This window comes from Talpa occidentalis, unplaced genomic scaffold (genome assembly GCF_014898055.3).
Source record: "Talpa occidentalis isolate TD23 unplaced genomic scaffold, MPIMG_talOcc4v2.1 talOcc4.5, whole genome shotgun sequence".
Classification (NCBI taxonomy): domain Eukaryota; kingdom Metazoa; phylum Chordata; class Mammalia; order Eulipotyphla; family Talpidae; genus Talpa; species Talpa occidentalis.
In genome coordinates, this window is record NW_023604861.1 from 126,069,442 (window position 1) to 126,212,819 (window position 143,378).

Below are 143,378 nucleotides of genomic sequence, written 5' to 3' on the forward strand. Positions count from 1 at the left end.
CAGACACTGGTAACAAGGACTCCTCCTCCACTGTGGCAAGCCTAGCGCAAGGTGCCCAGAGAAGCATCTAACTTCAGGTGTAGTTAGCCTAAGGCACATTCAAGTACTGTTGGCTGGGAGTGACTAGGATATTGCAGTTTCTTTTGACACCAGAATGATTGTGCTTTAGCGTCTTAAAGATAATTCTATTTATGTAGTTTCTTACCAAAGACTGTTCTTGAAATGGTCTCCCCGGTTTTCCCTAGGTTGAGAAAATTACTTTCCATCCATTTATGTCCCTCTTAATATTGTTTGCAATTCTGAATTATTTTCAGAATTCTCAATCTTCAAGTCCATAAATAAATGAAAACCAAGCCACACAGTTGGAAATCAAGTTTTGTTTTTATATGAACAGAAGTAGACCATCTAGAAATATTTCAGTTTATTTAAATTGTTAAGTAGAATATGAAACCGAATTTGTAGCTAGTACCAGAGTATGGACTTAACTGTTTGGTGTTTAATGAGAACAGCTTCTACACAGGATCCCAAGAGACTTACAGAAAAAGGGGCAAAGCCCTAATATTAAGCAAATAAAACTCATGTTTCAAACAGGTTATACAAAAATTGATTTATACTCCATTTCCCTTTTTTTGATATTTAGAAAGTGCAGATTTAACAAAAGGTAGCCACATCCTTTCTATGTACAATGCCGAATATAATAACGCAAAAACTGTCAGTCTGTTATCCAAAAATCCCAGTGTTTAGCTCTCAGACCTTAAGTCATTGAATCGAGTAAGGATTAAAGAGGGTTAAAAATAAAAAAAAAGCTACTGCCACATTCCAGATAAAGGGAAGCAACAATAACATTAAAATTAATCTAACAGGTTTAACCTAAAACTTCAAGAAGCTTTTAACATTTCATTATTATTTTTAGTGGAAAATTAGGGGTTATTTGGCAATGCTGCTTTTACTAGTAAACAATGATAAAGTCAAGTGACGGAAAAAACCTAACAACAACCACCAGTGAGGCATAAAAAATTGTTTTTAGGGCACTATCTGAAAAATGTATGGATGTTCATACAGATACATCCCTGTGTTGTTTATGTGAGCCAAGAGGCATTAAAATGCTACCCACGACACAGAAAGACTTTTCAATGGAAGCTGCTGTCCTAAACTCAGCCTCTGCTAGAAATGAATCATGCTATTCACAATTATTTCAACAAAGGTATCATCTTAGGATGCTAGCAGCATAGCAAACTTAACTTACCCTATCCTAATGATAAGCAATGAAGCAAAACTAGAAAAATGAAGTGGGGGTGGGGGTGGGGAGAGACAAGGTCAGAGATAAGCTAAGGGAGTTTTTATCATTATATGAAAAGTATTTTTTGCCCTTGATCCAAATCCATGGTAATAAGACATTTTCCAAAAGGATGTGAAGACAGGACTTACAATTATTAATGTTCTAAAGTACTTCTAAACCTTAAGGTAAGGACAACTTAACACTGAAAAAGTGTTCTTCAAAGGCCAAATCTCAAGACATTTGGCAACCGTGTTAATAAATTTCACTCCTCCTTCCTGCCTTTTGTAAAACCACCTTTACTGGGCTACCAAATTGCTAAGAGGAGTTGCCAAAATGGAGACTACTCAAATTTAGGTTAAGATATGTATTCTAGGAAAGTGAATAGGCTATACACCTAAATCAGAAAGAAAAACCACAACACCCTCCAAACACAGTGCATGCAATTAACTCTTCCATTTCATAAACTCAATGGATAGACACCAAGAGAACAAAAAGGGAAGAGGAGGAACATGACGTAAAACAGCAAATGAAGTAATCTGGGACAGAAGTTTTAGGGGAAAGAGAAAATGAGGTGAGGGTAAACACCATTAACTGACATTCCGTAATAGGCAGTTAGAATTTATCTTTCTGTTTACTTAAGCAAGTTAAGTCAGTGCTTTATGTTAAACTTGACAAACCTAATAGTAGTTTGCCCCTTTTGTTTTTAAATAACTCATACCATTGGGTGGTGGGGGAAGGAAAAGCAAATAAAGCAGCATGCAGGAAGACAAGACACAAGGAAACAGTGGCCAAGGAGAAGAAGCGGTGACAGGAATAGTTTCAAATATCAAGGCCACTTAAAATGAGAATCAGCAAACCAAAGCTATCATTTCTGCAATTGCCCTTTGTCCTCAATTAACTACTTTGAAAATTACAGCCAAGCGAACCACAAACATTTTAATGGTTTATGTTTGGATGATATGTCTCCTGCACATGCTTCCACCAAAACAAATAAAAGGAAAAACCAAAAGAAGTTCCTTTCCACATAAGGCACAGGACAAAATTAACCCAATTTACATATTCAAGGCGAAATGAGTGTTTCCTGGCTTTTGTTTGTTTCTTTTGCTATCACATGTCTATAGATTATAGGGACTCAAGCACATTATCCATGACAGAAAATTTCACTGTTGTACAAAATAAAATTGTTAATTCTAACTTTTATTCTTATACAATTTGCAGAATAGAGTTGAAATGATTGCTATAGGTTTTAATGTTGATAAGAATTGGACTATAATACAACTGAAATGCAGTGGTGAGCTGAGCAAGTACATTTAAAAATGAAGTCACAGACATGATTTTTCTTTACATTTTTTTGTTTGAAGAAAATTATAAAGTCAGCAAGCAGTCACAGATGAAAGAACAAATAAGATGAACTGGAGAGTTAAGATGAGGAACAAAAATATCTGTTTAGAGTTAAAAATGGACAGAGTGGTTTATTTTGCAGCAAGAAGAGAAAACAGGGTGGTGGATGGCAACTGATGGAACGGGAGAACGCTCAGCAACATTTGCTCTTCCAGCCTGTCACGCCTCCTCCACTGCTGATATCTACATTTTCACTGTTGGGTTCTTTTACAGGGGTCTGGAACAAACACACAAGGAAATATTGCTGTGGATAAATCAAGATTCAACAGAAATACTCTCATACAAGTTAATTTACTAAACCAAGTGCAATTACAGTCACATGAGATAGGTTTTCTCCCCCATGCAAAATAAAGATTGGGAGGCTTTATTTTTAATCTTCATTTTGCCTATACTTCCTCAAGCTGAAATGGAGAGAGGCCTTCTTCTGACTCCTGACTTTTTAGTAAATCTCTGCTGTAACTCTTCTGAATAAAGGCTTATTATCTCCTATCCCTAGGCAGTGGGTATTTAGTACTTAAAAAGCATTATTAAGCATGTGGATAAAACCAATGTTGTTGGGTCATGTCTAACCCTGCCCTTGTTTAATTACTTGCATTTTTAGGCTAAAGCATGTATTACAGTACCATAGCTTTAAAAACACAATCTCAACTATGAGATACTATCATTAAGTGGAGGCAATATGATGGGACAAAATAAAAAGTTGTAGAATTTATGTTAAAAATAGATAAAGCAAAAAAAAATAAAAAAGATAGACACCAAAACACTAATAGTATTAATAGGTGGTAGGTTAACAAGATTTTGCTTCTTTGTATTATCTTTCATTTCTTCAACATTCTATATATAGTACTTTAAAAATCAGAGCAATATACTATTTTAAATGGATATCCTACACTATGTGCACAAAAGAATTATTTTTTTTTTTAGGGATAGCTCACCTATAGTAAAGCATACAAATCTTAAGTGTGCTTGATGGATTTTTAGTAGACACTGTGAAACCCCCAAATCAAAATATAGATCATGACACAAAATAGAAGGCTCCTTTGCATCCTATTCCTGCTAAGTACCACCCTCCTAAAATATGGGATTCTTTTCACTGAATCCTAAAGTTCCAAGTTGTTTTCATTTTTTTAAATATTTATTTATTTATGCATACAATGGGCCTCCCCGGTGGCGCAGCGGTTGAGCGCTGGGTTGCGAAGCTGCCTGCAACCTCTGCAGCCGGTTCAATCCCCGGCTGCTCCCCGGCCACCGGAGGAGGGTCCCACATGGCGCGCAGACCTCTCCTGCCGCCCGCTGCTCCCCTCAGCAGTGTCCTTCGGTCCTTCTGCCTGCTCTGCTCCCCGCTCTGGCTCTGGTGAATTCTCTCACCCTCCCGCGCTTCTGACTGTACCCAGTGCATGTATAAACCAAAACAAACAAACAAATAATAAATAAATAAATAAGACATGCCTCTAGAAAATTAAAAAAAAAAATAAAATAAAAAAATAAAATATTTATGCATACAAGAACTGGGGTGTAAGGCAGAGTTGCGGGGGATGAGAGGATTCACCAGAGACAGAGTAGGGAGCAGAACAGGCAGATCTACTGGAATACACTGCTGAGGGGAGCAGTGGGAGAGGCAGCAGAAGGCTGCTGTGCTATGTGGGTTGCTCCCTGGCTGGCTGGGGATCAAACTTGTGCTGCAGTGGCTAGTAATAGCTTGAGAGCGCTGTCTTTATTAACCCCTGAGCCACCAGGGAGGCCCTCCAAGTTTGGTTTTTTTTTTAAAGATTTATTTTCATTTATGCATACAAGAATAGGGGTATAGGTTTTCCCCTTTTGATAACAAAGAATGTAGTTGGTGACAGGAGGGTCCTTCATCAGCAAACATGTTCTTTTTATCCGAGAATTTCATCTCTACTCTCAGAGTAAGGACAAGGCAGCCCTCCTCCTCTGTTAGTGAAGTCTTCCCTACCTATCTCCTCAACACCCTTGTCCCTAAATGCAGGATAAATATCTCTGGTATGTTCCATTATTCTTTATTTACGAACACATAAATTCTCCGTATGTGTGTTGTTAAATTTTGACCTTTTCTCTTACCAGTATGTCTGATATTAATTTGTTCATCTGTTCACCCTTAGAACCCAGATGGGAAGAGAAAATTTTTCCTAAACCCAGACATGTGTGTCATAAAAAAAAAAATGCTACCTCATATTTAGACCTGCCTGCCTCTAGACAGAGCCCTTTATTTATCAGTGCATTCATGTTTCTTAACCATTAATATAAGGAAGATCTACTTCACTGGGACACATTCATAAAAAATGTCAGGACAGGTGAGAAAATAAAGGAACACATTAGAGAAAAAAAAAAAATATCACAAATTGAGAAGACCAAAAAGTTCACAAAGAGAAAAAAACAGAGAGAAGGGTGTTTTATGTTTTAGTAATAAGCATTGTGATAAATCCTGAGTATTGAATAATTTTTTCACCCTGACCCTCCAATCTCTGAATACAAAGTACTTTGTACTAATTTTTTTAAAAAAGTGTTTCTCTATTCCTGTTACTCTCTTCATCTGATTAAAAATATAAATTTCCTTCTCCTAGTTCACCTAGTAATTTTCTATTATATTTTTACTTATTATATTTTTACTTATGTTTCTCATAGAAACATTTCAAATAAAAATGTATTTCCTCAAGGAATTCTTGTGAAAGAATATTAAAATTCTTTTGATTGTTTTAATAATTATAAAGAGAAACATGTTAACATTTCAAAAACAAAATGATATAAACGAGTCAGTGATTGATTCTGTCCCACATTCTTCTTCCCCTTTCTATCACCACACCGCCTGCTTACAATACTCATTACTTAAGGTTGAGAATATATCCTTCCTGATCCAACCAAATACTTGTGTGGATGTGCATCCATGAGTGTTGAGTGTCACATAAAACTGAAAAAAATCATACTACACATATTTTATCCTACTTTACACTTTACTTTTTATCACTCAGTATACTTTGGATAACCTTAATATTTATTTAATTGTTCAAAGTCTCTCTCATTCTCTGCAATTAAATGCAATTTTTTTGATCTGGCTGGATTCTAACACTAAAACATCTTCTAAGGAAGGCAGCAACTCCCTAAACATGACATGCAGGATGTTTGCAGCCCTGGAAGGTCTCAACTTTTATTTGGCAGTGGATACTAACATCAGTAACAGATGACTTTTTTCCATCTTCAACATTCAATCACAGTAGACAGATACATCCATTTCACTCTAAAAAAATTATGTTGCTTGATTTAATGATTTCATACAAGGAATTAATTACTTGAATGTAATTATCTTGTAACTGTGTAGAAATGTCAGATTTACACTTAATATGCCACCTCTATTATAACTTATGTTTTAAAAAATTATGGGTTGGTTTTTAAGAAACTGATATTTCAAAAACAGTTACCAGAAACAATTAATTTTTCTCTTATATAACTGCATCTCCTTTAGGACTTGTGTCAGATTTTCTTGATTTACATTTAAATATATAATATACTGGATACAGGTCATAAGCAAATCTGTATATCAAGTCATTTAGGACTTATAACCAAGTATGTGTATTCTACAGAAAATAAAAAAAGTTTCTAAATTTTGCTACATGTGACTTGTACTGCAAGTTTCACAATTCATAAATGAAACTCAGAAACCAATGTGAGGTTAAAATGAATGATAATGTCAAATCTGGGGATGGACTAATTTTATTTATTCACTATACAATAATATGTGCCGAGAAATGCCAATATAGAAGATTGGTGATTCAGTAGCATACCTAATAGATTCACCTCTTAAGTTTAAACTAAATTAAAAAAAAAATTATTTATGGGAATGAAGAGGGCAATGAGTACAAAAATAGATGCAAAACCCCACAATACCATGAACTGACAAAAAGCTGGAGGAAAGGGCATGAAATTGGGGACTAGAAAGTGAGTGTGGGAGCACAGAAAACTGCTACAATGGCTGGATCCTACAGATTTCTAGATGTCTCTCTGTAATACCTCCTCTCTCCCACCCAGTTCATTATTTTAATTTGGAGAATCAACTATTGGTAATGAGTAAACTTTGAGGAACTCTACCTCTCAAAATCAGTTTTTTAAAATTGAAGTATGACTGACATATGACATTATAAACTCAGTGTTTGTATGAAACCCAGTACTTTAGTAAAGATGAGATATTCAACTCTGATACGCAGAAACCTTAGAGCATTTAAGTAAAAACAGAAATTTACCTTTCGAAGGATATCTTCAGCTAATGTGAGGAACGCCTTTTCAATGTTTATATTTGCTTTTGCACTAGTCTCAAAAAACCTAATACCATGCTCCCGTGCAATCTAAAATATCAAAAAATTAAAGAAAATGTTAATATTCTGAAGGCAGCATTCTCAGGTTATATAAAGCAAATACTATTTCAATGAGGTAAGTTTCAAATAAATGGTCAAGATCTTTCAGAAATAAGTAATAAAAGAATCCCTCTTTGTAGGTTAAAAATCTGTTTCCAAATTTGATTTTCCTACACCTACTGATATACACTAAAAAAATTCACTCAAACACTGTTGTTTCCAGTAGTGTTTAAAAAAACGATGTGAATAGTTAACTACACTCCTTTACCACTATTGTAAAAATTATTCAATACAAAAACAGCTTTATAAAGAAAGGGCAGCACATTAGTTTCACTGAAAGCTTTTTACCTGTTCTCCTTTTCCTTTAGGTACAACTCTTTTATCGTCCATATCACACTTGTTTCCTAGTAACATTCGTTCCACATCTTCATTGGCATGCTAAAATGGAATAAAATTTTAATTTTATACACTATCACTATCACTATATCACTATCAATTTTATACACAAAAAAATGACTATTTTTTCTCAATTTCATTTCTATAAAGTTTTGAAGCTGTCACCCTGAAATCACACCAAGCTAAAAGCCAACACAATTCCTAAATTACTGAGAAAAAGAAAAACAATTCCTAAGACTTATGTTGTCAAATATTATTTTCCCCCTTCAGGAGCCTGTCTAGTTTGTAGGCAAGTTCTCATCAAAAGAGATGATATAAGCAAAAGATGTGAAACAGGATGTATGTCCAGGTTGGATCATGATCAGATATTATGCTATAGACACCTTAATTTAAAATTCAAGAAAGTCCTTAAAGTATAAAAAAAAAAAAAAGCTACCTTTTGAAGACACAGGAAGATCTCTTACAGACAAATCAGTTAAAACAAATGTTTGCTCCATCAAAATTCCAATTACTATTAAACAAATAGAACAATCCATCCCTAAAATTCATATGGAATCTCAAGGGACTCAGAAAAGACAAACTATCTGATTTCAAACCCAATACAAAGCCACAGTAATCAAAACAGCATGTTAGTGACATAAAGACAGACAAATAGAACAGAGAGCCCAGAAATAAATCCTTACATACAGAGTCAATTTCACCTTTTCAACAAATGGTGTTGTGAAAACCAGCACAAGGTATCAACATGCAAAAGAATGAAGCTGGGCTCTTACCTTATATAGTATTAAAACATGAACTCAAAAATACATAAAAGACACAAATTAAACCTAAAACTATAAAACTCTTAGAAGAAAACATATGGCAAAAGCTTTCTGACACTGAATTTGAAAATGGTTCAAATTTTTATTTTGATGCACAATTCAATTTAAATGAACTTTTTTTAAAGCTTCATTTTTATGTATTTACGCATACAAGAACTGGGGTGTAGGCAAGAGGTGCAAGGGAGTGGTGCTAAGAGGATTCACCAGAGACAGAGTGGGGAGCAGAATAGGAGGATCTTCTGAAATACACTGCTGAGGGGAGAAGCAGGAGAGACAGGAGAAGTCTGCTGCACCACGTGGGTTAGTCCCCCGGCCAGGGATCAAACTCATGCCACAGTGGCTGGCGACAGCTTGATAGTGCTGAGACTTTAATCTCTGTGCCACCAGGGAGGCCCCATTAATGAACTTTTAAATCAATTGAATTTTATGGAAAATGAAACAGTAAATAAATTAGACCCATATTAAAATTAAGTCAAGTGTCCAAACTTAAGGATATTAAATCACAAATAAAATTCATTTTCCAAGTCTTTTTACGAGGTTGAAAATGGTGTCTTGATCAACAGTATATAAGCATCAAAATAAACAAATTATACTTAAACAAAACTTAAGATATTTATGCCAAAGGAACTATTGTGTTCACTTTGGCAGCACATACACTAAAATTCAAACAGTTACAGGAGATTGTCATGACCCTGTGCAAGGATGAAATGTAAATTTGTGAAGAGTTCTATATTTTGAGATTATGTTAAAGCAAAATAATGCACACAGAGAAAGGCAAACACCAGATGATTTCGCTTTAACAGCGAAACAAACCTAAGAACTCTGACTGCAGAACTGAGGCTACAAGAAGGGGAGTTTGGGAGCTGGTAGTAAAGGGAAACAGGTGCCCAATGGGACTATGGCTGAAGATTATGGGTGCTTTGATGGTAGGTGTGGTGTAGCAACATACACCTGAAGAGATGCGAATCTGTAACTACACGTCATATACAGTGTTGTAAACCAATGTTGTTACTTCAATAAAAAATAATACAATTAAAAAAAAGACATTTAAAAAAGTCACTAGCAAAAGAATGAAAAGGCAACCATGGAATGGGAAAATAGTCACGTATCACGTAGCACTGGTCTAGCTCACCTATCCCTGAATATCCCGAAGTCAGGATATGATTTGTCTTAAATTTAAAATTCATCACAGTCCGTCCACCAGCCCATCCTTAGCAAGATTACTTCTACTCATCTCTTCAGTTCTCAGCTTAAACTGTGATTTCCCCCCTCTCTCAGATTATGTATTTTTTTTTTTTTACGTTTTCATACTAATAGAGGGCCGGTACTTTCTAACCCTTAAGAAAAGATAGGGGATGATTTACTTGGTTCTTGCTGTATGCCCATCTTCCAAGAAAGTGTCTACCTTAAAGCAGGAGCTTCCTGTATACTGGAGGACTGATATAAGACAGTCATGACTCAAGCCTTATAGAGCAATAGTTTCCGGCAGCAGTGCAAGATTGTTTGGTTCTATGTTTTCAAGTGGTATTTTCTTCCATTATCATTTTATAATTCACATAGTCTGAACAGTATGGAGGGAACTGCTTTCCCTATGCCTTCCTCATACTCATATACACATGCTGGGCAGGCATGTAGACTACAGAAAACAGTACTAAGAAATCTTCCAGTTCATGAACACAGGATGTCTTTCCAGTTACTTAGATCTTCTTGAATTTATTTCAAAAATATTTTAATGGTTTTCAGTGCATAAGGCTTGTACTTCTTTGGTAAATTTTTCTTTTCTTTTTCTCTTTTGGATGCGATTGCAGACAGAATTATATCCTTCATTTCATCTTTGCATTGTTCACTGTTAAAGTATAGAAATACAACTGATTTCTATATTTGAACTTATTTGTAAGTGCAAATCATTTTATTTTTTGGTATTTATGTGTATGGATTCCTTAGGATTTTCTAGAGAGATAGTTTTACTTTCCAGTCTGAGTGTCCCCCTACTTTGCCTAATTGCCCTAGCCAGAATATCTAATCTAGTACAATGTTGAACAGTGGTGGTCAGAGTAGGCATTCTTATCAGCTATGGAATTTTCATAGCTGTCCTTTGTTAGGCTGAGGGAATTCTACTCCCAGTTTGTTGAGTGTTTTTTTATCATTGAAGATGTGGGATTTTGTCAAATATTTTAACTGTCTGTTGAGATATTTGTGTGTTTTTTGTCTTTTATTAATACAACGTACTACATTGATTTCCTACACTGAAACACCCTTTGCATTTCTAGGTAATTTCCTCTTGATCACGACATATAATCCTTTTAAAAGTGTTTTTTGGATCAAATCAGGTTCTTTTCATTTAAATAAAGTTTAAATTTCTACAACAGAGTGAAAAGTAGGCCAAGCCAATCTCTCACATGTTAGAAAACCAGGTATTCTTTACCAGACAAAACCAACACACAGTTATTTGGGTTTTGCCCCATGGCTGGCACAGACTTTTTTTCCCTGAGTAATAGGAATATCCTGTTATTCACAAGAGACCTCTTTCTACCTATATCAGTTTATGCTAATGAGTGACTCAACACAGGGTCAACACAGAGCTCTTCACATTGGGACTAGTCATCAGAAAAAACACGTAATTTGGGGGTGGGAATTTTCAGGCCATAAAGGGAAGGGGCTGGAGATTAAGCCCAATCATTAGAAATTAACTGCCTATGCCTATGTAACAAAACCTTGGTGAAAACTCTGAAGCAATGAAGCTAGGGGAGCTTCCAAAATGGAGAACACAAGGTTCTGGGAGGATGGCATATCTAGAGATGGTACAAGAACTGTCCCTGATCCCCACCAGTCCCCTATTCATCCCATATCCTGCCTATTCATCTTCCCTTCTTAGCGAAGTCAAGCAGAAATACAGGTAGCATGGGAACCCATGACTGGAATCTGGTAGCAAGAACCGGTCTTCAAACCTGTGAGTCTGATTCTAAGGCCAGAGGGGGTTAGTATCAGAACTGGAATGAATTGTAGGATACACAGTCAATGTCACTGAACTAGAGAATTGGTTGTTGTTGGAACAACAATGCTTGGTGCCATGGTGTCTGTATCCATTCCTCTTACTACACACAAAGCTAAAGTATAAAACAAAGGATAAAGAAATCCAAAATGGAGTTTTTGATTCAAAATCTGTGTATTTTTAATTGATTGTTAAATATTAACAGGTTTCTCCTTGAAGATTTATTGTAGCAATGGAGAAGTTAGCAGTGAGTCTTTAGAACTGCTACTACTAAAGGTAGTTTCTTGGGTCTAATATTGGCTTAAGACTTGATCTTTACATAGCCAGCCAAAACTTGCTTTAAAGAGTTAGTGTTAATTAAATTCAAAGTCTTGGAGGCAGTAATATGAGAAAGTACTCAATAATAAAGACAATGTACTATATCCTAAATATCAGATGGAATATTCTTACCAACCAAGCACACAACCATGTTTGGGAAGGATTTTCAGGTCTTACCTCATCTATGTTTCTCAGCCATTTGCTGATGTTTTCAAAACTTTTACCATTGGTGATGTCATATACTAGCATGATACCCATTGCTCCTCTGTAGTAGGACGTTGTGATGGTATGAAACCGCTCCTGACCAGCTGTATCCCTGAAATAAACAACAAATAATTTGTAGTAAGCATTTTGACATCACTATATTCTAGATAAAGGGCAAAACAATAGAATAATTTCATAACAGATACAGAAATTAAAATCTACTATATGCCACAAAGCAAAACAGAACTAGCACTCATTTAATTTTTAAATTGTAAATAATTATGGTTATTCATAAACATTTATTTTATTTTTCTTTTTAAGATTTATTTATGTATACAAGACCTGGAGTACAGGCTAAAGGTGCAGAGGTGAGAGGATTCCCAGAGACGGGGGATGGGGGGGGGCGGGGCAGAACAGATGGATCTACTGAAATACACCGCTGAGGGGAGCAGCCGGGTAGACAGGAGAGGTCTGCTGCGCCATGTGGGTCACCTCCCTGGCTGGGGATCAAACTCATACTGCAGTGGCTGTCGACAGCTTCATGGTACTGCAATCTAACCCCTGGTGCCACCAGGGAGGCTCATAAACATTTATTTATTTATTTTTTAAAGACTTATTTCTACAAGAACCAGGGTATAGGCCAGATGAGCGGAGGGTGAGAGGATTCACCAGAGACAGAGCAGGGAACAGAACAGGCAGATGGATGAAATACACTGCTGAGGGGAGCAGCGGGTGAGACAGGAGAGGTCTGTCGTGCCAAGTGGGACCCTCGCCGGCTGGCCGGGATTGAACTGGTGTTGCAGAGGCTTCTGACAGCCTCACAGCGCTGTGCTCAACTGCCTGCGCCATCAGGGGAGGCCCATAAACGTTTTTCTTAAAATCTTTTTGTAAAAAAAAAAAAAAGATGAAAACCTGGAAGGGAAAACAGTAGAAAGTAACACATAAAACTCCTGAATTTATTTAAAAATGAACACCAGCAAGTGTGATAAAAACTCTCGGAATTATATTTTATTTGGTGATCTAGTTCCATAATATAATACAAAAGCATGGAAATTTTCAGAACATTAAAGTATTACACCATAGTATGGCCACATTTGCCTATAAATTGTGAAAAATTCACTTGTAGGTAACAAAACAAATATGTACATGGTAGATTTTTTTAATTATTACTTTAAAAGCCTTCAAAGTCAAAGATTTAAGAAAAATATTTTGCTCTTATTATCCAGTCTCATTTGCCTCACCAATTTCTTCTTTTTATGGATTATTCTCATCAGCACACATAAATATTTTAATATCCCCCAGCTTTTCTACAAAAGGAAAACTAAAACAGAAACCCTAACAACGCTGTTGAAACTAACATTGCATTTCTCTGTTCCTCTTCCCAGCAAACTTCCCCACTTTCATTTTAAAATAATTATAGCTTCACTGGGAAATTACAAAAAAAAAATGTAAGGAGTTATCCTCTGTACCCTTCACCCAGTTTTCCCCAAAGATAGCATTTTACAGTATAGTATAAAAGTAAAATCAGGAAATTGACACTGGTACAATGTACAAGCCTTATTTAGAGTTCATTTTTTTAAACAGGGGTTCATTTGTTGTGTGTATGTGTAGTTTTCTGTGATTTTGTCACATATCTATGTAAATACACGTGTGACATATACATATACAAATAAATAAATAAATATGAAATCACCACAAACAAGACTGTTACATCATTTTTCCATCCCTACATTCCCTAAACCCTGGTTAATAATCTGATTCCCATTTCTATAATTTTGTCATTTCTAAAATGTCCTATAAATGGAATAATGCGATCAGCAATGTTTTAACATTTTTTTTAAAAAGATTTATTTATGTACACAAGAGCTGGGGTACAGGCCAGACGCAGGGGTGCGTGTGTGTGTGTGTGTGTGTGAGAGAGAGAGAGAGAGAGAGAGAGAGAGAGTCCACCAGAGAGAGAGAGAGAGAGAGAGAGAGAGAGAGAGAGAGAGAGAGAGAGAGAGAGAGAGAGAGAGAGAAAATCCACCAGAGCCAGAGCAGGGAGCAGAGCAGGCAGAAGGATTGAAGTACACTGCTGAGGGGAGCAGCGGGCAGCAGGAGAGGTCTGTGCACCATGTGGGACCCTTCTCCGGTGGCCAGGGAGCAGCCGGGGGTCGAACCGGCGCTGCAGAGGCTGCGGACAGCTTCGCAACCCAGCACTCAACCGCTGCGCCACCGGGGAGGCCCTGATATACATTTCTTATCTAGCACCACTTGCTGCAAAAGTTGAGGAAATAGTCTTTCTAAAATGAATTGCCTTTGAACCTCTGTCAACTATTAGCAGGTATGGTTCAATCTATTTCTAGATTTTTTATTTGCACCTAATGACTTATGTGTGGCGTAATATCATACAGTCTCAATTACTATAGCTAAACAGTCTTAAAGCCTCTCAAGTAGGCTCATTCCTGTCACTTAAAATTTTTTGGTCAGTTGTTTTAGCTACTCTAGTCTTCTATATAATGTTTAGGATTAAGCTTCCCTATACCAACAAATATTCTCTCCAGCTTCTTTAAGAGTCATTTCTAGATTCTGTTTCCCTATATTCATTTCCCAACCAATTCTAATCTATTACTACTATTCTACCAAAATGCTCTTCTTCAAAAGTTTCCAAAACATCATTGTCAAATCCAAAGGTTAGTTCCATTTCTTACATCTTTATTATCCAGCAGGATTCCACAGTAGGCTTTCTCTTCTTGAAACATTTTATTCTCGTGACTTTTCAGATACACATTTCTGCTCTTCATTCCTTATCACTTGGCTGCTCAATTTCACTACCTTTTTTTTTTTTTTTTAAAGATTTTATTTATTTATGCATGCAAGAACTGGAGTACAGGCCAGAGGTTTGAGGGTTGAGAGGATTCACTAGAGACAGAGTGGGGAACAGAACAGGCAGATCGACTGAAATATACTGCTGAGGGGTGCAGCAGGCAAGACAGGAGAGGTCTGCTACTAGTCCATGTGGGTAGCTCCGTGGCCGGCCAGAGATGAAACTTGTGCTGCAGTGGCTGCCGATAGCTTCATAGTGCTGTGCTTAACCCCTTGGCCACGAGGGAGGCCCATTAGACATACATAAGTAGCCATTCTCTACACAGTAGCCAAAGTGAGATTCTTTAAGTAAAATTTTCCTGGAAATTTCTAGTAGCTTCAATAGAGGAATATGCTTTTTGACAAATGAAGCCATAACAAGTGAATAACCCCATGCAAAAGAACAAAGCTGAATTCCTACCTCGTACCATATAAAGAAAATTAATTCAAAATGGGTCTAAGACCTCAATGTAAGGGTTATAAACAGAAAGCTCTTAGGGAAAACATGATCTCAGATTTGGCACCTGTTTCTTAGATGACCAAAAGCACAAGCAGCAAAAGAAAAAGTCTAGATGAACTATGGAAGATTAGAAATATGGGTGCTTCAATGGACACTAACAAGAAAATAGAAAGATAACCCACAGAATAGAATCTCTGCAAATCATGTATGTAAGGACTTGTGTATATAGAGCATATGAAGAACTTTTACAACTCAAGAATAAAGGATAAATGACACAATTTTTAAATAGGCAAAGGACCTCTGCACATTTGTCAAAAAAAGATATACAAATGGCAAATAAGCACATGAGAGAATACTCAATATCACTGTCATTAGGAATCTGTATATCAAAACCAACTGATACACTAATTCATATTACATTAGGATGGCTATAACCAGAAAAACAAAAATGTTAAACATATATAATTGTATGATCCAGCAATTAATTCCACTCAGTTATATAACCAAGAGAAATGAAAACACTTCTCCACACAAGCATGTACACATGAATCCTCATTAAACTGTTATTCATAATAGTTAAAAAATAGAGACAACCTAAATGTCCATTAACACAATGGATGTATAAGTAAAATGTGGTATGTGCATAAATGGAATATTATTCAGCCATAGAAAAGAACAGAGTCTGATACATGCTACAATGTGGGTAAAACTTGATTAATTTTGTTAAGTGAAAGAAACCAAACACAAAAGATCTCATTTATTCATTCTATACATATGTATTGGGCAAATACTATATGCCACACACTATTCTATAACAAAAGCTCCTCCCTTAATGTTTATATTCTATTGGGGGCAGACAACAAACAAACAATAAATAAAATGTATTAGACAGTGAAAGTGCCAGGAGACAAAAAGTAAAGAGACCAGGGGCTATTGATGTTGCAGAAGGTACAAAACAAATAAAATTTTAAACAGGGTGGTAAGGGAAGGAGTCATTGAGAAAGTGAAGAAAATAAAGTGAGCTATAAAAATAACTGGATGAAAGTCATCCAAGAAGAGGGACAAACAAATGCAAAGGTCTAGGCATGGTCTAGAAATAGTAAGGAGTTACTGCAGTTGGAATGGAGCCAGTGAAGGTAGGCTGGTACGAGATCACAAAGATTGGGGGCAGGCAGGATACACATACAGATTGTGTGGGATCTCATAGGTCTCTGCAAGGACTTCAGTTACTTTCTCCAAGTGAGACAGGAAGGCTACTAGACAGTTTTTTTTTTTTTTTAAAGATTTATTGATTGACTGATTGATACATACAAGCACTGGGTACAGTCAGAAGCGCGGGAGGGTGAGAGAATTCACCAGAGCCAGAGCGGGGAGCAGAGCAGGCAGAAGGACCCAAGTACACTGCTGAGGGGAGCAGCGGGCAGCAGGAGAGGTCTGCGCGCCATGCGGGACCCTCCTCTGGTGGCCAAGGAGCAGCCGGGGATCGAACCGGCACTGCAGAGGCTGCGGGCAGCTTCACAACCCAGCGCTCAACCGCTGCGCCACCGGGGAGGCCCACTAGACGGTTTTATAAAAAGACATTATTTAACCTGGGCTTAAGAAGAATCAGTCTGTTGACTATGTTGAAAATAGGTGCGTGCATAAAAGCAAAGTCAGAAAGCAATGCAATACTAACCCACAAAACTAGGAAAACAAACACCATTAAAGAAAATTTTGTGACTGATCCAAACACTATGGAAAGCTGTGTGGAGATTCCTCGACCTACTAAAGACAGAGCTTCCATATGATCCAGCAATTCCACTCCTGGATATTTACCCAAAGGACACAGAAACATTAATTCCAAAGGGCACCTGCACCCCTATGTTTATAGCAGCACTATTTACAATAGCTAAGCTTTGGAAACAACCCAAATGCCCAAAAATAGATGACTGGGTCAAGAAGATGTGGTACATACACCATGGAATATTACTCAGCATTCAAAAAATATAAACACATGCAATTTGCAGCAACATGGATGGAGCTGGAAGGGATCATGCTCAGCAAAATAAGCCAGAAAGAAAAAGAAAAATACCAGATGGTCTCACTCATAGCAGGAATCTAGAAAACCTAAGGAACGGACCAGGAAAAAGAATAACTATAAGAATGAAAAAATCAAAATCAACAAACAACTATGAACCAGAGACACACTACTGAGGAGGGGCGGAGAAAAGAGGGATTGGGGTCAAAATAAGGGGGATGCAATTGTATGGGAAATATAAAAATTAAAAAAAAAACATTTAAAAAAAAGAAATTTTTGTGAGACAAACTATATATTCTTACAGGCTACAACCTTAAATCAAGTTAAATCACTGAAAATACACACATGGATACATGTACACAGATATTTGTATTTATATACTTATGTTTGTAGGTCATAATTTTTATCTCCATTATCTTTAATATTATGTCAACTTATTAAGAACCATTATAAGCAGCAGCTTATGTTATGTTATAATCTCCCCCCTTAATTTCTGAACAGGGATTATTTTGGGTAGCCCTTTCTATCTGGTCCTTTTTTTGCTTTGCCGCCAAGTAGTTTACAGGTAGATTTTATAAATTAAGCATTGTAAATGGGTTGTCTATTAAAGACAGTATCTTACAGCTTCTATTTTTTTCAGTTCCAATTTCTTATTATGTCTTTTATTAATCTTATCTATTCAGGTCCTACAAGGTGACTTAAATCAGGTGTAATTATAAACGCTTTCATTTAAAAATTTCTCTTAGGGCCTCCCCTAGTGGCGCAGCGGTTAAGCACTGGGCTGCGAAGCTGCCAACAGCTTCTGCAGCGCCAGTTCGATCCCTGGCCGCCGGCGAGGGTCCCACATGGTGCACAGACCGCTCCTACCTCCTGCTGCTCCCCTCAGCAGTGTACTTCGTCAGTCTGCCTGTTCTGCTCCCTGCTCTGGCTCCGGTGAATTCTCTCACCTCCCACGCTTCTGACTGTACCCAGCGCTTGTATAAATAAATCTTTTTTTAAAAAAAAATTTCTCTTATACTTGGTAATGGGCATGGTGAGAAAATGCAATCTTGGAACCTATAGTGGTGTAAGCTAGTATTGCCTCAATTTAAAACACACACATTGCTACACATTAAAAGAAACTGTCCCATCATAGTAGAAATAGCCTTGTTCTCTTCTGAACTAATAAAAAGTGCAAATAGCAAATAATTCTATCAGCTCAGAGAGCTAAAACCCAGGTTGCAAATGTACTTATTCAAGGTAAGTGTTCTAGTAGTACCTATCAGCTGTAGGTAGGAGGGATATCAAATTTTCATTTCATTTCCTCCTCCACCCCCCGAGTTTGAAGATGTCCATGGCTTTCTATTTTGGGTGGGGAAAACTTAACAGATATTTGTTCCTTAAAAAAAAAAAAAATTTGTATTTATTTATGCACAAAAGAACAGGGGTACAGGCCAAAGGTGGGGGGGGGGCAGTGAGAGGATTCACCAGAGACAGAGTGGGAGAAAAACAGGCAAGACTACTGAAATACACTGCTGAGGGGAGCAGCAGGCAGGACAGGAGAGGTCTGCCACACCATGTGGGTCAGCTCCCTGGCTAGGAATCGAACTCATGCTGCAGTGGCTGCTAACAGCTTCATAGTGCTGAGTTAACCCCTTGCACCACCAGGGAGGCCCAACAGACATTTATTTAGCACAACCTTATGAAATATGTAAGAGTATAACTTGCTAAGAAGCATTTTTATACTTCTAGTCCATGCTGAGGACTAAATCATGAACTGCTTTCCACTGTATTTCTTGCGGGCCTCCCTGGTGGCGCAAGGGGTTAAGCACCACACTATGAAGCAATCCATAGCCTCTGCAGCAAGAGTGTGATCCCAGGCCAGCCAGGGAGCAACCCACATGGCATAGCAGACCTCACCTGTCTCGCCCGCTGCTCCCCTCAGCAGTGTATTTCAGTCAATCTGCCTGTTCTGTTCTCCACTGTCTCTGGTGGATCCTCTCACCCTCCTCCCTACCTGACCCCCCCCCCAATCTCTGGCCTGTGCCTCAGCTCTTGTATGCATAAATAAATAAATATTAAAAAAATAAATAAAATATTTCTTGCAATCACTGGGTGCATCATTTTAAACTCTGTCATAAGTAATGACAATAGAGAAAATCTTCCACGGATTCCACTGTGAACACCATCCCAATAATGGCTAGCTATTATATGCTTTCTTTTTCTCTATTCATTCACATTACAATTAGTAAATTATATATACACTTACTTCAGTGTCAAATCTATGAGTAAATTCTCCAAAAAAGAAACACTGCAAAATAAACTTAGACAAATCTAAATCAACAGTACTTACGGAGGCCTCCCTGGTGGCACAAGGGGTTAAGCACCGCACTATGAAGCAATCCACAGCCTCAGTAAGCAACCCTCATGGAGAAGAAGACCTCTCCTGTCTCGCCTGCTGCTCCTCTCAGCAGGGTGTTTCAGTCAGTCTGCCTGTTCTGTTCCCCACTCTGTCTCTGGTGAGCCCTCTCCCAGATCTCTGGCCTGTACCCCAGCTCTTGTATGCATAAATAAATAAATCTTTTTTAAAAAAAAAAAAAACAGTACTCAGAAAGGACGCTTTATGTTATAATGAAGCCTCCTTTACATTATAGTAATATAATGAATTGCTATAAGAGTGTGAGTTATGGGGCCTCCCCGGTGGCGCAGCGGTTGAGCGCTGGGTTGCGATGCTGCCCGCGGCCTCTGCGGCGCCGGTTCGATCCCCGGCTGCTCCCCGGCCACCGGAGGAGGGTCCCACATGGCGCGCAGACCTCTCCTGCCGCCCGCTGCTCCCCTCAGCAGTGTACTTCGGTCCTTCTGCCTGCTCTGCTCCCCGCTCTGGCTCTGGTGAATTCTCTCACCCTCCCGCACTTCTGACTATACCCAGTGCATGTATGAACAAAACAAACAAACAAACAAACAAACAAATAAATAAATAAATAAAAGAGTGTGAGTTATAAGAAATATATGTATGTTGGTCATTCAGATGACTGAAATATATTTCTCATATATATTTGGTCTCTATTCATAGTTCCTGGCTTACAGCTCCCAAAACCTTGGAATTTCCTAAGTGTAGAAAGTGACAAGGGTGTGTCTTGTTATGTTAATGAGGTGACTTTTTGGGACACTGCTGAAGATGGGAAATGCCATTCCCACCCCTGAACTCTAGGCAGGGAAGAGGAACTAGAGATTGAGCTCATTTGCCAGTGGTCAGAAATTTAATTGTGACTAGGTAATGAAGCCTCTCTAAAAGCCAATGAGAGGGATCTTCAAAAGCTTCCAGATGAAGATGAAGATTTGGGGGGAATGTCATGCTTAGAAAAAGCTTGGAAGCTCTGTCCCTCTTCCCCATACCTTGTCCTATGCATCTCTTCCATCTCGCTGTTTCTAAGTTACATCGTTTATAATAAATTGCTGGTCTAGTGAGTAAACTGCTTTCCCGAGTTCTGTGGGCCACTCCAGCCAACTCATAGACAGTTGGTCAAAAGCGCAGGTAACAGCTTCTGAAGTGGAGGATAGTCTTTGGGCAACTGAGCGCTGAAATAGTGAAATCGGGACACTATTTCCGGGTAGTGTAAGAATTGAGCTGAACGGAGCTGAATTCTCAGACACTCTGTTAGTGTCTTAAGAATTGCTTTTGGCGTGGGGAAGCTTCTATACACTCACATTGGAATTGGGTCTGGGAATCCCAGGCAAATACCAGTATATAAGAAAGGTAATCTCTGTATCTGTACAGAATAAGTTTCTGTTTTGATCCATGGTATACTATTTTTTTTAAGCTTTCTATATTCTATTTTCATTTGCATGTTTTATTTTTATTTTTTTTTTTTTTATAGAGGCATGCTTTATTTATTTATTTGTTTGTTTGTTTTGTTTATACATGCACTGGGTACAGTCAGAAGCGCGGGAGGGTGAGAGAATTCACCAGAGCCAGAGCAGGGAGCAGAGCAGGCAGAAGGACCGAAGTACACTGCTGAGGGGAGCAGCGGGCGGCAGGAGAGGTCTGCGCGCCATGTGGGACCCTCCTCTGGTGGCCGGGGAGCAGCCGGGGATCGAACCGGCGCCGCAGAGGCTGCGGGCAGCTTCGCAACCCAGCGCCTAACCGCTGTGCCACCGGGGAGGCCCTCATTTGCATGTTTTAAATATGATTGCATCCACCCCACAAGATGATCTGTGTAAGTACCGAGTACTAACCGATGGCGCCACTGGAGCTCCTCCACAAAATGATCTGATTCCTTGATCTCAAATTTATTCCTTTCCTAGATCCTGCCTGGATCCCTATTATTCCAGCTCCTACAAACTGTTAAGGTAATTCAAACCTGGAATAGAATCCATTCCTTACCATCTCTAGGCTAACTGGTGACACTTTGCCCAGAATTAAAAATAGCCACAGTTTAAAAGTACATATATATAGCCACAGCTTAGCTTATTCATCCAATTATTTTTAGGTTTGCATACACATATACCCAGGTCTAAAGACAGTAGGTTGACTCAAATAAGCAAAAGCAAATGTTAAATATCTAAAAGAGCAATTAAACAGTCTATATCCACAATGTCTTTATATCATGCAAATACAAGATTTTAAGCCTGTTTTCAAAGCCACTCACTTGGTCTCCCTCGCTGATTACAATTGTCTTCTCAGTCTACCCAGTATGATCAAATTGCTGAACAATGACGGTAAAACTTTTTCTTACATAAAATAATAGATACACAGCTAGGAGAATGTTGTGAAATAGTAGTTTTTCTGACTTAAAAATAGCTCATTTCCTTAATTGTTGATACCACACATGGGGTCAAGGAACTGTGTACTCTGTGCTACTATGACAGTTATTTTTAGTCTGGACACTGACAGCACTGGAACAGGCCAGAGACAACATCAATCTGCTCTGCAAGGCAGTCCTTAAATTTCGTAACTCTGTATTTTTGGCAATATAATGAAGTTATTCCTTACTTTATAAATTAAGACATCAAATTTCTCACATTAAGAACATACCACAAAACTTTCAACAAGACTTGGCTCGTAGGTATACAATTTTTCTACACCACGAGTTTAAATCATGATTATCTCCAAAAATAGATAAATAAAAAGTATAAGGTCTGCTATCTGCCCTCAGAGAACTTATATTCCAGTGGGGACAAACAAGTAAATGAATATGTAACCCCAAAGTGTGATAAATGCTAACCAGGTAAATATGTTGGGGTGACAGAGAGAATGAAGTGAAGGGAAGGAAGTGATGCTTAAGGTGAGTGAGAAGAGAAGTAGAATAGAAATCAACAAATACTGAGTATCTTTATTTCCCAGTCTCTGTTCTAAGTGGAGGTTATATAACTATATATCAAACAGATGGGATCCCCACACTCAAAAAGTTTACATCCTAGTGAGAGAATAATGTACACATTTTTTAAATATGGTTTAGATATTTAAAAATACTGTGACCAAGATAAACCAGAAATAAATGCTGTAAGTGCCTAGAAGGGCTGGGCTGTTTTTAGCTAGTCATCACAAAAGGCCTCTCTAAGAGGAAAAAACTGAACTGAGACTGGATGAAAGCATTCCAAGCAAGAGGAACAGTTGACATACAAAGGCCCTGAGATGGAAACAAGCTTGGCACACTTAAGGGAAGAAAAACATGGCCACTGTGGTTGAAGCCAAGCTGGTGAAAGATGAATGAGGTCAGAGGGGCAGCAGACAAACCTGGAGTTTTCAAATTGTATTTCCGTTGAAATGAAAGTCCCTGGAATGAATGGGACTTTAAAATGCTCAGTCTAGCTATGGGGCTTGGGGGTGGGGCAGAGAAAGCTGGGAGTGGTCTACAGAGCATGTACAAAGATCCTAAATTGGAAAAGAATTTGCCTTGTTCATACAACTGAAATGAAATCAGTTGGGAGTATTATCTGCACAAGATGAGATCAAAAAGGTGGGAAAGGGTCTCCGCTGTACATTTGGTAAGGGATTTGAATTTTTATTTTAAATGCTATGGAAAGTCAAAAAGGTTATAAATAACTGAAAGAAAACAACCAACGATTGAAGCAGGACCCCCTAAATTATTAAACCCAGCCCCACTGAAGGGCATAAGTGCAATCGGCCTCCAGCCCAGGACCTCAATGCAGGTTCGGTCTGGGCAGAGGCCAGTCTATTCCCTTTTATATTAGGCTCCAGGATGTTGAAAATGGGCTTGAGAATGGAATAATCTGATTGGAGCTTGCCCAGCACCAGTCAAATATCTGGGATGGGAGTCCCTACTTCCCCCTTGATTCCTAGAGTTAAGTTATGAAGTCCAATTGGTGCAACCCCCTCCACCCCCACTTCCAAGTACTCAGTTATGCAAATCTGGGGTTGTGAATGGACCAATCTAATTGGAGCACTCATGGGTGCCAACTAAAAGGACCAATCAGGTTCAAAAGGCAGGCACCCCAGAGATAACGTGCCAGCTTCCAACCAGACCGAGAGAAGAAAAGGAGAGAGAATTGGCAAGTTGAAGAGGACTTGAAGAGGCAGGCAGATTCATCAGGAAGACCTTTGCTGAACTATGACACTGAACCCTGTCCTCTGGCACCACACCTTCATAGGCCTTATCTCTGGCTCCAACATCTCCTGCTGAATGACACCATTGGCACTATGCTAGGTGTCCTTAAAAGAGCTGGTTGCTGGGCCTCCCTGGTGGCGCAGCAGTTGAGCGCCGGGTTGCGAGGCTGCCCGCAGCCTCGCAGCGCTGGTTCGATCCCCGGCTGCATCACCTGAGGAGGGGTCCCACATGGCGCGCAGACCTCTCCTGCCGCCCGCTGCTCCCCTCAGCAGTGTACCTTGGTCCTTCTGCCTGCTCTGCCCGCTCTGGTGAATTCTCTCACCCTCCCGCGCTTCTGACTGTGCTCAGTGCTTGTATAAATAAATAAGTCCCTAACAAATAAATAAATAAATAAATAAATCTTTAAAAAAAAAAAGAGCTGGTTGCTGTTGGCTTTATGACTAGCATAGCTATAATACAGGTCCCTGCCTCTGACAAGGCCAGCACCAACCCCTGGTGCTGTTTGCCTTTGGTGCTGCCGGCCAGGCCTTCAGATTGCTGTTGCTAATTGCTGTACCACTTTGCAGAGACCTTCAACCTTTAAACCATTGCTTTTGCTTCTGGCCCTGCCTCTAATACTTTACTCTACCCCAACTTCTCTCTCTCTACCCCCTTTGTGTTCTGCAACTGTAGTTGTAGGCACATGGGTGAGCATCCACTAACTATGACATTTTGGTTCCCCAAGCCTTGCATGGTTACACCATGATCAGACTTGTATTTGAAAAAGGCTCCTTTGGCTGTCGTGTGGAAAAAGTACTACTGTAAGCCTACTGTACGATTCAAAGAGGTAAAGATGGCCTGGCTGTGGGAGGGTAATAATGGCAATAGCTCTCACAAACACACACATCCCCACCTCTAGCCTACACACCAGCTCTTGTATGCATAAATAAATCTTTAAAAAAAAAAAAAACAAAAACCTACATTCTAGAATATATAAATTCCAGCTTTGCCATTTACAGACTATAAAATCTTTAGAAGGGAAATCTTACAAAATTTAAAGAGGCGACAAGGAAGGATTTTGCTGCCAAACCTTCAGGAACTGGGTATTCTACAAAGTGAATAAATTAGTATCACTTACCATATCTGTAGTTTGATCTTCTTTCCTTGCAATTCAACTGTTTTGATCTTAAAGTCTATTCCTACAACATAGAAAAAAAGATAAATTTAACTCTGGTTCTGAATTTGGCTCTACTAAAATTAACTGTGACAAAAACATTATATTGTTAATATTTGTATTGAGTTGGCTCTGGCTATTCACTAAGATTGCAATTCAGAGGAAGTAAGTCCAATTTTATAGTTGAGTAGATGGAAAAGAAATAATTACACAGAAAGAGTGAGATGTTCACACACAGAAAGTAAATATAATTTTAATTATCTAGTATTGTTTTCCTTTGACTTTTTTTTATTGCAGTTTTCTAAACTTGGAAAACCAACAAGGAGAAAAATCCACTTGCATAAGATTGCCAGGTGTTTTTTTTTTTCCCCCACAAATAAAAATTCAGAAAAATACGTGTACACTGGCTTTGTTACTAAATCATTCAGTATCATTTCAACTCATTATCTTTTTTCTAATGATTAAATTTTCCCCCACTACAATCCATTATACCCTCTTCCTTCTTTCCCTCCCCACCTTCCCTCTTAACCTCTATGTTCATTAATGTCCACTATAGCTTTTGTATTTTATCAAACAGTCTGCTATGTGTCCAGCATTTGTTTTTGTCATTCTGAGTTACCTTACTACATATAATTCTCGCAAACTCCTCCATTTTGCTGAAAATGGCTGTATTTCATCTTTCCTTGTAGCTGAATAGATTATATTTGGAGAAATACCACATCCTCTGTTGATGGATACCTTGAATACTTCCATGGCCTAGCTACTGTAAACAATGCTACAATACACACTGTAGAGCTTTGTTTTTTTTCCTACTGATAGCTCCATGTTTTGGGATAGATGCCTGAGATTGTTGGGTCATATATCCATTTTCAGTTTTTTGAGGTAAATCCAGATGCTTAAAGTATCTAGTATTTTAGACACAATAAAAAGATGTTTCCTAGTTGATAAAAAATATATACAGCCTTCACTAGTTGGCAGAGCAAATATATACTGTACCAAGGATAATGAAGGTTATTCCATAATGATATAGGGGTAGATTCATTAAGAAGGCATAACAGGGCCTCCCTGGTGGCACAAGGGGTTAAGAGGCAGCCTATGAAGCAATCCACAGCTACTGCAGCATGAGTTCGATCCCTAGCCAAGAAGCTACTCATATGGCGCAGCAGACCTCTCCTGACTCTCCCGCTGCTCACCTCAGCAGTGTATTCCAGTCAATCCGCCTGTTCTATTCCCTGCCCTGTCTCTGGTGAATCCTCTCACCTCCACATCTCTGGCCTGTACTCTAATTCTAGTATGTATAAATAAATAAATCTTTAAAAAAAAAAAAAAAGGCATAACAATATTGAATGTTTATGCATCTAATAACACAGAGCTTCACAATACACAAAAGTATTGCAGCTGCCCCAAGATGTGTCTGCTCCATAAACAACCAAAATCTTCAGCTCAGCCCTAGTAAGTTTCTCATACCCAACTCAGTAGAGGAAAAAAGGCCATCTGCCTGGTATCTATCAACCTCGGGGAGTATCTATGCTTGAATTTATTTCTGCAAGAAATACTGAGAAAAATATCCTAAAATGACCTGGCTGTCAAGACTAAGAATTCCAGTTAGGCATACAATTTATTAACTAATCTTTTTTTTTAAAAAAAAAAAAAAAAAAGGGCCTCCCCGGTGGCGCAGCGGTTGAGCGCTGGGCTGCGAAGCTGCGCGCAGCTTCTGTGACGCCGGTTCGATCCCCGGCTGCTCCCCGGCCAACAGAGGAGGGTCCCACATGGTGCGCAGACCTCTCCTGCCACCCGCTGCTCCCCTCAGCAGTGTACTTCGGTCCTTCTGCCTGCTCTGATCCCCGCTCTGGCTCTGGTGAATTCTCTCACCCTCCCGCGCCTCTGACTGTACCCAGTGCATGTATAAACAAAACAAACAAACAGATAAATAAAAAAAAAAAACATGCCTCTAAAAAAAAAAAAAAAAAAATATATTTATTTATTTATTTATTTATTTATTTATTTATTTATGCAAGCACTGGGTACAGTCAGAAGCGCAGGAGGGTGGGAGAATTCACCAGAGCCAGAGCGGGGAGCAGAGCAGGCAGAAGGACCGAAGTACACTGCTGAGGGGAACAGTGGGCGGCAGGAGAGGTCTGTGTGCCATATGGGACCCTCCTCCGGTGGCCGGGGAGCATCCGGGAATCGAACCAGCACTGCAGAGGCTGCAGGCAGCTTTGCAACCCAGCGCTCAACCGCTGCGCCACCGGGGAGGCCCTATTAACTAATCTTAATGACAAATCTGACAATACTATTTCAGAAGACTTTTCAAAAAAGAGGTGAAATTAGTACACATTCTGTAAGTTCTACATAAACCCTTTGAAATCAAAATCAGATCTAACTAGAAAACTTCTAAGAATTCAGGGTATTTTAAGTCACTTACCTAATTGATCATGATAGAAATCTCATCCTAGACTCTCAGTTTCCCTGTCAACCTCACCCAATCAATCCACCGCCAACTATTAGGTTCTATTACTATCAATAAGTCTTCTGAATTTGTTCTTGAGATTAAGGATATTTCCCTACCAGTTTTATTAGCTTTCTCTTTATAACTTGCACATGTTGTCGCCAGTGTTTTCTCCTCTTTAGCTCTTGAACTCATTCCAATGGATTTTGTTAAGTGCCCCATACTCCACCCTTACTGCCCACTCACCACATAGCAAAGTGGCTCTCACTGAGATCAGTGATCTATGTTCCTAAATACGACGATCATCTCCAAGCCTTCATCTGAATCAACCTAACATAGCAGTAGTTGTAGCGGTTCTTCATACTTTCCTGCACAAAAACACTAATCACTCTTTAATCTTCATTACTAGTTTTCATCTGACCTCTAAAAACTGGAGCAAACTTCTCTATCTCACTCATTCCTTTGGTGATTTCCACTAATTTTCCCAATTTTGTGGTATTAAATACCACCCACACACTTACAGCTCTCAAATCTGTATCGTAACCCAGATCTCACCCCCGAACTCCAAACCTGATACCCACCTACCTATTAGATATCTCTTAATCCCATCTTTCACTCAAAGACTAAAAAAAAAAAAACTAAGGCCCAACACATTCTGACCACCTCTGCTTTTCCACCCCGGCTTCATGTGCTACTCCTCTTCCTCGCACATAGCCTACTGTATTAGTTTCTTAATTCTACACAGAGATCAGGCAGATCCCCACACTGTGGAACGCTCCTCCACCAGGGCTCCTTCCCCTTAGGCAGGCACATACTCTAAATTATCACGTTCACCTGTTTCCTACCCAGTGTGCATTGTCTTGTTACCATTCCCTACCCTTCTTCCTTACATCTTTAACATTCCTCAAATAAACGGTACATATTTACCTATTTCTGTTGTTTATTGCCTGCCTCTCTTGGCCAAAATATAAGATTCGCGAAGATAAAAAATTGTATCTGCTTAATTCAGTTAAATTCCTAGCATCCAGAGCAATGCCTAAAATATAAGCAGACATTCAGAAAATACTGTAGAATAAACACATATTTTCTAGACAAAATAAGAGCCTCTGAGACAAGCTACAGAAACTTCATTCATAAGGTGAAACTCAGCACTTGACAAGCTCTACACTTATCCACTTAGTTTCTCATCAGCTTTTGAGAGCCTCAGGTCAAAAATGAAGGACAAAAATTCCAGAAAGATATCAAAAGAAATAAGCAAAAACAAGAAAGAAAGGGAATCTGGGGGAAACAAGGGCAAGCAGAAGAAAAGAATTCCTTTCATCTTCTGCAGGAAGAGGGGAAGAGCAAGGAGAACCAGGAAACTCCTGGATAAGGTTTTTCAAGAGATCTCCCGGAAAACACAACTCAATAACAGAATATACAAATCTTAGCAAATTAGAAGGTCAAACCAGCGAAGTCTAACAGAAGTTCTAACAGAAGTTCAAGAATAATATGTAGAAAACAATGAAAAAATTATGCAGAGAAACTTAACAAAACCAAAGGAATCTATTTTAGACTGAAAGGCCAGCCAAGTACCCAGCATAACGAACAAAATAAGATCTATGTCAAGCAAGAGCATCATGAAATTTCAGGACACGGGAATAAAGATATTATAAAATCTAGCAAATAAACAAATTAGGCCCAATTAAACAATCAATTCTGAACTCAGACTTCTCAATAGCAACATCAGAATTCAAAATTCAAGAGTTTTAGAAGCATTTAGGATGATTTCACTCATGTGGAATACAAAAGACAGCAAAATTAACAGGCAACTATAAATCAGAGAGATTCGGCAAGGGAGGCGGAGGGAGAGGGATCAAAAGAGGGGAGGGGCGAGCACAAGGGGCTGTGGTGATGGTGCAGGGGTGACTTGGTGGTGGGACTTTTACAGGGACTACACCTGCGAGGAGAAACCAAATTTTGTACAGAAATGAACAATGATGTAAAATATATATAAATTAATTTTTGAAAAAAGACAAAGGAAAGCAACAGGCAACACCAAACCAAATCCCAGAACTCTCACTGCAGAGCTGAGTTTACAAGAAGGGGACGGTGGGCTCAGTGGGCTGTGGTGGATGTCATACAATTACTTACATCTGCAGAGGTGTGAAGCTACACCCTGAAACAGATACACCGCTGTAAATCAATAAGCACAATTATACCACAAAAGAGAATTTTTTAAAAAGTCATTTTCAACCTGTATCCAGTCAAAATCAAATGAGTAAAATAAAGGTATTTCCAAACATGAAAGACCCAAATATTTAGTACCCAAGAACCTTTTTCCATTTTTTTTTTTATTGGGGGATGGGGTGGGCAAGGAGCAGTTTATTTTCACAGCTGAGCCAAGGACAAAGTCCTCAGTGTTGGTAGCAGCACAGGCAGCCCCCTTCCAACCCTCTCCTCGTGGTATGGCAGCTGCAGACGGTGTCCAATCAGGAGCCAGGGCAGCAGCTCTCCTGCCATGGAAGATGGCCGGCCACACAGCAGCAGGTTAGAGGAGGAAAGGAAGTGTTAGCCTGGTGAAGGACTTAAATCTCTCCATGGACCATGTCTGGGGAAGACCTGGGAATTGTGGGCGGCCTGTACTTCGAGGTGGGTGCATCTGAAGCGACTCAGTCAGTCACCAAGACATAGCTGGAGATGTCATACAGGAGCCAGTGGATGCCAGGTGGCAGACTCCTCATGAAGGCACTGCGGCCCTGGATGCACTGGTGGTGGCTATGGATGGAGTCTAACTCCAGGACCTCTTGGATAGCCACTAGAGGACAGGGCTATGGGCAGGTCTGGCTGTTGGCAAAGATGAGGTGGGTCATTCCAGCCAGGGCTTCCTCCAGCAGGGCTCCAGGACTGTCCTGGTGACAGTCCTGTATGTGCTGAGGGTCGGCACTGTCCAGCACCCAAATGAGGCCCTGCCCTTAAAATAGTTCCACCAGTGGGAACGCAGGGACATCCACATCCCATATGTTCCCACTTGAATCCTTGATGCTCCAGGGTTTTGATGTTCAAGTCCAATGTCAGGGAGGTGGTATCTATGGTTGTTTTAACAGCACTATGAGCAGTGGCAGCTCCTGCTCTTTCTGCTGCTTCTTCTTCAGAATGGGCAGAAGCCCCAGGGTCCCAATGGCCCCATCCTGATCACTGCTTCTTTCTCTTATACATCTTTTCTAAGACAGCTACTAAACAGAAATTACTTTACCAAGAATAGGAATAAATTCAGCAAATAGAGTGATGTAAAGGGCAATTCAAACTGGCCTAGGGAAAAACCAATTCAGAAGAGGAATATGACAGAATAAAATGAGAAGTTCCAAAAGATGCCTTCTAAGAAAGGGAGGGGAAGAAATTATATATCAATAGAGTACAAAAGCAGAGTCCAGAGGATTTGGCAATTATGTTGTAGTTTGAGAAAAAGGAGGGACAATGCTTGAAATATAAGCAAATATAACAATGAAGAAACGGTAAACTACAGTAAAAATAAAAACTTATGAAAGAAAATACAATTACAGTACACTACTTGGTTTAGCATTTAATAAAAATGTGTTACAACTATTTGAGAAGATGACAGAAGATGCATCAGGGTGGAATATTTAATTCTCATCTTCCAAAACAATAAGCAAGAATTTCTAAAATTAGTTGGGTTTTTTGTTTGTTTAAATTAAAAGCATATGATGTGGGAATACAGAGTTCAATAATAAGGCCAAAAAGTATTTGGGAAAGGTAAGACACAGGTAAACATGGGGGCAAGAATTTGTTACTGTTGTTCCTGCTATTGTCACAAACCATGAGGTACTACCTAACTTCTAAAATTCTATATCTATTACAAGAACAGAAATACAAATTAGGGTGCAACTTCCCTGGTGGCCTCAGGTTAGGTCTCAGAGCTATTACCATGATGACCTGGGTTCCATCTCTGGCCAGGGATCTAACCCACATATAGCACAGCAGACCTCTCCTGTCTCAACCACTGCTCCCCGTAGCTGTGTATTTCACTAGATACACCTGTTCTGCTCCCCACTGTGTCTCTGGTAAATCCTCTTACCCCCTGCAACTCTGGTCTACACACAAGGTTTTCTACTAAATATTTTTAAAAAAGAAATACAAATTAGGTTAAAAGAGGAGAGCTTTAGGGCCTCCCTGGTGGCACAGGCGGTTGAGGGCAGCACTGTGAAGCTGTCCACAGCCTCTGCAGTGCTGGTTTGATCCCCGTTGTCCTCGGAGCAACCCATGTGGCAAGCAGACCTCTCCTGTCTCTCCCGCTGCTCCCCTCAGCAGTGTATTTCATCAGTCTGCCTGTTTTGTTCCCTGCTCTGTCTCTGGTGAATCCTCTCACCCTCCCGCACATCTTGTATAAATTTGTACTCTATAAATTATACCCCAGCTCTTGTATAAATGAAAAAAAAATCTTAAAAAAAAAAAAAAAGAGGAGAGCTTTATTTACAAATGTGTTCTCTCCAATAATTAAACACCTCACCCAGATCACCGTATTTCCACCACGGCCCCAAGCCACCCCTGCAGTCTCAGTCCTTGCACTGAGTATTCCTCAGTGGTGCATTTTTCTCAGGTAAATACATTTGTCACTCCAGCACATACTTTCTACGCTGACAAACATACACACACCTAAATAAGGGGGGTGGGGGAGAATATGCTTAAGATAGAGTAGGAAAGCTTTTGATAAAGTTTAGGGCTAAGAATAAAATATACAGCTCAGCTGCAAAGAAACCTGTCGCCCTTTAAGTGTGCCAGAAGGAACGATAGGATTCTCCAGAAATTCTATCATTTGCTAAATTACCATAGACTATAGCAATCATAGGGTTTGATTTAACAAGTGATTTTTTTTTTGTTTTGTTTTGCTTACGTAAAAACACACTCAAGGAAATCCCCACTATTACAGATTTCCTAGAACCAGTTCAAATGGGTATTTCAATTTATCACAGTTCAATTCATTTATCAATTTTCAGTTGCTCAGGAAATTGAGAAACAAAATTGACCAAAAATTAGCCTAACGTTATAGAAGCACCATCCAGTGGCAAAAGGAGCAGCTGCAACTACTAGCCACTACAAATGCCACGTTTTCCACAGCTTGGCTTCTGAAGACCATCAGGACCACAGTAATTAATGCAGGCAAAAACAACTTAAATAGTAAACTCCGACAATCAAAGTTTAACAACTTACAGCCAAAGTGATCAGTATTTTTGGATTTAACAAAGTGAAAATCAAATGTTTCCATCACACCAGAAGAAATAAGCACATACCTATAAGCCTTTGAATACAGTTTAGTCTACAATTTTAAGAGCTCTGTCACCAGCAGTACAAATTCTGGAAAGGTCAATTTTCAACACATTAGTTTCTTTATCTGAATACAGAGGTGAAAACATGGAATGTGGGAAAGTTACCGCTACAGATCCTTTCATATAATAGCTTAGCTAACACTGAGAATTAATAAAATGACTGGCACTGGTTTAAGTCCTTTGCATGCTACTAGAATGTCAGTGCTTGTAGGCTTCCCAAAAGCAGAGTTAGGAAATACATTTATGTATACTAACCCATGCATATACATACACCCACATCTCCATGATTTGTCTGTATAATACATAACACAGTGAGTTAACACTGACATCACTGATTACAATCCACTAGAGTTCATCCTGGCCTTACTTTGAAATCTCTTTCTTTAGCAATACAATAACTGCTCTTGTTATCTAAAATATATTTACTTACATGCTCAATCCGTGTGTGTACGTGTGTTGCGCTCTCTCTCTCTCTCTCTCCCTCCTTCTCTCTCTCTCTCTCTCTCTCTCCCCCCACCCCCCTACTCACAGGAGTACCATTTCTGAAGTTTCTCCCAAATAGTTCACATATTCAATAAAGTCTCTCCACTCTGGCCAGTCAGAACTAGATTGTCTCCCAAACTACCGTAAATCCCAATACTTCAACCAGCTCTCCGGGAGCTGTTCTTCCTGTTATACTGCGTTACCATTCTTTCAAGGTTTGGGGGCCAATTTCCACATACTGAAACTTCACTAAAGCTAGAGCTAAAATAGTTGAGCCAAAGCAGCTTTATTCCCTTTCTAATCAAAGAATACACTATGAAAGTGTAATACAGTGTTCAAATACAATCTACCTATTATTCTTTTTTTTTTTTTTTTAAATTTTATTTATTTATTTATACAAGCACTGGTTACAGTCAGAAGCGCGGGAAGGTGAGAGAATTCACCAGAGCCAGAGCGGGGAGCAGAACAGGCAGAAGGACCGAAGTACACTGCTGAAGGGAGCAGCGGGCAGCAGGAGAGGTCTGCGCGCCATGTGGGACCCTCGTCAGTGGCCGGGGATCGAACCGGCGCTGCAGAGGCCGTAGGCAGCTTCGCAGCCCAGCGCTCAACCGCTGCGCCACCAGGGAGGCCCCTACCTATTATTCTTTCTCCGCATGTGGCAGACAATATTTCTCACGTCTTCATGATGATATACTGGCAGTTTAATACTAGACTGAAGAAACTAAGTTGAAGTAATCTGGATTTTGTACCCAATGTCCTAGTTAGTTCTCTTTCATTATATAATTATTAACAATTATTTTCTGGGCCTCCCTGAAAAGGGAGGAGGTTCAGTCTCAGCACTAGACTGTCTCAGCCACTGCCACTGTAGCAGGAGTTAGATCCCCAGCAGCATGAGTTTGAGCCCACATGGTGCGGGAGACCTCTCCTGTTTCACCTGCTGCTCCCCTCAGCAGTGTATTTCAGTCAATCTGCCTGTTCTGCTCCCCACTCTGTCTCTGGTGAATCCTCTCACCCCGCCCCCCACCTCTGGCCTGTATCCCAGTTCTTGTGTGCATAAAATAATAAAAGTAAATCTTTAAAAAAAAAAAAAAAGAGAGAGAGAGAGAGACCTAAAGGAAGGGGCAGTCCTCAAGTTCCAATATAACATTACCAATGCTGGGCCTCCCCTGGTGGCACAGCGGTTGAGTTCTGGGCTGCCAGCATTGGTTCGATCCCCGGCTGCCAGCGAGGGTCCCACATGGCGCGCAGACCTCTCCTGCCGCCTGCTGTTCCCCTCAGCAGTGTATTTTCAGTTACCCTGCCTGTTCTGTTCCCGCTCTGGCTCTGGTTCTGGTGAATTCTCTCACCTTCCTGCGCTTCTGACTGTACCCAGTGTATGTATAAATAAATAATCTTAAAAAAAAAATTACCAATGCTACCAATATCACTTAACTGTTTCTGTCCAAAGCCCCAACATAGTGTGTAAGTTATTTTGCCTATCATTTAAGTCACCTTTCTTTCAAATCTCTCAGAATGTAACTTCATTCTCTCCCAAAATCTCTACATGTAAGACTATGAATTATGTCTCAAATAATACTAACAAATAGGACTACAAAGAAAATCTACATAAAACATTTAGTAGTTTCTAGCACATAGTTATCTTAAGCATTAGACTGTATTACTTTTATTATAGACAGAAACAAAGGCCTAGAGATGAAGTCATCTTTCTATTCCCCTCCCTCCCCCATGCATTTAGAGAGGAATTATTTCCTGCTTAAGTGGGCAATAGTACTTTGTAAGCTGCTTTACAGTGAAATACTTCATGTAGAAAACTGCACCTTCTCTCTTCAGTTTGCTGTCATCCACACTCACTGAACAGAACTTGTGTTGCTCATTGGGACCCAGTCTGTTCCAGGGTTCTGGGTTATTCTCTGTCCCACCTGACACCTGGATTGAACAAGGCCAGATTCAAAGACATCCAAAGCTGCTCCAGTTCTTCTGGCTCCAATAAACACAAAGTGGGGATCAGACTAGGGGGCTTCTTGACCCGAGGACTTGGAGAATCATGATATGGGAGAGGATTTGGGCCAGGAGGGAGAGGAGAAGAAATCCACAAGGCTTGGAACCATCTCTATTTTTTACTTATATTAGTGTTAGCAAAGTTATTTTCTGTCTCCAATACAAAATTCAATCTATTACTTGTATCACCAAAGAGTACTAGAGAGAACAAAGAAATAGAGCATTCCAGTTTATAGCCTCTGGAATTAAGTTTTGAAATCCAATGATTCAACTTTCAAATTTATCCATTTTGTAATTTTCACCACCTTTCTCTCTCCTCTGTTTACAGGGTGATGGAAGTTGCAAATCTAATTTCTAACTCACACTGGTTTTATCAACCTCCCATGAACTGGTTATTTTGGTTACTTCACTGCAAACTCCAGATCCCAATGAGCTGCTGTTTATGAGTTCCATCAGTTTATATTTAACATATTATAAAATAAAACTAATAAAGTATTAATGTATTTTAAAATAAACCCATAAACAGTTTTTGAAAAGCAACATTTTCAAAAAATGCCTTAATGAGAATGGCATTTTAGTTTTGTAACTTTAAGTCTACTTTAATAGACAAATTGAATTCTCAGTTCTGCTTCTGCATTCAGTCTATTGCTGCTTTGATTGAAATACATTAAGAATATCAAGTATTCTGGTGGCGCAAGGAGTTAAGCACCACACTATAAAGCAATCCACAGCCTCTGCAGCACGGGTTTGATCCCTGGCCAGCCAAGGAGAAACCCACATGGCAAGGCAGACCTCTCCTGTCTCACCTGCTGCTCCCCTCAGCAGTGTATTTCAGTCAGTCTGCCTGTGTTTTGTTTCCCGCTCTGTCTCTGGTGAATCCTCTCACTCCTCTGCATCTCTGGCCTGTACCCCAGCTCTTGTATGCATAAATAAATAAATCTTTAAAAAAAAAAAAAAAAGAGAATATCAAGTATAAAAATAAAGTCTAGCTAGAAAATGGAAGAGTATTTTAAGAGCCTGTTAAGGTAATTCTAAACCTCCTTTGACACTACAAAAACAAGTGGTACTTTGTTAACCTTAAAAAAATAAAATCTGGGCCTCCCCTGGTGGCACAGCGGGTTGAGCACCGCACTGTGAGGCTGTCCACAGCCTCTGCAGTGCCGGTTCGATCCCGGCCGGCCGGTGAGGGTTCCACATGGTGGAGCAGACCTCTCCTGTCTCACTGCTGCTCCCCTCAGCAGTGTATTTTGTCCATCTTCCTGTTCTGTTCCCCACTCTGTCTTTGGTGAATCCTCTCGCCCTCCCACACATCTGGCCTGTACCCCGGTTCTTGTATAAATAATCTAAAACATAAATAAATAAAATCTACAATTCATGTATTTCTTATATAGAGCATTCTATAAATTATATAAATATTAGCTGCAACATGGAATCTGAAACCATTATCAATGAATTTTTCATATTCTAGTACTTTAAGCCCATCAGTTACTTTACACTTTTAGATCTTTTATAAACAATTGGAAAATATCAGTCACTAAACTATACAGTTCTTTCAAATGTTGACACCTCATTACACAATATGAAAAAAACATAATAGTTAATACCACTATGGCCCTCATGAGAATATAAGCACTGGAAAGATGTCAAGTTGATGGAGGTACATAAAATTTTTTCAAAATTCTAATTTTCATTTAAAAGCATGAGTTTTATCATTGGCAACAAATGCTATCAATTCATTCATTTGAGAAAGTGTCTGCCAAATATTTAATTTTGAATAACCATTGTATGCCAGTTGTTCTTTCAAGGATAAATGGGTGTCCCATTAAAAAAGGTGAATAATTCAAACAACTTCGGAGGTGCTTTTCCTTGAGAAAACCATCATCTCAGAATGACAGAAGCATTTTACATTTACTTCCCATTCTGTCACAAAGAAAACAGATGTAGAGGAGGGCAAAGGTCAAGCTTTAATAAAATTAAAAATGCTTTCTGCTTCATCACAGACATTCTCAAGTGAAATTAAGCTTTGTTTTTTTTTTCCTGTGAGTCAACTGTGGTAAAGAATACAATGACTAATAATCCATCTCAGTGCCAATGCCTGGATTCATGCTGAAGTCAGCAAAAAATTTTGCTTCTGCACCATCAGTTAAGTATCGACACGGTGAAAAATGGCACATAACTTAGCCTTAAAGCTATGTATAAATAATTTTCACTTTTTTGTTAAAAAGATACACAGGTGGGGGGCCTCCCTGGTGGAGCAAGGGGTTGTCTCAGCACTATGAAGCTATTGGAGGCCACTGCAGCATGAGTTCGAACCCCAGCCAGAGAGCTAACCCCCCTGGCGCAGCAGATTTCTCCTGTTGCGTCCGCTGCTCCCCTCAGCAGTGTGTTTCAGTAGATTCGCCTGTTCTGCTCCCCACTCTTGTCTCTGGTGATTCCTCTCACCCTCCCCTTGCACCTCTGGCCTGCACCGGAGCTCTTATATGCATAAATAAATAAAATAAATCTAAAAAGGAAAAAAAGATACCCAGGTGGAGTCTGTGGAGATACAAATTTTGAGAACCACAGTGGTATACTAACATTTGTTGAAAATTATGTGTTGGAAGCTTCCACTGTGTATTTTCTTTGTTCCTTGCAACAATCTTGATTTATTTTTCTTAAAACAGATGAGGAAATTTAGGTGATATCAAAAAAACAAATCTGACTCCAAAGTTTCCCATCACCATGCTTAAGACATATTTGACAGATTATCAACACAGGTTATTAAATTCAGCTTCCTTACCTGTGAAATTATCTTGCCCTTATCACAGATTTGTGTAAGGCTCAAAGAAGGAAACACAGAAGTATTCTAAAATGTTTCCTAGACTACATTAAATATTAGAAAATAAACAAAAATAAATTCCAATAAAGAAAAAAATATCCTTGAAGTTTAAAAAGTTGTACTTTTGGGCCTTCCTGGTGGTGCAAGGAGTTAAGACGCAATCTATAAAGCAATCCACAGCCACTGAAGCACGAGTTCGATCCCCTGGCCCACCAGGGAGCAACCCATATGGAGCAGCAGACCTCTCCTATCTCTCCCGATGCTCCCCTCAGCAGTGTATTTCGGTCAATCTGCCTGTTCTGTTCCCCACTCTCTCTGGTGAATTCTCTCACCTTCCACACCTCTGGCCTATATCCCAGTTTTTGTATGCATAAATAAATAAATCCTAAAAAAAAAAAAAGTTGTACTTCTACTAGGTGATTTAAAAAAAAAAAATAAATAAATACCGCTAAGACCATTTTTTGCTCAAATGACAACTTTATGATTTCATGGAGCCATTCCTGCCATTCCCCACAGTGGGAAAGCTCACCAGCCTTTGGAGTAAGTTCTAATTCTTGAACTTCCCAGAAGAGGCAAAAAGCCAGTCCTCTACTCATTGTGAAAAAAATAAAACTAAGAACAAAACAGGAAGTTAAACTCAGAAAAAGGGAAATGTGGGCCCAGAAGGCCAATTCCTGTAATAAAGCCAAAGATGCATAACTTCAGACCATGGAGTCTGTTCCTTAAAACCAAGTAGGATACTAAATTATCTGAAGATGATAATCCACTATAGCGAAGAGTAACAATGTACAGAGAAGATAATATAAGAATGACACATACATACCTACAATGCCCTCAAGCCAAGACTTATCAAAACTAAGCAGTTAAAAATATTTAAATGTCTTGCTAAATTAGGCATTAATTTATTTTAAGATATGCCTCAGAAAGTTTAAATTATGGGAAAACATCTGGAAATTCTGAAGAGCACTGCAATCCACCATTATTCCTAGGTGAGTTATGATTATCTGCAATTTTACTGACCCAAATACAGTGGTAGGTCCACTCATTTCAACTATGGTTTTCTTGTAGAAATTAAGACCACCTCTATTAAAGCCAACTTTGGGGGCATAAAAATACCAAAACATCTCAATGCTGTTGGGGGCGGGGCGGGGGGAAGAGGCTGTATTAAACACTAAGAATGTACTATCAGCTGAAAATTTTAAAACATATACGATTACAGAGAGGTACAAGGCAAGTCAGAAATTCTTAAATTCAAACTGCCACTAAAATGTGAGAGGTGCGCCAGGAGTCCCCTAGCCACAGCCACTCCCTCGGTACTCTGAAGAATCTGCATGAACTGACAAAATAACTAATCTGAAACAACAAAAACAAAAAACTTACCAAACAACAATAAATAAAACATACATAAAACAACTCATTCCACTGACTTCTACTCTAGGGGTATGAGAAGTCATTAAGTTTGTTTAGCTGGCTTTAATTAAGCCTTGCCCACATAGTCTGAGAAAATGACTCAGCAAGACTCAGCCCATATGTTAACTAGAGTTAAGCGATTAACACAATTAAGTTAAACATATATTTTTCTAACATGTCCAATTTACAGATAAAGAAGGAGGCTTAGAGGTTAAATAACTTGCGCAAGTTCACAAAGCAAATTAATTAGAACCCTGTCCTCTGGTTCAATCGTCTAATATATTTGGCACTAAAAGATCACTTAAAAAAAGGCAAAGGCTCTGAAGTCACATTCACGAAGGAGCCTTAATGATAATATCCAACATCTGGAATGTTCTTCCTCCTCTTCCCACTCTCCTTCCCTACCTATCTTCTGTAATAGCCCAGACACCAGCACAAATGCCAACTTCTCAGGACTGCATTCCCTGAGCCACCTCTCCATGCCTTACAATATATTAAAACCTCTTCTTTCTGACGCCACAATGTAGTTTCTATTCATAGCAATAATCTAATTTAAGAATTACTCTGGCTTGATATTCTGTTTGCCTGTTTGATGAACATGCATTACGCCCACCAAACTGCTACAAGTACGGAAATCATTAATTGTTTGCCGAAGACACTTATAATTTTTTTCAACACTATGTCCAAATTTACTATCTTGCTCAGATTTTTTTTGGTTTTTTTTTTTTTTTGAAAGGTACATTAAAGTTATTGAGAGGGTTTAGGAAATCTTAGCTTGGTCATGGTCTACTAACTTCTGCCAAGGTCTTACCAATTAGCTATGAGTAACCAAGTATCTACACAACAAATGTGCTGTGGGAACTGTAACCACTTTTGAACACGTGGTTAAATCTGAAAAGATGACCAGGCATAAACTGTCACTCTTTCCCACCTTTTACAGATGCAAAATAACTGACATTTCCCTTCCTAGCACAGCAGGCATATATCAAAGTATAGTAAAAATAAATAACAAACAGCAAGCTCCCTCTGGTCTTAAATGGTGTCTAGGCATCAACAAGATTCAAGAAGTTATCGGGCCACCAGTAAGTGGGATATAAGGGAAACATGGAAAACAATACATGTGAAATGTACATGTACCAGAGTTTACAGGGTGAGTATAGAAGTTTCTGATATAGTGATCTTATCATTTATTACAGTGTTTATCTACAATTAATCTATGTGTTCTGCAATAAACCTTTCAGACAGCAGTGCACTCAGAAAGTTTGTATTTAAAGTCAAAACACTCACCTGGAGAAACAAATTTTAAGAAGCACCAGCATTTTATTCAAAAGGCAGTAGTTTTTGTAAAATTGTTGTCTAAAGATGACAATAATAATTGGATCTCCAAAAACTGTCTTTACAGGACATTCTATTAAAGCTAACTTTTAGTTTGGATCAAATGAGTGATCTAAATTAATGTTTCATTTTTTTTCAATTCTGAATTTTCCTGTCCACTCAAAAAATGAATCAATAATTATTAAAATGTTGGCTTCATTAGCAGAAACAACTTCACAAAAAATAACTGATGCAAAACAATCAGTATTATGTTTCAAATAGCAAAACCATAACCCATTTAATGATGTGCCTTCTTTGATCCAATTCACTGAATCAAAATAAAGCTTTCAGAAATTCATTCCATAACAATGACACATCTAATATTACTATAAACGCTATCATGAATTCAGTTAAAAATATACATTCATACACATCACATAAGGTTAAAGTTTTCTTTCAGTGATGACAATACAAATGCTAGTTACGTACAGAATATGTTAAAAACAATTCTTTCCACCCAGCTAAAAACAACAAACAAAATACCTCTATACCTGGAATGACTGAAATACACATTATTCATACATACAAACTCATACAAAAAGGATATGGTTTTTCCACCAACTGAAAGAAAAGTTTAGATGTTGAAATTTAGAAATACACACAATAACTGAACTATAAAATCTGTAATGAAGCTAATGATGATGGTGTGTGTGTGTGTGTGTGTGTGTGTGTGTGCGTGTAAGTAACCAAATGTCAGCATGTGGTTTATCTGTTACATGCCATCAATTATATTTTGGAAATATAATTTAAGCCTTTAAAGAACTCCTTCATAAACCTATCTAAGCATCCTACAATAATATTGTTTATAAATGAGTCTTAGAAACTTTGGTTGCATTTTTTAAAATCAGCTGAAGTATTTACTTATTTATTTTAAGGATTTATTTATTTATGTATACAAGAGCTGGGGTACAGGCCAGAGATGGGGGCAGGGGTGAGAAGATTCACCAGAGACAGAGTGGGGAACAGAACAGACTGACTGAAACACACTGCTGAAAGGAGCAGTGGGTGAATCAGGAGAGGTCTGCTGCGCCATGTGGGTAGCTCCCTGGCCAGGGATCGAACTCATGCTGCAGTGGCTGTGAACAGCTTCATAGGTTGCATCTTAACCCCTTGCGCCACCAGGGAGGCCCCTCATTCCTTCAGTCTTTCCAAAAGGTTTTTTACTGATTAGGAAACTTCACATAAATGAATTCACAAATAAGGGGAGGAATTCTTACCCCCAGCCTGCCAATCATATCTACTCTTAACCTATTTTCAGTAAAGATAGCATCAATTAGGTAACAGCTCTACTGCCCTGCTGTGACTATGCAGATGTTTTACTCTTTGCCGACCTTCTCCCTATGGAAAGGAGCAGCCTCAGCTCTCCTCCCAACACTGCCCACCTGTGACCATGCAGGTCTCTCTTTTAACAAACCTATCCCTTCAAGGACAGCTCTTTCTGCCTGCTTGTGTCTTGTCTGTGCAAGTGTCCTTCACTCGTCTCTCCCTTTTTATAACAAACCTGTTCTTGTGGATATAGATTAGATAGATTGATTGAGAAAGATGATCAATTACTGGCTGCCCAGGTAAGAAACCTAACTAGAGCCTTGCTGTCTTTTCCCCAAAATTTAATGACATTAAATCACGTTTTTCTTCAGTATCTTATTCTCACCTTCCTAGCTCAGATCTTCATCACCTCTCTCTTAGATTCTCCCAATATTATGCAAATTTGTCTCTGTCTCAATTAGCTCCCATGTTAATAGTTTGGTAAATATCTTGCTCTTCTAATCTAAAATACCATGCTCTTTTCTACACATATCAAAATATACACACTTTTTAAACAGTTTTTTTAAAATATTTATTTATGCATATAAGAGTTGGGGTACAGGCCAGAGGTGTGGGGGGTGAGAGGATTCACCAGAGAGAGTGGGGAACAGAACAGACAGATGGACCGGAGTATACTACTGAGGGGAGCATTGGGCAAGTCAGGAGAGGTCTGCTGTGCCATGTGGGTTGCTCCTTGGCGGGGGATCGAACTCGTGCTGCAGTGGCTGCTGACAGCTTCATAGGTTGCATCTTAACCCTTGAGCCACCAAGGAGGTCCCTTTTTAAACAGTTTTTTAAAAAGCCATAACTTAAATATTAAATCACCATTCCTCTATTCAAAACTTTTGATGATACCTTAGAAAATCCAAACTCCTTAACAAAAGACTGTCTATAATCTAGACCTAATTTATATCCCGTCACACCTCCCGTCTTAGCCACTGTGTGCTACCTGCAGTCTCCAAACACACCATGTGCCAAAGACTCCATTCCTGTGCAGTTCCCTCAACATAAATGCCTCTCAACTCTCCCTACCACCTTTACTTTAAATGCTCAGTTTATTTTGTTTTAAAGATTTATTTATTTATGCATACAAGAGCTGGGGTACAGGCCAGAGATGCGGGGCGGGGGGGAGGACCCACCAGAGACAGTGGGGAGCAGAACAGCTGGACCAACCAAAATATACCACTGAGGGGAGCAGCGGGGGAGACAGGAGAGGTCTGCCTCGCCATGTGGGTTTCTCTCTGGCCAGCCAGGGATTGAACTCGTGCTGCAGAGGCTGCAGGACTGCTTCGCAGTGCAGTGCTTAACCCCCTGTGCCACCAGGGAGGCCCAAGGCTCAGTTTAAAGGACTTCAGAAGGTCCATACTTTCTATAGGACCTTTACCAGTCCCTCTCACTTAAGTTTTATATAGCTTTATTAACATTCACACATCTTATTAAGCAATTAGGTATGTGACTGGATCACTAAAAACTGTAAACCATTTTAAGGAAAACTTTCATATTTGTCCTTTCATTTGTTTAAAAAAATGATTTATTTATTTATGCATACAAGAACCGGGGTACAGGCCAGAGGTGCGGGGGCACGGGGCAGGGACAGGATTCACCAGAGACAGAGTGAGAAACAGAACTGGCAGATCTACTGAAATACACTGCTGAGGGGAGCAGCAGGCGAGTCAGGAGAGATCTGCCGTACCATGTGGGTAGCTCCCTGGCTGGGGATCAAACTCATGCTGCAGTGTCTTCAAATAGCTTCATAGGTTATGTCTTCACCCCCTGCACCACCAGGGAGGCTCTGTCGTTTCATTTTTATATAGATATCATGTCCCATATACACAACGTATGCCTATTAAGTGCTTACTGAATAAACCAAAATCCTTTGCTGCCACTGGTCAAAAAGGCTTATTTTTTACAATTCAGGTTTCAGTGAGTGATTCTAAAAAAAATTACAAAATATGGGGCCTCCCTGGTGGTGCAAGCAGTTGAGCACCGCACTGTGAAGTTGTCCGCAGCCTCTGCAGCGGGTTCAATCCCGGCCGACCCAGTAGAAACCCACATGGCGCAGCAGACCTCTCCTGTCTCGCCCACTGCTCCCATCAGCAGTGTGTTCTGTCAGTCTGCCTGTTCTGTTCCTCACTCTGTCTCTGGTGAATCCTCTCACCCTCCTGAACATCTATCTGGCCTGTACCCTGGTTCTTGCATAAATAAATCTTTAAAAAATTACAAAATATGTACCTCAACAATTTTCCTTTCTATTGTCAACAATTTTCTTTCTCTAATAAACTATCAAAAGAGGTGGGATAACTCATCAATAAAGTGTCCAAATCACCTCTTTTTCTAATGGGGAGTTTTTAACTTAAAAGTCTGCTGTAGGGGCCTCCCTGGTAGCCTAGGGGTTAAGGATCAGTGCTATCACCATTACAACCTGAGTGCCTGAGTTCGATCCCCTGCCAGGGATCTAGCCCACATATGGAACAGCAGACTTCTCACGTCTCACCCGCTGGTCCCCTTAGCCGTGTATTTCAGTAAATCCACCTGTTCTGCTCCCCACTTAGTTTCTGGTGAATCCTCTCAACCCCCACACCTCTGGCCTACACCCCAGTTCTTCTACGTTAAAAAACTTCTTTCCTGGGCCTCCCTGGTGGCGCAGCGGTTGAGCGCTGGATTGCGAAGCTGCCCGCAGCCTCTGCAGCGCCGGTTCAATCCCCGGCTGCTCCCTGGTCACTGGAGGAGGGTCCTGCATGGCGCACAGACCTCTCCTGCTGCCCGCTGCTCCCCTCAGCAGTGTACTTCAGTCTGCCTGCTCTGCTCCCTGCTCTGGCTCTGGTGAATTCTCTCACCCTCCTGCGCTTCTGACTGTACCCAGTGCTTGTATAAATAAATAAAAATAAATCTTTAAAAAAAAAAGTTCTTTCCTTCTCTTTCTCCCTCCATATTAGAGAATTCACAGCATTCACCTGTAACTGACAAATGCTGAATCCAAACAAACTTCTTCAAATTCTCACCAATTAGAAAGATTTTGCAAAATACTGGCATGGAGGTGGGGGGAGCCTCCCCAGTAGAGCAGGGGTTAAAATCTCAGCGCTATCAAGCTATTGCCAGCCACTGCAGCATGAGTTCATTGGATCCTGATCCCCAGCCTAGGAGCTGACTCACATGGTGCAGCACACCTCTTGTATGCATAAATCTTGTATGGGGGCACAGGCCAGAGGTGCAGGGGGGAGTGGTGGTGAGAGGATTCACCAGAGACAGAGTGGGGAACAGAACAGGCCCATTGGCAAAATACACCACTGAGGGGAGCAGCAGGCCAGACAGGAGAGGTCTGCTGTGCCATGTGGATAGCTCCCTGGCTGGGAATCAAACTTGTGCTGCAGTGGCTGCAGATAGCTTCATAGTGCTGCAACTTAACCCCTTGCACCACCAGGGAGGCCACCTGCTTTCAATTCTTTGGGACATACAACTTAGAACGGGGGTTGCTGGGCCTTATGGTAGTTCTATTTTTAATTTTTTGAGTAGCTACGATAATCTTAATCTCAGACTACTCACAGTTTTTACCCCATTAAACTCTTGGAATACTTGCCATGCACTTAAGAAAAAAATCTAAAATTAAGGGTTATTTGGTATGTCCATTTCCTACACTAGAATGTAAATTCCATGTGGGAAGAACAGCACCTCACTGACATATTTCCAACATGTAGCACATATGTTGGGACTCAAAGCTCATAGTGCTGAATAAACGAATGAATTAATAAAGAAAAAATATATATATTATTCCTCTGACTTCAAGTTTGTCAGGGCTCTTAAAGAGATAATGTAGTGTTCATGATCAGTAAGTACAGGTTTCCAAACTGACTTGTAAAGCAAAGAATTAGCAATTAGTGTTTCATGCTGCAACATCAACTTTTATAAAGTACCTATTTTGTAGCAAGGAACTATACCAGATGTACACAAAACTGTGTTTGAAATGATCTGATTTGGAGATGTGCTAAGAACACAAATAACGGGCCTCCCCGGTGGCGCAGCGGTTGAGCGCTGGGTTGCGAAGCTGCCCGCGGCCTCTGCGGCACCGGTTCGATCCCCGGCTGCTCCCCGGCCACCGGAGGAGGGTCCCACATGGCGCGCAGACCTCTCCTGCCGCCCGCTGCTCCCCTCAGCAGTGTACTCCGGTCCTTCTGCCTGCTCTGCTCCCCGCTCTGGCTTTGGTGAATTCTCTCACCCTCCCGTGCTTCTGACTGTACCCAGTGCATGTATAAACAAAACAAACAAACCAGCAAACAAATAAATAAAGCATGCCTCTATAAAAAAAAAAAAAAAAAAAAAAAAGAACACAAATAACTATTTTGTTCTTTCAAATAATCAAGAATCTACAGGCACTGTTCTAAGTGTTAGAGATAAAGAAGTGAAGTGATATCCCTATATTCATGTAGATCACATTACAGAGGTGTGAGACAGTCAACTAACAAAACAAGAAAATATATGGTATATTTTTAAATGATATTAAATACGTAGGAATAAGTCCAGTAAGAGATAAGGTAGACAGAGGAGATTTCACTGATAAAATGATATTTGAGCAGACACTTGGAAGAAATCAGGAATAGCTATCAAGTACCTAACGAAAATGGTTCTCTAAAGACAGAAACATGCAAAGGTCCTGGGGCAGGCGTATGCTTGGCAAATTCAAAGAAGAGCATAGCAGCTGAAATACTAGAGACTGAATAAAGCAGTGTGAGTTAGGAATAAAAAATGAGATCAAAGAGGTATCATGAGACCAAATTACATTGACCCCTATATGTTGCAAGTGAGATGGAACATCACTGGAAGATTCTGAGCAGAAGAATGACATAACACCAATTAAATGTTAAACGAGTTGTTGAAGAGACTGTAAAGGACAAGAAAGGAAGCAGGAAGACTAATTAAAAGAACTGTCTATAATAATCCAAGGAACATGAAGACATCATCAGTCAGTATGGTAGCAGTACAGGTGATAAATGGGGAGATTCAGAAAGCAGAGCTCCAAAATAATCTGCTGATGTGAAATGTGACAAAAAGAGGTATCAAGTATAACTCCTAAGTTTTGGTGTTAATACCTTAATGAATGTCTATTATAGTCCAAGCCCCCTGCTAGCTGTCACATTATTCCATTTACTCCATTCTCAGCCCCTGTCCAAAGGGAGGGTCAGAAAAGATTTGAAAACCTGCCTGGAATCAAACAGCAAGACACATGTTAATTAATCCTTGTTCTTTTCACTATACTCTTCTCCCCTTACCACTCAGGCCACTTCTTAAATTCCTAGGGCCTCCCTGGTGGCGCAAGGGGTTAAGAAGCAACCTATGAAGCTATCCACAGCTGAGTTCAATCCCTGGCCACAGAGATAGCCACATGGCACAAAAGACCTCTCCTGACTTGCCCATTGCTCCCCTCAGCAGTGTATTTCAGTCAGTCTGCCTGTTCTCTTCCCCACTCTGACTCTGGTGAATCCTCTCACCCCCTGCACCTCTGGCCTGTACCCCAGTTCTTACATGCATAAATAAATCTTTAAAAAAAATTCCTTGAGGGATTCATATCCTAAACATTAAACATGGTTTTCCTTACCATTTTTTGGAGGTTTACTCTTCTAAATCCATATTTACTAAAGTCACTATAACTTTACTTTGATTTCTCCAATATAAATTGCACTCCTTACCACCCAGAGAAGGTAACACAAATGTCTGGACATATTTTTTTTAAAGATATATTTATTTATTTATACAAGCACTGGGTACAGTCAGAAGTGCGGGAGAGTGAGAGAATTCACCAGAGCCAGAGCAGGGTACAGAACAGGCAGACTGATGAAATACACTGCTGAGGGGAGCAGTGGGCACGGCAGGAGAGGTCTATGTGCCATGGGGGACCCTCGCTGGCAGCCAGGGATTGAATGGGCGCTGCAAAGGCTGCTGGCAGCTTCTCAGCCCAGCACTCAACCATTGCGCCACCGACTAGGCCCTGTCTGGACATATTGACCTAGATGTCCTATAAGCACATGTCCCAACTCAAAAACTAAATACCTTGTCTCTGAGACATGATCCTACTAGGATATTCCCTAAGTTAAAGGCTCCAATTCACCCAGCAAACAGCAACATTAGAAATATGTGACACAGATTTAATTGCTACCCAATCTATAAAATGAAATATTAGCTTATTGTCACATCATACAAATCCCTTCACATCTGGCACCATACAGCTTCTGAACACTTGACATTTCAGACCCAAAATGTTGATGAAGTGGGGACAGGTGAACCAAATCATGATACTGAGCATATCAAATGTAACACTATGCAAATGAGGAATGCCTGCCAAGATATATGGCGGGAAGGGAGAGGAGGGTAAAATACAACTATTTCTGTGATGTGTTTATTTCACAGTACATTCCTGGTTCTCAAATTTAAAAGCTTGTATCAAAATCACCTGGAGGACTCTGTCAAAATACAGATGACTCAGCCCTTCTCAAGGATTTTTCTGATTCAATAGATCAGATGTGAAACATGAGAACCTGCATTTTCAGCAAGTTTCCCAACACTGCTATTAAGAGATTCACACTTTGAAACCACCTCACATTTTTAAAAAATGGATCTTTTTTTTTTTAAGATTTATTTATGTATACAAGAACTGGGGTACAGGTCAGAGGCACGGGAGGGTAAGAGAATTCACCAGAGAGAGAGGAGAGCAGAACAGGCAGACAGACTGAAGACGCTGTTGAGGGAAGCAGTGGGCGAGGAAGGCTAAACACTGCCTAAAAGCAAATCATCCACTGGAGTAGATCATAGCAGTTATATGAGAAAATTTAACTGAGAAAGAGCCGAGTTGTAAAACTATTCCATGGTGCATTTCAAAATCTACAAGACATATTATCCTGCAGTATTATGCAGGTACATGACACCACTGCTTTCAGAAAGATGTGTTTTACAGAAGAGTCAAATACTAACAAAAATTTCATCATTATTTATTCTTGAAATTAAGTTAGCTACAACGCTTTCCTTAAAATGTATGTTTAAGACTACCTTCTTGGGCCTCCCCAGTGGAGTAGCAGGTAGAGCACTGCACTGTGAAGCTGTCCGCAGCCTCTGCAGCATGAGTTTGATCTCCGGCCGGCCAGGGAGATACCCACATGGTGCAGCAGACCTCTCCTTTCTCGCCCGCTGCTCCCCCGAACAGCAACTTCAGTCCATCTGCCTGCTCTGCTCCCCTCTCTCTCTGGTGAATTCTCTCACCTTCCCACGCCTCTGACCTGTACCCCAGTTCTTGTGTAAATAAATAAATCTTAAAAAAAAAAATTAAGTTAGGGCCTCCCCTGGTGGCACAGCGGTTGAGCGCTGGGCTGCGAGGCTGCCCACAGCCTCTGCAGCACCAGTTCGTTCCCCGGCCGCCAGCAAGGGTCCCACAAAAAAAAAAAAAAAAAAAAATTTAAGTTTAGGCTACCTTCTTTTTTTCTAGTCACTCATCCCCATCAACAAACAAATTCACCTAACAAAAGATGATGAGCTGCTTAAGACTATAGTTCCCTAAAAATTTCTCATCCAATTAAGTAAACTTAACTCAGTAATTTACTAAAATTCAGTAGATCAGAAAAAAGGGCTAAGTGAAGAAATAACATTTAATAACTTTATTAGAATATTTAAATATACAGAAAAATACAAACCCTATCCGACTGATGTTCCAAATGCCTACTACTCTAGAGGGAGGCATTTTAAGTGAAGAGCAACATTCACCTCCCTGAAGTCCATCTTAAAGGTCAGGTATAAGCCACTTTCACTAAGATGCTATTTATGGCTCTGACATTCACCCAGCTATGCAGAACTACTTGAATACATTTAAAATAGAGAAATTATTGCTTTAAATGTATCATTTTGTATAGAAAAATCCTAATATTTTACCCTAAAACTGATTCACATTTCAAAGGATAACCTTCTAACAATCTTAGTACATGACAACTGATTTACAGCATTTATATTTACCCATGCAGGCTCATAATTTTCAGTTTGGATTACATTCACCCTCCAGGCTTCACTTTTCCAATGCATCCCAATTTTTTAAATCTTTTGAGTGTAAGAAATAATTGTTTTATTTATAATAAATCATGTATCCAGCATCTGTAGAAAAAAAACTGTACTGTAAAAATTAAACCTAATGTTGATCTGGCCAGATTATCTTTTTTTTTTTTAAAGATTTTTATTTATTTATTTATTTATACAATCACTGGGTACAGTCAGAAGCGCGGGAGGGTGAGAGAATTCACCAGAGCCAGAGTGGGGAGCAGAGCAGGCAGAAGGACCAAAGTACACTGCTGAGGGGAGCAGCGGACGGCAGGAGAGGTCTGCGCGCCATGTGGGACCCTCCTCCGATGGCCGGGGAGCAGCCGGGGATCGAACCGGCACTGCAGAGGCTGCGGGCAGCTTCGCAACCCAGCGCTCAACCGCTGCACCACCGGGGAGGCCCTGGCCAGATTATCTTAACAGCAAAAGTATGCTTTTCAGTAGCTTTGGACTTAATAAAATGGGGTTAAAAATTAAACTCAAGAAGGTATTAAGAAAAACCAACTACCGGGTCTCCCCTGGTGGCGCAGGTGGTTGAGGGCAGCGCTGTGAGGCTGTCTGCAGCCTCTGCAGTGCTGGTTCGATCATGGCCTGCCAACGAGAATCCCACATGGTGCAGCAACAAGAATCGCCTGCTGCTCCCCTCAGCAGTGTATTTCGGTCGGTCTGCCTGTTCTGTTCCCCGCCCTGTCTCTGGTGACTCCTCTCACCGTCCTGCACATCTGGCCTGTACTCCGATTCTTGTATGCATGAATAAATAAATCTTAAAAAAAAAAAAAAAAAAAAAAGAAAAACCAACTACCATTTATGGCTTTAATTTAGGGGATCTGTTTGAGTCTGGATTGTATTCAGAGACAGAAGGACTAAGAGATTAATCCCTAGATGAGTTGTTACTAATTGGCTGTTTAAAATTCTACATATTAAAAAACAATCCTACATCCTTCTTGAGGTGTAGCAACCATACTATGTAAGATAAGAAAAGCAAACAAGGTGGAAGACTATGGACACCTTGGTGGTAGCATGGTGTACACACACATCTTAAGCAGTGTGAATCTGCATCTCTGAATCACACAAAGTTGTAACCAACTTTACCTCAATTAAAAAAAAGAAAAAAACAGAAAAATAAAGTGTTCTTCTAAAAGGCACACCGCTCACATTTCCCCAATATGAAATGCCTGAGAAGAGCAGCAAAGGTATTGAGAATCAGACTCATTCTAACTTTGGGTGCTGAGAAAGTAGTGATACTTTAGTGCGATTTTCAGAATCCCCCACTACAGCTAGTAACTGCAGAAGGACAAGCAGCAAGTTTGGACTACTCCCTGCTTCATCCCTTGTGTTCACAGAGGGTACCTGACAAACTGTACCACTGATTTTTACTTTTTAATAAACAGCAAATGCCAAGATTTACAGCTTAAGTTACTACCTTATATTTTTAAATGACAAGTTCCTCTGAAATATACCTTTAATCTATTCTGAATCAGACACTACCACATCATACACAAAATTCTCCTAGTGAAATCAAAGTTTTTTTTTCCCGCATTTTAAAAGAACAGGCTTATTAAGACTGAGATAGATACTGGGGACCTCCCTGGTGGCACAGGGGTTAGTGACACAGTGCTATCAAGTTATCACCACCCACTGCAACATGAGTTCCATCCCCAGCCAGAGAGCTAATCCACAAGGTGCAGCAGACCTCTCCTGTCTTGCCCGCTGCTCCCCTCAGCAGTATATTTCAGTTAATCCACCTGTTCTGCTCCCCATTTTGTCTCTGGTGAATCCTCTCTCTCCCCACACCTCTGTCCTGCACCCCGGTTCTTATATGCATAAATAAACCTTAAAAAAAAAAAAAAAGACTGAGATACCTTATTCAATGCCAAGTGCTGTAATACATGGAGCCCACTGCAATCCTCTGACAGACTATGAACTTGCTGAATCATTTGTTGTTCAGTATCCTATAAAACAGTATACATCAAGTGCCTACAACTGAAATTTAAGGCTATAGTCATACTTTTTTCAAAAAGCAAAAATACTTTTTCCCCTCAAGTAAATCACCCAAGAACAATGCATTTAAATTAAAGCCATTTCCTTTAAATGACACTGTTCCTTGTAGTAGTGAAACTGATTCCATACCATAGTCATCTATCCTAAATTTTAGAAAAAAAGTATTTTGGGGCCTCCCTGGTGGCGCAAGGGGTTAAGCACCACACTATGAAGCAATCCGCAGCCTCTGCAGCACGAGCTCCATCCCCAGCCGGCTCCACAGGCCGGGGAGCAACCTACATGGCACAGCAGACCTCTCCTGCTCTCTCTTGCCTGCTGCTCCCCGCCCTCAGCAGTGTATTTCAGTCAGTCTGCCTGTTCTGTTCCCCACTCTATCTCTGGTGGATCCTCTCACCCCCCACCCATCTCTGGCCTGTACCCCAGCTCTTGTATGCATAAATCAATAATCTTTTTTAAAAAAAAGAAAAAAGAAATATTTTGAGGATAGACTAAGTATTTACAAAAACAGTAACAAAGTTATCACTCACCTCTAACTCTACTGAATGTTGAGTTAAAAAGTAGAGTCAAAAATTACTCCAAATTTAAGGTAAGACAGTGGAGAAAAATCTTTCTGAAAGTTCAAGACAAAAGGCAAACAAGAAATACAAATAAATTGTATCTTCACTTCGATGTATAGACATTGCAACTCTAACCCAACAAAAGAAAAAGACCCTTAGGACCTCAGGGTCAATTCTAGAAGATACCAAAGACCAAGACAACTCATGTCCCAGAACCCTGGAGTTTAGCAAAGGAGATTATCAAATGCTAGGCAGAAAGCGAGGGCCTGTACAGAGGTTCATATAAGGACACTCAAGGACCTAGCCTCCATCTCTGTATTACAGATAGTACTCTTCAAGACCTCAAGCAGTCTCAAGATTTATTCTCCAGGGCCTCCCCCGCTGCACAAGGGGTTAAGATGCAACCTATGAAGCTCTCCGCACCCACCGCAGCATGAGTTCGATCCCCAGCCAAGGAGGTGAACCACATGACGCAGCAGACCTCTCCTGACTCACCTGCTGCTCCCCTCAGCAGTGTATTTCAGTCAGTCTGCCTGTTCTGTTCCCCACTCTGTCTCTGGTGAATCCACTGGCCACTACCCCCACCTCTGGCCCGTGCCCTAATTCTTGTATGCATAAATAAATCTTAAAAAAAAAAAGTAAAGAAAGAAAGAAAAGCTAGACGATAAAGTTAGAGAAATCTCCCAGAAAGTAGAATGAATTGACAAATTTGGAAAATAGAAAATTACACAATCACCTCAGGAGATCCAAAGCCCAATTAAAACAGAAAATAAAGGGAAGAAAATAAGGGGGGGAGGAGAAGCCAGGGGCCAGGTAGGAACACAAGAGTTTCAAGAAGTGAAAGACCTGAGAGGCCCACCAAGCATCGAGAAACAATGCATTTATTTACTAAGAAAAGAAAGGAGTCCTCCTTGGTGGCACAGGGCTCAAAATCTCTGCGCTATCAAGCTATCGCCAGCCACTGCAGCTCTGAGTTCGATCCCCAGCCAGGGAGCTGACTGAACCACATGGCGCAGCAGACCTCTCCTGTCTAGTCTGCTGCTCCCCTCAGCAGTGTGTTTCACTAGATCTGCCTGATCTGCTCCTCACTCTGTCTCTGGTGATTCCTCTCACCCCTGCATCTCTGGCTTACACCCCAGTTCCTGTATGCATAAATAAATAAATCTTTAAAAAAAAAGGGGGGGTAAGAATAGTCAAGACAACACAATCCACTAAAGGTCAATACTGAGAAACTTGGAATTCAAAAATCTTTAAAACCTGAAAGGCTCCAGAGACAAACTACAGGCCACAAATAATAAACAAAGAATCAGAATTGTATTGGACTTGCCAACAAAATCAGAAGCTAGTAAACAATAGGGTAATACTATCAAAATTCTAAACATAAATTGTTCTCTTTTTTTTGAAGATTTATTTATTTATGCATACAAGATCTGGGGTACAGGTCAGAGGTGTGGGGGGTGACAGGATCACCAGAGACAGAGTGGGGAGCATATTAATATAACCACTGGAGGGCCTCCCTGGTGGCGCAACGGTTGAGCGCTGGGTTGCGAAGCTGCCGGCGACCTCTGCAGCACCGGTTCGATCCCCGGCTGTTCCCCGGCCACCAGAGGAGGGTCCCGCATGGCGCGCAGACCTCTCCTGCCGCCCGCTGCTCCCCTCAGCAGTGTACTTCGGTCCTTCTGCCTGCTCTGCTCCCTTCTCTGGCTCTGGTGAATTCTCTCACCCTCCTGCGCTTCTGGCTGTACCCAGCGCATGTGTAAACAAAACAAACAAACAAACAAATAAATTAAAAAAAGCATGCCTCTATTAAAAAAATATATATATATAACCACTGGATATCAATTTAACAAGAGATTGGGACAGAGGGATGAAATTATGAAAGATTAAATTTCTTACCTAATTTTAAATTAATAACTCAGTAGAATGGCTGTATAAGCAAAAACACAGAGATATATAACAAAAAAACTAGCAGATACCTCTAAAGAACAGGGCTAGGAATGGGGAGGGGATATAGTTTTTAAACTTTTTTTTTAAACTTTTTTTTTTTTTTAATAGAGGCATGTTTTATTTATTTATTTATTTGTTTTGTTTGTTTTATTTATACAAGCACTGGGTACAGTCAGAAGCGCGGGAGGGTGAGAGAACTCACCAGAGCCAGAGCGGGGAGCAGAGCAGGTGGAAGGACCGAAGTACACTGCTGAGGGGAGCAGCAGGCGGCAGGAGAGGTCTGCGCGCCATGTGGGACCCTCCTCCAGTGGCCAGGAGCAGCCGGGGATTGAACCGGCGCCGCAGAGGCCGCGGGCAGCTTCGCAACCCAGCGCTCAACCGCTGCGCCACCGGGGAGGCCCGGGATATAGTTTTTAAAGCAGTATTTTAAGTATCTGTATATACACTGAATTTAATTTGAAAAACCTTTCAGAAAGCACAGCATAAATTATAATAAAACAACCAAGTCAACTTTTACTCCAATAGGATTATAATCTCTGAAAAGTTCACAAAATTCACATCACCTGACTGATTGATTGAGATTTAAATTCTGAACATTTTTTTTAAAGATTGATTGATTGATTGATTGATTGATCGATTTATACATACAAGCACTGGGTACAGTCAGAAGCGCGGGAGGGCGAGAGAATTCACCAGAGCCAGAGCGGGGAGCAGAGCAGGCAGAAGGACCGAAGTACACTGCTGAGGGGAGCAGCGGGCGGCAGGAGAGGTCTGCGCGCCATGTGGGACCCTCCTCTAGTGGCCGGGGAGCAGCCGGGGATCAAACCGGCACTGCAGAGGCTGCGGGCAGCTTCGCAACCCAGTGCTCAACCGCTGCGCCACTGGGGAGGCCCTAAATTCTGAACATTTGATTAACTGGAACAACCAGATACAAATTCTACAGGCAAAAAACCGAAAAAACAAAAAAACAAGACAGCATAACCTAAACATGTATGCTGCTTACAAAAATTAACCCCATGTCTAAAAATTTTTTAAAAGATGGTTGAGAAAATTCTTATAGACCAAAAGTATGATCCAAAAAAGGATAATTTAACAAACATCATCAAAATTAAAATTTTCTGCTCTGTGCAAGCCCATGAAAAGGAGAAAAAGCAAGCTATAGACCAGGAGAAAACATGCAAACCACATATCCACCAAAGAACTAGTACCTAAAATATATAAAGAACTCTCAAAACTGAACAGTAAAAATCTAATTAGAAAATAAGCAACTGATGTGAATAGGAATTTCAACAGTGGACTTACCAATAGCAAATAAGCACATAAAAAGATTTTTCAACACCTCTGGTAATCAGGAAAATGCAAATTAAAACCATGAAATTAAACACTTATCAAAAGAGCTAAAATACAAAATAGTTACCACCACCAAAGGCTGATGATGACAAAAAGAAATCGGATCATTCACACACTGACAGAAATATAAAATAGTACAGAGATTCTGTTAACAGTTGGATAGTTTGTTATAAAACTAAACATACAATTATATGATCTGGCAATTAATCTACTGGGCATTTATCCCAAGGAAATGAAAACTTACAATTAAACAAAAACCTGTTCACATATATTCACAGTAGCTTTATTTATAACTGTCAAAAACTACAATCAACCCAGATGTTCCTCAGTAAACGGTTAAAATGTAATGAACACAGAGCAGGGGACGCCACATAACAATATTTTTTTAAGATTTATTTATTTATACATGCACTGGGTACAGTCAGAAGCACAGGAGGGTGAGAGAATTCACCAGAGCCAGAGCAGGGAGCAGAGCAGGCAGAAGGACCGAAGCACACTGCTGAGGGGAGCAGCAGGTGGCAGGAGAGGTCTGCGCGCCATGTGGGACCCTCCTCCGGTGGCTGGGGAGCAGTCAGGGATCGAACCCGCGCTGCAGAGGCTGCAGGCAGCTTCGCAACCCAGCGTTCAACCGCTGCGCCATCCGGGAGGCCCACCACATAACAATAAAAAAGGAAGCACTGATGCAGCCAACTTGGACCACTCTCCTGGGAACTGTACTAAGTGGATTACAGAAAATTTCAAAAAGTTACATGCTGTAAGATTTCATGTGCACAACATTTGTGAAAAGACAAAATATTATAAATGAAGGGCAGGTTTTTAGAGAGAAATGTGCAAAGTGGTATTCCTATGGGGTAGTAGCTAAAAATAAATGAGATCTTTGTCCCTTGGATCTGATACAGTATCTTGACTGAGTGGTGGCTACATAAGCCTATACAAATGACAAACCTGTAGAGATTTTAACACACATGCGTGTGTGCAAACGCATGCATGCATGCATACACACACGTACAAGTCAAAACTGAAGAAATTTGGTTAAGATTTTTGTACTGAACCAAATGCTGGTATCCTGGTGGTATTATACTAGTTTCACAAAATGTCACCACTAAGAGAAACTGGACTAAGTGTACAAGGAATCCCTCCAGATTATCTTTTACAATTGCGTATGAGTCTACAATTGCCTGAATACAAATTTCAATTTTAAGAATTCTGCATACAGTGGTGGGTGTGGTGAGAAAATGTATTCCTGGAACCTATACAGTGTTGTAAACTAATGTTACCTCGTCAAAAAAAAAAAAAAAGTCTGCATAAGCATTGCTATTGATATGAAGGAAACAATCAACACTGCCCTCTGTTCTAATTTTGATACATTGTTGTACTCTGTGGCTCTCCAGAATAATAGCTTTCCCTTTTTCCAATGCTTTACAACCTTGGATGCTCTGTTTTTGGGTCACACTGGAAACAAGTGTTCCATCAACAGTTGCTATTTTCCTCAACACCATACTGTCACTACTTCACCTTACCAGTCTGTTTATTGATTTTAAAGTTTGCTGTAAGGTTTCATGATTCTAACATTCCAAGGAGTTCTATCTTAGAAACATACAACAAAAAGACAAGCCTGCCTTCACTATCTGAAAGCACAGAGCAGTGATATTACACATGGGAAAGCACCATAAAGGATCCTCTTGACCCAGTGACCACACACTGAGGGGCAGTCTGTGATCACATGCTTTTAGAGAGCTGTGTCAAGCGCTGAACAGGTTTGTCTACTGGGTTTTGTTTGCTGAGGGGAAAAAGGGGGTAAGGTTGTAGTAAAATATACATAAAACTGTCCATTTAAACCATTTTTCTTATCAATGGGGAAAAACAACAAAATTTACTATCTTAATCATTTTTGGCTAAGGATATTTACAATGTTGCTTAAGAGATCTCCAAAATTTCTTCTCGCAAAACTGATAATATATCCATTAAACAACTCCCCAAACAACTACCCCCACCCACCACCACCACCGTTCCCATCCCTGGGGATCTATCACTCTCTACCATTCATTGTACTTTCTGTTTCTATGAATTTGGTAACACATATAAGTTGAATCATAAAGAATTTTTTGTGCATTTTAGCCATTTTTAAGTGTATAATTCAGTGGCATTAAATACTCATTGTCATGCAACCCTGACCACTCTCTATTCCACAATTCACTGTCCAACATAGTAGGCACTAGACACATCCGACTATAGAGTACTTTAAATGTGTCTAAATTTATTTTTATTTTTTAAAAAGATTTCTTTTTATTTACTTATGCATATAAGAACTGGGGTGTAGGCCAGAGGTGCGGGGGTAGTGGTGGTGGTGAGAAGATTCACCAAAGTGGGGAACAGAACAGGCGGACTGACATGAAATACACTGTTGAGGGGAGTAGCAGCCGAGAAGGGAGAGGCCTGTTTCGCCCGGTGGGTTAGCTCCCTGGCTGGGATTGAACTCAGGTCCCAGCGCTGAGACTTTAACCCCTGAACCGGCAGGGAGGCCCAAATGTATCTAAATTTAAATGAGCTAATACATGCATGAGAAAAAGAGAATACAAAAATTTTCAATAAATCTTTTTTTAAATTTTTTAATTTTGATTACATAGTAACACTTTGGATATTAGCTAAAATAATATTAAATTCTTTATTTTACTTTTTATGTGACTCACATACTTCTTTTTTTTTTCTTTTTTTTTTAATGATTTTTTTATTCATGCATTCAAGAACTGGGGTACAGGTCAGAGGTGTGGGGGAGGGGGATGATGAGAGGATACCAGAGACAGAGTGGAGAATAGAACAGGCAGAATGACTGAAATACACCGCTGAGGGGAGCAGTGGGTGAGTCAGGAGAAGTCTGCTGTGCCATGCAGGTCAGCATCCCAGTCGGGAATTGAACTCATGCTGCAGTGGCTGTGGATCGCCTCACAGGTTGTGTCCTAACCCCTTGTGCCACCAGGGAGGTCCCTCACATACTTCTTTATTGACAGCAGTGGTTTAAGACAACAATACACTTCTAAACCTGCACACAGAAAATTAATACATGCAAGGTGCTGGAGCTGTACTAGGGATTTTATACATACTAATTTTTCAGCTAACATTGTTCAACATACTAAATATTAAAATATCAAACATGTGTATCAAAATAGGAAAGTTTCAGAAACGAAAGCAGAGCACTAACAAATATCGGAGTGATCACTGTGTGCAGGGCATCCAATCCATAAAGTAACTTGCTCTGCCACACTTCAACAGCAGAAGGGTCACACAGTCTATATATAGCTAACTAGCACTGTGCTCCTACAGTGCGCCTGGCACCATGTTAAGGCTTTACTCTCACAGGCCCATAAAATCCTCACAACTACCCTATGTGGCTGGTACTATTAACACTATTTAAAGACAAAACTGAAGTGAACAGAGGTTAAGTGACTTGCCAAAGTACCACAACTAGCAAACAGTGGAACTTGGACTCCAAGCCAGCAGGCTTGATTCTAAACCACAATACACTGTCCCAATCAAAGGTACCGACCATGCCAGTATCTTACAGGACTGGGTTGTAGTTGTGGGTGTGTACCCATTACAAAAAGATAGCAATAGATTGGCATTATTAGTGCTTTGTTTCCTATTCTCCACCCCATTTTTCTCAAAGGTAGGTTAAAGTTAACCACAAGAATAAATCCCGGATATTACTACAGGTTCATTGTAAACTTCCTTTTCTACAAAGGCACCATCCCGCTCCTCTGCCCTAAATCCTGTTTGTCTCTTAGGCTTCATGTTAGACTTCATCTCCAGGCAAGCCTACTCCACTTTCCATCGTTTGAGCTAGGAACACCTCCTCCCGACGCATCCCCTGATGCTGGCACTTTCTATGCTCTAAGGTGATTGTCCTCACTGGATTTCTCTTGAAGGGGTATCTAGTGTGTTCACCCTTTATTCCCCAGTGCCTAAAACTGTGCCTACTTCAGGCGCTCAGTATATATTTGCTGAACTATCTAATCTCTTGACCTACCCAGCTACGCTAAGAGTGGAATATTGAAAGTAAACTTAGTGGTAGGAAGTGCTAAGCCACAGGCAGAGAACAAGTTCTAGGTTTCACGAAATTTATCAAGTGAGGAGAATAGAATGATATCCAGGGAAATTATTACAATAACAATGTAGTAATTATGACAGTAACTCTCCAAAAAGGGAATAAAATCAAAATCTATTTAAAATGATCCCTCAAAATAAAATGATCACTCATCTAAGTTAATTTCAGTACAATTTGTTTTATGAGAAAATGCTGAAAAATATTTGTCATAAGAAATCTAAATCAACAATTTCAGTAATGCTCTAAATTGCTTGAAAACTGCTTATTTTCAACAACTCCCAGAGTTCAAAAACTGCAGATGCTTTTTTAAATCATCTCAATATAAAATTAGTTACACATTAAAATGGGTTTCACTGCACTGCCTCAATGGCCAGTGCTGGGTTGCAAGTGACAGGTAACCAAGTGTCCTTTAATATATTCACTTACTGGTTGTAGAAGATAAAAATGAGCTTCACACACAATTCACTGATCACAATTAGTATTAACACCATTAAAATATCTGATCAAAAGGGACTTTCCAAGGGCCTTCCCTTTCCCAAAGGGGAATCCAATTAAAAAAGGTCAACCTTTAGCACTTACTTTCTATACTAAGTAATTCTGAAACATGAGGTGAAGATACATTAAAAATCCTCGGGCTACATGACTGGCAAAATACTTGGCTGTAAATTCTAGCACAAAGTAAAACAGAAGGGATCACTTCACAATCTCTAGGATTTGAAGGCAGACACTGATTATCTCCCTTAGATTACAGCTTCTGTTGATGTCTTGGGAAAAGCACTGTAGGGAAGCAGGCCTTTGAGTCCCACCCCAAGCACGGAGAGCCTCCGATTGTTTGACACATCAATGGATTAGTCAACGCGGGGCAACTCACTTTTCCCCTCTAATTTGCTGTAATTATTCCTCACCCAAGCCCTCAAGTTCACCCTAAGTTATGACCATATGGGATCCTCTTCTTGCTCTCAAGTATAAATTCAGGCCTTTACTAAATGGCCACTGCGGCTTCAATCCCAAACACTAAAACAAATCCTTTACAAATATCATACATCTAATAACGCCACACAAACAGGGAAAAAGCCCAGTGTGGTCCCTTAAAAAAGATCCTGGAACGTGGTTAAGCTGCATATTTTGTAACAGCAGGCACAGAGGAGTAGGAGACTCGAAAGCGAAAGACCGGACGGAAAGCATGGGAAGACCCCGCCCCAGCAAGCTCGATGCCGATTCAAACAGAAACCTGGGTCTGTCGCTTGCAACGGGAATTACAGAAACAAAGGCGTATATTAGGGAAAGCAAGATGTCTGGAGTAAAAGGAACGGTCTGCAGCTGCAGGGCTCGTGCACCGCCCTCCCACGGGTCTTACCTATGGTGGAAATAAAGGTGGTATTGAAGGCATCATCCGAAAATCGAAAAAGGACGCAGGTCTTCCCCACTCCCGAGTCCCCGATCAGGAGCAGCTTGAAAAGCAGGTCGTACGTCTTCTTCGCCATTGGGAGGAGCGGCTCCGGCTCTCGCCGCCGGCGGCCCCAAGGGATCGGTCCCTCTCACGACGGCCAACTCCTCACCCGGGCGTTCTCAGGCCGGAGGACCGGGCAGCGTGGGAAAAGGGAGGGCTCGAGAGGGCGCGGGCGACCTACGAACGGCCTCGTCTAGGAAGCCCCGACGGCGGCGGCGCCCGGTGCCTCCGAGGGTGGCGACGGCGGCTCCGCAGCCTCTCCCAGCCGCTCCGCCCGGTTCCGGGGAGTCGGTCGGGACAAAATGGCCTCCCCTCCCCCTTCAGGGCTGCTCGGCCGGGACGCTCCCACGGGCGAGCGAGGAGGCTCTGCCGTCGAGGGAGCGCGGCGGGCGTGAGGACAGCGTCTCTCCCGAGCAGAAACCCCGCGCGAGGACGCGGCGAAGGCAGCGAAAGAGACCCCGGGGCCGCCGAGCCCAGTCACATAGCCACAGGAAGTCGCGGCGCCCCGGCCCGAGCCACCTTTTCCCCGTGCCCTCTCACGCCGGCGTGCGCGCGGCCTGCGACGCACGCAAGCACGTACGCCCGCCTCCCGCGCGCCCTGCCCTGCGGCCCGCCTCTGCGCACGCGCGCCGGGGGGCGTCGGGGCGGGCGCGGGCGGGGAGCGGGGCTCTGGGCCTCCGAGCCTCTCTCTCAGGCGGGCGGAGCCGGGAGAGGGGCGGGCCGAGGGAGGGCGAGGCGGCGGGCGCGCTCCCTGTGGCCGCCTGATAGGGTGCGCGGCCTTACGAGCACGCCCCGCGGGGAGGCGAAGCCTGGGGACTGCGCAGGCGCGGCACGCTGGAGTAGCCCCAGGGCGCCCCCGCACTCCCCGCTCCCCGGGGTTCCCCTGGGGGCTGCGCCGGGGGTGCTCCGACCGGGGTTGGTTGGGAGGGTCTTGGCGCAGCCACGCGCGCGGGTGGCGGTCTGTGGGTGTTAACTGAAGGCTCGTCAGCACGGGAAAAGCTAGCGCCCTGGGTCATTTAATAGCCTCTTCGCCAACATGAGACGCATTTGGGGTGCCCTCCTCGTGGGCTAGCCGTGGCAGGGGAAGCATGAGAGCACCATTCCGGTTCATTTAAGGGGCAAGATAGGCGTTCAAGAGAGCAGGAGTTTGAAATGGAGAAACTGGCCACGCTGCTCAGGTTGGGATGATGTAACCTGCCTTCCAGGAGGAGGGTTGGGGAGCACCTGGGCGCAGGGAGAACCTCCAGGCGGAGAATGAGCTGCTGCGGGCCTTTGCTGTTCTGGAATTCGGCGGGGCGCTGGAGCTGCAGAGGAGGCAGGCCCCTCCCTGCCACCAAAATCGAACCACCAGTGTCAAAACATGAAGATGGTGAATCCAACCCCAGCCACCCCTGCCTCTTCCTTGTGCACTTTATTTCCACATGTCATACACCCTGTCTCTTCACCAGTTTTATTTGTACCTCCCTGTCTCTCTCTTTTTCGTTTGTTTCTGTAGCTTATGCATTCCCCTGCCTTGCCATTCCCAAGATGCTTCTTCATCCCTCCAAAGCACACCTGGCAACGTGATGGCAGAGTAGTTGAACCTGGTAAGCTGGTTGAGCCTGATGACAGGCCCTGGGACAGTGGAAAGCAGGAACAGTGATTGACAAAAAAGAGAAAACTCCATTTTTAGACCCTCACTCCCACTGCAAAAATGCTTGTATATAGCAACTTGGGGTAATCATATTTCAGTCTCCAGTTGTTTGAAAACTTGTCTTATAGTCACTTTCCAACCACATGTAACGTTTCATTACTGAAGTTCCTTTTCAATACTTCAGTTTGGTTTCTGCGATTGCTCTTCTTAGTCACTTTAACTTTACCATCAATTGTTATTGAAGGTCGGCCTCAGTTTCCCTCTGCCAATAAAAGGAAACAGTTTGAGGAGAAAGGAAGTACCTTGAAAGACCACGGTCCTTCTCTGTGGCAGAGGGCTGAGGTATTTATACAAAGGAATAAAACAAAAAGGAGATGGGCTAGGGTCAGCATGTCCTTTTGATGCAGGCATAGGGAGATTTCAGGGGGGTGGCAGCTTCCTTTGTTAACACCTGATGTTTAACTCCCTTAGGTCTTTAACTTCTTCAGCATCATTTTAGGAATAGCCTTCCTTTTCCTTAGAATGCAAGGAGACAAACTTGTTAAATGCAACAGATAGGAATGCTTATCTGATGGGGCAGGAAGAGAGATCTGTCCTGTTTCACTGCAAAGCATTCTTTCTCCAGTTGAAAATACCTTGTTATGGGGGGCTTCCCTGGTGGCACAAGGGGTAAGACATAGCACTGTGAAGCTGTCCACAGCCACTGCAGCATGAGTTTGAGCCCCGCCAGGAAGGTGACCCACAGGGCCCAGCAGATTTCTCCTGACTCACCTGCTGCTCCCCTCAGCAGTGTATTTTAGTCAATCCACCTGTTCTGTTACCCACTCTGTCTTTGGTGAGTCCTCTCACTCCCCCAACACACACACATCTGGCCTGTGCCCCAGTTCTTGTGTGCATAAATATATGCAGCAGTATATTTCAGTTAGTCTGCCTGTTCTGTTCCCCATTCTGTCTCTGGTGAATCCTCTCCCGACCCCGCGTCTCTGGCCTGTACCCCAGCTCTTGTATGCATAAATAAATAGATCTTTAAAAAAAAAAGAATTTAGTCCAAATATTTGCAAAACCAAGAAAGAAAATAAGCATATGTTTATACTATTAACTAAGGTAGCATTTCTTTATTTTTCTAAAAAAAAAACAATTGACCGGCTTACAGTTCCAGTCTTCAGGTTCAGCTTTCAGTATGTTCCAGCACAGCTGACAGAAATCATCTTTACCTTTGTTCCCGTGCATATGTTGGAGTCTTTGCACCTGATTTCTTCTTCTTTTATCCTTTTGTCCCTTGCTCTGACTTGTTCTTTATGAGAAGAGGCCTCCCTTGAAGGGCCATTTCAACTCCCTGCTGTAAAACTTACCCCTCCTGTCTCAGGGACTTAGGCTATTTCCTGTGTTCACACTCTTAATCTTCCCTCAGGGGCTTCTTTGAGGAAGGTCTTTGTTAGACCTTCCTGATCAAGAGTGCTGACTGCCCAGAGGCTACTGTTCTTACCTCCTTAGCCTACCAAATTTCTGCTCTGTCTGCAGATCTTGACTTAGCTCCCTTCTCTTAAAGTTCTACTCCCCCATGAGTCTTCTCTAGTCCTGAGATGTTCCAGTTTTCTCAGATACCTCAGTTCTGAAATACTGGCCACCTCAGTTGAATTGGAATCTCTTTGAGGACTGTGATTATTGTGTACATTACTCACAGCACCTTGATAAATCACAAAGTCAAAACATGTTTATTGAAGGAAAAGGTAAATGAAACTCAGAAAGAGATTCGCTTTTTTCCCCCTGGAAACAGTACTATTTTTATTTTTTATTTTTTTAAAAAGATTTATTTATTTATGTATGTATTTTTTTATTTATACAAGCACTGGGTACAGTCAGAAGCACGGGAGGGTGAGAGAATTCACCAGAGCCAGAGCGGGGAGCAGAGCAGGCAGAAGGACCAAAGTACATTGCTGAGGGGAGCAGCGGGCGGCAGGAGAGGTCTGCGCGCCACGTGGGACCCTCCTCTGGTGGCCGGGGAGCAGCCGGGGATTGAACCGGCGCCGCAGAGGCTGCAGGCAGCTTCGCAACCTAGCGCTCAACCGCTGTGCCACCAGGGAGGCCTAAAACAGTACTATTTTTAAACAAAAATTTTAAAAGAAGTGACTGCAAAGGTAATATACCAAATACCTTCAGAATAATATCTTATTTAGAAAATGCATGAAGAACTCATCTGACTCCATTGCGGAATTTGTTTTTGTGAACAAGAAATATTGTCAAGGCTATTAGAACAACTGTGATATAGACAATGAAATGTGCACTAAACTCGGAGTCAGATAATGTAGGCTGCTGTCTGCTACTGACTAGCTCTGACAATGGGTGATTCATTTAACTTCACTAAGTCTATTTTCTCATATATCAAAAGGGTATAATATTTTATGAGATTGCATTATCGTAATACAAGACAATGTACTTTATATCATCTAAAGTACTTTAAAAAGTAAGTTATTACTAGTATAATTATAAGATAAGAACAATGAGTTCCACCATAAGGAAAGAGATAACAGAAGAGTTTGCATGTAATGTTAGATTTCTTACAAGTGATCAAAGCAACAAGTCCATCCCATAAGAAATGGTGCCAAAGGAAGTTGAACTAAAACAGAAATAGATCAGAAGAAGGAAAAATGAAAGAAGCAAGAATCAGAACTGATCTGAGTTACAAAGACTTAATGGTGTATCAAAAGGAATAATGAAACCAAAAGAAAGAAATTTAATAACTGAAGGCAGCAGAGTTCCCCCAGCACATAAAAAACTTCACACTATCAACTCCAGCAGATGAATTCCTACCTATCTATCATGGAGCAATTGGTCAAGCAGTGTTCACAACATGGACCTTGAGTCTGCTGCACCTAAATGTGACGACCTGGGATCTTTGTGGAGTTTCTGGCCCCTTGTGAAAGAATTTAACAAGAAGGCAGGACAGATGACATTCAGACAAGATTTTATCAGGCTCATGCTCCAGCACAAGGGAGGCTGGCTGTCCAAGGGGAGCAGGGAAAAGGTTTCAAAGGCTTTGTTCACTAGTGCATTGTAGAGGGAAGCAGTCTGCGTGATTGTGGCCAGACTACACTGGGGCATGCACAGATTATGTGCTTCATATGTCACATGTCTCAGCATCCTAAATCTCCACCCAGGAGTGTGCATATTAGCATGCTAGTGAGTCCTTGGTCATGCTAGTTAGGGTCTTTTACCATGGGCCCATGGCCATCCTCCCCACCAGGAAATTGTGCTGCTCTTAGTTGGTAAAAGTGTCATTTGTCAAGATATAAAACCTTTTGTCAGAATACAGCACTGTTTTGCAAGGATGTGGTTGTTTGTTTGTATAGTGAGACATATCAAAATGTTGTTAACAAAAGATATTCAGCAACTCCTGCTAGCTGTGACTCAGTCCTATATCTGTCAATTGTTAAAAAGAAACTTTGGTGGGCCTCCCTGGTGGTGCAAGGGATTAAGTCTCAGCACTATCAGGCTATTGGCAGCCACTGCAGCACAAGATCTAGCCCTTGGCCAGGGAGCCAACCCACATGGCACAGCAGACCTTTCCTGACTCGCCTGCTGGTCCTCTCAGCAGTGTATTTCAGTCAATCCACCTGTTCTGCTTCCCTCTCTGTCTCTGGTGAATCCTCCCCACACCTCTGGCCTACACACTCCAGCTCTTGTATACATAAATAAATAAAATAAATCATAAAAAAAAAGAGAGAGAGAGAGAGGGAGAGACCTTGGTTGTGTTACCTAACGTGTAAACCTCTTTCTTGGTTTGGAAAATGAAAACAAAATTGAAACTACCTTGAGGTTGTGAGACACAGTGTTTGACCTTTTCAGTTTATGCTCAGAAACTGAGGAACACAGAACACAAAAACTGAGGAAACTTTTTCCATCTGAGGATCATTGGCTTGTTGAAAAAAGTAAATCTGGAGGAATATAAGAAAAAAAAAATCACATATTTTGAGACATGAAACACATCCTACTAATCCAAAGGGATACCCTAGAAGGCAAGTGACTTTCCCTAAATCCATCTTTACAGCTTTATGTTTCTTCTAAAAGTTTATATATTTTCTTATGGAAATCTAAAAGATAATGGATCTTTTTATTATTTTTAAAAGATTTATTTATTTATGCATACAAGAACTAGGGTACAGGCCAGAGGTGTGAGGGGTGAGAGGATTCACCAGAGACAGAGTGGGGAGCAGAAAAAGCAGATTGACTGAAATACATTGCTTAGGGGAGCAGCGGGCGAGACAGGAGGGGTCTGCTGCGCCCTATGGGTAGCTCCCTGGCTGGCTGGGGATCGAACTCTTGCTGTGGAGGCTGCCGATAGCTTCCTAGTGCTGTGCTTAACCCCTTGCACCACCAGGGAGGCCAAGATAATGGATCTTTTAGAATTCATTATCCAAAGTAAGAATCCTAGCCAAAGTAAGAATTGCATATTTACATAAAAATGTAACTAAGTTTATCTTTTCTTTAATGTCTTCTAAAGGAATACAATGTGATCATCCAAGGCCAAGGTTGAATATCTCTTTTCTAATTAGCTATTAAACTACATAGGACATATTAAAGTAACAGCTGCTCAATTCACCCTACTTAGAAAATAGAGAATGCAGACATAAACATAGATATATTGTTTCTCTAGTGACCAAGATCCCTGACTGACATACTTGGGTGGTGACTCCAACTTTCCTGACGTCCTCACCGTGTCCACTTTCTCTTTCCCATCTTCTGCCACTAACGTTGCCACTTGGACCTGCTGCAGCTCTGCTGAAACCCTGGATCCTGTCACCAGTGTCTCTCCCAAAGCTGCGGTACCTTAGATCCTTTCTCATGTCTCCACAGCTTCCCTCAGCATAGGACCACACACCCTGTGTCCTGGCCCATCCTGAGGCACACCCCCCTAGGCAGTCAAGCTTGCAGTCTTGTCAGCACTGGGCCTGGTGCATGGAGAAGATTCCTCAGATGCTGAAAGGAACAGTCACTAGGAAGAAAAAGGGGCACAGGTGGAGACTTTTCCTATCTTTGTATGTTATCTTTAATGCAAGCTGTCATTTGCTAGTTTCCTGCTTTGTGCTAGCCCTATATGTGTAGGGGAGAAATATCCCCCCAAGATGTCATTTTGGAACAGTGTTATTAGATGGGAAGGATTGATGAGGCTGGGTGGAAATATTGCTTTTGATGTCTATACACCCCCGCCCCCATATCTTTGGTCTGTACCCCAACTCTTTATGCATAAAGAAATAAATCTTTATTTTTTATTTTTTTAAAAAGATTTATTTCTTTATGCATACAAGAACTGGGGGTATAGGCCAGAGGTTTGGGGGGTGAGAGGATTCACCATAGACAGAGTGGGGAGCAGAACAGGCAGATTGACAGAAGTACACTGCTGAGGGGAGCAGCGGCAAGTCAGGAGAGGTCTGCTGCGCCATGTGGGTTGCTCCCTGGCTAGCCAGAGGATCGAACTCGTGCTGCAGAGGCTGCGGACAGCTTCATAGGCTGTGTCTTAACCCCTTGCGCCACCAGGGAGACCCATAAATAAATCTTTAAAAAAAAAAAACCAAAATGGTGATGCAGTGAAATGATGCCTTGGATTTTCTTCAAAATAATTGGAGGGTGGGGGAGATGAGTAGGATGTAGATGAAACAAGATTGGCCATGAGTGGTAATTGTTCAATCTGGCTAAGACACATGGAAATTCATTACTCTATTATGTCTAATTTGTATATACTTGAGATTTTCCATAATTAAACATGTTTTCTCTTCTTTTAAGAAACATCAAGTCATATAAATAGTAAAGTTAGGTTTTGTTTCCAGGCCCTCCTGACTTCGTGATCTCTGTCTTAACCCCTGCAGTGAATTCCTGGCAAAGTATCTGAAAAGAGTGGTGATTTTCAGAGGATTCAGAGGATTCTTGACCAATTACTGCTCCTATTTTCTAGGTTTTTTATGGCAAGGATGAACAGAATATAACCAGTTTCCCTCACTGAGAGCTTATAAAGATGTCCTGGTTTTCTCTGCTTCTGAGGAGGTCTTGAAGTGGCGCATGAGGGAGTCTCTGGCAGTCCAAGATTTTAAAAACACCCAGGCAACAGCTGTCTCTGCTCTGTCACCTGACTTGTCAGGCCCTGAGTCAGCACCACACCCCTGCCCAGCAAACCGTTCCCCCCCCCCCCCCCCCCCAGCCAGATCTGACTTGCCCTTTCCTGGCTGGGCTGAACCGGTTGGGCAACCCAGCCCTGCCCTGACCCAGCATCCTTCTCAGTGGGTGGCTTCTTACTCCCTCCTGCTCACCTGGGGTCCCCACCCTATCATTGCCCTTATCGTCTAGAGCAGCAACCTGGTGCCTGTAATGTGAGCTCTGAAGGGAGCTAAAGGTGTCCCCCCCCTCCAGGTTGTTGATGTGGACAGGACTCTGGAATCTGTCCCTGGGTAGAAGAAATGAGCTGGGCCCCAGCATGTCCTCCCATCTGCCAAGGAAGTCTGCTTTCTCTGGGTGACTCAGGGATTTGCTTTAGGAGAAAAGCAGAAGAAAATATAGAGAGCCCCTTTTCCTGCAAAGGAGGATTTCACCCTCAGCGCAAGCCTAGAAGAGACCAGGGCAAGGGCAATATGGAGACTAAATTCTTGGTTGGTGTTTCTATGGAGAAACGTTGATGGGTCCTTTTGTTAGGGGGAAAAGGATGTCCAAAAGCTAATTCCATGCAGGCTTGTGGGCTCTACCCCCACCCCAGGCCAAAGCTAAAGACACTGGGAACTCCAAATCCCATCACCACCCAAGGGAAGGTGGCTGGGACCTGAGGGTGGGGTTAAGCAGCCAGGTTGGTATAAAGCCAGACACGTGGGCTTTGGAGGGGTCCCCCATTTTGACTCTCCGCCAGCTCGCAGAGTCTGGCCAGCTCTGAGAGTGCTTTTTGGGTTTCTAGGTCGGAGGATCGGGTAGGACGCATTAAAGACTTTATTTCCCTATTTTCTCCCTAAGTTGTACATTTTCCTTATTTCCTTTTCCCTTGTAAATAAACCTTTTATTAACCTTTTGTGTGTGCCTGTAGTGGAGTATTCATAAGTCCCTTGTAAGCGCGCAGGTGAGGACCCACAGCCAGGCAACCTGTTCAATATCGGAGCTGCCCTATAACACTTTCATATGACACACTTTTCTTGGTCTAGACTTGAAGTTACAGGAAATGTTGCCATGGCATGTTCTCCAGGTGCTGATGCACACTGAGCCTGGCACTTGAGGATACAGACAGAGACCTCATTGCTAAGTCACCAAGGTCAGCCTTCATGGTGCCAGTCCCCTCCCTCAGGTCTTAGGCCAGCCTGCTTGGATCCTCACCCTGCCACTTACAGTGTGTGACCTTGTGCTGGTAACTACCCACTCTGAGCCACAGTTCTTATCATCTTTGAAGGATAAAGTACCTACTTTGCAGCTTTGCTGTGAGGGTTAGATAGTGAAGTAAAGCACTTAGCAGGTGCACATCATACATCAGTTTCCTTCACCTTACCATGGGATTGGCTTCTGCTGAAAATTGGACTAATTATCAAAGCTTTCAGGCTTGAGGCCAAGGTTTCCTGGACTCTTGTGTCATGATTCAGGGCATTCATGAATACTTTCCTACTGATTCCCACCAGGACTAGCTGTTTTCTGATCATCAGTCAGCCCAAACCACACAGCACCACCGTATTGACCCCCTGGTTCTATGTAATTTTAATTTGTTCTCCTGGCTACCACCTGATTATCCCTGTATAATATTGCACTAACTCAATATCTTCCTCTTCCTTTTCTTTGGCTTCAAAACTTCTATTTTTTTTAAAGATTTATTTTTTATGCATATAGGAACTGGGGTACAGGCCAGAGGTGCAAGGCAGGGGGCGGTGAGAGGATTCACCAGAAACAGAGTAGGGAGCATAATAAGCAGACTGACTGAAATACACTGCTGAGGGGAGCAGTGGGCAAGTCAGGAGAGGTCTTCTGTGCCATGTGGGCAGCTCTCTGGCGAGGGATCAAACTCATACAGAAGTGGCTGCAGATAGTTTCACAGTGCTGTGCTTAGCCTCTTGCACCACCAGGAAGGAAGGCCTTGATGCCTGTGATTTGCTTCAAAATAAAACGAGGAAAGGAAAGTTAATAGGGATATAGAAGAGACAATATTGGTTGTGGGTATGGAATCTATTGTGCTATAATGTCTACATTTGTGAATATTTGAAATTACCCAAAAGAAAATTATGTGTGGCCTTGCCTCTGCCATTCATATATGCTTTCAGCTTTGTGTCTTCCCTCACTCTAATAAGCATGACTTCAGTATTTATATCTAAGTAGTTGATGAACAGGTTAACCAGATCTGATTAGGAATAAGAGCAGACCTCTGTGGCCTTCAAAAATCTACTAGGTTGACCCATTAGTCACTCTTCTTTGGAAATAGCTGGTCCATGAACCATGAATCTACCTACCTCAATTATCCAGGCATGGTTACAAGGATAGCCTGAAAGACTTGTCTAGTATCTTGCAAATATTAAAATGCAAAATTCTAAGCATTACCTTGATTTGTATTTTTGCAATCTATTTTTTTTTAATTAAGAGCTCTGATCTGTTTCTAATAAGTGAGTTAATGTTTGTTCCCAATAGCCAACCTTCTTTTTCAAAACACCCAAAGATCACTTGTTTAAATAATCCAATTTGGAAATTTATAGCATCAAAATTTACATATAGTTTGTCCCCTACCACAGTGCTGGACCAATCACACACCCCTGGTCACACACATGACCCAGGCTAAGAGAGTCACAGTCTAAACCTGGATTTCTGTTGGGAAAAACATTTTCTTTCCCTGCTAAATGGAAGGCTGTAATCCTGTAGACACTGTGGCCATCTTGCCACCGCTTGGGGAGTCAACCTGAGAAAGAAACTAACATAGAGGAAAGCAGAGCTGAAGGATAGCAAGGAAAGGATTCTTGGATTATATCATTGGAGTCTCAAGATTGAGCTATGCCTGAAGTCAAACACCCCTGTAATTTTTGGCTATGTGAGTCAATGCATTCTATTCTCTACTTAAACCAGTTTAAGCTAGATTTCTGTCCCTTGCAAAAGAAGTCCTGACTAATACAGTATGTGATGTTGAATTGAACAATGGAATGCATAATCTAAGATATTGTTTTTATAGAAATATTTTGCATGATCATATTACATGTCCATCATTATTTTTATAACAACTTTATTTTTTTTAAGATTTTTAAAATTTATTTATATAAGAACGGAGGTACAGGCCAGAAGTGGGGGAGGGTGAGAGAATTCACCAGAGACAGAGTGGGGAGAAGAACAGGCAGACAGACCAAAAACACTGCCGAGGGGAGCAGCAGGCGAGACAGGAGAGGTCTGCTGCTCCATATGGGTATCTCCCCGGCTGGTCGGGGATCGAACCTGCATTGCAGAGGCTGCAGACAGCTTCACAGTGCTGCGCTCAACCCGCTGCACCATCAGGGAGGCCGTTTATAGCAACTTTATGAGAAATAACTCACATATGGTACAATTTACCTTATTAAAGGTTTATCGTATTGTCACAGAACTGTACAGCTATTACCACCATCTTATTTGAAAACATGTTTAATGCTCCCTAAAGAAACTATACCAGTCACACCCCAGCTGCTACCACACCCTCACCTTTTTTTAGCCCTTGGCAGCCAGAAATCTACTTTCTATCTCTGTGGATGTGCCTATTCTGGACATTTCATATTCTGAACATGTACGTCAATGCCTTGTATGATCAAATATTTCATTTATGAATATACCATATTTTATTTATGCAGTTGTCATTGATGTACATTATGTACATTGATTTACACTTTTTGGTTATTATGAATAATACTACTATGAACATTTATCTACAAATTTGTGTGTGGACATGTGTTTCAGTTGCCTTTGGTCAATAGTTCAAAATGGAATTACTAAGCGATATGGTTACGTTATGTTTAACTTTTTGAAGAATTGCCAAATTATTTTCCAAAGTAACTGCACTATTTTAAATTCCTACTAGCAATGTATGAAGAAGGTTATAGTTTCTCCACATCCTCAGCAACACTTGTTATTGCCTCCCTTTTTTTTTTTCCTCTTTAAGTTATCCTGGTGGAGGGTGAATTGGTATCTCATTGTGGCTTTGATGTGCATTTCCCTAATGAGTAATGATATATACAAGATATATCTTGTTTATCTTCTTTGGAGAAATGTACATTGAAGTCTTTGGCCTGGTTTGGAATTAGGTTGTGTTTTTCACTTGTAAGAGTCATTTATATATCTGGATACAAGTCATTAATCAGATATACATTTTGCAAATATTTTGTGGGTTATCTTTTTACTTTTTGATTTACTTTCTTCTTATCACAAGATTCTTAAATTTTGACAGAGTCCAATTTATCTTTTTTCCTTGCTCATGCATTTGGTATTATGTCTGAAAAACCACTGCATCCTCCATGGTCAAGAAGATTTACTCCTCTATTGTCTTTTAAGAGCTTTATATGTTTAGCTCCTACATTTAGGTCTAGGATCCATTTTGAGTTAATTTTTTTAGAAATATGTTGTGAAACAGGAATCCAACTTAATTCTTCTGCAAGTGGATATTTAATTGTCCTAGCACCATATGTTGTATTCTTTCTGCCATTAATTCAATAGTATTTTTTTTAAAGATTTATTTATTTGTTTGTTTGTTTATTTATTTATTTATACAAGCACTGGGTACAGTCAGAAGCACAGGAGGGTGAGAGAATTCACCAGAGCCAGAGCGGGGAGCAGAACAGGCAGACTGACGAAACACACTGCTGAGGGGGGCAGCGGGCGGCAGGAGAGGTCTGTGCGCCATGCGGGACCCTCTTCCAGTGGCCGGGGAGCAGCCGGGGATCGAACCGTCGCAGCAGAGTCTGCGGGCAGCTTCGTAACCCAGCGCTCAACCGCTGTGCCACCGGGGAGGCCCTAATTCAATAGTATTTTTATGAACATGTTTTACAAAAGTTTTTATGCAATGTTTTGCAAATAATATTAATGTGAGTTTACATTTTCTGAGCTGACTCCATTTGCTTCTGTCAGCAATGCTATGCTGAGGATTGTTAAGGAAGTTAATTTTTCTGTGGATGATTAAATATTTAACAGTAGAATATGATGAGTACATGTGCAATGATGCTGAAAGTTTGGTATGCATCAAAATGACCCCAAGTGAAAACAATTTTTTAATAGTTTTTTTTTAATAATAATTTTTTTTAATTTTTTAAATAATAAATTTTATTTTTATATTCCCCATACAATTGCAACCCCCCCCATTTTGACCCCAATTTTTTAACAGTTTTTTTTTAAAGACTTTATTTGTGTGTGTGTGTGTGTGTATGTGCGTATATAGAAGAACTGGGGGGCAGGTCAGAGGTGTGGAAGGTGAGAGGATTCACCAGAGGCAGAGTGGGGAGCAGAACAGGCAGATTGACTGAAATAGACTGCTGAGGGGAGCAGTGGGCCAGACAGGAGAGGTCTGCTGCACCATGTGGGTCAGCTCCCTTACCGGGGATGGAACTTATGTTGCAGTGGCTGAGGATAGCTTCATAATGCTGAGACTCAACCCTTGCGCCACCAGGGAGGCCCCCCGGGGAAAAACTTTTTTTTAAAGATAATATTTATTTATGCATATAAGAACTGGGGTACAGGACAGAGGTGTGGGGAAGGGGGTTAAAGGATTCACCAGAAACAAAGTGGGGAGCAAAACAGGCAGATTGACTTAAATACACTGCTGAGAGGAGCAGTGGGGAGACAGGAGAGGTCTACAGTACCATGTAGGTATCTCCCTGGCTGGGGATCGAACTCATGCTGCAGCGGCCATGGATAGTCTCATAGGCTGCATCTTAACCCCTAGTGCCACCAAGGAGCGCCCCCCACCCCGGGGAAAAATTTTTAAAGGGAATTTCTAAGTCCCACCCAAACCTACTGCATCAGACTTCCCCAGCAACGTCTTGCTTCTCCCATATGTGGAGTCACAGGACATTAAGACTGAAGAAGACTGGAAGAACCCATGGAGACAGATAATTCATCACCTCATTTTTAAATTGATCATATAACAAGATGATTGGCCTTTGCTCTTGCTCCCTGTAGACCTTAAGAGCAGACTGAGCCCTTGTTTACATCCCTCCAACACATTCAAATTAAAAAGGATTTGTGACTAATGAGGTTTTACTGAAGGTTTCATGGGAAGATGGGGAAGAAGATGACATCACCTGCCATGAAGTAGAACTCAATTAGATTTCTCCACTTGACTAGCTGGACTTGCTCTTGCAAAAGTTTTCTCCCTTGCTACCATATTGCCAGGTCTCTTTTCTTCCTCCCTTCTACTATATACAACTTCTGAAATTCCCCCTTTATTTTCCAAACCATTCAGGTAAACTCTTGAGTTTACATATCACACTAAATAAAACAAAAATCCTCTGGTTACCTAAAAAGAAACCAACTATTTTTCCTCAAACACACTTCTTTGGAAAGTAGGGAGGTATTTCAGTTCATTTTATGGTCATAAGACCATATTTAATAAATATTACCTGAAGGCTTATAAAGAACAAAACACTGGGCTAAGTATTTGACACAATAACTTATGGAATGTCATATGACTCATTGATGGCAAATCTGGTAAAGGACTTTATTTTTTTAATTTTTTAAAAAAGATTTATTTATTGGGCCTCCCCTGGTGGCGCAGGTGGTTGAGTGCAGCACTGTGAAGCTGTTGGCATCCTCGGCAGCACTGGTTCCATCCCAGCCGGCAGGCGAGGGTCCCACATGGTGCGGCAGACCTCTCCTGTCACTCCCGCTGCTCCCCTCAGCAGTGTATCTCTGTCGTCTGCCTGTTCTGTTCCCCACTCTGTCTCTGGTGAATCCTCTCACCCTCCCGCATATCTGGCCTGTACCCCGGTTCTTGTGTAAATAAATAAATAATCTTTAAAAAAAAAGATTTATTTATTTATGCATACAAGAACTGGGGTACAGGCCAGAGGTGTGGGAGGTGAAAAGATTCACCAGTGACAGAGCGGGGAACAAAACAGGAAGATCACCTGAAATACACTGCTGAGGGGAGAAGCAGGTGAGACAGGAGAGGTCTGCTGAGCCACATGGGTATCTCCCTGGCCGGGGATCGAACTTGGGCTGCAGAGGCTGCAGAGAGCCTCATACGTTGTGTCTTAACCCCTTGCGCCACCAGGGAGGCCCCAGGTAAAAGATTTTAATTTTAAGGGTCTAAGCATAACTCCTAAACTACTCATATTCATCATCTTACATTTCTTTTTTTATGCGTACAAGTCCTGGAATGTAGCTAGAGGTGTGGGGTAGAATGGGTAAGAGGATTCACCAGAGACAGAGTGTGGGGGAGCAGAACAGGCAGATGGACTGAAATCCACTGCTGAGGGGAGCAGCAGGCGAGACAGGAAAGGTCTGCAGTGCCATATGGGTTAGCTCCCTGGCTGGGAATCGAACTCATGCTGCAGATAGCTTCATAGTGCTGAGACTTAACCCCTTGTGCCACCAGGGAGGCCCAGCTTCCATTTCTTTCACTTAACAGCCTGTAGGATAAATGGAAAAAGTGTTGCTCTTCCATTTTCTGAAGATAGAGAAATTGAGATAAAATGACAATGAGTAATTTTGCAATTTGGATAGTGGAGGAGTTTGATTTGGGATCTAGGATTGTTTATTTTTAGAACATATGAGATTGTGGCCAAAATCTCCTTGGAAAGCCACAGTGAAAAATGTAAGGGACACTGTGTAATTGTGGACACTGTAACGTGAGGTCAAACAGAAAGAACTGAAGCATTGTGTCCAGTTAGGAATACTGCGAAGGGGGCCTGGGCCAGGACAGGCTGTCAGTGTTTGTCCCACAGTGGCAGGAAAGAGATGGCAGCGTTTCACATGGGGCGTCTGTCCTTATGTGGGAAAGCATGACTCATGGGGTGCTATGGCTCAACGATAGTCTCTTAAGATCTTTCAAGTTCCCTCAATTCAACTCTGTATTTACCCAGCAACCCTCAGATCTACTTTTGGCTTCTGAAATAGTTGTTTCCACAGAGTCAAGAATGTGCTGACTGAGGTTTCTTCAGGCCTATTGTCAATTATGTTTTATAGGATGAATGAATAATGTTGCATCTGGTTTCTCCCTTGTGGGTTTGGTTTAGAGTAGGTTTATTCATTCAACATTAACTCAATAAATATTAACAAAGTGCTATCTCTGGGCCAGGCCTTGGTCCAAGCCCTGTGATACAATCAGGTAAGAGCCCTACTTTCGTGGAGTGCAGATAATAATGACGGGTGGCATTTAACCCAAAAGCAAACAGAAAGCAATAGAATTTCAAACCATAATGCTCCACACCTAGTGTTACTGAGTTCCTCCCTGCAGGCCTAGTTGTACCCCAGTTCTGCAAACTTCTCCCCTGCTTATCCTCATCAGGAAGACCTAAGAAGCTTTAGCCCTATTTCAGAGGAATCGGGGTCAGATTTCTCTTCTAGTCTGACCTGGATCTCAAGAGACTGTTCCAGTAACTAGTCTTAGGCCCACTGCCTCCCTTCCCACTGGAAACCGATCTAACCCCTGGACCTCAGACATCATAACTTCATCCATTTAGTTCGTTCAGCAGATATTTTTTGAACTCTTACTGGGCACCAAGTATTTTGGGGTTTGGGGGTGTAAAGACACATACTAATGATGCCCGTGCTTCACCAGTGGGCTAGGAACGTACAGGGGGTTGTGTGTACAGAAGAGGGACACTAGAGAGGAGAGTGATCAGAGAAAGTTTCCCTGAGGGAGGCTAATTACACTGAGGTTTGGGGTTTTTTCTAAGTAACTTTTAATGTTTTTTCCCTTTACGAAAATAACAAATGTTCAAACTTTGAAAAATAGAGAAAACAAAAGATGCTTAAAATCACCCATAAATCCACCACTGACAGCAATTTGGTGATGTGTACTTTTCAGTCTCTGTGGTACTTGAAGTTAGTTTTGAAGGGCAGGGGTTTACCTTGACAGGGAAGGCCGGGAAGAAAAGCATTTGGTAAAGGCAACAGTACTTAGATTGCCTTTAAAACCCAGATATGGGCCTCCCCGGTGGCGCAGCGGTTGAGCACTGGGTTGCGAAGCTGCCCGCAGCCTCTGCAGCACCAGTTCGATCCCCGGCTGCTCCCCGGCCACTGGAGAAGGGTCCCACATGGCGCAGACCTCTCCTGCCACCCGCTGCTCCCCTCAGCAGTGTGCTTCGGTCCTTCTGCCTGCTCTGCTCCCCGCTCTGGCTCTGGTGAATTCTCTCACCCTCCCGCGCTTCCGACTGTACCCAGTGCTTGTATAAATAAAATTTAAAAAAATAAAATAAAAATAAATAAATCTTAAATAAATAAAATAAACACATCATTCAATAAAGAAAAAACACTGGACAAAACAACACCTATAAAAAAAAAATAAAATAAAACCCAGATATAATAGATAAAGGCATGAATATATAAGCACGCATATATGCAGGAATATATATGTGTATAAATATGCGTGTGTGCGTGTGATTTTTGTTCACTAAAATATCCCTGGCACCTAGCCAGTATATGGCAGATAATAGTTGCTCAACATACATTTGTTAATTAAAAAAAAAAACCAAACAGGAATAAGATGTAATGGAAAGATGAGCCTTTGAATATGAAAGAATAAGAATATAATCCTTCACAGCCTCATATCTGCAAGATCAAAAAGAGAGGGTTCCACAAGAAGGGGTGATGATGGGCTGAAGTCTCCTGTCAATTGTCAGCACCAGAGTGAACTACAGAAACAGACTTTCATGCTGGGCTGAGAGAGACGGTGTCAACAGGAAAAAGGAGGCTTCTGAGTGTTAGGTACAAGGGATAGCAGGGAGGTCCTGGGCCCCAGGGAAGAAGGCAGCCAAAAAGGGATGCTCATCTACCCCCCGCCCCCCACAGCTTCCTGGTGCTGTGTAGAAAAGTTGGAATGGAGACCTTAAGTCATTCAAGATCTATCTGGCGTTTGGGAGGGTGTAGAAGAAAAGAGATTTGACACTTGAACCCCTTGTTTCTTCTCCAGTGACTGGAAAAAGACTCTCCTCAGGAAGAAAAAGGAGAAGTTTTAAAGATTCTTTTCTGGGGATACTAGGTACAGTGGTTTAGATTGTGCACTGCACAGGGACACCATATTGAAGGAGACAACATTCAAGACCACACATATACCATCCTGAATGAGAACAGGCAGCAGTCATGGACATTCTAGGTGTCCTGGCTGGAAAGAAACCAGGCTTGGTTATCTATGTAAACCCACCCCTCGCCCCTGCAAACACACAGTCATATACAGACTTGAGAGCAAATGCTCGCACACAGGCTTAGCACACAGCCAGTAGCAACCATATCTATTTCGAAAGCATTGTGGGTCTCACCTGAGGTCTCTTCTCTCACCACCTGCTGCTCTCTGAGACCCAACTTCAAACACACCACCTCTCCCCAACTCTAAACTTGACACAGCCATTTCACCTAGGAGACTGAGGATATCGGGCTCGTGTGGCATCGGGCAGGGTATGAAGCAGTAGGAGTGACTATGCCTGAGCCCAGCTAGGGACCCAGCAGGCCAGGACCCCAGAAAATGGCCTGGGCCAAGCCACAGAATCAAGCCACTACAGCCTTCTCTATGGGTTGTGCCAAAAAAAAACCCCCCAAAAAACCTAACTTAAAATGAGTTTATCTTGAAGAAGGGGGACACTTTTTCAAACTTGCAGGAGCTAGTGGCACCTGGTCTTGCCCTCAGACCCTCCTCTCTTTATACACCCTTAACAAATTGTATTGTTATAGAGCAACCCCGATATTAAACGGGTTCCTGGCTGTGGGTCCTCACCCGCGCGCTTTAAAGGGACTGGCGCCAAATCTGTTATAGGACAGGGAGAGGGGCAGCCCAAAACCCCACAAACCTGTCTATTCTAAATGGGTTCTGCCATCCGCCGCATCAACACAAAACATAGGAGACTTTAATGGGAAGGAACTTTAATAAAACTAGGAAACAATACAGGTAAGGCAAAGAGTCTAGTTTCTAAATGAAGCACCTAAAGTTACCCATCCCCTCGTGGGTAAAAGTCCATCCATATGGGATTGGCCCAGAGCAAGGCCCCAAAGCCTGCCACAAGTCTAAAGCATCTTCCAGTGGGGACCCACAGAAAAGGGTCACAAACAACTGGACAAGCCCGGAAGGAAAAGAGCAAAATCAACATCAAGATAAAAGCTGCCATGGTCACCTCCCCACGGGTCTCACCCACATCTGTGTCACCCAGTCCACGACCAAAAGACAAGCGCAGTTTCTTCACGTGTCTCTAGGCTCCATGCACCTCCTCCAGGTCTCCTGGCTCCATCCTGCTTTCTTTCTTCCTCAGTCTCTTCTCCAGCTTCCCCTCTTCCTGCTCAGCTCCACCCTCCCTTGGGTGGGGCAGGGAACCTGGAACCTCCCCCTTTCCTGGGGACCACCCTGTTACATTATGACTACTCTACTACAGACACACGCCAAAGGGTTAATAAAAGGTTTATTTACAAGAGAAAAGGAAATAAGGAAAATGTACAACTCAGGGAGAAAATAGGGAAATAAAGTCTTTAATGCGTCCTACCCGATCCGACGACCTGGAAACCCAAAGTCACTCTCAGAGCTGGCCGGACGCTGCTAGCTGGTGGAGAGCCAAAATGGGGGAGCCCCCCAAAGCCCACGTGTCTGCCTTTTGTATCCACCTGGCTGCTTAACCCCACCCTCAGGTCCCAGCCACCTTCCCTTGGGTGGGGATGGGATTTGGAGTTCCCAGTGTCTTTGGCTTTGACCTGGGGTGGGGGTGGAGTCCACAAAGCCTATATGGAATTTGCTTTGGGACATCCTTTTCCCCCTAACAGTATTACCTCTTGGATTCCAAGAAGAGAAACTCTGAACAGCAAATTCTCATGTTTCCAAATCTCAGCTAGCATAACACATTAAAGAACATGAAGTTCCTTGTAAAAGGAATTGCTATAAAATTTGTGGAAAGGGAGGGAAAGTGCATGAAAAACCACACTTGGCTTCTTCCTTTACTTCTGCTTTCCTCCATTATGTCCTTGAAGTAGGATTCATTCCTTTGAGTTGGAAACCTCTGACAATTTTAACTATGTTAGAAATGCCAAAGCATCTAACTCAACCAACTTTGGAGATAATTTTTTTTTAAAGATTTATTTATTTATGCAAGAACTGGGGTACAGGCCAGAGGTGGGGGGGGTGAGAGAATTCACCAGAGACAGAGTGGGGAGCAGAACACGCTGAAGGACCAAAGTACACTGCTGAGAGGAACAGCGGGCGAGACAGGAGAGGTCTGCTGCACCACGTGGGTAGCTCCCTGGCTGGCCTGGAATCGAACCTGTGTCACAGAGGCTGCAGAGAACATCATAGCACTGTACTCAACCCGCTGCGCCACCAGGGAGGCCCTGGAGATAGCCATCATATTAAATAGAAGTAGCCTATTTTGCAAAAAAATAAAAATGAAGTTGCTTTGAACACAGATGGGTCAAGGACTGTAAACTCTCATGTGTGATGGAGACAGAGAGGAAGCAAACAGTTACCCTATGTGTGTAAATAAGTTTAGTCATTCATTTTTGGTCAGGTTTTGTTTTAAGGTGTCATATGCAAGAAAAAAATTACCAACATGAAATGTGCAATTCAATGAGTTTTTACAAATGTAAACGACACGCAAACACCACCACAATCATGATAAAGAATGCTTCTATTTGGGCCTCCCTGGCTAAGTCTCAGAGCTATCAAGCTATCACCAGCCACTGTGGTATGAGTTCGATCCCTTTCCATGTGGGAGTTGACCCACATGGCGCAGCAGACCTCTCCTGACTCGCCTGCTGCTCCCCTCAGCAGGGTATTTCATCAGTCTGCCTGTTCTGTTCCCCACTCTGTCTCTGGTGAATCCTCTCACCCCCCCATACCTCTGGACTATATCCCAGTCCGTGTGTGCATAAATAAAAAAGAAAGAAAGAAAGAGAAAGAGAGAAAGAGAGAGAGAGAGAAAGAGAGAGAGAGAGAAAGAAAGAGAGAAAGAAAGAAAGAAAAATTATTCTTCTATATGTTCCTATGGAACTAGAAGTCCAATAGTTTTAGGTCTCTTATCCATTTTCAGTTTCGTGTGTTTTATGAAGTATAGAAGTTCACTTTTTTCCATATCCTTTTATCACAGCAGTCTATGTTGAAAAGGCTATCCTTTCTCTATTAAATCACGTTGGCACTTTTGTCAAAAAGCAATTGATCTTAAGAATAAGAGTTTAGGGTCTCCCTGGTGGTGTAACCAGTTAGGACGCAACCTATGAAGCTGTCTGCAGCCTCTGCAGCATGAGTTCGATCCGCTGGCTGGCCAGGGAGCAACCAGGGTTGAGAGAAGCATGCAGGGTGGTCAGGGCGTCGGTGAAAGAAATGACAAACAGACACACTTCAAGAGTGAAAATCTGAGTGTAATTTTCTTTGAGTTTGTGACCAGTATATATATGTTTTCCAAAGGCACAGGGACAATGAATATCAATGAAATCAGCTTGCTCATGGGCTCAGTCTATCACCATCAGGGAGGTGATCTACATAACAAGCAATGACTTTTATAGAAGAAAGAAGGAAGTTTAGAAAGACAAATAAGGGATTAAAGTTTGTAGTTCTAGAAAGACAGGATAAGATTTTTAGCATTCTTGTAGTGGTTCCTGGTGGTCATTATCTTTTGATAAGCTTCTGTCTTTTCAGGGAACTTCCGCTGTACTTCCTCTGCTTCAGGGTGTTATGCTGTTCTCCCCCTGCTCGCTGGTTGCCCAGCCGGACCTAGGGACCGTGGTGAAAGCCATTCCTAAAGGTCACTGCAGGGGGAGGTGCAGCAGGTATGTCTTCAGAGGGTTTTGCTGTTCTCCCCCTGCGCGCTGGTTGGACCTAGGGACGGTTAGCCCTAAAGGTCACTGCAGGGGGAGGTGCAGCACCAGATGGCGCAGCAGACCTCTCCTGACTCTCCCGCTGCTCCCCTCAGCAGTGTACTTTGGTCAATCTACTTGTTCTGCTCCCTGCTCTGTCTCTGGTGAATCCTCTCACACCCCTCCATACCTCTGGCTTGTACCCCAGCTCTTGTATGCATAAATAAATCTTCAAAAAAAAATTTTAATTAAAAAAAAATTAGTTTGCCTTTATAAAAAAAAAGAATAAGAGTTTATTTCTGGACACTATTCTGTTCCATTGATCTGTACCATAGGTTTGCAAACCCTGCCTGCCCCATTGTTGTAAATAAAGTTTTATTAAAACATAGCTAGGGCCTCCCTGTTGGTGCAAGGGGTTAAGCACAGCACTGTGAAGCTATCCACAGCCACTGCAGCATAAATTCAATCCCCAGTGGGCCAGGGAGCTACCCACATGCTGCAGCAGACCTCTCCTGACTCGCCCGCTACTCCCCTCAGCAGTGTATTTCAATAGATCCGCCTGTTCTGTTCTCCACTCTGTCTCTGGTGAATCCTCTCATCCCTCGCACCTCTTGCCTAAAACCCAGCTATTGTATGCATAAATAAATCTTTTTTTAAAAAAAAAAACCCTTAACCCCTTGCGCCACCAGGGAGGCCCCCAAGATTTCACTCTTTTCATTGTTTTCCTTGCTTCTTTTTTCTGGTTTCTCATACCAGAAAGACTCTGCTTTTCCTTGCAAACCCCTGCCTTCCCCTGGTATGTAAAAAGAAATGCATTTAGTCATGGAGTGAAAATCTCACTGAGGAGACCTTCTTTGTAATGCTTTTGCTCACGCCCCACCACCAGCAGTCTCCAGCTCCAGCTCCAGTCTCAGTTCCCTGTGGCCACACTCTAGTGTGTTTGCTCTGCTCATGAGTCAGCAAGGTTGGTCAGGGAGGTGGGCAGTCTGTCTGACTCTGTTCCTCCCCCAGTTTCTTCAGATATTTCTGTTTTTATGAAGCCCAGTTCTTACTGTTTTCTGTAGGGAAGTCATATGATAGAGTCTTAATCTATCACGTGTAGAAGCAGAGCTTCAACTTTTGTATTTCTGAAATAGTCAATTTCACCTATATATATTTTTTCCTCTCTTTTTCTTTTCTTTTTTTTTAAATACACTGCTGAGGGTCTCCCTGGTGGCTCAGTGGTTGAGCGCTGGGTTGTGAAGCTGCCCGCAGCCTCTGCAGAGCCGGTTCAATCCCCGGCTGCTCCCCGGCCACTGGAGGAGGGTCCCACATGGCGCGCAGACCTCTCCTGCCGCCCGCTGCTCCCCTCAGCAGTGTGTTTTGTTGGTCTACCTGCTCTGCTCCCGGCTCTGGCTCTGGTGAATTCTCTCACCCTCCCGCGCTTCTGACTGTACCCAGTGCTTGTATAAATAAGTAAATAAATAAATCTTAAAAAAAAAAAATACACTGCTGAGGGGAGCAGCGGCAAGTCAGGAGAGGTCTGCTGCGCCATGTGGGTTGCTCCCTGGCTGGCTGGGGATCGAACTCGAACTTCTGCTGCAGTGGCTGTGGATAGCTTCATAGGTTGGGTCTTAACCCCTTGCAGCCACCAGGGAGGCCCCGAGGCAATTTCTTTCTGAGGGTTGTTTTCCCAGCATGTGGGACGGTCTTTCTGGTGAGGACATCATCTCTCTCCAGTCCGTGTAAGCTCTGCTGGCCTGGCCGTCTCCTCCTTTATAGAGCTTCCTTTCCCAGTGTTAGTAGTTTGCACACACGCGTACTGATTGGTACTTAGGCAAAAATTCAAGGAGACTCTTCAGCAGATCTCCAAGATTTTTCTCTTTGTGTGCGGTAGCTTGGAAATTCCTCTCCAGGAAGTGAATTCTACACTGGTAGAATTCATCTCATTTGTTTTCCTTTTCTCAGGACCACTGTTCTGAACTGCCCGTTTTCCAGTATTTTGTTCATTGTTTTCACTGACTAGGTCAAAGGACAAGGAAAAGGATAAATCTAGATCCTGTTACTTCATCTTGGCCCAAAGCAAACATTGCTTTGATTTTTTTTTTTTTACAATCTTTTTTTTACTGAGGCATAGCACATACACATAAACGTTCAAATCCTAAGTATATGACTCAATAAACTTTCACACAATAAACATACCTGTGTAATTACCTACTATATGAATCAATAGAATATCAGCAGAATCCCAGAAATTTCATATTTCTTTCCAATCACTACCTGTTCTCCCAAGGTAAACATTATTCTAATTTCTAGCACTGCAGAGTCTATTTTTGAACTTTATGTAAGTAGGTTCGTGTAGTATGTACTCTTTTATGTCTGGCTTATTTTATTTGACATTATGTTGGTCACATCCATCCATGTTGTTATATGAAGCAATAATCCAGTCCTTTTCATTGCTGTGTAAAATTCCATTTTATGACTATAGCACATTATTCATCCGTTCTACTGCCAATGGGCATTTGAGTCCTTTCCAGTTTGGGGCTATTATGAACAGTGCTGTTCTGATCATCATTGCACAGGTTGGTGTGTGCTCATATTTGTATTTCTAGGAGTAGAACTGCTGGATCACAGACTAGACTAGACATCTCTTTTACTTCAGCAGATACCACCAAATAGTTTTCAGAGTTTATCCCACTTAGCATTGTATGAGAGTTCCAGTTGCCCCATATCCTTATCAACACTGCTACTATATCTTTCATTTTAGCCTTTCTAATGGATTTTATTTACATTACCTTTCAGAACATCCCGAAGGCATAATAAAACTACCAGATGGAATGAGTAACAGTGTGTGGGTTTGAGACTCCTGTATGTAAAGTATAGCTTCTCCATGGCTTTGAGCATTTCCAAAAGATTTCAGCTTTTATGTTTGGTGCTCACCAACATCATTTGACCAGAATTTGAAAGCTCAGTGTTAGAGGATTCATCAGGTGAGGAGATAATGGGAGGGAAGGCAAACAAGAGCGTTCTTGGCAGAGGAAGCTATATATGGAGAGGAAGGAAGTCATAAAAGGGTCTGACTCACGGTGGCCCTCACAATTATGTATGATTTGTGGAACTACTATTCACTCCTCTGTCTATGGGAACAGCACCTCCAAGAATTGTGCAGTGCATAACCCATGGAGCTGTACAGAGCGGCCATGCCTGTCTTGGTAAGGGATGATATGAAATTTGCTATGACTGGAGGGTAAGGGTGGGTAGGGTGGAAAGGGAGACGTTAGATTCAAAATTGGAGTAATATAAACTGACTCAGCCTTTGTCAGAGGCTTACTTTAAAACTCCACCCCACCCTCACCCCTACTAGGTGATGGATAGTACAGGCTTCCTCCTCTTGGATACGTCAGTCCTCTGAGCCAACAGAGCTGGGGCCAAGGTGAAACCCAGGCCAGGAAGGAGAACTGCTGAGCACAGGCCAGTTTGTCTTGCTACACGACTCGGTCTCAACATGTTGAGGAACCAACGCCTTGTCCTTCGTCTATCTTGGCCTTCTGCTCTTGCCTGTAGCCTTAGCACACTCCTCTGCCTGGGAAAATTGGGTAAACACAAAGGCAACTGAGTAAAACTAGACGGGAAGCTGTGTCCCACCTACCTAACCCTAGGTTCATGATAATGAGTCACCTGGGCTGGCTTCTGAGGGCACAAGAAAACGAAAGGAAATCCCAGGGCTTGCCAAAATGAAGGGTAGCCTTCTAAAATAAAGAGGCTCTCTGGGCTACATCCTTTGCCTCTGAGCCCTCACTACACTTGGATATGTGTGTGTCTAGTATGCTTGTTCAGGGCATGAAATGGCTGAGGTGACCGCCCCCTGTTAGGCTAATAGGCACTAGCCACTGTCTGCCAGAGAGGAAGGGTCTCTTCTGGAAGGTGGGGTTCATGTTCAAGCTCTGGCTTCCTCCCAGTTTCTTAGGTAAAAGGTGTATTCCTTAAAGGAGAAACAGACTGCTAGAAGGACTCCAGGGAATGGTACAGCAAGAATCGCTCTTGGCTCTGGTTACAAAGGGAGTCGCTCTAGAGAAGTGAGTGATCACATGGCACCTTCCCAAAGAGGAGACAAAAGCCAGGACAGGGAACCTGGGAAGGGTGCCCATGGTGGCACCAGGACTCTGGAGCAGGGTACATATCATGAGACAGGATGTCAAGGGGAGACTTGTATGTTTGGAGCACAGTTAACTATGTTACCAGCCGGTCTTTCCCCCTTTGCTTTTTAAACATATGAGTTTTTTTTTAAATACTGTTTTTTTTTTAAAGATTTATTTATTTATTTATACAAGCAATGAGTACAGTCAGAAGCACGGGAGGGTGAGAGAATTCACCAGAGCCAGAGCAGGGAGCAGAGCAGGCAGAAGGACCGAAGTACACTGCTGAGGGGAGCAGCGGGCGGCAGGAGAGGTCTGCGCGCCATGCAGGACCCTCCTCCGGTGGCCGTGGAGCAGCCAGGGATCAAACCGGCGCTGCAGAGGCTGCGGGCAGCTTCACAAGCCAGCACTCAACCGCTGCACCACCCGGGAGGCCCCCCCTTTGCTTTTATTTGCTTCTTCACAAGCACTTTGAAATCAACCAACAATAACCTATTGAGCAGGCAAATGAGTTCAGGTCACTTGGAGACTAAGGAGGACTAGAGAAGAAATGACAGGGGTTGGCCCCTCAAGGAAGCTACTATGTAACTAAGGGAGGAGAGCAAGGCATGTGAACTGCCTAAGGAACAGAACCAGTGATAGGAATTTTGTTTCTATTTTTAAACCCAAATTAAAATTAGTAGGCACTCCCTGGGCAGACACAGCAGGGCAACAGAGAGTTTAGGATGTCAGGACCACAGCAGGAGCTGGCCTGGCACTCTGCATTGTTTCCAGGTCATCCATAGTATTGATGGTCCATATGTGAACTGTCAAATAAACATTAATCTTTCAGAAAAATAAATAAACTAGACAATGAAAGATTTTACCTAATTAAATGCTAAATCACTTGGGTCAACTCAATGCTAAGGGTTCTATAAGCACCCAAGAGGCTCTAGGTACTGGAAAAGATCCAATTCTTACTGGACTAGAGACTGAAGGAGGAACAGGCTCTGGGCAAATATGGATGAACAGTGTGGGGAAAAGTCAAAGAAATGATCATCTGGAGCCAAAGAGGGAGACAGGAAGCTGGTTGGTGTGGGGCAGAGGCACAGGGTAAGGAATGTTTGGAGTAGAACAGTGGGAATAGGCATGGAGGGGGCTGGGAAGGTAACAAGCACCTTATAGGTGAATGAGGGCATGAGAAAAACATAACTCCAAATACTGGTAATGATGACAGAGACAGGGTAGTTGAGAGTGAAGAAGTGAGGGACTTGTCTGGGGCCCTTCAGGGGGAGTATGTGAGGTAACATGTAGAATTTGCTATTGAACAAGATCGATTAGGTAGAGGTTTTCTGTAAAGTCAGTGTGTACTTCCTCCTAAAATGCCACACTCATGCACACACACACAGACATGCCTGAGAGTGCACACACACACACACACACATATGCTTTTTCTGTTTACATCCTTCCTAAAACCTCTGACTTAGGCCCTAGCTGCCAGTAATGGGATCTGTGTGGGACACACAAAAGGCATTTAGGGAAACTAGGGGAGAAAGAAGAGGCAGACAGCCTGGAGAGGACACTGCAGGACACACATACCAGTAATCTGGGGAGTGTTTAACTCTGAATGGCATCCACCCAGTGGAGAAGGACATACTTCTAGGCCACTTTAAGCCGTTTTTGAGGCCAGACCCTTCCCAGAGGCCAGGGGCCTGGCACCAGCATTTTGGGGGGCAAGCTTGCTACTTGGTACAACTTTGCTGAATCCTGCCCTTGCCTCTGGAGCATAAAGCTCCTAGAACTGTATCTAGAGAGGCACATCTCTGGGCAGGACCCTGGGTTCTGGGCCAGACAGTAGCCTCCTTTAAATGCACAGAGTCTGCCAGTCAGGACTCTGCTGACTGGATACCCAAGACTTTTAGTGATAGAAGTTCCTAGAATTTTCCTTTCTTTCTCTTCCTAAGGGATTATGTAAATGTGAATGAAAGGGAGGAGAGAAAAGAGGAAGGAGAGAAAGAGTAGGAAAGGAAGGAGGAGGTAGAGAAGGAGGGCATTTGTAAAAATTGATCTCTGATTATACACTTTCTTTGCTTAAAACCTTTCACAACTTCCCATTGCTCATTAAATAGCCACACCCTTTCTTCCTATCCTTCCCCACCCCATCCAGTCATCTAGGGTCCTGGGGCCTCTGGGATGTGTTCACACAGGACTTATGGGAAATTTGCCCCATGGGGTAGCAGCAATTGAAACAGAAGTAACAACGTAATGATTTCATTACAAGGAGCATATAGAATTTTAAAAAGGAGGGTTAGTTTAGTCACTATAGGATCATTGGAGAATCACTCTCTAAGGCTTCTTTTCTTTACCTGTTCTGTGGTCAAAGAGAATAATTCCTGCACCTCCTACCTCAGTGCATTATTGTTCAGGTAAGATAAAGAGTCTAGAAACCCTTTGTGAATTATCAAGTACCAAACAAATAAGTTATTGTTCCTACTACCAAGTAAATAAATGGCCTTGAGAAGTATCAGAAGCCTGCTACTTTCATCTCTCAGGGCTTTTCTTTCTAATAATCTTCCATATCATTATAAGAAGATAAAATATATATATATAGTCATAAGTAAAGATGAAAAAAAATATATATATAGTCATTTGCCCCAATCCATCTCTGTGCCATGGCTGGGCAGGGTTACCCCTTGCTGGGCATATAAGGGCACAGCATTGGGGAGTGAAGTCACATGGAGTACCAGTGTCATGGTGCCTTGCCAGCCTACAGCTCAGGTTTCCGGACTCTGGTTTGGGGCCTACTCCTTGCTTCTGAAAACTGCTCTGCTCTTAGCTGTACCAGCTGTCATTCTGTCCTCTTCATTTCTAAACCTTCAAAGGGTACTGGCAGGACCTTCCTCCATGATGAAGGCCCCCGTAGCAATTAGCAGGGCCTTTGCGTGGGGCTATTTCACAGACACTGGAGCCAGTGCCAGTGAACCAGGCTTGGGTTTTCAAAATACCCTGGGAGTTTGCTCGGGCTCCTCTGTCACCTTTCTGTGCCAGTCGTCGACAATAGTCAGGCCAGAGGTGCCCATGCTGGACTTTGGAAGCCTTCTTCCAGATGCGAATCTTATCACTAAGAGTGCAAATGCTTCAGTGCTCCTCAGGCACCCTCTAAGGCCTCGCTCACAACTGTGGTCATTATGTGTCCAACCCCTGGGTGAGGGCAAGGCAAAGAAATACACCCCGGCTGCCCGACCTGGAGTTGCTCGCAGATGGAGAAACCGCCCCACAGCTGCAAGTCACAGTGAGAGGATGGCGTGAGGGCCCCATGGTGACCCTCAGGGTGAGACTGCCTCTGAGGTCTGAGAGGCAGAAATCCCCGGGACTGGGAGGCTCTGAGGAAACTGGCTGAGGACACACTGCCTCCCAAATGCACGTCATCTTGTCTCTGTGTCAGACTGAAAAGTTCTTGCTGTGGGTGAATCACACCAGGAAACTGCCCCTGCAACATTCCAGGATGCAAAACCTGGGACCTTTGTCTGATTCTGGCTGGTGGTGGTGTCTCAGAGACACAGCACCAGACGGGCAGTCTGAGGTGCAGGCCTCTGCCTCAGTCCACACACAAGCCAGATGAGCAGGGAGATCCGGGCAATTTTCCTGTCAAGGTCGAATGCTAGCGGCAAGCATTTGGCCTCAAATTGTGTCTCCTGACTCTGTGCCATAGCAGTCTCTCTTCAAGTCGGAGCATTCAAGAGGGAAGGCATGCAGACAGTGGGGACCCCATCCAGAATCCAAGAAAGAGAGCAGAACTAGAGTATTAGTGGGTCAGGTCACCATACCCACCACCCCTCCTCACCCTTTTCTTCCTTTTCCTGAATGGGGACTGGAGGGAGCAGGGGATGGGATAGGATGAGAAAGCCTGAAAAGCATGATGGGAGCTGTTCCTACAATTATAAATACTTAAAAATGAAATCAGAGATGGTGTGAATATATAACAATAGGGAGAATGATCTGAAATAAAATCTGATTTGAAATAATGATCAAGTTAAACTATTTAAAATAATGAAGATTTTAAAAAATGATACAGAAAAATATCTGCATTTTCTCAAGGAAATGAGGTGTTGTAGACAGCAAAATATCACAGTTGTGTTTTTGACTTATCAGAGATCTATTAAGTCCATTCATTGAATTTTTTGCTGATGGCTGAATTCCCTTTAAAAAAATTTTTTTTAAAGATTTATTTATTTATACAAAAGCTGGGGTACAGGTCAAAGGCGAGGGAGGGTGAGCGGATTCACCAGAGTCAGAGCAGGGAGCAGAACAGGCAGACAGATGGAAGACACTGCTGAGGGGAGCAGCGGGCAAGGCAGGAGAGGTCTGCTGCGCCATGTGGGTTTCTCCCTGGCCCTCCAGGAATTGAGCCCGCTGCTGCAGTGGCTGCAGACAGCTTCACAGTGCGGCGCTCAACCATTGTGCCACCTGAGAGGCCCTGGCTGAATTCTTATTTATGGATTAATAATAGGATCATATCTTCAAGCAGTATTTTAGCTTGGTATTATTTTATTTATTTTTTTTAAAGATTTTTTTTAAGATTTATTTATTTATTTATACAAGAACCAGGGTACAGGTCAGATCCGTGGGAGGGTGAGAGGATTCACCAGAGACAGAGCGGGGAACTGAACAGGCAAAATGATGAAATACGCTGCTGAGAGCAGTGGGCGCAACAGGAGAGGTCTGCAGCACCATGTGGGACCCTCGTCGGCCGGCCGGGATCGAACCGGCGCTGCAGGGGCTGCAGACAGGTTCACCTCTCGGTGCTCAACCACCTGCACCACCAGGGGAGGCCCTAAAGATTTATTTATTTATACAAGAACCAGGGCACAGGCCAGAGGTGGTGGGTGGGGTGGGGTGACAGGATTCACCAGAGACAGAGTGGGAAACAGAACAGGCAGACAGATGGAATACACTGCTGAGGGAAGCAGCAGGCGAGTCAGGAGAGGTCTGCTGTGCCATGTGGGTATCTCCCTGGCCAGGGATCGAACTCATGCTGCAGTGGCTGTGGACAGCCTCATAGGTTGCGTCTTAACACCTTGTGCTACCAGGGAGGCCCTAGTTTTGTATTAAATTAAGAGATTTGGGCCTCCCTGGTGGCCTAGGGGTTAAATCTCAGCGCTATCACCGCGATGGCCTAAATTCTATCACCAGCCAAGGAACAAACCCACGTATGGCCCAGCAGCCTTCTCCTATCTCACCCGCTGTTCGCCTCTGCAATGTATTTCAGTCAGTCTGCCTGTTCTGCTCCCCACTCCGTCTATGGTGTATCCTCTCACCACCCCCTTCCCCCTGACCTTGGCCTCTATCCCGTTCTTGTATGCATAAATAAATAAATCTTAAAATCAATCAATCAATCAATCAATCAATCAATCAATGAATAATTTGCCCAAAGGGGGGAAAATAAAAGAAAGGAAAAAAACGATATCTTAATATTATCTTAATGGTTAATATCTTCACCACCAAACCACCCTATAAATAAATGTTGGTGACAAAGCCAGTTAAGTATGAGAGAGCCTCTGTCTCTGGTCTGTCTGTTCCTGTTGTTTCCAAACCATTTCACATACACTACTTATGTAAGTTCAGGACTTGAAATATAAAAAATTTTTAGGGTGAAGAACAAACGATATAAATATTATACAAAGATTTAGAGTCTCTGTTTTCAAACATAACATGCCAGTGGTTTAGTTGTTAACTTTAGTTGCTTTGTATTGGAAAAGCTTTTTTTTTTTTATTTTATTTTTTTTTTTTATAGAGGCATGTTTTTATTTATTTATTTATTTATTTGTTCGTTTGTTTCGTTTATACATGCACTGGGTACAGTCAGAAGCGCGGGAGGGTGAGAGAATTCACCAGAGCCAGAGCAGGGAGCAGAGCAGGCAGAAGGACAGAGGTACACTGCTGAGGGGAGCAGCGGGCGGCAGGAGAGGTCTGCGCACCATGTGGGACCCTCCTCTGGTGGCCGGGGAGCAGCCGGGAATCGAACCGGTGCTGCAGAGGCTGCGGGCAGCTTCGCAACCCAGCGCTCAACCGCTGCGCCACCGGGGAGGCCCTGTATTGGAAAAGCTTTTAAATTTACTTAGATCTTGCTCCATTTACAGTTCATTCTTGGGGTGTATGTAGTAAATAAAGCTTTCTCGAAAACAGTTTCAAAGAAGAAAGAGAAAAATATTTTTGGGAACTTGGATAGAGGAAGAGCTTTTAAGTAAAACACAAAAAGTGTCAAAGAAAGAGATCAACAATGTGTCGACATTAAAATGAAAGTATCCTGGTTATAAAAAAGCACCATGAAAAGAATGAAATGTCAAATCACAGAGAAGATGCTTGCAATGCATACAAGCAATGAAAATATTTTTTTAAATTAATTAATTTATTTATATAAGCACTGGGTACAGTCAGAAACGCGTGAGGGTGAGAAAATTCACCAGAGCCAGAGGGAAGAGCAAGAGCAGGCAGACTGACGAAATACACTGCTGAGGGGAGCAGCGGGGGCAGGAGAGGTCTGCACGCCATGTGGGACCCTCGCCCTGACCTCTCCCGGTAGCCGGGGATAGAACCGGTGCTGCAGAGGCTGCGGGCAGCTTCGCAACCCAGTGCTCAACCGCTGTGCCACCGGGGAGGCCCAAGCAATGAAAATCTTAAAAACAAAATGTAAATCAACTCTTATAAAACAATAAGAAAAAGACAACTGAGTGGGAAAAGTAAGTAACAGGCTTGAAGGGGCAATTCACAAATGCAAATGCCAATAAGCATATAAGCGTACTTCATTTGTCAGCTGGGAAATCCGAAAGTAAAACCACAGTGATCTGGCAAATGTCTAAAATGAAGAATGTCAATATTAAGTGTTGGCTTTGATGTGAAGTAACTGGAACTCTCACAGATGGATAGCAGTGCAAATTGTTATACCCACTTTGGAAAAGAGCTTGACCTGGTCAGCGCAAGTTGAAGCTAGGCATTTCCTAAGCTGTCTATGCAACAGAAGAGCTCTCTGTGCATCAGATGCTCGTAGCAGGATAACCTATAATAACCCCAAACTGGAAACTACCCGAATGTCCACCAACAGTAGACAGCAAATGACTGGGTAGCACAGCAAGTATTATGAGAAACACTGTGCGTGGACACAGGGACACAGAGGGGTCTTTCAAATAACAGAAACGGGCCCTCCCTGGTGGCCTAGAGGTTAAGTCTCAGCGCTATCACCACAATGGCCTGCGCTCGATCCCCGGCAAGGAAGCTAACAAACACATGGCATAGCAGACCTTTCCTGTCTCGCCCGCTGCTCCCTTTAGTAGTGTATTTCACTAAGTTTGCCTGTTCTGCTCCCCACTCTGTCTCTGGTGAATCCTCTCACACACACACCCCCCCAGCACCTCTGACCTACATCCCATCTCTTCTACACACACACACACACACACACACACACACAAAGTCAAATGAGGAAACTGGGAAAAGCCAGATTTAAGATTTTCTCATAAAACTGAAAAACAGCAAAAGAAAAGGGCCTCCCTGGTTGCGCAGCAGTTGAGTGCTGGGCTGCGAAGCTGCCCGCAGCCTCTGCAGCACCGGTTCGATCCCTGGCCACCAGTGAGGGTCCCACATGGTGCGCAGACCTCTCCTGCCGCCCGCTGCTCCCCTCAGCAGTGTATTTCTTAGTCAGTCTGCCTGTTCTGTTCCCCACTCTGGCTCTGGTGAGTTCTCTCACCCTCCCCCGCTTCTGGCTGTACCCCAGTGCTTGTATAAATAAATAAAATAAAATCTTTAAAAAAAAAAAACAGCAAAAGAAAAACCATAATCTTTAGATGTTAAAAGAACAACAACAAAAAAGCAACCAAGTGATACTCATCAAAGTGAGGGAGTGTTACCTTTAAAAAAGAAAGCTGTGATGGCCAAAGGTCCTGGAGGGGCTGTTTGGAATGATGGCCTATTTTTGACCTGGGTATTAGACACAGGGACATTGTTTTGTAATGTTTCTTGAAGCAGTATGTTTATGTAATATAACTTTCTGCTTTATTTCATGGAACTATGTGTAATTGCCAACATCCCACCATTTTTAACCTACAAAACAGGCAATTCCATACGGTGTGATCTAACTTTCCTCAATAAAAACTAATTGACATTAAGTTAGGCATTCATTGAAAATAACGGTTGTAAAGTCTACTAACAACTTCATTCACTCATTATTCATTGAATAAATACTTCCTGGGGATGTATCACGAACCGGTTGATTCTCAAGGCACTGGGCACAGAATAAGATGCTGTCGTGGTGCTGGGAATATAATGGAGAGACAGCTATGGAAACAACCAGAATGTCATGTGGTGGTACAGGAAGGAAAACAAAACAGAGTAGGAATAGTAAGAGTGTGATGAAGAGATTCTAGAAAGCATGGTGAAAGGGCTTCTCCGAGCATGCCTTCTGAATTCAGAATTGAATGAAGTGAGGGGGAGCAGTCTGTAGCCGTGGGAGCAAGAGCTTGCAGCAAAGGAAAGAGCAAGTGCACAGGCTCTGCAACTGGAATGTTCTTGGCAGGACCCACGAACAAGGAGGCCAGTGTTAAGGCTCAGAGTAAGAGAAAGGGAGAGTATGAAGACATGAATCTGGAACAGCAGCCAGGACGCGAGCAGGGAAGGCCTACCCACCCTGGCAACGGACGTGGGTTTTATTCTGGGAGTGATGAGAGGCTGTTGGAGGTCTGAGAGCAGGAAGTGGTGTGACTGGATCTATAGTTTAAAGGGAAGTCTCTGGCTGTTCTGCAAAGGGAGAGTGGGGGTGGGGTGCGTTAAGGATGGAAGCAGGAATCCCTGTTAAATGCTACTGCAGTGTCCAGGACAAGAGATGAAGGTGGCAGGAAATGGGGCAGCACATGGTATTTTGGATGGCTAGATTTTGTAGCAGAAACCCAGATGGGATTTTTTTTTAAGATTTATTTATTTATGCATACAAGAACTGGGGTACAGGCCAGAGCTGTGGGGGGTAAGAGGATTCACCAGAGACAGAGTGGGGAGCAGAACAGGCAGACTGACTGAAATGCAATGCTGAGGGGAGCAGCGGGAGAGGCAGCAGAGGGCTGCTGTGCCATGTGGGTTGCTCCCTGCCAGCCTGAGATTGAACTCACAGAGCTGCAGTGGCTGAGGATTGCTTCATAGGTTGCCTCTTAAACCCTTGCGCCACCAGGGAGGCCCAAGATGGGATTTAGGGTAAGAGGAAGAAGAATTAACAATGTGTCTAATATTTTAAAAATTAGGATACACAACCCTATATACAGATGGCAAAGATTCTTCAAAACATGTTAAGTTACTTTTGTAATGATACATTGAAGTATAATAAAGTAGAAGAAACTCATTTGAGGAAGAGAATATTTTCCTAGTGGGATAGATAATACCCTAGAAAAAGCAGATGTTAAATTGCCAAGGATCTAAAGAAAGAAAGAATCCCCAGAGGCCTGGGCTTCCCCTGGTGGCACAGCGGTTGAGCGCTGGGCTGTGAAGCTGCCCGCAGCCTCTGCAGCGCTGGTTCAATCCCGGGCCGCCGGGGAGAGTCCCACATGGCGCACAGACCTCTCCTGCCGCCCTCTGCTCCCCTCAGCAGTTTACTTCGGTCCTTCTGCCTGCTCTGCTCCCTGCTCTGGCTCTGGTGAATTCTCTCGCCCTCCTGTGCTTCTGATTGTACCCAGTGCTAGTATAAATAAATAAATAAATAAATCTTAAAAAAAAAAAAAAAAAACAAATCTTAAAAAAAAAAAATCCCCAGAGGCCTGGTGGAGGCAGGAAATTCTTTACTAAGAAGACAGAAGTTCTAAGTGTTGAAAGAAGGTGGAGTCCATCCAGGTAGGAGGCTGAGCCTGGCCCCCAGCAGTAGGTGGTGGAAAGGATCCAACTCTGGAGTTGGAGAAATTAAGTGCAAGTCCCAGTATTGTCACGTACAACGTGGGGTAATGTAAAGGTTAGATGAAACATCTGTACCCCTGCTTGGAACTAAAGACAGCTGTTTTTTTAATATTCAGATTTAATTTTTTCCCAATTTAACTGTTCTTTATTTTTGAGGAGATGGGAAGTTGACTCAAATTCTGTGCTGAAATTGCAGTAGAGAATAGTTAGGGAAGGAGGAACTATTAGTAATCTAGACTGGCCTCATTAGGGGGATTTTTGAGTTAGATAATTTCATAGTGATTGACATCCCAGAAACTTAAAGCCCATCCAGTGATTTAGACACGTACTCATATCTCCCTCTTGTGGTAGAACTTGGTTTTGCAGGGTAAACCCAAATCCTGAATTGCTTGAATTTGAAAATTTGCTGGCCCTACGATTACCAAGGGGCTTACTCTGTCTTCTAGGAATAATCTCACCCTAACTGTAACTGGGATCATACTGGAAGAAGATACAGGTATGGCAACTCCTGGAGGAAAATTAACTTTCTTTGTCAAAGGAAATGCAGTGAAAGGGGTTGCATTGGCTTCCCACAAGCCAATGATGGATCCGGACTACCAGAAAATTGTCATTCAAACCAGACTGGGAAGAAACTGATGAGCTGGCATCACAGGCAGCTTACCCGATACACAGGGGAAGGACCACCTGCACCACAGGCTCAGAGTCTGAAGACTGACTATGCCACTTGGTGACTGGTCTCCTTACTTGGTTACTTAATCAGCCTCAAGTTTAGAGTTGTCACAATCTGGGGACATTAATATTTGTTCCTTTCCTAGGATCAATGTGAAGATCAAGTGAGTAATATATGTGATCACAGTTTATTTATTTATTTATTTTGAACGATTTATTTATTTATTTATACCGGCACTGGGTACAGTCAGAAGTGCGGGAGGGTGAGAGAATTCACCAGAGCCAGAGCAGGGAACAGAGCAGGCAGACAGATGAAATACACTGCTGAGGGGAGCAGTGGGCGGCAGGAGAGGTCTGCGCGCCATGTGGGACCCTCGCCGGTGGCCGGGGAGCAGCCGGGGATCAAACCGGTGCTGCAGAGGCTGCAGGCAGCTTTGCAGCCCAGCGCTCAACTGCTGCGCCACCAAGGGAGGCCCTGTGATCACAATTTATTAACTGCAAATACCTGTATACACACAAGGGCTTATTACTGTCACTTTGTCTTGTCTCCACACTTTCTTGCCTTGAAGGTCTTGGAATATACTTTCATTTGTTTTAACAACCAATATTGATTACCTAAAGTGTATCAAGTACATGCTAGGAGTTAGGAAAGGAGACACAAAGACAAAAACCACAGCTCCTATCTTCAGCCTGGTGATAAAGACAGACTGTTAACCATAAGTCAAGTCCAACTAGGATGAGTACTGCAAACAAGTTAAACAATAAGCTATATAATCAAGAGGAAATGAAAGATTAATTAGAAAATAGACACAGAGAAGTCAAAGAAGGCAGCCCAAAGGGGAAGTGATATTCACATGAGGCTTTCATTTATCCTGTGTATGTATAAAAATATTCCTTGGGGGCCTCCCTGGTGGCGTTCAGGGTTAAGTCTCAGCACTATGAAGCTATGGACAGCCACTGCAGAAGATACAGACTGCTACCATATTGTGTGGGGTCCTAGGACTGCATTGGTGATTTAGACTTGACTATAAGAGCAGTGAGACACATTGAAATGTTTTAAGCATGGAGGGGGGGCATGATGAGACATGAATTTTTAAAGAGTAACTAACATAGAGAATGTATGGGTAGAGGCAAGAGCAGACCTAGGGAGGCCAGACTAGAGGATACAGTGGGAGGTTGGGCCAGAGAAGTGGATAATTTGGACCCTGACAGTGGCTGGGGAAACAGAAAAGAAATTGATAGATCTGAGAAATATTTAGGAAGTTGAATTAGTAGGATTTTGGACTTGAATGGCTATGTTGGAATGGGGAAAGAACTATTTACTGAGCTAGGGACCATTCTTGAAGATCAAGCTTGAAATGTAAACAAATAGAATGTTCGGTCCATGGGAGCCATCCGAGTGACCATATCTATTAGAGAACTGGATGTATATCAATAGATTTGGAGCTCAGAGAGGTCTGGACAGGAAATTTAGGAATCACTTAGATAATAACTGATACAATCAGCTGAAGTGGTCACTAGAGGGTGACCTTGGGAAAAAAAGGCATGTTAAGGTCAAACCTTCATGAACTCCAACATTTACTGTTGGGGTTGAATGAGATTTACTGGTTAAGGAAACTGAAATTGAGCAACCAGAATTCCTAGGAATTGTGGGAGGAAAACCAGACAGGTGCAGAGTCACAGAAATCACAGGCAATACGTTAAATAAAGGGGAGAGGGAGATTATATCAAATGCTCCTATTGAGAGAGGCCCACTAGGATGGGACCATGAAATTTGCCAATATTATTGGTAAGAGAAATCTATTGAGCAGTAGGAAGCGAGGCCACATAAGGTCTAGAGTTGTGGAATGAGGGGCCTCCCTGGTGGTGCAAGGGGTTAAGACACAACACTATGAAGCTATCTGCAGCCACTGCAGCCCAAGTTCAACCCCTGGCCAAGCAGGCGACCCACATGGCGAAGCAGACCTCTCCTGACTCTCCCACTGCTCCCCTCAGCAGTGTATTTCAGTTAATCTGCCTGTTCTGTTCCCCACTCTGTCTCTGGTAAATCCTCTCACCCCCCCCCCACCTCTGGCCTGTATCCCAGTTCTTGTATGTATAAATAAATAAATCTTTTTTTTTTATTATTATTATTTTTTTTAAGATTTATTTATTTATTTATACAAGCACTGGGTACAGTCAGAAGCGCGGGAGGGTGAGAGAATTCACCAGAGCCAGAGTGGGGAGCAGAGCAGGCAGAAGGACCTAAGTACACTGCTGAGGGGAGCAGCGGGCGGCAGGAGAGGTCTGCGCGCCATGTGGGACCCTCCTCCGGTGGCCGGGGAGCAGCCGGGGATTGAACCGGCGCTGCAGAGGCTGCGGGCAGCTTCGCAACCCAGCGCTCAACCGCTGCACCACCGAGGAGGCCCAATAAATAAATCTTTTTGAAAAAAAAAAAAAAAGAGTTCTGGAATGAATAAAAGGTGAAGCTGTGTAGACACGGACAAAGTTAGGAGGACATTTTAGGCAGAGGAACAGCACAAACATAGGCATGAAGTCTTGAAGATCTATGTTGTGTTTGAAGGGACCTAAGCAAATCAGAGTGGCTGGAGACGTGAGTGCGGAAAAGGGTGAGGGTAGGAGGAGTGGCTGGAGAGGATGCTGGAGGTAGACAGATGTGATCAACCCTGACTGTAAATGACAAAAGGCAGGAAGATGACTACTTCTTGAATAGTTTATATGCACTAGGAGTCTTTACATACATTATCTCACTTAATCCTCATGAAAACCCTATAAGGTAATCATTCTTATCCTCACTTTGCTGTTCAGAGGCATTAAATAACTTACTCAGGGTCACACATCTCCCCGAATATAGGAGTGTCTGGGCAAGTGCCCTGAGGGGGTGACAGTGGGAGAGGGAGAACAGGGCCCAGATCCCTTTCATCCTGCAAGGTAGTGTTCCTGGGTTGGCCAAAGCAAAGGAAAGGTAGTCCAAAAACCAAAGCCAAGTGCAACAAGAAGATAGTTAAAAGCCAAATGGTCCATCCAGAAGTCAGGCTGCAGAGCCAAGAGAGATTGTTCATAAAGCCAAAACCCCACACACTGGTCCGAAAGCCAAGATAATCACAAGCAATAGAGCGTGATAAAAGAGAGGGCTGAGAAGGCCAGTAAACTTCAGGAGTAGAAAAGCCATCAGCTTCCAGCAGAGCTGGCATTCAGATCCTGGAGATCTGAAGATGGGGAAGAGATGAGGAAGGTTTTGGTAAAATCGAAGAACTAATTGATTTAGACCCTCCAGAGACTAACATGACTGTGAAATGTCTTTTTTTTTTTTTAAGATTTATTTATATAAGAACTGGGGTACAGGCCAGAGGCGCAGGAGGGTAAAAGGATTCACCAGAGACAGAGCGGGGAGCAGAACAGGCAGATGACCGAAAACATTGTTGAGAGGAGCAGCAGGTGAGACAGGAGAGGTCTTCCACGCCATGTGGGTATCTCTCTGGCCAGCCGGGAATCAAACCGGCGCTGCAGAGCCTGCAGACAGCTTCACAGCACTGTGTTCAACCCACTGCATCACTGGGGAGGCCCTGTAAAATGTCTTTTGGTGCCTCTGAGAAGAGTGGTCTCTGACTTTCAGATAGTACCTCCTCCACCTGGATCTATGTGGAGAGTAAGCACAACTCAGGCCCCATCCTCTACAGATTCACCTCCCTTCTACAGAGTGAAAGATAGGTAGGAGAGTGGCTTAGTCCTTGGACTTGAGAAATTACACTTGATTTGTATTCTAGAGGGGAAATATGAAGACCTTGAAGAGACCAGAGAACACAGATCTGGCCTATCCAAGATATGTAAGGAAGGAGAGCTGTTGCTGGGCCTTTAAGGGCTTGCTTAAAGCCCTTCTCCTGGGCCTTCCTGGTGGCCCAAGGGATTAAGCACTACACTATGAAGAACCACACTATGAAGCAATCCACAGCCACTGCAGCACGAGTTCAATCCCCAGCCAGCCAGGGAGAAACCCACATGGCGAGGCAGACCTCTCCTGTTTTGCCCTCTGCTCCCTTAAGCAGTGTATTTCAGTCAATCTGCCTGTTCTGTTCCCCGCTCCGTCTCTGGTGAATCCTCTCACCCCCCCATCACTGGCCTGTACTCCAACTCTTGTATGCATAAATAAATAAATCTTTAAAAAATCAAATAAAAAAAATGCATCTTCTCCTGGTACAATACTCCATAATTCATTGTTTCACATTCATATTTACACAATGCCCTCACAACCACTCCATTAAATAAGTGTTACTTCTCTTCATGTTCCAATTTTTTGGAAGCGATGCACAAACTAAGGCAGGGGAGTGGTAAGTGAGCCCAAAGTCCACGGTCAGAGGAAGAGCAAAACTGCAACCTGAATCCGAGTTTTATTTGATGCAAATTCTACCTATTTCTAGTCTGGGCAAGAAAGTGGTCAGGGGAGGCTTCACAGAGGAGGAGGTGCTTGAACTGCCCAAGTGGCACCAGGTGCAGGAGGGTGACAAGGTCCACTGGACAAAGGCACAAAGAGGCAACACAGAGCACATCCAGGGGAACAAAACACTGTTCCTAGAATGTGAGCTCCCTGAGGAGCTGAGATCCAGCTCTGAGAATGGACCTGGGGCTAGCAGGCTCTGGATAACTGAGTGAATGTCTGGAATGCAGGTTCTCCAGAGCAGAGTAGCAGGAAACGAGGCTGGGAAGCGAGGCAGGAGCAGAGGATGGAGAGACTTAGACAATATGGAGGGCTGGCGGAGGAGGAGGAGCGGAGGAGACCCAGGTGCTGGGGGAGCAGCGAGAGGAATCAGCTGGAGAGAGAAGAGGGAGCCCAGAAGCAAATCCGGGCAAGAGAGGACAATGACAACCAAGAAATATTTAGGAGTTAAGGTGTCAGGCGCCCCCCTAAAGGAGGGGTTCACGTCCTCGTCCGCAGGCAGAATCCAGAGCAGCGGAGAGACGAGGACGCCGGCCGTGCAGGGACCAGCGTGGGCGGCGGGCACTGCCCTCCGCGGGCCAGGCGGGCCGCGCCCTCGGCTGTCGCCCCGCGGCCGGCGGGAGGGCGGGGCCTGCGGGACGGCGGGCGGCTCCGCAACCTGCCGGGCGCGGGTAACAAAGGCGGGACTACAACTCCCGGCATGCCCGGGCGCGGGGGCGCGGGGGCGGGGCGGGGCTGCCTGGCCGCGGTGGGCGCGGGGCTCGGGTGGGCGCCGCGCCCGTCGTTCCCGAGGGATCTGCGGGGTGCGGGCGGGCGACGCGCCCCTTCCCTGGCGCGGCCGCCGAGGGGGGCTCGCGCGCCCCGCCCCTCGCCCCTCTAGCCCCGCCCTAGCCCCACCCACGCCCGCCTTAGCCCCGCCCCAGCCCCGCTCGCCCCGCCCCAGCCCCGCCCCAGCCCCGCCCCAGCCGGGCGGCTCCGCTGCGGCCGCCGCGCCGCGGCAACATCACTCCCGCCGCCGCCCCGCCCATCCCCTCTGTTTTGCTCATTCTCCGGCGGCCGCGGGGAAGGCGGAGGCCGGGCAGCCGCAGCCGCGCCGGCTGCAATGAATGACCCCCGAGCCCGCGGGGAGGACGCCAGGTGAGCCGCTGCCCTCGGGAGGGCGCACCCCCGCCCGGCCCGCAGCCCCGCCGCGGCTCCCGGAGACGAGGCGAGGAGGGGCGAGGAGCAGCCCCGCGCCGCCCCCGGCCGCTCTCTGCGCCTTTATCTCATTGTGCGGAGCCGCTCGCGGCCGCGCTCCCCCGCCCCGCATGGGGCGCGCTCCGGGCGCTGCCCTTCGGCGGGCGCGGCTCCCGCGGCTGCCCGCGGGCTCTGCCTGACCCTCCCCGGCCGGTGCAGCGAGGGCCCGGAGCGGGGCGGCCGGACTGCAGCCGCGGCGGGGCCCCCACCCAGCACCCCCACCCGCGGAGCCTGCGCGCGGATCGCGAGCGGCGCCTGGGGGCTGGGCCGGCCCCGCTGATCCGCACCCAGGGAGGCCCCTAGGGAGGACCGCGGGACCACCCAGGCGGCGGAGGGGCAGCAAGGACAGAGCAGCAAGATGGCCAGCAAAGCCAAGGCCAGCGAGGCCTTGAAGGTGGTGGCCCGGTGCCGCCCGCTCAGTCGGAAGGAGGAGGCTGCTGGTCACGAGCAGATCCTGACCATGGACGTGAAACTGGGCCAGGTGACCCTGCGGAACCCCCGTGCTGCCCCCGGCGAGCTGCCCAAGACCTTCACCTTTGATGCCGTGTACGATGCCAGCTCCAAGCAGGCAGACCTGTATGATGAAACCGTGAGGCCTCTGATAGATTCCGTGCTGCAGGGATTCAATGGCACCGTGTTTGCCTATGGCCAGACGGGCACTGGCAAGACCTACACCATGCAGGGGACCTGGGTGGAGCCCGAGCTGCGCGGGGTCATCCCCAATGCCTTTGAACACATCTTCACCCACATCTCCCGCTCCCAGAACCAGCAGTACCTGGTTCGGGCCTCCTACCTGGAGATCTACCAGGAGGAGATTCGAGACCTGCTCTCCAAAGAGCCTGGCAAGAGGCTGGAGCTGAAGGAGAACCCCGAGACTGGCGTCTACATCAAGGACCTCTCCTCCTTCGTCACTAAGAACGTCAAGGAGATCGAGCATGTGATGAACCTGGGGAACCAGACCCGGGCGGTGGGCAGCACACACATGAACGAGGTCAGCTCCCGCTCCCACGCCATCTTTGTCATCACGGTGGAGTGCAGTGAGCGCGGCTCAGATGGCCAGGACCATATCCGTGTGGGCAAGCTCAACCTGGTGGACTTGGCTGGCAGTGAGAGGCAGAACAAAGTGGGCCCCAACACAGCCGGGGGGACAAACACACAGCCTGCAGGTGGTGGCAGCAGTGGAGGCGGAGCGGGTGGTGGTGGAGGAGAGAGGCCGAAGGAAGCCTCCAAAATCAACCTCTCGCTGTCCGCCCTGGGCAATGTGATCGCTGCTCTGGCGGGCAACAGGAGCACCCACATCCCCTACCGGGACTCCAAGCTGACCCGGCTGCTCCAGGACTCTCTGGGAGGAAACGCCAAGACCATCATGGTCGCTACACTGGGCCCAGCTTCTCACAGCTACGACGAGAGTCTCTCTACCCTGCGCTTCGCCAACCGGGCCAAGAACATCAAGAACAAACCCCGGGTGAATGAGGACCCCAAGGACACCCTGCTGCGCGAATTCCAGGAGGAAATCGCCCGCCTGAAGGCCCAGCTGGAGAAGAAGGGGATGCTGGGCAAGCGGCTCCGGAGGAAGAGCAGCCGCAGGAAGAAGGCCGTGTCGGCCCCCGCGGGGTACCCCGAGGGAGCAGTGATCGAGGCCTGGGTGGCTGAGGAGGAGGACGACAGCAACAACAACCACCGCCCACCCCAGCCCATCCTGGAGTCAGCCCTGGATAAGAACATGGAGAATTACCTGCAGGAGCAGAAGGAGCGGCTGGAGGAGGAGAAGGCGGCTATCCAGGATGACCGCAGCCTGGTCAGCGAGGAGAAGCAGAAGCTGCTGGAGGAGAAGGAGAAGATGCTGGAAGACCTGCGGCGGGAGCAGCAGGCCACAGAGCTGCTTGCAGCCAAATATAAGGTAAGGGCCCCAGGGGGGTTGGAGTATTACAGAGGACCCCCGAGACGGGAGGCTGATAGACTTTCCTTGGAGGGTCTCTGGCCTGGCCTAAAACAAAGTGTCTTCCCAGCACCACAGGCTGCTCTCCTGCTGAATGCTCCCTAAAGCTGCCAGGCAAATGCCTGTGCTCCTGGGCATGACAGATACACACACACACACACACACACACACACACACACACACACAAAAGGAAACAGGCAGGCAGGTGGTCTCTCAAATCAATGAACTTGGGCTGGTCTGACCTGCTGCCCATTAGTCTCTACCCCAATATCGATCATGTGCACAGATGACCAGGCAATTCCTCAACCTCCTCCTGGGGGGTTCTCACTCTTGCATAGTCTCCTCCCTCTGCAGCACCTTCAAAACTCCCACCATTAAAAATTTCTAACACTGGGATAGCATGTCAGTTTACAGAATGCCCTCATGATCTCATTTGATCCTTATTGATGCCATCTAAGGTACCAGTTCTTAAATCTCCCTGTTCCAGGTGAGGAACAAAGCTCAGAGAAGTGACATGAACCAGGTTCCACCCAATGAACTGGCAGCTAAGCTGGGACCCTGGACTCATGTTCTTTCTGTTCTTGGGTGGTGAGGCAGGATTGCTCCCTATGAAAATGGCTCCCTGGGTCCGTGCATAGCAGGACTCATCAATGGGTATCATTAGGCAGGAGATTTAGGGGATGATGTGGAGGGTTGGGTGGGAAGAGCACTTGACTCTACACTGGAGGCTGGAGTTCAGGCCCCCCTGTTCTACAGCTCATTGAGTGACCTTGAGTAAGTTGCTTTCTCCTTTCCTCAGACCTCAGTTTCCATGTTTGTAAAGTAGAGGCTTGGTCTGGGTGATCTCTGAGTCTCTTCTCATCTGATAGTTCTATGACGTATTAATCCAAGAAACAAACCAACTGGTCCCCAAAGCCAGACCTCAACATAATAAGATCCAATTCTCCATTGCCCTGAGAGCCATGAGGGTCTTGGCATCTTTCCTGAGCTGTTCCCTTGCCCATGGGTGCCTCCAGGCCCTAGGTGTGAGATCCCACTCCCACCCCCCACCCCCAATTTGGACAGCCACAGCCCTATTCAATTTCGTGCCACAGATGCCACAACTCAGTATTCTAGGCATTTCCAAATCACTGCAGCCCTCGATACTGGGGATTGGAGAAGGGGTACAGGGAACTGGGAGCTGACCACTAGATGAGGAAAGCAAAATATTGACATTTCTGACTCCTCAGGACTGGGCTGGGGAGCTGAGATGCCCAGCCTGGAGAGGGAGGGTTTCAGCTGCTGGAATGAAAGATGAACTGCTTGCCATTGTCTGTGCTGTGGGAATGTGCCCCTGGGCTCTGACCTTGCACTTTTCATATTGAATTCACCTGTGTGAGCTCAGCAAGGGTCACACAGAGCCACTTCCTGCAAGGAGGGATCAGGGGCCTGGCACACTTGAGGCCATCCTGGGAGAAATGGGATGTTCAGGGCAGGACAGAAAGACTTGCCCTCCCAGGAGAAGGGAATCCAGGTCACCTGCTGCTTTCCACTGGGAAATCTTATGTGGGTAAGCTGTCATCAGTTCTGTTACCAAGAACTGCCCTCTGCACACGCCCTTGCTTTCCAAAGCTGGAGTCAGCCAGGCCTCAGAAGAGTACAGAAGCACAGCTTAGCCCAGAGGAAATGGGAGGGGGGCAGAGCAAGGTTCCCATGGTCCACACTGCCCATCTTCCTCAGTAAGATACTTGCATCTTAAAATAAAAATCAAAATCAACAGGCAACTGTAAACCAGAGACATTCTGCAGGGGCGGGGGAGGAGGGAGTTGGATCAAAACAAGGGTGGGAAGAGCACAAGGGACTATCGTGATGGTGCACAGGTGAATTGGTGGTGGGAATTCCACGGGGACTATAGCCGAGATGATAAAGCATACATTGTATGAAAATGAAGAATGATGTAAAAAATATATAAAATAATAAAAAAAAAGATATTTGCATCTAGGGCAAGGTGGGGTACAGATAATAGAACAGTCAAGAGAGCATGGTGACCAGCACAAGTCTTGCACCAGAGGCACATCCCACAGAACCCCAGGGTCTTATAGCTGGCAGGGGCTTTGGCCACCAAGGCCTGAACTTGCCTAGAGCCACATAGTTGAGTTTAGGAGAGCCCAGGCTCTGTACTTGGTCCAGCCACTGTTATGCCAGAGTCCTGGTGTTACCTGAGGTACTTGATCCTCAGAGTAATTTGTTTTCATGTAACATTTTGACATCTAATCCTCCCAGCAACCCCAAGAGATGGGAATTGTTATTTCCATTGGACAGATATGAAAGCAAAGGCTGGGGAGGTTGAGTGACTGTCACTGTGACCCCAGCTGAGTAGCAGTGGAGCCGGAACCAGAACCGGTCTTCTGATACCCCTAGACCTGTGCTTGTCTACAGTCTTGATGGTCCCTGCATGTTTGCTCACCGTGTGACTCAGGGCAAAGGCCTTTGCCTCTCTGGATCCCGGGTTTCCTTTTGCCTAATAAGTCTGACATAGCTCCCTAGAGAGTGGGTGAAATGGTCATTATGTACCCAGCTTTCAGATATACGCAAAGGGGGAGGGGTGTCTGGGAAATTCCAGGAGGGGGAGGATTCCGTATCCTGTGACTTCTCCGCATGCGCAGCTCAGGACAAACAGCAGAGAGCAAGCCCAGAATGGAGACAGAGGACCCCAGTCTCCCTTCAGCCCCTAAGGCACCTCCTGATTCAGTGTTGGATATTTCTAGAATGGCGGAAGCAATTTGAGGGCCCTCAGGGGAGCCACAGGATAAAGAGGGGAGGGGCTCTAGGAGATAATCCCAGGCCTGCCTATTTCACAGGGTGGTGCTGAAGATTAAATGAGATCATTAGTGTGAGGGCATTTGGAATAAGTTGAAAGCTCCAAATAAATGGAGGGCATTAACAACCAGGGGGTGGCTTCTATCTGCTAAGCAGGGGTCCAGTGATTTCCCAGATTGACATCTTTATTATTTGCTTAACTCCTTTCCCCTGCCATCCCAGCTGCCTCGCCCTAATTGCAGCAGCTGGGAGCAGAGCCAGGCAGGAAGGGTCTAGGAGACCTCAGGAGGCAGGAGCTGGGGTCCCTCCCTTGAAATTAACGAAGCTTTTTAGTGGTTCACTTTGGTTCCCAATTTCTGAGTGAGGACATTGACTCTACTCTCCTCCCCCGATTCCCTTTCCCTAGGTCACACCACCTTCTGGGGGCCCACTGAGGTGATGCGACCCAGTGCCCCCATTCACCCTTCTGACTCTTCTTAGTCTGCAGCCTGTGTCCCTGCTTTCCTGCCTGCCACCTCTGGGCTCCCTGTTCCCTTTGTTCTCCCCTCACTGAGTACAAACACCATGTTGTCTCCTTGGAGTCTCCTTTCATCCCCCTTTCACAGCTACCCTGAGCTGCAGGGATGGTGGGGTTTGCAAATGTGAGAGTTTGTGATTGTGATCAGTGCCCGTTGATGGTCAATCATGAGTGATCTAATGTATAGTATCTCCAGGGGGCTAAAAGCACACCAGGCCCCAAGGGGCAGGGGCTCTAGTAGAGTCACAGACAGACCCTGTGCATATGGCATATGGCCCAGAGGGAACTCAGATGCTCAAGCATACTTAGCAGTGAGGACTGGGTCATGCACAAAGGTGGGCTGGAAGAAGTTGCGCTGGAAGAAGGTGTGCTTTACTCAAATCTAATTATGCAAGAATAAATTTTTATTAACTGCTTTAATATTTGAGATGACTTCTCAAACATTGATTCTAGAGACTTAGAGGAAAAGAAGAATATTTGACGGAGGTCAGGGCTGCAGATGACACAAAATGCAGACTTGGGATGAAGAGAGAGGTGGAGGTAGAAACAGCAGCACTGCTTGCTGATCCCTAAGAAGGAGGTCTGAAGGGGAAGAGCGGGGGCGGGGGGGGGGTCTTGGCTAGAGCCCAACTCTGTGGTAGGTACAGAAAAAAGAAGGGCCCTGCAGAAGCAGCCCCCAACATGAAGGATGAGGTCACTGGGTTGTTCAAAGCACGTTGAATTTTTACTGTTCACTCTGTGGGTCTCCTCTTCCTCCCACCTCTTAGCTTGGGGATTAACCATAAATGGGGATGCAGGAGAGGGAGTTTCAAGTCCAAGAATAGCAGTAGCAATAACAATGCCACTTAGTTAACACTTGCTATGCCTTTTATAAATAATATCCTATGTGTTATGTATAAATTATCCTATTTAATTCACACACGCACCTCTCAACAAAGATATTGTTCCTGCTTCCATTTTATAGATGAGAAAACTGAGGCTCATTGAGGTTAAGTAATTTTGTCCAATGTCCTGTGGCTTACATATGGCAAATCTGGTTGAACCCAGGTTGGCTTGACATAAAATTTGATCCTCTTTTATGTTTAAAGAATCAAATTGGGAAATGGTTGCTGGGGAGGTGAAAAATGACAGGTGCTGGGGTTGATGTGTTGAATTTGAGGTGACAGAATCTAATGGGCAACTGGAGTTGGGTCAGTGGCGTTCAGAAGAAGCATGAGACTAAAGGTGGAGTTTGAGGGGCCTCCCTGGTGACACAAGGGAGTCACAGCACTATGAAGCTATCCGCAGCCACTGCTGTACGAGTTCGATCCCACTGTTCCCCTCAGCAGTATATTTCAGTCAATCCACCTGTTCTGTTCCCCACTCTGTCTCTGGTGAATCCTCTCACCCCCTGCACCACTGGCCTGCACCCCAGTTCTTGTATGATAAATAAATAAATCTTAAAAAAATAAAAATAAAAATAAAGGTGGAGTTTGCTTACCTTTAGAAGAGGACTTAGATGAGATCCAGGGTCTCTGTTCTTGCTAGGCTTTTCCTCAATGTAAATGACTCCCAAATTGAGGTCTTCTGACCTAGTGTCTGTGCTGTTCTTACTTGTTGCATGGGCATCAGGGATAGGCATGCCAGGGTTAGTGACTTACTGGTTCTGAGACCTCTGTGTCTGTCTCCTCATCTATAAAATGGGAAAATAGTGTCTATGTCATAGTGTGATTGAGAGGATTCAATGAAATAATCAACATAAAGTACTTTACATAATTCCTGGCTGTAAATCATAACTACTTATTACTGTTATTTCCACTTCCTCATGGACGCCTTCATTTGACCACCTTCCTGATAAATGAATCACATCATATTTGATAAATACGATGGTATTCATGGCTTACCAGGGACAGGCTGCAGTATCTCTCTTCCAGCTTGTCAGCCCAAACTATTCCATAGGAAAGCCTCACAGCCAACTGGTCTACCCCATCCTTTGAACCCTACATATCCTCACTGCTCTTCTGCTGATTGCCCTGTTTTTGTATCCTAGATTGTCCCTGGGAACCAGGGAGTGCAGATTATGGATGCAGGTTGGGTCAATATAAAGAAGAACTTCTTACCAGTTAGAACTGGGCATCCTCAAGAGGTAATAGGCTCCAATCCTTGGGGGTAGACAAGGAGAAACTAGATGTCAGAGGTTCTCTGGAAGGGATTTTTGTATCAGAAAAAAACGTTGAACTAGATGATCTTTAAAGATCCCCCCTCTTAAAAAGTTCTTCATTGTTTGGAGCAAAATATTAAATGTTTCTTTCTTTTTTTGATAATTAAGTTGAGAGGGTTTAAAATTTAATGTGTGAGTTCAACCAAAAATAAAAGATATTTTGCAACCATCATGGCCAATTAGAGAAAGACAATGAGATGAGGGGGGAGAGAGAGAACATGGGAGAAAGACAGGAAAGAAAGAGAGGGACACAGTGAAGAGGAAAAAGAGCATAGAGGCAGGGAGAAAGAGGAGAGAGTGGACAGCTGGACAGCAGGGTCCTGGGGAGAAAACAATTCTGCCTGGAAGAGAAGGCTTTCCTACTGGAGTAGTTTGGACTGGCAAGCTGGAAGAGTGATACTGCAGCCTGTCCCTGGTAGGCCTTGACTGCCATCATATTTATCAGATAAATATGATATGATTTGTGTATCAGGAAGGTGGTCACATGAAGCATCCATGAGGAAATTGGAGATAATAGTAATAAATAAATGGTGTCATCCACTGTCCCCATCTTGATGTTAGTTTCCAAATAGGGCAGTGCTCAGTCTCCAAAGACTCCCCAATAATTAGGGAGCATCTACTTCCCCAAAGCTCTTCTGGGTCCATCTGCCAGACACACTGTTTTGTGTACTCCCACCCCTCTTATCTGAGGGACTTGAGGAGGCGCCTCCTGCTCAAGGTGACCAGTGCTCCAAGCTGGATGTGGTCAGTTATGGCCTCTTAGCATTTATGGGAGCTGTGACTTCCTTTCCATCCCTGGTGGCTATAATCAGTTAACAGAACTTTGTAATAAAAAGATTTGACCAGCAGGACATATGCAAGACTAATACAGTTTCATCAGCAGTTCTGCAAATTTTATTGAATTTCAGCAGTCCTTTTGGTCAGGTGTTGGGTTACTCTTAATGTGTGTTGCCTGGAGGGGTGTATTAGCACATTGTCCTTGGTCGTGTAGAGCCCCGGCAACACAGGCAGGCTAAGTGTCTGTGATCATGCTGTCATGGCTCTGAGCACTAGGGTGCCAGGAGGAAGGACCTGGAGTTCAGTTGGAGGAGACTCTTCTCCCACCTGCACCCTGCTGAGTCATTCTGGGGCAGTTCTGGAGCTAGCAGGGCTTGAGAGCCACTGACCCAAAAGGGCTGAGTGGACTAGAAGATGGTCTCCACACAAATGGAGCCCTTCAGTGTGCAAGGGGCCCCTGTGCTCCAGCTTCTAGGGCCCACTGCACTTGTGGTTTGGTATATCTAGAATTTCTAGTAGCCTGAGCAACTCCAGATCATACTGAGGTGTTACTTTCTAGTTTTCTCTCCTCGATATAGTCAGCAGAGGTGTGTAGTATGCCTTTTTTCTCTAACATTTTCTAGAACACTCAGCCTATAGGCTTTCTCCTTTTTTTTTTTTTAGATTTATTTATTGATATAAACAAGAACTGGGGTGTAGGCCAGAGGTGTGGGGGGTGACAGGATTCACCAGAGACAGAATGGAGAACAGAACAGGCAGGCTGACTGAAATACACTGCTGAGGGGAGCAGCGGGCGAGACAGGAGAGGTCTGCTATGACTTGTTGGTCACCTCTCTGGCCGGTTATCCAACTCATGCTGCAGTGGCTGGCGATAGCTTGATAGTGCTGTGTCTTTAACCCTTGTGCCTCCAGGGAGGCCTGGCTTTCTCCTTCCTTGAGGTGGTTCAGTAGCATAATAATAACAACTCTAGAATTCATAATAGCTAGCATTCTTTTGTGCATACTGTATTCTTTTTATTGTTTTATTCAGTACTCACAATAGCACTGCAAAGTAGTATCATTTCACTCCATATGACAGATGAGGAGATTGAGGCACATTATTGAGAAACCACCTAAGGTCACATGTCTTGGGACCAGTAGGGCCGGACTGTGAGCCTATGTATGTTTAACTCCAAAACCCACGACAGTCACTGCCACACTGTAACACCAGCTCAGAAAGGAAGAATTTATGACTGGTCCCTGGCTAATAGGCCCCAGCGGGAGCTCTTGTCTGCTGAGATGTTTAACTCATCTTTGTCCTTCTGTATGATGCAAACCCCCAGCCTCTGGCCTCAGCCCACTGCCATTTATTCAGATAATCAACACATCTTTCTGAATACACATGGTCAAGAACTTAAATTAATAGGGACAGTTAAGTTTGTCTTTAAGTTATAAAAATTTTTGGAAGAAATCATGAAAACTCCTAATAGTGGTTATCTCTAGGGATTTAATAGGGATTTATTTATTTATTTATTTAATAGGGATTTATTTTGCACTTTATATCTTTTTCACTTTCTATTTCACAGCAAGCATGTGTTACTTTGCTAATTAAACAAAAAAATCAACCAAATTTTTTAATTATTTTAAAATTTTATATATTTTTACATCATTTTTCATTTTTGCACAATGTATGCATTTTCATCTTGGTTATAGTCCCCATATTACCCCCCACCCCTTGTTTTGATCATACTCCTTCCTACCCCCCTGTAGTGTGTCTCTAGTTTATAGTTGCTTGTTGACAGAAAAGCAACTAAATTTTTGAAAAGAAAAAAGACAAAGGAAATATATTAACACTGGTTGGAAGATTCACTTAAAGGTAATGATAATTATTCAATGAAGCCCAGTTACTGGGAATCCAGTGACCTTGGACAAGTCACATCTGCTCCCAGGAACTGTAAGAGATGATCAATAGATGATTCCTTGCTTTCTGCACCACTTACCCATACCACTTTGCAAGCAGTGGGTCAAGGAACCAGGGTTAAAGGTCAGCTGCAGTGAGGGGTGGAGAAGAATGATGGGGCATTGCCTGGGAGCTGGAAGCTCTAGGGCGCTGGAAGTCCCACCTGGGCCTGTCCCTAATCTGTAAAATAGCGAATCTACACAATTTGCAACCTTAGGCCTCATCCGGTTCTGACTTTGTAGCATTCTATTATCTGGCTGGATTTGCATTCTGTTGCTGGAGAGATACCCTGTAGAACACCGCAAATAAGCAAAGGAAGCGGGGAGAAAGATGTAGGTAGGATCAGACCTGAGGTGTTCATGATTTTCTCACTGGAGTAGATGGGTTGATTTTTTTCTCCCCCTTTTTTTTCAAGGTGCACTGAAGCCCTCCTGGGCATCTGTTCCCTGCCTCGTACAAGGCTGGGACTAGAATCTGGCTCACCCCCTTCCCCAGCCAGTATATTTCCTGATCTCTAGTAGTTCTTCTTGAGAGGAGGATCCCTAGTACTCAAAAGCCCAACCTTTTTTGTTAGGTTTTGAGCCATGGAGAGACTTAAGGCAGAAAAAGCAGACTCAGTCTCCTGGATTACGCCCCCCAGGGCAGAATCACTGAAAATGGCACTGTTATCCCTCCCCATTGTCTCTTCATTTCTTCTTCCCTTACTCTTGGCTCTTCCAGACCAGGGAACCACAAAAGAAGAGAGAGGTCTGGGGCGGAGTGACTTCTTTCTAAGGGATGGAAGCAGGGACTGTTGCACTGGTTGTTTGTTCTGCCCTTTGTGATCATGGATAAATGATTTGCTGGAATTGCACCTTTGACATTTGATTGTATTTTATTGTTTTCCAAGTTCTAACACATCTATTATCCAACTCACTCTTCTTACTCAAAGCCTGCAAGCTCGGGGGTACTCTCCCCATTTTGCAGAGAAGGAAGATCATGGGCTAATGTCCTAGATTTCATAGCAAATAGGGTGGTGGGGTGTGTACCAGGACCCAGACTCTGACTCACTTGCCCAACCCTCTTTGTTTTAGTCTTTCCACCATGGGGCTTGTGAGGTGGCTTTTCATGTGAATATTCCAGGTTTTAGCTACTCTGGGGAACTCTGGTTCAAAGCTCACCTCATCTAATCAGAGCCTCTTAAGGTGGAAGTATCTATCTTCAGCAGAGCCCTGTTTCATCTGGAAGATGAGAAAATGGAGCTCTGAGCTTTGCTGATGGGTCCTGACATGGTGGGGTGCAGAAACCAAATGTGGCTTCTTTCTGTCTGAAGGCCCTTCCTGTCTGAATCCAGGAGGAAAGCTGTGGAACAGGGAAAAGGACATTGGATTGGGAATCAGAAGGCTGGTGTTCAAGTCTCATACCTGCCATTTACAGGAACCCTAACCTTGAACAAGCCATTTCATCTGTCTGAATCTTAGTTTCCTTTGATGTCAAATGAGAATCATATTTGTTATCGCCTAAGGTTCTTGTGATCATATAATAAGATGATGAAGGTAAAAAGAACCTAACCTAGGTGCAGGCACGTGGCAAGTTTACCAGAAGCTCCAGTCTCCTACAGTGTGTCATAGATTAGCTGGCAGGGCAGAGCCTGCTTGTCTTCTCTGTCCTTGGAAGGTCATACTTGATGGTATCCTCTTAGAAGAGTGGCTGACTGGGCCTGTCTCCATACAGGCTTTCAGGTCAGCATTTAATGCGTATTGTGGCCTCCTTCCTCCTGGTTTTGCACTCCCTTGCTGCTGGAACAGGAAAAGGTGAGCTCTAAATACTCAGACTGTACCTGCAAGCTGACATGGTCCTTATGGTCATCTCAGCTGTTTGTTGTCACAGCAGCTGATCTGTCTCTAGTACCTAGAATCAAAATCCTGATCAAATTGGGACATTAGCTGGGAAGTGCACCATCAGTACAGGAGCAAATACACAATACAATCTGTGTAAGATTAAGGAATGAGGGGGTCTCCCTGGTGGCGCAGCGGGTTGAGCGCAGCACTGTGAAGCTGTCCGCAGCCTCTGCAGCACTGGTTCGATTCCCTGCCAGCCAGGGAGATTCCCACATGGTATGGCAGATCTCTTCTGTCTTGCCCACTGCTCCCCCTCAGCAGTGTTTCAGTCCTTCTGCCTGTTCTGCTCCTTGCTGTGTCTCGGGTGAATTCTCTCACCCTCCTGTGCCTCTGGACTGTACCCCAGTGGTGTAAATAAATAAATATTTAAAAAAAAAAAAAAAAGATTAAGGAATGAGACTCCAGGCACAGAGTATTCCATTTCTGGGCCTCAGTTTCCTCATCTGTAAAGCCAAGACTGTTGGGATTGACAATTCTCTGAGGTCATTTCAGCTATCCTGTGAGCTACCCTGTGATTTGTATTTGTGTGAGACAGACACCATGGTGCCTGGTAGCTCCCAGGCCTATCTCTTCCACCCCCACAGCCTCTGCTGGCCTTTTACTTACACTGGCTTCATTTAAAGCCAGTAGCACCAGATCCCATCCTGTCTACAGACCCCACCCACTCATATTCTTTGTCTCTGAGAGATCACAAAGACAGCATTAACTCAAATGCCTGCAAGCTCTGGGGAATTTTTCCTAGGAATGGGGAACCCCATGTTCCCAGCTTCCCTGCTATACAACCCAGCCTGGAATAGGGTATGAATTTGGGGCATCTCTGTACCCACCTGCCCTCCATAGGTGATTCTTTAGGACAGATCTTCATAAAATAAAGAAAAGAAGGCTCTGGTTTCCTTAGAGAAATGGGGAAAATAAGCAAATTTTAAAAATAACAAAATGTTTTCTTCTAAGAACATGCATGACATATTTCTGAGTGTGGGGGTGAAGCAGACAGCTTGGGTTAAGGTTGGGGAGAAAGAGGGGGCTGCAATTTTGCACGTGGATCGAGGCCTCCTCACAGATTTCATGCCAGGCCCATTCCCTCCTCTGACAAGACAGGTCCTGTCAGGGGCTTAGTGTGGGCTGGGCAAGTGGGCAAGACTTGATGAGTCACTGATAAGGCGACATCTGTTGTCATTCAGACCATGTGTGCTGAGTCTCAGCGAGGCCAGAGTGACGTAGAGGTGGACAAATTGCATGGTCATGGGCAGTCAGGGACTGTCCAGAATTCTGTCTATGGAGCCCAGCACCCAGCCGGAGAGATCCTGAGCAGGCCTGTGTTCAAGGAGAGATCTGACACAAACGCAGATCAGCAAGAACTAATACAGAAACGGTGCCAGAAGTCATGGGGTGTGGGGGTGCTGGCGACCCTATTGTCTCACAGATCCCAGGCCTGATGGGCAACTCAGATTCCTCCTGAAAATGTCCAGATGGGTTTAAGCGAGGTCAGGTGTCACAGGTTCTTGAACCCATTCGGGCATTGTCAGGCAGAATTTGATTGAGGAGAAAGGAACTAGGGGTGGGTAGCAGGAGGCGGAAGCTGAATCAAGAATTGTTTTGAATCAGAGGTCTCTTCCTCACTTCAGAAGCGTTAAGGGCTGCGTCATAAAAGGAGTGATCAAGTCTCCGCAAAGTTATAGGGAATCTAAAATAAATGAGAGACTCTGTGTTTTTGATCTATTATTATAACATTTTATTTTTTTTTTTTAAGATTTATTTGTTTATTTATTTATACAAGCACTGGGTACAGTCAGAAGCGCAGGAGGGTGAGAGAATTCACCAGAGCCAGAGCGGGGAGCAGAGCAGGCGGAAGGACCGAAGTACACTGCTGAGGGCAGCAGCGGGCGGCAGGAGAGGTCTGCGCGCCATGCGGGACCCTCCTCCGGTGGCCGGGGAGCAGCCAGGGATCGAACTGGCGCTGCAGAGGCTGCGGGCAGCTTTGCAACCCAGCGCTCAACCACTGAGCCACCGGGGAGGCCCTATTATAACATTTTAAAGATACTAAGACATCTTGCCTATGACACTTTAATAAAAGTGGTTCCATGCTGCACTGCTGACAGTGCCTTAAGTGGCATAAACCATTAGAAAGGTAACTTGACAGGCGTTCCAGATACACAGAATGTTTATGGACCCTCTTTCCACCCTGAAATTCCCTTCTAAAAAAGTCAATAAAAAGCAACAAACCAAAATATCTGAAAGTAACAGACAATGCTTGAGCTCTTTGATAAAGTAGAAATCGCAGACATAAGCTGATATTTCTGCTATGTCTATAGACATAAAATAATGAGATGTACGTATGGAAAATTTTAGAAAAACAGGGACAATAAAAGAAACCGCTTAGCTACACTGAGAATATGTGAAATTTTTTCTCATTTTATTTCTGTAGTTATTTTGATGTTAATAATTTTTTTCTAGAAGGAAAGACAATAAAAGGCTCAAAATGGATCTCCAGGGTCCCCTAGTCAGTTTACTAAGTATTCAATCCAGCACTCCTAAGATAATAAATTCAATACATTTATTACCTTCTGTAAACAGTTGAACTTCCCTTTATTTGTCCTGCAAACTCCAGGTCTAAGCTCTTCCCCTGTGTGCAAGGGTTGAGTAGGAAAGTCTGGATCTTTCTTTTTCACACCTGTTTTGTGGTATAATTTCCAGGCCTATCCTCTTAACCTTTCTCTGTGTTTGTAGACTCAAGAGTCCTATTTTTTAAAGTCTCTTATAATAGCCCTTGGATGGTTTCAGCTGCCCTTCTCTGGATCTTTTCTCTCCTCTTTGTCTCCTGAAACGCAGGAAGAGCTATATATGGTATTCCAGATATAGCTGCATCATGGTTTTATATTAGGATAGAGTGATTTTTGTTTTGTTTCCAAAAAACCTTTATGATGGTGCCTGGCCAGATGTTATTGACTTTTTTTGCTGTGGCAGCATATTAAGTACATGTCTCCTGGGGGCTGCAAAGAGTTATTCCTCCTCTCCCCCCCCCCTTTTTTTAATTGCCTTAAAACTGATCACTCACAGCTATTATCTACTGAGGAGAGCTAGAATTACTTTTCCCAAAAACATGAAACTGTAATGTGATGCTCATCTGCCATTTTTGGTCCAATTGCATAGCCTACAAATTTTTTTCTTTTACCACCTGGAAGGACTCGGGGTCATCTGTGAAGTTAGATCTTTCATGGGTGCCCTCTTCCTCCCACTATTTCTTTTTTTTTTTAAGATTTATACAAGAACTGGGGTACAGGCCAGATGTGCGGGAGGGTGAGAGGATTCACCAGAGTGGAGAACAGAACAGGTAGACTGACTGAAATGCATTGCGGAGGGGAGCAGCAGGCAAGACAGGAGAGGTCTGCCGCGCCATGGGGGTATCTCGCTGGTCAGCTGGGATCGAATATGCACTGCAGAGGTTGTGGACAGCTTCACAGTGCTATGCTCAACCACCTGCCCCACCAGGGAGGCCCCCTCCCACTATTTCTTTTTTTTTCCTTTTTTTTTAATGTTATTTATTTATTTATTTATAGAGGCATGTTTTTACTTATTTATTTATTTGTTTGTTTGTTTGTTTTGTTTATACATGCACTGGGTACAGTCAGAAGCGCGGGAGGGTGAGAGAATTCACCAGAGCCAGAGCGGGGAGCAGAGCAGGCAGAGAGACCGAAGCACACTGCTGAGGGGAGCAGCAGGCGGCAGGAGAGGTCTGCGCGCCATGTGGGACCCCCCTCTGGTGGCCTGGGAGCAGCCGGGAATTGAACTGGCCTCGCAGAGGCCGCGGGCAGCTTCGCAACCCAGCGCTCAACCGCTACGCCACCACCGGGGAGGCCCCCTCCCACTATTTCTAATGGAGATAAGCCCTCTCTAACATTTGAACACTGAGGTGCCTGTCTATTTGTATTTCCTTTCCCCAACCTTCTTCCCTGTTCTGAGAAAAGACTTCCCCTTTCTCCACCTCCTCACCCCCACATAACTTTGAATAACCTTGGATGTAGAATTGCCAGAAGCATTTTAACCTCTACAGTTATGACCACAGGTTTCCCTCTGTCCTGTACTAACCTACTTTGTCTGTAAAAACTCTTGGAGGCTAGCCAGATGTGATTTCCTCTTGCTGGAAACAGGTTCCTTTTCTTTTAGCAAGTTCTACTTCCTTAAGCCCTCCGCACCAACCCCCACTCCCATGGCTACAGTAGAAGGAGCTTTGGAGCTAGGCCCAACAGCGTCTGGATTCTTCATTTAAATGTCATGGTCATCATGTGAGCCTGGATGGGTGACTTAACCCTCTGAGCTTTTGCTGGAGAGATGATGGTGCTGGTCTGCGCCTTAGAGATGCTACCCTGGGGATCTTGTTATAGTACAGATTCTGATTCACTGGGTCTGTTCAGGGCCTGGGAGTCTGCATAGCTAACAAGTATAAAGGAAAAAAAAATTTTCCTTCCGTCTAGGGAAAATCCAATTCTTCCCTACTGTGCTTCTCCCCTGGGTGTGTCCTTTAGCACGGAAAACACGCACTCTGGTCACCAAATGCGTGTTTTTTCCCAACATGAAGCAATTCTCTGCAACACCAGCTGGGTGTCCTACAAGTTAATTCAATTCTCATATTATTTTCCTAGAGATAGTGTCAGATCCCACAGGTTAAGGACTCAGCCCCACAAGACTGCCCTCCCTCCTACACACAATTACGCACTTTAGACACCAGTCAAAAGCCCAGGTTGTCACCTGGGCTTCTGACCAACCAGCTATAGTGGAGATTCCATTAATTTGCTGGAGCATCTCACAGGACTCAGAGAAACAGTAATACTGACCACTTTGTTAAATGATATGAGAAAGGACACAGGGGAACAGACAGGGGAAGAGACATAGAGGTTTGATGGGGTCCCAAATGCTGGAGCTTCAGTTCCTGTGGAGTCAGGGTACCTCACCCTCTCAGTGTGAATGTGTTTGTTCACCTGGTAGCTCTCCAAACCCCCCTTTTTTTAAAAGATTCATTTTATTTATTTATTTATGCATACAAGAGCTGGGGTACAAGCCGGAGGTGTGGGGAGGGAAAGGATGGAGGATTCACCAGAGACTGAGTGGGGGAGCAGAACAGGCAAATGTACTGAAATACACTGCTGAAGGGAGCAGCGGGCAAGACAGGAGAGGTCTGCTGTGCCGTGTGGGTCAGCTCCCTGGCCAGATCGAACTCGTGCTGCAGTGGCTGCTGATAACTTCATAGTGCTGAGACTTAACCCCTTGTGCCACCAAGGAGGCCCTCCAAAGCCCATTCTGTTGGGATTTTATGGCAGTTCCTGCACATGGACTTGATCAATTACAACTTGTTTTTAGCCCCTCTCCTCCTCATGAGGGTGAGGGTTGGCGCTGAATATTCTAAGCTTCTAGTCATGACTAGATCTTTCTGGTGACAGCCACCATGCAAGAACCCACCCAGGTCACCTCAGTAGAAGAGCAGATGCTCCAGGTTCTCTTACCACTTAGGAATTTACAAGAATTTCAGGAGCTTTGGACCAGTGCATATATTTTGTTTTCTCATCCCAGGTAATGCTGATCTGGGGACCTGAAAAATCAGTGATTCTCAAATTTGCTGCTCACTGAAATCACCTGGGAAACTTTAAAAAAGCAATGCCTGGATTTCCCCACTGCCCCTCCTCACTGCTGCAATTTTACTGGCATCTGGTGTAACCTGGGCCTTTTAAAAGCACCCCCAGGTGATTCTAATGTACATCAAAGTTTGCGATCCACTGCTTAAAGGGTATTAGGAATAACTGTGAGGTACCCGGTACTTAGCAAGTGCAGAGAAAATAATGGTTTTCTCTTCTGGCCCCTTGCCCTGTGTTTCTCTCTTCCTCCTAGTCCTTCATCTTTAAATCAGGCAGGAAAAACTGGGGCATCAACTGTTGCCCCAAGCCTTCCTTACTAGGGTCTTGTCTGACTTGGAAGTTCTACAGCCAGTCACAGACAGCCACAGGTAATAATGCCATGAGGCCCTCCATTGGGAGGTTTAAAGGATCCCTGGGTGATTTCTAACATGCAACCAATTTTGAGATCTCATGTCTTTTATCAGGTGGCAGAAAGTAAAGGACATTGGAGTAGACAAAAGTGCCCCAGGATGGGAGAGTAGGCTTGACTCCAGGTCCCCCCAGACTCTGGTACCTACAATAAGAGGGTCAGATAGTTTTCCAGGGTGCACAGCAGTAGGGACCCCCCACTCCCCCACGTATAGGAGACAGCTGCTGCTTTCTCCCCTTCCTCTCTCACAACCAGCCCATCCTCGGCGAGGTTGCCCAGATGCCCAGGCCCTGCCACTCTGCCCTTTGCCCTGCAACAGTGTGTGAGTGATTGACTGAAGGAGAAGCTGGGATAAAGAGCCCAGTTTGCTCTGGCTGCGAGCCCGGGGGAAAGAGCAGAGGCCCCTCTGAGACTACCCCAAGGACTCTTCATTCACCAGCTTCTAGAAGCCCTTCTTTATAAGCAGCTTTACAGAGAAATATTTCTTTTTTTTTTTTTTTTTATAGAGGCATGCTTTTTTATTTATTTGTTTGTTTGTTTGTTTTGTTTTTTTTTGTTTATACATGCACTGGGTATAGTCAGAGCACGGGAGGGTGAGAGAATTCACCAGAGCCAGAGCGGGGAGCAGAGCAGGCAGAAGGACCGAAGTACACTGCTGAGGGGAGCAGCGGGCGGCAGGAGAGGTCTGCGCACCATGTGGGACCCTCCTCCGGTGGCCGGAAAGCAGCCGGGGATCGAACTGGCGCCGCAGAGCGTGCGGGCAGCTTCGCAACCCAGCGCTCAACCGCTGCGCCACCGGGGAGGCCCATACAGAGAAATATTTCATGTAGAAATCTGCACCTTCTCTCTTCAGTTTGCTGTCATCCAGTCACTGAACAGAGCTTGTGTTGCTCATTGGGACCCAGTCTGTTCCAGGGTTCTGGGTTATTCTCTGTCCCACCTGACACCTGGATTGAATAAGGCCAGACTCATGACATCCAGATCTGCTCCAATAAATACAAAGAGGGGATCAAACTAGGAGGCTTCTTGTCATGATCTAGGCTCTGGCAGGCACCGTAACCGCCGAGGCCTTGGGCCAGGATGGAAAGAAGAGCAAATCCACAGGGCCCAGGACTAAGCCGTCTCTGCCCCAAAGCAACTCTTCAGCCTCTTCTCTCTAGCCCCATCAATGGGGCTCTTACAGGTGGCACAAGGGCTCCCTGCTCCCCAATTCTGCTTCAAGAGCCCTCAGGCAGGTCAGCTGGTTCCCTGGGGGAAATTCCAGTGGGGAGGCAACCAGTCTTTTCTGGTGGCTCAAGGTGATTTCAATTTTCTGGGGGGCCTGGGAAGGCACCCTGTGATTAGCAATAGTGAAAAAATGTTTTATTAGTCACAACTGCACAGTTCATACTCTCTGTTGTCATTTAAGCTGCAGCTTCAACAAGCCCCTTCCGAACGTCTGTGGCAAGTACTGGATCAGGGTCTTTCACACAGCACAGGGGTTCAGGCCTGAGGCTGGGGTGGGGGCTCGAGTCTCACCTCTTTGGTAATCAGCTGCGTGATCTTGGGCTTGTTGCTCTCAGTTTCTGCAGTTTTTCCCTTTTTCTTTTTTGTTTTTAAAGATTTATTTAGCCGTGCATACAAGAGCTGGGGTATAGGCCAGGGATTTGGGGGCTGAGAGGATTCACCAGAGACATTGGGGAACAGAACAGGCAGAGTGACCGAAGTACAATGCTAAGGGGAGCAGCAGGCGAGTCAGGAGAGGTCTGCCGCTCCATGTGGGTTGCTCCCCAGCCGGCTGGGGATCGAACTCGTGCTGCAGAGGCAGCGGATTGCTTCATAGTGTGGTGCTTAACCCCTTGCGCCACCAGGGAGGCCCAGTCTGCATTTCTTGACTGGGGAGAGAAGCAGTACCTCTTAGGGTGAGGACAGAGACTGTCTGCCAAGGGTTTAGTGCAGCTTACCCGCCAGAACGTGGGCAGTCTAGAAGCATGGGAAGGCGCATGGGCAAGTTGGCAGCAGCCTCTCAGTTAGTGGGAACATCCAAGTTTGTTTTATTTCTGTAACATTAAAAAAAACTTTTTGATACACTTTAATTTTTATTGAGGTAACGTTGTTTTACACTCCCTTCAGTGTTACCACACTATACCCACCACCAAGACTACCCATTGTCCTTCTCCATAGTTCATCATGCTCCTCCCAATTTTCTCTTCCCCACCTTTTAATTATATTATTTTTAAAGATTTTTAAAAAATTATTTATGCACACAAGAACTGGGGTGTAGGCCAGAAGTGCAGGGGGTGAGAGAATTCACCAGAGACAGAGAAAGGAGCGGAACAGGCGGATCTCCTGAAATACACAGCTGAGGGGAGCAGCGGGCGAGACAGGAGAGGTCTGCTGTGCCAAGTGGGTTAGGTGCAGTGGCTGGTGATAGTTTGATAGTGCTGACTTTAACCCCTACACCACCAGGGAGGCCCTGTTCTTTGTTTTAATTGAGATAACATTGTGTAGGGAAACTGGAGTTAAATCAAGGTTTTCCTCCGGCCTTCCTGCTGCTAGCCTGTATGGCCGGCACCTGGGGTCTCACAGTCCTCCCACTTATATGCACGGACTCCCGGGGCCAGGAGGTGTGGGTGCAGGCACGGGCACCTATGATTTGGGACACCTGGGCCCAGAGGGCATGGGGCGTGAGTACATGTAAATACTGATACCTGGGCCCGAAGTGGGAGCTAAAAGGGGCTTCTCAGCTCTGGTGCATGGCAGCGGCATTTCTCTAAGGCCTGGCCTCAGTTGCTGCCTCCCTGCCTACTGGTCTGTCCCCTGATTCAGCATTGAAAGCCTGTAAAATCTACCGAGGACTCCAAAATTCTCTTTTCGTCTGCCTGAATTGACAATGAACCTACCCGGCCTATGATGGTTGCACACACACTGGTTTATTTTACAATTCTGTATCTGATTTAGGGACGCAGGTTCAGATCTCTTCAAATATATGTCATCACACCATAACCACCACAGCCCTCTACCACAGCCCACTGGGCTCCTGTAGGGGCAGGAAGTGGCACAGGGCAGGTTTTCTGATCCAGCAGACCTGGTAAAGGAGGAGAGAGTCCTGGAACCCTCCGTGGCTTTTGCAGGCTTTTATTGGGATTTACCAGGCACACGGCAGGCAAGTATGCTGGCGGGCCGGGAGGCTAGCAGGCCTCCCAGCCCCCCAGCAAGTCTTCACTCTTTCTGGGCTCTCCGGCCTTCTCTCGTGTTCTCTCTGCTTCTGCTTCTGCTTCCTTCTTTGCTTCTCGGCTTCTGCTGGCGTCCCCGTGACGCCGCCCTTAGAAGCCCAGTCTCAGCCCAGGTGAATCCCATCTACCTCCGCCCACACCGTACTCCAGGCGCCCGCCATCAGGCATGCATTCGGGACCGCAGGGTTCCATCATCTATCTTGATGGCGGGAGGGCAGAAAAGCCTGATACTTTTACCTTACCCTACAGCTCCCTTCCCCACTTTGCTTCCCACCCCACTCCCCCCTTCTAGTAGCCTCAATTCTATAGTAACATTTCTAGGATTCGTTTTGATTTAGTTTTGTCTGTTCCTTTGTTTTGTCTCTTTATATTCCACATATCAGCAAAACGACCCAGTATTTGTCTTCAAGAACCTCAGTCTTTCTGGCTATTTCCAAAGCTCATGCTCCTGCTGGGCCCCATATTGCCCCTTCCTGCTGCAGAGTCTTCTCCCTTTGGCTTGTATTCTACTTTGCATGTGGGCCAAAGATTAGACCCTTTTCTGTTGCCTGTGCTGAGAACCCTCTTCCTGAGTCAGGAGCCAGTGAGCAAAAGGTCTGGGCTGCCCAGTGACTGTGTCCCTGTCCCCCCTTCTGAACACCAGCTGGGTCCTGGCACCTAGGGTTAGTTTCCCGCCCGCACTCTCTCCCAGGGCTGGTAAACCAACCCTCTGTCTGTATCCAAGCAAACAGATCAGGTACTTTGTATTCCCTGAGGGAGTCTCTCTCTGCCTTACCTCATGGTCTGCTAGCAGTGAGAAACTTAGCTGGCACCCAAGAGGCTGGAGGAGAAAACTTGATTCTCATTGGGATCCAAGAAGCCCCATCTGGGACATCTTGCGTGCCCCTCCCCCTGCAGAAGGACCACAGAACAGGGAGCCAAACCTCTTGAACTACAGATGCTGTGGTCCTTTGAAAAACCTGTTTTTCACCCCCCGTGTGTCCCCAGGCCATGGAGAGCAAGCTGCTCATCGGGGGCCGGAACATCATGGATCACACCAATGAGCAGCAGAAAATGTTGGAACTGAAGAGGCAGGAGATTGCCGAGCAGGTAAGCTTGGGGCCTTCCGATCCCTGGGAGCTCATGGCCATGAGGTCACATCTGGAGAGTATAGGACAGAAAGCCATCATGGACTCAGGATCCCTGGAATTACATGCTGAGACCTTAAGATATTTCCCCTCAGCCTCCCAATCCCATGGGTCACCATAGGTCCACCTGCCTCTGGCTGGTAGCAGGTGGGGAGCAGATGTGGCAGCCTTCACAATGGCAGCCTCGCAGGTCGCTGATACTGACTCCTGGCCTTCCACAAGGGGTGAGTTCCAACTCTTGGGGAAGGCTGAGCCTTCTGTATGTGTGTTGACAACCCTGGAATGTGCCAGCTCTCAGTGGGGTCTCCCCATGGGGCAGTGCTGGCCAGTGCATTGCCATGTGAGCCCAGAGAGGCTCCACTACGGCTGGGGTGGGAGCAGTGGGGTGCTCCCTTCTCCCGCTTGGCACCGGTGGCCACAGTGAGGCCGGGTGCCATGAAAGTCTGAGCTCCCTGGACTGCCCCACTGCATGCTGCTCCGCTGAGCCCTGCACCCTGCCTTGGCCTAGAAACGCCGCGAGCGGGAAATGCAGCAGGAGATGATGCTCCGGGATGAGGAGACCATGGAGCTCCGGGGCACCTACACGTCCCTACAGCAGGAGGTGGAAGTCAAAACCAAGAAACTCAAGAAGGTGAGATGCCACAGCAGGATGGTGCCGAGCCGTGCTGAGGGGTGTGTGTTTTAGGGACCCTTCCCTATTTTGCTTGAACTGCTGAGCCCCTAAGTTATATTGCCTGGGCTGACGGGGGGAGGAGAGGAAAGAGGCAGGTGCTTGTGTTGGGCTGAGTAGACACGGAATAGAGGTGTCCTCTTGCCAGGCTGGCCTGATGGGTGGGGAACACTGTCACTTCCGGTCTCCAATTGCTATCATCATGACCCTGGGGGACCCCTGTACAATGTCACCGTGTGCATGGCTGGGCCAGAAAGGCCAAAGGAGTGATGAGGAGGCCTGAGTGAGCCAGGGAGGAGGCACAGGTCCTCGAGGATACGTGATGGGTTGAAAATATACAGCCACCAGCATCCTGCAAAGTCCGTGGCCAGGGAGAAGCATGTGTGTGAGGGGAGGGCAAGGAGCAGCAGGATCCAGAGCTCTTAGGGTCACAGCGTGGCTTCCCCAAAGCAGACCAGACAGAGGCCCATTGTCTCCAGGATCACACCTCTTGGGTTAGCTGTGTCCACACCCTGTAGCGGCAGGAGGGGATGATGCAGGATCGCCATGATTTGAGCAGACAGGGTAAAGGAGTCCTAGGAGCCCTCAGTGGCCTTTTCAGGGATTTTATTGGGATTTACCAGGTACACAGCAGGCAGGGGTGCTGGGGGGCCGGGAGGCTGGCAGGCCTCCCAGGCCCCAGCAAGTCTTCACTCTTTCTGGGCTCACCGGCCTTCTCTCGTGGCGTGGCCTCTGCAGCTCTGCTCCTTTTGCTCTGCTGTTTCGCTGTTATTTTTGCTCTGCTGGTGTCCCCCGACGCCGCCCTTATAAGCCCAGTCGCTCAGCCCTGGTGTACACACTTACGCATGCCCACGCCATACTCCAGGTGCCCGCCATCAGGCATGCATTCAGGACCGCAGATCCATCATCAATCCTAATGGCAGGAGGGCAGAAAAGCCTGATACCTTACTTACCCTACACACCCCCTCTTTTGAGCACCCCTCGAGAAGCGGGACTGGGGTGGGTCACCTTCCAAACCAGCGAGAACGTTCCCCTCCCTGAGCTCCGGGTCTCTAAATCCAGGTCTCTCTGGCTCCCCTGGACCAGTGGGGACGCATGGGTCCTGATCCTGGCCCTGCTACTAACTAACTGTGTGATCTTGAGCGAGTGGGCACATGAGCTTCCTCATGTATAACAAGAGGGCCTAAAGGGTCTCGGGTCCCTTCCAGCTGGAACATTCTGCCATGCTGGTGGCAGCCGAGAGAGCAGGTGGGAGAGCGGGAGCCCCAGGACTCGAGGTCCTGGCCTCATCCTGGCTGAGCTGGTAGGTGCTGAGTTTGGAGCCATCAGGCTCGGGCCCAGACGGGGCTCTGAGCTGCACCTGTCCCCACCCAGCTCTACGCCAAGCTGCAGGCGGTGAAGGCGGAGATCCAGGACCAGCACGACGAGTACATCCGTGTGCGGCAGGACCTGGAGGAGGCGCAGAACGAGCAGACCCGGGAGCTCAAGCTCAAGTAGGGCGCCCTCCCATCAGGTTCTCACAGCCAGCCCTCACCCCGACCCTCTCCCCGAGAGGCTGCTGTCCCTGAGGCCCCGTTCAGACAGCCTAACCCCCTGCGTCCAGGTGTCTAAGGACATGTCTGAGAGATGTCCTCCTTCCTCTTTTCCTTCCGCTTTTCTGCTGGTATTTGCTGAACCCCCAAAGTGCATGCTGGTGGTGGCCAGAGGTAACCCCTAGGGCTCTGAGTCGATGATCTTTTCCTCAGAACCCGTCATTTTCAAGCTCTGTTATTTCTGCAGAGGTGGCCTCTCCCAGACTTTGCCCCCATCTGCTGTTCCTCCACTCTCTTTGCTTTTGCTTCTTGCTCCTAATCCTCCCATCTTCACAAACACCGTGTGTCTCTCTCTCACTCCCCACCTTTGCCTCACTGCTGCGCCCAGGTATCTAATCATTGAGAACTTCATTCCCCCTGAGGAGAAGAACAAAATCATGAACCGGCTTTTCCTGGACTGTGAGGAGGAGCAGTGGAAGTTCCAGCCACTTGTGCCAGCTGGAGTGTGAGTGTCTCCCTCAGGGTGGGGCTTACAATCCTGCTCCTTGCTGTCTGGGAGGGGGTTTTGGGGCAACAGGTTTTGGGAATGCAGAGCGAGGGGGAAGATGCGGATGGAGTGCATCTCTCAGGGCTTAATGTAGGGGCCTCCAAGAAGGAAATGTGTCTGGGCCTCCCCGGTGGTGCAGCGGTTGAGCGCTGGGTTGCAAAGCTGCCCGCAGCCTCTGCAGTGCCAGTTCAATCCCCGGCCACTGGCGAGGGTCTCACATGGCACACAGACCTCTCCTGCCGCCCACTGCTCCCCTCAGCAGTGTACTTCGCCGGTCTACCTGTTCTGTTCCCCACTCTGGCTCTGGTGAATTCTCTCACCCTCCCGCGCTTCTGACTATACCCGGTGCTTGTGTAAATAAATAAATAAATCTTTTTAAAAATTTTAAAAAGAAAAAAAAAGAAGGAAGTGTGTCCTGGCAAAGATGAAGTGTCTCGACCTGCGAGGCAGAAAATACCCCATAAGGGGCCCAAGGAGCATGGGAGAGCGTCTCAACCCTTGGCCTCCCAATGAATGCTAACATTTGGCCAGCCTGGTGAATACTTCATTGTCAGGCACCAAAATCAGCAACACTAGTTACCATTTGCCAAACACTGCGCTGGGTCCTGTAGGAGACTCTGCAGAGAGAAGGTAAATCAGACATGTCAGAGCTCACAGTCCAGTGGAGAATACAGGGACGGAGTCAGATTGGCCAGTCTTGACAGCCTCTCTCAGCCAGGTGATTCAGCATTTCCACCTGTTTCCATCCTAATCCTTAGGTACAGTTTGCTGGGGTGCAGCGCCCTCTGCTGGTGTCCCTGAAGAATAAGCCTGTGTATTCAAACCCAACCCAGTGACGCCCTCACTCAGCGTTTCTGATAGAAAATCTGTATGCAGAGATGTTTAGGAGACTGAATACTAATGACCTTTGCTGGAGGTTCTTTGCTCTCTCCATCCTAGGAATATTAATGCCAAGGTAGGGTAGAAGCTGGCTGGAGCTGTCCATAGCTTCTCATTGGAATATCAGATACTGATTTAATCTGTCTCCTTTCTGAAAGGCCAGTTCCTATGCAGGTTTATAAATAGCAAGTTCTTAAGTAGAGGAATTTCAGCGGTGTCAGTTTGGACATATAATGTACTTTTCCAATCTGAGCAGAGACCCATAATCGTGCAGCAGAGAGCCTTCCCTGGCTGCAGCTAGAATCTTCTGTGAGTTCGACTCCAGAGATTCTGATTTTTAAGGGTCCTAAATACAAACAATTCCCATTTACTCTCACCAGTTGTTAGCATTTGGCCACATTTTGCTTTATTAATCCTGCTTCCCCCCACCATCAGAGACTAAATAGCAGATATCCTTATCTTTTTTTTTTTTTTTTAAATAGAGGCATTTTTTTTTTATTTATTTATTTGTTTGTTTGTTTGTTCGTTTATACATGCACTGGGTACAGTCAGAAGCATGGGAGGGTGAGAGAATTCACCAGAGCCAGAGCAGGGAGCAGAGCAGGCAGAAGGACCGAAGTACACTGCTGAGGGGAGCAGCGGGCGGCAGGAGAGGTCTGCGCACCATGTGGGACCCTCCTCCGGTGGCTGGGGAGCAGCCGGGGATCGAACCGGCGCGGCAGAGGCCGCGGGCAGCTTCGCAACCCAGCGCTCAACCGCTGCGCCACCGGGGAAGCCCGATATCCTTATCTTTGATCTGTCTTTTTAATTTTTTTCAAAGGTTTTTTTTTTAAGATTTTTTTAATTTATGCATTCAAATTGCTGGGGTCTAGACCAGATGTGTGGGGAATGAGAGGATTCACCAGAGAGAATGGGGAGCAGAACAGGCAGACTGACTGAAATACACTGCTGAGGGGAGTAGCGGGCGAGACAGGAGAAGTCTGCTGTGCCATGTGGGTTAGCTCCCTGGCCTGGGATCGAGCTCTGGCCATAGTGGTGGACCTTCACCATGGTAGCACTGAGATTTAACCCCTACACCACCAGGGAGGTCTTGATCTGTATTTCTTAAGAATAAGGACCTTCTCTCGTATAACCACAATACAGTGATCAAATTCAGAAAATTTTATATTAACATATATAGACAACACTCAGTTCTACCCAGTAATCCCAATAATAGCCTTTGTGGGAATTCCTTCCACTCTTAGCCCTTTAGAGTATGCATTGCATATAATTTTCATACCTCTTTTCCTCTCATATAAAAAATTTTATTTTGTTAATCCTCTCATGAAATATCTGCACCATCTAATCTAAATTTCATACTTTTAAATAACTCAGATAACTTTGAAATTAAATAACCTTTCAGATAACTTATTTTTTGTTTTGTGAAAATAAAATGGTTTGTCTACGGAAAAGCCACTCACAGATTGTTAAAATTAAGTTATCTTAAAATATACTCTTGAAATTATTTTGTAGTATAAATGCCAGTAGTAACTTTTACAAAGAAAGGCTTCCAAAATAGAGCTAGATATCACTGCTCACTACTTGTTGCCTGGCCTAACTCTGTCTCTTATTCCTCTTTTCTGCTCTAAGGCAGATTTGCTCTTTATATGCTATTTGTGGGCCTCAGAAGGGCCTCTGGTGGCAGTTCTAGGCTGGCCTCTGGAGCTGGTTGCCTGCAGTGTTTTTCCCCACCTTTCCGCTCTCTTCTGATCATCATCCTTCTTGCTGGAAGAAGGTCATGCAGAAAGAAAGGTCTGGGTTTTATGCCGTTAGGAAGTCTGAAGACTCTGATCATTCCTCAAAGACTACTTGCCTTAGCTTACCTCTACACTGTTTTCTTTTCCATAACTCTTTGCTCTTTGGGAAGAATCTGTTCCCAATTGCAGGACTGAGTTAGTGGGGTTTTTTGGTTTTTTTTTTTTTTGAAGAATTGGTGTAGACCAGAGGTGGGGGGGTGCGGTGAGAGGGTTTACCAGACACAGAGTGGGGAGCAGAACAGGCAGATCTACTGAAATACAATGCTGAGGAAACCAGCGGGCAAGACGGGAGAGGTCTGCTGCACCATGTGGGTAGCTCCCTGGCCAAGGATTGAACTCAGGCTGTACTCAGGCCATAGTGGTGATGGCGCTGAGACTTAACCCCTAGGCCACCAGAGACGCCCTTTAGTGGTGCTTCTAACTGGATCCCAGTTGGACTGCGTTCAATTTTGTGTTGATTTTATATGTTCAAATTTTATATTAAAAATGTAAAGAAATTAATTTATTCACAAGTTTTTTCAAAATTTTGGTTCAACCTATTCACAACTTAACCTTGCTATCTTGTACAAAACATGTATGTACCTGCTCACAGTACATACAGAATTTATACTTTGTATAGAAAATATCCAGATATGGGCCTCCCCAGTGGCACAGCGGTTGAGTGCTGGGTTGTGTAGCTGCCCGCAGCCTCTGCAGCACCGGTTCGGTCCCCGGCTGCTCCCCGGCCACCGGAGGAGGGTCCCACAGGGCGCGCAGACCTCTCCTGCCGCCCGCTGCTCCCCTCAGCAGTGTGCTTCGGTCCTTCTGCCTGCTTTGCTCCCTGCTCTGGCTCTGGTGAATTCTCTCACCCTCCTGCGCTTCTGACTGTACCCAGTGCTTGTATAAATAAATAAATGAATGAATAAATAAAGAAAGAAAGAAAGAAAAGAAAATATCCAGATGTATCTGAGTAAGGGTAAAAGATATTCAGGCAATCCCGACATACTAATGTTCTCTGCTGTTCTTAATTGCAAATGTTATAAACTATTATTAAAGATTTCCCTAAGAAAAAACTCCAATAAATGAATTACTTCAAAAAGACTTATTAATAAATACTAGGTAATAAACAGAACTGCATGTAATGTTAAACTACTCCTATAATTTTTAAAAAATGTTTCAATGTCAGCCCATTTTACTGTCTGGTAATCACAATAAGTCACATTTATTTCAGAACTTTAAAAAGATCACAAAAATACAAAAGAACAGTAAAAATAAACCTAGAACATTTTCATAGGAAACAAATTTTTTTTTAAAGATTTATTTATTTATACATGCACTGGGTAAAGTCAGAAGTGCGGGAGGGTGAGAGAATCCACCAGAGCCAGAGCGGGGAGCAGAGCAGGCAGAAGGACTGAAGCACACTGCTGAGGGGAGCAGCGGGTGGCAGGAGAGGTCTGCGCACCATGTGGGACCCTCCTCCGGTGGCCGGGGAGCAGCTGGGGATCGAACCGGCGCTGGAGAGGCTGCGGGCAGCTTCGCAACCCAGTGCTCAACCGCTGCGCCACTGGGGAGGCCCCAGGAAACAAATTTTTTAAATTACTTTTTTGTTAGCAGCAGTGGGTGGTTGAAAGAAAGTAATTCCCTCATAATTAGAATCCCAATTGGGATTCTGACTCAATCCAGAAGCCATGGGATAGCTTCATAGCCCAGATCTTTGAAATAATCTGCTCCAAGCCCCTCATTTCACAACTGAAGGTTGAAAGTGGGGAGGTCCTTGAACTCAACCTCCCCCATTTCAGGGAACCTCAGGTGGGGCAAGCTGCCTCCCTGGCTGAGAGGGCTTCCTCTCAGCACTGGGTTCCATTCTTTGCAACATAACTTAATTAGGCCTGAAAAGCTCTTTCTTCCCAAAGCATATTTAACTAATCAGAGCCTTGTTCCATGTGCTCCATCCAACTGTGGCATAATTTGCTCTCCTTTTACTGTGCTGTTCTGGAGATGTGAACATGGAAGGCAGCTCACAGGGAGAGAGAAAAGGCATTGTTTGAAAGAAATTACCTCAAGTCATGCTGTCCCTTTAGAAAGTTTTGGTTGGAAAAGCATTTGCCCTCTTGCCATGCAAGCTACTTGCACCTACCCCACCCACCCTTCCCTGCCCCACTGTCTAAAAGCAAGGAGTTATTGTCAAGAAGGGGCAGAGACCCACATGTTTTGCAAGTCCATCACCCCTTTTCCTTTTTCCTCCTGTCTCTTGTGCCTCTGCCACAGGTGAGGTACACTCCGATCAGGAACAGTTGTTGTTGTTGTTTTTAAGATTATTTATGTATGCACACAAGAACTGGGGTACAGGCCAGAGGTACAGGGGTTGAGAAGATTCATCAGAGAAAGAGTGGGGAACAGAACAGGCGCATTAACCAAAACACACTGCTTAGGGAAGCAGCAGGCAAGACAGGCGAGGTCTGCTGTACCATGTGGGTCAGCTCCCTGGCCAGGGATCGAACTCGTATAGCAGTGGCTGTGGATAGCTCCATAGTGCTGACACTTAACCCCTTGCACCACCAGGGAGGCCCAGGAACAGTTTTATAGTAAGACTACTTAGTAAAAACATCCTTGCCTCCAGCTCCCGGAAGATTTTACTGTCTTACAAACATGACCTTTTATTTTCAGTTTCACATAGACTTTAATGTTAAGTGTATTTATACAAAACTGTCTCCTGTGAACTGGCTTGCAGTTCACAGAATTCTTTTGGTAACTTTAGCCTGTCAGCCTTTGCATCTCTAGTCACCCCAGATTCTTCTCAGAGGCATCGTGGTGCAGTAGCAAGAGAAAGGACCTTGGATCGAAAACACTGAATTCTCATCCCCTCTCTGCCACGTACCTGTGACCTCGAGCAGGTTTTGACTCCTGTGAGCCTACGTTCTTCACATGTTGTCCGGATGATAAATTTGCCCTGCCGGGTCACTGAGGTTGAAATGGGGTGCCAGGCCAGGATCCGGCCCAGAGGAGACGGTCCTCACAGTCGCCACCTCACCCAGGAGCTATTGTTAGTGTCAAGGAGGCAGGAGCTGTTGTTACAGTGGCGAGGACTCCGCAGGAAGCAGGCCGCCTTCATCCCTAGAAGCCCATAGCAGGGTAGTTTGATTTGTTGTTTTATTTCAGATTTTGATGTTACATCTAAGCTGCCTCCGAGTTTAAAGCGCGAGCATTCCTTGCTCTAAATAGAATCAGGTTAGAGAGTTGAAGTGGGTTCATTAGCCATGCAAGGTTTACCTCAGAGAGAACATTCTCAGCTCTGGGCTGAGTCCCTCGATTTATTCACTGGCCTGCTGGAGTGCAGGAGGGAAGGTTCCCGCCCTCCCAGGCCGGCAGTGGGACAGTGTGAGGGGCAGTGTGAGGGGGAGGGATGGGGTAGACAAGCAGGGGGTGCTACGAGGCCAACAGCTGCCCCTTGGGGACACATGGATCATGCAGCCAAGGCAGATGCAGGGGAAGGGCCTGGACGGAAAACACAGCCTGTGACATTGGAGCCTGCAGTGTTCAGAACCGGAGAAAGAAAGGGGGTGACCAGACAGAGCTGGTAATGACAGTGGCGTCAGCCCCTGAGGTGGAGCTGAGAGGGAGAAAGATGGGGCTGGCTCCCTATTGAGGGAGAGTCTGAGAGAACCTGGGGAGTCCATGGAGCACAGGATGGCTGTGGTCCCTGCTGGGAGGGGGGCTGTAAGCACAGCCAGGCCTTGGCTCTGGGCAGCCGGCCACAACCCACGCTACAAGGGATCGAGCGTGGAAAGGAGCCTGGGGCCCAAGAGGGAGTAGTGGGAGTTTGGTGTCCCACTTACAGGCTCCCCTCCCCCTGCCCCTTCTTTCTGTGTGCCACCCCAGAATAGCCCTGGCATCCTCACTGGGTCAGTTCACACTGCTCACCCAGCCCTGGCCCTCAGTCCTTTTCCCAGAGTCTGCAAGCTGCAAGGCGGCTTTCGTCCCAGGCTGTTGTGTGTGACCTGAAAAGACAGCGCACCATCCTAAAGGGGATTTGGGAAGGTTCAGTTTCTGGTTGCTTCCTAACTCTATAACTTTTTTTTTATTTTGTGGGACCCTTGCCAAGCAGGCAGGGAATGAACCAGCACTGCAGAGGCTGCGGGCAGCCTCGCAGCCCAGCACTCAACTGCTGCGCCACCAGGGGAGACCCCTAACTCTGTAACTTTTGAACCTAAAAGGCACCTGGCTTTTCTGAGCCTTAGTCTCCTTATCTGTCAGGACTTCATTGTCAAGTTCAAATGGGATGCATAGATGCAGCTTATCAATGATCAGTAATTTTACTAATGTCATCCTGTCCTCCTCTTGAGCTGTCAGGAGGCAGTGGCGCCCCACATCCAATCTCCCCACCTCTAGGAGGCTCCCCGCAGCAGGGCAACTAGACTTCTGCCTCCTGATCCTTGTTTTTGTCTCTAGAGAGGGGCCATCAGGGACCCCTGAGTGGGGTCCAGTGCTCCTTTATGGGATGGATGAAACGAACCACAAGAATGCTACTTCTCAGTGCTCTCTGCTGCAGAAGGCAGGCCTTGTTCTTCCTGCACAGCTTGTTCTCTTCAAAGACAGAATGTCCCACCCGCAAATTACTTGGCCTGTTTCGTCTCCTCTGTCTTCTGGCTTTTTTCGTGGCTTGTGTGTATCCCTGGTGGAAATTAGCAAGTGGAATTAACAATAACCCTCCCAGGCCTGCGTTGAGCCCTGGTGGTGGACTGCGCTAAGGGCTGTTCTTGTTTAATCTCAGCTGTGCTATATGATGGAGATAAGAGGCTCAGCGACATTAAGCAACTTCCCAAGGTAACAAAACTTTAAGGGGCAGAACCAACATTCAAACTCCAATCTGTCTTTCTCCAAAACCTGTGCCATTTTTTTCAAAGCAGAAATACCTTTCCCATTTTCTTTCCTTGTTTGAGTAATAAAATTAATACACACTCATCAGACTACTGAAAATAAAACATCTGCCACACCATGGACAGAACACAGAGCAATGGAAACTTTGCTAGGTGTAGCCACTTTGAAAAGTGACTTGGCAATATCTAGTCTAGAGGAAAATGCACAGATCCTACCGTGCAACATTTCCAATCCTGGGTGTAGATGCTGGAGAACTTGCTGAATAGATACCTTAAGATACCCGTACAGGACCTCCCTGGTGGCACAAGGAGTTAAGACCCAACCTGTGAAGCTGTCCTCAGCCACTGCAGCACAAGTTCAATCCCTGGCCAGGAAGCTACCCACATGGTGCAGCAGACCTCTCCTGACTCACCCACTGCTCCCCTCAGCAGTGTATTTCAGTAGATGTGCCTGTTCTATTCCCAACTCTGTCTCTGGTGAATCCTCTCAGCCCTCCACACCTCTGGCCTGTACCCCAGTTCTTGAATGCATAAATAAATAAATCTTTAAAAAAAATACCTGTACAGAAATGTTCACGTTTGTATTCATAACAGCGCTGTGTTGAAGAGATAAAAGGGGGAGGGAGGAGAATTAACCTAGATGCCCATCAGCAAGAGAAAAAGAAAAAATATATGAAATGCTATATTTAATCCTTAAAATATTCAATGTAGTTAAACTTTAATAAGTTAATCTTGAACTGCACTGCATGAATAAATCTAAAAATCAGGCTTGTTAAGCACAAAAAAAAGTCAGCATACAGAGTGCAAGGTAGGGGCCCAACTTCAATTTTTGGCCTATGGATAGTCAGTTGTTCCAGCATCACTTATTTGTGAAAAGGCTATTATCTCACCATTGAATGGTCTTGGCAGCCTTGTCGAAAATCAGTTAGCCATGATGTATGGGTTTACTTCTGGTCTCTCAATTCTGCCCCACTGGTCTACATATTTTTCTTTGTACAAGTTACATACCATCTTGATTACTGGCTTTGCATTAAGTTTTTTTTTTTTTTTAAGATTTATTTATCATTCAAGAGCTGGGGTACAGGCCAGAGGTGTGGGGGATGAGAGGATTCATCAGAGATAGTGGGGAACAGAACAGGCAGACTGACTGAAAAACACTGCTGAGGGGAGCAGCGGGCGAGACAGGAGAGGTCTGCTGCACCATGTGGGCTGCTCCCTGACTGGCTGGGGATCGAACTCATGCTGCAGAGGCTGCGGACAGCTTCACAGGCTGCATCTCAACCCCTTGTGCCACCAGGGAGGCTCTGCAATAAGTTTTGAGACTAAGAAATGTGACTCCTCCAACTTTGTTTGTTTTCAAGATTCCTTTGGCAACTTTAGGATCCTTGCATTTCAAGCCCAAGGTTTTAATTATTTTATTGTGCTCATTTCTATGAGGAAATGAAAAAAAGAGCCACCCATCACCAGTGAGTCTTTGTATGAATTTGAGTCAGTGTATGAATTTGAAAAATAAGATAAGATTGAAAAAGTATGTGTCCCCTTGTGTTATGCTAATTTTAGTTGTCTAGTTACATCAGCACATGGGAAGGAAATTCCAGAACCTGTGCTCTGCAGGGCCTCCTGGCTACCTGAATGATACTAACTTCATCATGATGTCATTTTTCTTTTGTGCTAGAAGGAAATTATTCTAATAAGGGAATAATAGCAAGCCTCTTCCCTACAGCAATAACAGCCAAATGAAGAAACGGCCGACATCTGCAGTGGGCTACAAGAGGCCCATCAGCCAGTACGCTCGGGTTGCCATGGCAATGGGGTCGCACCCCAGGTACAGGGTAAGAAGCTGGGCAGGAGAAGGAGGGAGGGCAAGGGAGGCTATGCTCACAGCTCTGGTTCCTCTATATCCCTCCCACCCTCCCTCGCTGCCCCCATGTTTACTGCGTGGTGCAGTCCTTGGGGCAGCTGCTTATGCCTGGTGTGATCTTCCTGCCACAGGCTGAAAACATCATGTTTTTGGAGTTGGATGTGTCCCCTCCAGCTGTCTTTGAGATGGAATTCTCTCATGACCAAGAACAAGACCCCCGGGCACTACACATGGAACGGCTCATGCGGTTGGATAGTTTTCTGGAAAGACCATCCACGTCTAAAGTCCGGAAGTCCAGATCCTGGTAAGTGCCACCACGGTCAGTGTGGGCTGTGGGCTCAGGGCATCCACCTGGGCTGGCTGGGGCTGAGCTGGGTTTGGGGGGTACCCAGAGACCATGAAGAGAGGGCAGCGATGATGGGGGGCCCTGGGGCTGGGGAGTTTCTACTGCAACAAGGTGAGGAAAGACCTCACTATCCTGGCACTTCTCAAACCTCCTGATTCACCCACCTCATCCCTACCCGCTGCAGGTGCCAGAGTCCTCAGCGGCCTCCGCCTGCCACCACACATGCCTCGCTGGCCCCCACTGCTCTGCGCCCCACGACAGTGCTAGACCATGAGTGACACCCTCAGGCAGACTGCCCATCAGACGGACTTCTGGGATGGGGCAGCCGGCCCTGGATCATCTCATCCGCCTCTTAGTGTGTGTGTGTGTGTGTGTGTGTGCATGTGCGCGTGTGTGCGTGCGTGTGTGTGTGTGAGGGGGTGGGAATCTGGCAGGTGTGCCTCTGCCTGCCCTTCTTAGCCTCCCTTATTTAATTAATGTTATTTATTCGTGGAGCTCAGTTAGTGTGGGAGTGATGCCCTCGCCTGAGCCTGCCGTGGTCACTGCACAGCCTTCTTTTCTCCTGACTAGCCCCTCACTCCCCAGTCACACCTCAAGCCTCTCCCTGTCACCTGCCTCCAGAAGGGAAGGTGGCCAGTGCCTGAGAAGAGAGCACTTTTCCTGTCGGTCTCACATCATCATCACCATCTCCTCCCACACAAGGCGAGCAGCTCCCAAGCACTTTCTGAGACTAGAAGACCGCTGGGTACCCTCTGAGGACGAGAGAAGTCCTGAGGGTTTGGGCCTGTGCTCCCATTGGCCAGAGCTCTGCTCTGCACTCTCTGGGCCTCAAGCACCTCTTTCAACTTCTTGGGCTCCTTTTCAAGGACTGTAAATGACCTCATCAACACAGCCCAAGCTCTTCAGCTTCAGCAAGAACCTATGGCTTCTCAAACTCGGCTTTTGGCCACCTTCCTGACCCTCAGAAGGAAATTGTGAACCTACCAGTTGCTGCCTCCTCAGGACCTCCAGGAAATGAAACAGTAATGGAGACAACATTGAATCATCAAGGGAAGACCCTCCTTTGGGACCCTTGGTTTCTTTCTCCTCCATGAAGTAACTTTGGCCAACAAGCCATCAAGTCAACTTCCTGTTTCTGAGATGCCGCTCTCTCAATCATTTTCCTGCAGCGCATAGTGGAGCCATCAATGTCTTTCTCCCTGCTGGCTCAACAAAGGAGTGGGAATCTGTTGCTTTTCCTGCTCGTGGAGCACGGGAGTCAGAGACCCCGGCACAATCAGCCAGCTTTGCCTGTTACCCTGGATTCTGGATCACATTGTTGGGCACTGTTTTGTCGAAACCTAAACCTTTCTTCAGCAGTATGCACAGTGGTCCCTGGGGAAATGCTCTTCACCTACCTTTGCGACACCTAAATATCTCCAGGTATCTCAAGTGATAAGTAAATTTCTACCAAAAACAGAGAGAGAGAGAGATTAGTTTTCATTGACTTACTCATTAAGTGTATATTTTGGTGGAGGGATGAAGTGATCATGAGCAAAAACAAGTGGCTTAGGATTTCCATGCCCCCTGCTGGTGGGAGTCTGCAGTTCCTGGAATATGAGGAATTTGGTGATGGAGCAACGGCCTGAACTGACAGATCTGCCTGAAATTTGGTGCATGGGAGGTGGCAGTGGGGCTGATGACCTGGTTATTCTCTTTCCATCAGGAAATGAACCCTTCTTGGTCAGTCCCAAGTTTTGCTCAAAGGACCAAGCGATGGTTTGGTTTAACTCAACAATGCTGTCATTTCTGCTGTAATTATTGGACTAGATGGTTGGGCAACTCAATTGCTATTTGCTCTTGTCCTTCAAGCAAATAACATTTTCATCAGAGCCCAGGAGATCGAGACTCAGGATTCAGATTAGAGTTTTGGCTGTGGCTGGGACAGGAGTTGTGTGTAGACATCCCTCGAGAGGGCCTGGGCACAGGGGCGCCTCTGGGCCAGCCTGGAGCCACTTCTGCCACTGACCAATTTCTTGTTTGTGGATAAAGCAGCACGTGTCACCCCCATACATCCCCTGGACACATCAACTGCACTGTCTGACCACTCAACCCTCACTGTCGTATAGCACAAAATATCCAACTTCACCACCCCCAGCCTAAAGGCTGGGCCTGAGGTGTGGTCGGAGGAGGAGCTCCTGCCTGCAGTTTTGTGTCCGTGTGTCTGTGTGTGTGTGTTTAGGTGTGTGTTTACCTCCACAGGGGTGTAAGTTATGCTGGGAACAGGGCCACCAGTGTGGCTGGATCTCAGTCTCTCTTTCTCTTTTCCTTTTGATGTATCAGACATTTGACTGACAAAGAAAGGGCCTTGATTAGGACCAAATTTCCATGTGTGTTGCGATGGTCTTTCTTAGGACAGCAGTTAACAACGCAGTGGCCCGTTCTTGTCACTCTATGACAATACAGGACAGATGTAATATACAAATATATATATATAACATTACCCTATGTCTCCTTGGCTTAGGATGAGGCCTCGCTGTTGAGCAGAAATGCACTTGCAGTTCAGTGCTGCCAGCAGCTGCAGGCCCCAGCCCTGTTCCGATGAACACAGTGATAATAAAGGAATGAGTATCGTTACAGCCGGTGGCTTGCCTGCTCTTCCCTTTGTTTCTTCCTACTTTCACCACCTTCTCGTTTTCTCCTGTCTCTCTCACTCTTATTTTTCCAGTAGGGGCTCAAAAATATTTGGAGCCCAGCTGCACCTTGAAAAAGAACTGGCTGCATAATAAAAGGGGATCCCTCTGCCCAGCTGGACTGAGGACTAGGCTCAAGCTCTGGTCTGAAGTCTGTGCCCACAGCAGCTATTTGTGTTTAGGCTCGCAGTCTCTGTCCAGTTAATTCTGAGTTGTTAACTGATTTCAAAACAGCCTCAGTGGTGTCCAGATTTGACTGCTCTACCCCATCTGCTACACTTATCAGCCAAGAGAGATTAAAGCAGGAAATAATGTGTGGAAGACACATAGAGGTGCCTAAGACATGTTGGCACTGAGTCAAAATAAATTGAAAGACTAGTTTCTCCTTATCCTCTGTTCCCAGGGCCTCTCCCCTCCCTCTGGATTCTAGCTATTGGCTGCCTGTAGCTTGGGGAGGTCTTACAGGAAATGAGAAGTAGCTGCTGCAAAAAAGCAAACACAAAACCCCTGCACCCAGGGGAGTTCTGAAGTTGGCCTGGTACGAGAAGCATGCAGTGTGCCTATTGTCTGAAACCTGGAGTTTTCCCTCAAGGCCACCTCCCTCTCGCCGGGCCTCAGACATCCAGGGCTGGGGTGCCTCTGCTGTTGAGAGGGGTCTACCAGGTGTTGTGTTTGATCTTTCATGCATGAAATCTTATTTAACCTCCCAAGGGGGAATTATTGTCATCGGTTTCAAGATGAGATTTTTTTTTTTAAGTTATCTTTTTAAAAAAAGATTTATTTATTTATGCATACAAGAACTGGGGTACAGATCAGAAGTGTGGGGGGTAAGAGGATTCACCAGAGATAGTGGGGAACAGAACAGGTGGATCCACCAAAATGCACTGCTGAGGGGAGCAGCAGGTGAGACAGGAGAGGTCTGTTGTGCCATGTGGGTCAGCTCCCTGCCAGCGGAGCACAGTGCTGTGCTTAACCCTTGCACCAGCCCTCAAGATGAGATTTGAGGACATGAACTTGGTTAAAGATAGAAAGTGACTAGAAACCAGACTTCCAGACTTAAAAGTCTGTGTTTATTTCTGTGCCACGCTGCCTCTCCAGTCCACCTAACATGTACCGTCCAGGTTTTACGTGTCATGGAAGCTGCAGACAGAAGGGCTGAGTGAGTGGGGATTAAGCCAGATCTCCAGACCCTCGACCTAGGAGTCCTGTGAGAAAACTTCCCACTAGCAGTGAGCTCCCCTCTGTGGCTAAGAGCAGGGCCACAAAATAGCCAGTGGAGAAAACTCCCCCCGCCCAGGTCTTCTGTTGACAGTTTGCTAATAAAGAAACTGCCATGTTTCACTTCTTCTCCAACACCCAGCACCTAATCTCCAGAGCTCTTCCTGTTTTCAGTTGTCATGGCTGGAGCATGTGTGTGTTAGAACTCTGGGCCGTTGCTATGCTTCCAGTTAAGCTGTCCCAGCCACAGAAGTGCGCTGTGGACCTCCAGGCCAAGGGCAGAACAGGCCTCCAGAATGACCATCAGAGACTCAAAAACCACAGAGAGCCTCTCTTTTACTTCACTTCTCCTTTCTGTGTGGGGTTCATAGTCTCTCCTCAACTGCTCTAGCTCACGGCAGAGAACATGCACCTGCCAGCAGCTCATAGCTTGCGTTATTCAGTCATGGGGAGAACTTTGAATCTCAGTCCCAAGGCAAATTCGTGTGAATGTGATTCCACTTCAGCATTTGGGTCAGGTGTGTGGAACATGATCTATGAACAAGACCTCCAAGACTCCTGTTGCTGTAACTGTGTATGGGGGTGGTGGTGGAGATAAAAATATTTCTCAAAGAGGGCCTCCCTAGTGGTGCAAGCGGTTAAGCACAGCCCTGTGAAGCTATCCGCATGCAGCCTCTGCAGCACGAGTTCGATTCCCGGCTGGCCAGGGAGTTAACCACATGGCGTGCAGACCTCTCCTGTCTTGCCCGCTTCTCCCCTCAGCAGTGTATTTCAGTCTGCCTGTTTTGTTCCACACTTTGTGTCTGGGGAATCCTCTCACCCCCCACACCTCTGGCCTGTACTCCAGTTCTTGTATGCAGAAATAAATAAATCTTTAAAAAAAATATTTCTCAAAGAAATAGATGATGGAAAAAAAAAAAAAAAGAGGGCCTCCCTGGTGGCGGAAGTGGTTAAGATGCAACCTATGAAGCTATCCATAGCCACTGCAGCCCGAGTTCAATCCCCAGCCAGGGAGCAACCCACATGGTGCAGCAGACCTCTCCTGATCCACCCACTGCTCCCCTCAGCAGTGTATTTCAGTAGATCTGCCTGTTCTGTTCCCCACTCTGTCTGTTGAGTCCTCTCACTCCCAACACCTCTGGCCTGTACCCCAGTTCGTGTATGCACAAGTAAATAAATCTTTAAAAAAAAAAAGAAACATGATGGGGTGAGAATGG

At 44.5% G+C, this 143,378-nt stretch overlaps 2 protein-coding genes, 1 non-coding gene and 1 pseudogene across 3 annotated transcripts; 2 read left to right on the forward strand and 2 right to left on the reverse strand.

The window, feature by feature from the left end:
- Window positions 1-362: 362 nt before the first annotated feature.
- On the reverse strand, window positions 363-61,996 carry RAB10 (RAB10, member RAS oncogene family). The gene is made up of 6 exons (XM_054701265.1): window positions 61,340-61,996; window positions 24,762-24,822; window positions 11,749-11,887; window positions 7,393-7,482; window positions 6,934-7,035; window positions 363-2,897 (listed from the first exon to the last, which is right to left on the reverse strand). Exons 1-6 carry the CDS (start codon window positions 61,464-61,466, stop codon window positions 2,814-2,816), a joined length of 603 nt encoding a protein of 200 aa, XP_054557240.1. The 5' UTR covers window positions 61,467-61,996; the 3' UTR covers window positions 363-2,813.
- LOC119260011 (U6 spliceosomal RNA) lies at window positions 8,894-8,998 on the forward strand. The gene has a single exon (XR_005128652.1). It is a non-coding gene; the product is annotated as a U6 spliceosomal RNA (small nuclear RNA).
- Window positions 29,522-31,624, reverse strand: LOC119258674 (ADP-ribosylation factor-like protein 2; annotated as a pseudogene).
- Window positions 61,997-103,185: 41,189 nt separating the features above from the next.
- On the forward strand, window positions 103,186-141,491 carry KIF3C (kinesin family member 3C). Its single transcript, XM_037528395.2, has 8 exons — window positions 103,186-105,255; window positions 125,645-125,746; window positions 126,293-126,415; window positions 127,829-127,947; window positions 128,375-128,491; window positions 137,788-137,896; window positions 138,057-138,229; window positions 138,456-141,491. The coding sequence occupies exons 1-8, from the start codon at window positions 103,714-103,716 to the stop codon at window positions 138,547-138,549; spliced, it is 2,379 nt and encodes a 792-aa protein (XP_037384292.1). The 5' UTR covers window positions 103,186-103,713; the 3' UTR covers window positions 138,550-141,491.
- Window positions 141,492-143,378: the final 1,887 nt, after the last annotated feature.

Excerpts from the sequence above, each read along its gene's own strand:
- RAB10 (XM_054701265.1), bottom strand. The coding sequence starts at position 61,466 with ATGGCGAAGAAGACGTACGACCTGCTTTTCAAGCTGCTCCTGATCGGG. Across the intron at positions 24,823-61,339 it reads CACCTTTATTTCCACCATAG|GAATAGACTTTAAGATCAAA; the intron begins GTAAGACCCGTG and ends TCTATGTTGTAG. Across the intron at positions 2,898-6,933 it reads CTGAAGATATCCTTCGAAAG|ACCCCTGTAAAAGAACCCAA; the intron begins GTAAATTTCTGT and ends TGTTTGTTCCAG.
- KIF3C (XM_037528395.2), top strand. The coding sequence starts at position 103,714 with ATGGCCAGCAAAGCCAAGGCCAGCGAGGCCTTGAAGGTGGTGGCCCGG. Across the intron at positions 105,256-125,644 it reads TGCTTGCAGCCAAATATAAG|GCCATGGAGAGCAAGCTGCT; the intron begins GTAAGGGCCCCA and ends GTGTGTCCCCAG. Across the intron at positions 137,897-138,056 it reads GGTCGCACCCCAGGTACAGG|GCTGAAAACATCATGTTTTT; the intron begins GTAAGAAGCTGG and ends TTCCTGCCACAG.